The 121,896-nt window shown below is 41.9% G+C and overlaps 2 protein-coding genes across 5 annotated transcripts; one reads left to right on the top strand and one right to left on the bottom strand.

The window, feature by feature from the left end:
• The first annotated feature begins 261 nt into the window (after window positions 1-261).
• ANKRD33B (ankyrin repeat domain 33B) lies at window positions 262-35,165 on the top strand. Of its 4 annotated transcripts, none has more exons than XM_081872766.1 (4): window positions 262-1,194; window positions 19,592-19,721; window positions 27,090-27,230; window positions 32,257-35,165. In XM_081872766.1, exons 1-4 carry the CDS (start codon window positions 682-684, stop codon window positions 33,087-33,089), a joined length of 1,617 nt encoding a protein of 538 aa, XP_081728892.1. In that variant the 5' UTR covers window positions 262-681; the 3' UTR covers window positions 33,090-35,165. The 4 variants fall into 4 exon arrangements, with proteins under 4 accessions (XP_081728892.1, XP_081728891.1, XP_081728894.1 ...); XM_081872765.1 differs by having other exon boundaries at window positions 263-1,194; window positions 32,236-35,165; XM_081872768.1 differs by lacking the exon at window positions 27,090-27,230 and having other exon boundaries at window positions 263-1,194.
• A 9,162-nt stretch (window positions 35,166-44,327) lies between these two features.
• Window positions 44,328-76,953, bottom strand: DAP (death associated protein). Its single transcript, XM_081873327.1, has 4 exons — window positions 76,715-76,953; window positions 72,245-72,347; window positions 46,570-46,612; window positions 44,328-45,061 (listed from the first exon to the last, which is right to left on the bottom strand). The coding sequence occupies exons 1-4, from the start codon at window positions 76,767-76,769 to the stop codon at window positions 44,942-44,944; spliced, it is 321 nt and encodes a 106-aa protein (XP_081729453.1). The 5' UTR covers window positions 76,770-76,953; the 3' UTR covers window positions 44,328-44,941.
• Window positions 76,954-121,896: the final 44,943 nt, after the last annotated feature.

The raw sequence follows: 121,896 nt of genomic DNA, 5'->3' as shown, positions 1-121,896 counted from the left end.
GGCATAGATTATGGGGCGGGGGAGCGTGATCCTCAGTGGATCCCTTCTTGATCCTGTCGCTCTGGTGCGAGTTAAGTAGATTTGGGACCGAGAGACCTACTTTCTCGTGTGCACCTGAAGAGGGGCTGTGTTGCATGTCAGGGCATCGCAGGCCCCTTTCTTTCCAAAAAATACTAGCACTGGGTTTTGTGTTTTAGTAAAAAAAAAAAAAAAAAGTGGGGTCCGGAGAGTGTCCTGTATAGAGGAGTGTGAGGATGCTGTCATTGGGGCCAAGGTTTTTTCTCTAGAGAGCTCAGCATTTGTGGCTTGTTCTCAGTATGCTCTTGCTCTCACTGTGAAAAGATACCTATCCATATTCTGCAAAGAATAATAAAAAGATTTGGATACTAGAGAGCTCAGCTTTGCCCCACGGTGCGCGCACACACGCATCCCCTTTATTTTGGAAAAGGGAGGTGGCATTTCCCTCTCAAGACAGGGGTGCCTGTTGCAGCTCTTTATGTCGCAGGTCCCCAGCCCCTCTTCTTCCCTCTCTGGTCATCCCGCCGGGCCTTGCACGTCTGAACACGGATGCATGCGTGCAGGAGACCTGGCGGCGCCTCAGGGGCGACCTTTTGCTCCCGAAGGTAAAAGCTCCCTAGAGAAATAAAGTCCAAACACCTCCCTCCGTGAAGGGAGGCGGCGATGGTGCTCCTGTCTGGAGACGGCAAAGCGGCCGGGGAGGGCCGGAGTCCCGCCGCGGCAAAGCACCTGCCCGTGCCGCCCTCGGAGCCTGCCGGCGGGCCGGGAGCCGCGGCGCCTGAGGGGAGCGTCGTCGTCGTCTCCAGCCCAGCTGCCGGGGCGGAGAGGTCGCGAAGGGGCAGCGAAGGCGATGGCGGCGGTGGCGGCGGCGGCGCTGAGGGAGGAAGCGACGAGGACGACGCCGGCGGCGACTACGAGGAGTACGAAGACTTCTCGGACCTCCCGGACACGCGCAGCATCGTTTCCGACGACTCCTTCTACCCGCCGCGGGCGGACGGCGACAGCGACGGCGGCGGCGACGACTGGTCTCTGGGAGAGTCGGACTCGTCGGCGGGAAGCCCCGAGGCGCTCACCCTCTTCCGAGCTTGCTGCACCAACAACGCCGTGGCCTTGAGGGCCATCATCCGGCAGGGGCCCGAGGAGAAGGAGGCCAAGGAGACCGACCGCAACAAGAGGGTGAGCGGGGTGCAGGGGTCGGGGGAAGCGCCTCAAGCGACGCGCGCCGGAGCGGGAGGAAAAAAGGCGGGAAAGTAGGCCTTAAAGTGCTCCCTCAGCTCTCGCGTCAAACGCCTCAGTTCACCTCAGGCAGCCCACTTGTCCCTGTGTCCTCTGCTTCTATTATTATTATTATTATTATTATTATTATTATTATTATTATTATTATTATTATTCCTCCTCCTCCTCCTCCTCCTCCTCCTCCTCCACCTCCTCCTCCTCCTCCTCCATTTCTGAGCTTAGGCCACACCACGCTGTGTATGCCCGCAGCCTCTGTTTGTCAGGGGTGGAAGTAACCGTCGCCCTCGCCTGCTGCCCTTACTCGCATTCACTCCGGTGCAAATCAAGCCCTGCTTCTGGACAGGCCCAAAGGGGGGGGGGGAGATACGGGCCACTTGGCCCGGGCCTCCGATTCCAAAAGGGGCCTCCGCCTGCATATTCACAATTATTTATATATTTATAAGACTTCAGTAACCTCAGGTTACATACGCTTCAGGTTACACACTCTGCTAACCCAGAAATAGTGCTTCAGGTTAAGAACTTTGCTTCAGGATGAGAACAGAAATCGTGCTCCGGCGGCGCAGCAGCAGCAGCGGGAGGCCCCCATTAGCTAAAGTGGTGCTTCAGGTTAAGAACAGTTTCAGGTTAAGAACGGACCTCCAGAACGAATTAAGTACTCAACCCGAGGTACCACTGTATCTACCTGGCCTGGGCCTCTGCCTGGCTCTGCAAGGCCCTGCTTCTGGGCCCCTATCTTGTAGCCAACCCATGGTTCAAAATCAAACTGTAGTTTAGGCAGGCCTGCCTTTGGCCTTTTATAATGTGCCCCAGTCACAGAGGTGCAGATCACAAGTAAAAGCCGCAACTGGCAAGGCCTAGCCTTCCTTTGTCCTCTTAGCTGCCTGAGTCCCAAGGACAGACCATTTCTTTCCCGTCCGTAGTGTCCAGCCCCAGAATCTCCTTCAGGGCTCCGTTTCCACCCATCAGTCCACTTCTCATGTTCTCTCACACACATTTTGCTAATGCAGAACAGAGTTGTGGGGTCGTGACCATCCCCACGTTGCTGCTGGTGCAGGTGCACTGGGCAGACTGTAAGAAATGCCTCTTCAAATGCATAGACTAGAGAGCCTTTACTTGCTTTAAATGCATGGAGGAGAGTTTTCTGTTTTGCATTTCTTCTAGCTGCCTTGTCTCCTCTGTGGCTATTTCCTCTCCCTCCTCAACATACGGTAGCTTACTCAAGTATGAGCAAGATCAAGATTTTGCTGTAAACCGCTCTGAGGTTTTTCCCCTCCTTAAAAAGTACAAAGTAGTATAGAAAGGTGCGCACCGACCCCTCTCACTCTCCAGGCTTCAGCGAAAGCCTGCATTCGCCCCATAGGGCACACACACATTTCCCCTTCATTTTTGGAGGGGAAAAAGTGCATCCTATAGGGTGAAAAATACGATACCCACTTCCTTGCCTTTGATGCTTGAAATTCTGAATGGACAGCTCCTAGTGCTGGGGCTTGAAATGCAGTGGGATATCATCCCACTTTTAGACAGACGTATCATCATCTCAGTTCTTTTCAGGTGGAAAATAGTTGGGCCTAATCTCCCACTTCCTTTTTACCCTACTATGACACGTCCCACTTCCTTCAAAACTATCTCACTTTTCCCTCCCGCTTTGAAAGAACTTTCAAAAACATCCCATATCCTATTTTCTTTTGCTTTGAAAATATCCCTCTTTCTTCAGAAACGTTCTTCTTCTCTTTCTTTTCCCCACTTTGGACACTGCATGTGTTTCTATGCAGATACTATCTTCCATTGCTGGTGATGCTGTTTGGATGATGAAGTAGCAAGTAAAACAAGTAAAAGGGATAATTTCCAGTAATCTCCACATGTTAAACATAATATGTAGACTGGCCCTTACAATGTAGGAGATGCTTTAATAATTGAAACAACTGATATTTATCACATAAATGGATTCCCTGATTTGATAAAGTTTGGCCTGAATACACCTGCTGTTTTACACTAATGGCTAGCTAAGAAGTTCAGTTTGATTTGCTAGTGGTGATCATGCTTCTAAGATAACGTATGAAGTGAACACCTTGATTCTCTAGCCTTTTGTGGTCAATCTTATGTGCCATCAGTAATGAAATGTTTCTCAAATATTTTCCACATAAAATTGATAAGGTACCATTATCCTCTAATCTGTAGTTGCTTTAGTACACAAAAAAATTAATAGGCAAACTGGGCCACAGTAGATTAAGATACCATGCTTCACACCTAGTTGAACAGGTAAAGGTGTATGTATGTGTGCACGTGCAACAGAGATTTCACACCTTTTAGACTAGTTTGTAATCCTCCGCCCCGGATGATGAGTATACTATAGAGGGATGTGTTCATGGGTATATTTTTGTGTATTTTTGGTTTTTATGGAAGCCGCCCAGAGTGGCTGGGGAAACCCAGCTAGATGGGCGGGGTACAAATAATAAATTATTATTATTATTATTATTATTATTATTATTATTATTTAATACATGTTATAGTATCCCTGTCTATTCTTTTCCTATACACTCATCAAGGATTATGTTTACAAAGGGAGGGTATGCAACTATAAAGTCCCCAGCCACCACCAGTCCTTACAATCATTTATTAAAAGACTTTCCACACCACCATTACTGCCAAGGAAATTTTTGTTCTACTGTATTGATATCTGTACATGTCCTCAGATACTCACTCCATCTACACCCGCAGCCTGTGCATTAAATAACTTCAGGTGTTGTGCTCTATTCATGCAGAAGTCCTATCAGAGACTCCTGACAGCACTTTCTAAGTGTTCCTATAATATGTATTCTTGTAGTAGCAGCCAGTGGAGCTGCACTGCTCTTCCGCCTTCCCAATCCCACATATCTATGCCTCATATTAAGAGGGGGAGAGGCAAGGCAGTGGTTTGATGGGGTCCGGGGCCAAGGGCAGATCTAATCCAATATTCCTGCACTGCACTCGTGCCAAGCTCCTGCTACCTTGCTCCTCTCTCTCTTGGTAAGGGATAGCAACACACATCATTGGAAAAATAGGACTGCAGGCTTTCTTACAGTTATGAGTACACATTTTAATATATGAACTATTGCAGGACTTCTCAAACTTTTTGTCCCCAGAGCCCAACTGAGACAGCTAAACATTACTGAGGCCCACCAGTCACAAAAGGATGGTGCAGGGACAGTGAGTCCCAAGATGAGGCAGAGTTTGACATACTCATCTTGCATTTAAGGACATAATTTTCTACTGATATCTAATTCGTCTTTAGAAATTGCTAAATTCTTTGCTACAGCATTTTCCTAGTGGCAAGGAGTACCATAGCTCAGACTTCCACAACTTAAATGCAGACATTTGCTGTGGAGATATTGTGACTCAGCCTTCCCGTTCCTGGCAGAATTTACTAGAAGCTCTAAGGAGAAAAAAAAATCTTTTATATTTTTCCCTTCCCACACTCATATGTCCCTCAACCATTTTTACCCATATCCTATAATATATTCTCCCATTCTCCTTTCACACTCAGGTTGTACTTTATTCCATTCTCCCCACAACCAGCCAGTTTCTTTCAGCCTTCCTCCCTGGTACTTTAAATTCACATCTTCCTTCTATAACAGCTTTCCTTTCTTACCCTCCTTTTCCATTCTCTGTTTGATAAAGATGATTATATTAACCTTTTATCTCATTTTTTCACCTCCTCTGGCCCTTTCCTCTCAGAAGGAGGAGACCTTCTTTTCCCCTGAACAATTGTTTCTTGGCCACCTTTACTCAGTGGTCAAGGAGTCACCAGTGCTGGCACTGGTCCAGCCAAAAGACTGGCAAGACTAGGGAGCGGGGAAGGCAGGCAAGGAGGCCATGGGCAGGCTGTGATAAAGAGGCCCACCTCAAAGTCACCCAAGGCCCTTTTGAGAGACACAGAACTATGACATATGTATATCATGAACATGGGTGTTTTATTGTTTTGTTTCAAATGCTGTAAACTACTGTGTTTTGGAAAAGGCAGTATAAAAATCTTGAAAATATACAGGTACCTAAATATTATGGGTACAGTCCAGCCAGAGATTTCTGTGCCATTGATTTCACTGTGAGAATCAACTGTGCGCTTAACTGTCTTATCACTGAAATTAGTTGCACCCAAAATTGCTTACACTAGAATGGGATGTGACATATATGTGCATTCATGAATTTTGTGGGCACAGATGCAAGTTCATGCATAGAGGTAAGCATATACTTACGTGTATATTCTATTGCTAATCTAAAATAACAATGCCAGAAGGCTAGTAAGATGACTGGGTAAATTTAATAATTCATAAATAATTTAAATTTAAAAACTCTAATATTGCATCAACATTTTTAATACAAGAGAAAATTAGTGCTGAAATATAGTTTTGCTTTTATACTCAGTACTTGTTTATAGTTTCCCCCTGATACTGGGGTCATTCATTTGAGCCTTTAATTTTTCCCATAGTAAATGGGAATAATTCACTTTTTGAATGGTAATGCTGTATGTTCTGTATTAAAACATACAGAGTTGTTGCTAGGCTTTTTTAAAAAAACCATTAATGCTGAATTGTGAAGTTGCTTCAGCAGCCGGGTGCTAAACATAAGCCTATGAAGCAATACACTAGAGAGGAGCACAGAAATATCAGAATCTCATAGGTATACATTATTTTGCTCACTAACCAAGCAAACAAGAACCTATTGCAACCCATTATAAGCACACATTAAACAACAAGCTTGTCGTAGAAATGAGAGTTCATTCCAGCTATTGAACAAAACTATTGATGAAACAGGGTAGGATTTTCAAAAGGAATTAAATCTTTTGGAGAGCTTCAAAAATAAAGACCCTGGAATAAACAGAGAAAAGCTCTGTTGCATGCAACACTGATCTCTTTTTTTTTGTATGTTCCATCTGTACTGTTTAAGGTACTCCACATTGAATTATATAATCAAGACTATGTCTCATCTGCAATTCTATACTTGGGGAAATTGTCCTCGACTACTAAAACATGATCTAAAATAAATAATAATAATAATAATAATAATAATAATAATAATAATTTATACCCCGCCCATCTGGCTGGGCTTCCCTTTCTTATCCTCCTTTTCCCCAGCCACTCTGGGCGGCTTCAAAAGAATATTAAAATACATTTAATTGCTGGTAAATTGATTATAGCACTCATACTAAAAACCCCCCCATACATTCTGAATAGAGGGTAAATAGAGACTGTTTTCTTAAGGATTTAGTTAAATTGACCAACATGCCCCTTTTGGGATTTATTCTTTTTAAATTCATGTGGGCAAAGTCCAATAATATTGAAGAAGTATTCAGTATCATAGTAGACCAAGGATTGAAGTGCCTCATAAAAATACACCCTAGAGGGCAAATTCACATAGTGATGTACATTACTTAGCCTACTGTTATACTTACCCTACTTCTCTGAGCAGTGAGAGAGGTTTCTTGGACATGGCAGTTACCTAGGCTTGTTTTCCTTTGTATAGTAGCCATTTGAGCCTTTTGGCCTATAATGATATTTGAATATATTTGCAAAAATATAAGTTGAACACAGCTGGAGACAAATAGCTGAAACATTACAGCACCAAAATCTGTTGCCCTATATCAGATCTCCAGAGAGTCAGCCAATACCCCCCAAATGTTTATTTAGCTGACAAAAACCCAAGGCAGCACTCCCTCCCTTTCTCTGTCACTCTACAATTCAAAAATAGTAAATTAAGTAGGTAGGGAAAATATGCCTTTCTATCCCACTTAGAAATTTTGGGGAAGCAACCACCTAGCAATCTCCCTAGCAAAATATGTACCTGAAAACATGTCACCAAAGACTGGGAATTTTCAGCATCTTCAAAGCCTTCTCTTATCTAGACCTCAGATTTTACAACCCCATCATCTAGTATGCCCAATACTAGTAGTGATTAAACTCCCCTTGGCTTCATTTCTCTCATTGGGTTCAGCAAAGCAAATTATTACTCCCAAAGTGGAAATTAGCTTGTTCTTCCCTGAGCCCAATTCTGAAATTCAGATCCCATCATGTTTCTGTGATGCAATCAGTGAGAGCCTCACTTTATTAAACCCTAGGTATCCTGAGAGATCCTGCCCTGCCACACCTTAACTTCCCACTAGCCCAATTATGGTGAAGAATCCATTCTGTGGAGCCTCCCTCCTTTCATTGGACCATGAACTCTGCAGAAAGTGTGTATCAGGTAATTTCCAGGGAACTCCATTGTCCATGTTACAGAAACACCCTTTAAATCTATGTTTACTGGGATACTGACTGCTGTTGCAGTTACATAGGCACCAGATAAGATGATAGGTCCACAGTGATACCTCCTTACTGTTGCTGAGAAGAGAAGTAATGCTGGAACAGAGTTCAGGGGGCTCACAGGGGATTGGGGGATTAATGGGGTATTAAAGTCCCTACCAAGCTCTGTTAAATGAATGAAATCTGAAATAGCTCTCAGAGATCAAATACCACAGAGAGAATTTTCCCATTACCCCAAGGACCTTTCAAATGGTGGCAGGACACACTGTACAGTGGTAATCATCAAGTGTTGATAATTCATTGATAAAACATCACTATGTGTTTTCCCCCTCTAGTCTAAAATTTTACATAATCAATATTTTATACCATCCCAAGAGTAGAGATATGTCATAAAGTACCCATATGTGGACAGGAACTGGACTAGTTTTTCCCAATTGTGTTGTCTCCCAAGCAAGAAGTGATAATTATATTCTATAGTTGGATTATCTAGGCTCATAATAGTTTATTCTGAGGTTCTCTTCATTTCACCTAGAGCTTTTTATCTGCATTACCCTTAGGAAATTTTGCTGTCTTGTTTCACATGTCACACTTTTTTTGACTGGCATTAACTTGCTCCAGCAGAACACATTGTTTAAAAAATAGCTAGCTCTTGTTCTCACTGTCATAGCTGACCTATTTTTGTAGAATATAATGGAAAAAACTGTGTACAGTAACAATATTCAATATGTGACACACTGTTAATGTAGACTTTGCATTTAAATTGGCATTTTCTTTTAAAGACCAAACAGTTAAGAGATGTTTGCAACGTTCACTCCACGTCATAATAAAGAATAATTAAGAACCATATGAAGATTAGAGCTGCACATTTTATGTTGTCACATCTGGGTGCAAATTAGTAATTATATCAATTGTTAAAACCACAATGTGGAAAGATTCATTTTTTCAAGTTATTTTGTTTTTTCTCATGGGAAACAATTCAAAACTACTCTGTGAAAATCAGACTTATTCAATTTTCTTTGCAAATTCCCACCATTTCTAAGTTCTTTGAAGTTCAGATGCATTTTGTGGGGAAGAGCCAAAATGTATTCAATCATATTATGTGCTGCAGATGTACCTTCATTGTGGCATGCTAGATTTTTTGTTTATGTACCATACAATGCCTCCTATTTAATTATACCCATGACTGAAGTCTCTGAGGTCTCCATGTGAATGAAAAGCTGAAAGCCATGTATGATGATAGGTATTTTTAGGGATGCAGGATTTATGTGAGTAAAGTTGTATTTAAATAATTAGGAGTTCTGACTGCATTTGTACTGCAGAATTCGACTTCTAAAATTTTGTCTTGCTGCAGGATTGCAATAAACACCTTGTGAAGCAATTAGATTGCACATCATTTTTTTAAGTAGTTGGTGGAGGACACTGAAATTAGTGTTTAAAAGAGTAAAATAAAAGCGTGTTTAAAAGAAATGTATGAAAATAAATCCTGACAGAATCCTCAGAGATATAAAATGCATAGTTTAGTACTTAATAGCCTGGTCCTCTACATCTTCTAACAGTGCTATCAGTGCTTTTTTGCCACTGGAAATGAAGCAGCATCCTATGCTTAGTTCAAAGTAGTATCATTGTACTTAAGAGAAAAATACAAGAATTTGTAAACATTTCCACTTTGGGTAATTGTGTCGGTCATGCTGTTATAGCAAGAGTAGTCAGTGTTGGGTCCCCATGATAGTACTTGGATAAATAAAACAAGCACAGGGTATTAGGTCCACTATGTACATAGGTTCTAATATGTGCAAAATTCTAGCATTTTCCTTCTTAGTGTAGGAGTAACCAAAGTATGGCAGTTTCCAGGCAAAAAATGTCATGTCAAAACAGTCTTTGCTTTGCTGCTTCCCCCGCTAAATGCTGGAATCAAGAAAACACGAGATGAATAATTGGCAGAATCACTGTCTGTGGGAATTGAAGGCTTGGCAGTACAGTAATGAGAAACTGCAGCAGCACATTCACTACCTAGGGATTGCTAAGGGAGGGAGAACTGTGATGGAGGACTGGGACGGCTATGAGCAGAGGAAAGGAGCTATGGGTAGTGGCTATGCAAAGGGAGATCCAGTGGCAGAAGCTGTGGGGGTGTGGAAATGGTTGAGGTAGATGCTGTAGCAACAGAGCCTGTGGTTTTCACCTTAATAATACTTTAGCCTTAGGAGAACCTTTGCCTGTTACTGTTGAGTTAGTCATAACATTCAGAATTAACATATCCATATATGTGAGCGTTGGGATCACCTGCTAAAATTATTATTTAAGTCTTGGGCAATATATTTTGCACCATAAGGAACAGTCCTGTTTTATGTTTAAAACATCATTCCCAAAGTCCAGTGGACTGCTTTTCCTTACAGTAGCTCCCGACAGTTCAGTAAACATATTTTTGTGTACATCTGACACAGATGTATCTCAGATGTATCATTGAAAAGATACTGATATGGGAGTTAAAAATCATGCGATTAAAAAACCATTAATGACTTATTTTTACTATTCTCACTGCCCATGTACACAGTGGACAAATACCCAAGAGGAAGAAAATTGTGTTGTTGTTTTTTTTAGAAAACCAATATGAACAGATTCATCCATCCCTGTGTACAAGAGTCCAAAGGAACTCTTCCACCAGAACCTCATTTATTTAGACACTGCCAGTGTACCCTTCTTGTTACTCTTATGAGAGTGAACAGTTATTCCTGGATGGAGTTGCTTATCATTTCAGGCTCTTACAGGGATATCTCTTGTAGGCTTACTGAATTTTTTTTCTGCAAGAAGGTTAAACTGGATTCCTTTCAGCTCTCTAAGCAGCTATTCCAGAATTGGCCATCCAAGAAGCAAAGTAACCTCCTTTGCGTGGGAAAAATAGGTGGTGCAATGGGTCCCACAAGCCCAAAGAGACTTACAGGCCTTTTTCTTTTCCTCTGGTCATAAGTTTTACTGCTCTGGGTTTCTCTCAATGAGTTGTAATAATTAGTTGAGTTGTTTAGTAGATGTCTGGTAGGTGCTGCTGTTCTCACACAGACATTCTCCACCTGCAGCTCTCTACACTCAGAGTTTTCCAAACTGTGTGTCATGACACGTTAGTGTGTAGGTCGCAGTGTGTAAGTGTGTTGTGTGAATGCTCCCCACGGTCCTCCTGGGGCTGGAAAGGGGTTAGTTTAACCTCTGGTTTGCTAGTAAAATTGGATTACTGTGTCATGAAATGATGCATGTCTAAAAAGTGTGCCACCAACATGAAAAGTTTGGAAAGCTCTGCTCTATGGTCTACTGTTTTAAGCTTGCATAGAGTCAAATGACCTGTTCAAAAATATGATACAGTGTTGCCCTCGGGAAGGGTGATTATGCTACTTAGAAAGAGTGTTTTAGGTGCAAATGTTGCCCACCTCCCTCAGTAAAGCTAATAGGGAAGGCTAAGCTAGAACCATCTCCATAAGAAACTAGCTTTCAGCTGATAATATTTTAATGTGGGAGAGCATTCAAATACAGATTCCCACCCCTATCTGCAAAATGAAGTAGTAAATCCGAGTAGGGCTATACTACACATTTCTAAACTTATCACCCAGCTCTTCATCTAATATAGTGTTTCCCAAACTTGGGTTTCCTGCTGATATTCGATTACAACTCCCACCATCCCTAGATAGCAAGACCAGTGGTTAGGGATGATGGGAATTGTAGTCCGAAAACAGTTGGAGACCCAAGTTTGGGAAACACTGATGTAAAAGATTCAAAGTTCATGTAACATTCAGAATAGCCATATTCCTTAAATTGAATGGAGAGCTCACAGAGATAGAGAACCTTTATGCATGTTGTTCCATCACTGAGCCACAATTCTGGCCTTGCCTATTCAGTGATTGGCACTATTTTAAATAAACATTTCAGTAAATTTTGCTTAAACCATATCTTAAAGTAGGAGCTCTGTCCATTAGTAATATCATTCACAGGAGAATAATCAGAACAATGTAAGATAATATAGTGATTCGGAAATTCGTACCTCTTTAAGAAATACATACAGCAGATTACCAAGATCTGAAACTAAGCATGCAGTTTTATAGCAAAATTGCGATGTTGCATGTGTGTTTTATGATTTGAAAAAGCAGTGTTAAGAGATGCAAAAACATTTCAATATTTACATTTTTTCTGTAACTCTTAACAGTTTTATATTGTATTTTGGAGTGTTTTATTTTGACTACGATTGAGATGACAATACTACCATTATGCAAAAAAGGATAGGATAAGTATGGTGTTTTCAAAAAGAATGTTTATATAAATATAACTAAAATAGAGATTTGTGAAGAAATTATAATTTGTTTCTGTACCACTGGCAAATAAATAGACCACAGGCAATAATTCAGGGCCAGGGATGAACTTAAATTGAAAAAAAGGGGACAAAAATTCTCAGTTTAAACTGTACAAAATTAATTGCAGCAATTGTTATACACAACACTGGGTTTAATAAATACTTCTGTACACTAGCTTCTCCAGTGTTATCAGCTTTGGCAATGCCCACCAACTGCTGTAGGCTGGGGGAGCTCTTGGATCTATTCCCCATCAAAAAAGTGGCAACCATCTGCTGGGTGAGGTGCATACGTGTATATATCTTTTAAGCTTTGTTTACTAAATATAAATCAAATAAACATGCAAAATCATATCTCCATTGATTTTAGGGCAGTGGATTGTAACCCCTGTGTAAGTGAGGAGACGCTTGTATATGTGTTCTTAGAAGTAAGCCCCACCCTAAGTTAATTAAAAAATATTACACATTAATACCTGATTTTGAATACTGGAATTCAATTTTATTTATAAATTAACATAAATCAATGTCTTTTGATGAACTGTAATCTTGCTGGCATGATCAGTTTTGCTGTTTAGCTACAAAGTGGATGAAATAAAGTCTTAATTTAGGCAGCCCATACTAGAAAAAATATTATTCCTTTTTGTGTTCATATTAGAAACACTGATGACTTTCATAAAAGCATTAAAGTGTTTTCTGGATAATACATGAAACAAAGTAAGTGCATTCAAATTAACTCTGAAAACTGATTTAAAAAGGATTCAAGAGGACTGTCATGCATACTTTGCCTTCTCTATCAAAGTAGTTCTTGAAGAGATGGGTTAGTTTAGAGTCTCTGTAAGGGACCATCTTATTGGTCCCTTAAGTTTGATTCTCCCACAAAGCTTCAATACAGGTCCTCAGCATCATTAGGGACTGATTAATATTCCGTGCTTCCCGTAGTCTGTTCCATTCCGCTTTGGTTCTGCTTGTTTTCCCACTCCCTGCCAAGTTAACTAAATATAACTGGCTCAAGTTTATCAGCTCTCTGTCCTGTAGAACATTATCCCTACTGGCATCAAGTGGTGCCTGCAGTCCAGTTTGATCAGGAACACACCATGGGAACAGCTGGATTCATTATTGAGTTCAGTGTTTGCAATGTGCCTCTCCAGAAGACTTCAAAAGCTTCCTCCGTGGATGTGACTCCCACCTCCGTGCATCCTGCAATGTACATGTTGTGCTTCTGATCCTTGTGGAATTTTTTGGACTGGGGAAGTTTTGGTTTGATGGAGTTGAAGGGGCCTTCATCCAAAAGGTCATAGATGTAGTTGTTATAGATCTCAATGTTGGAAACAAGCACACTGTAAACATTATCTTCATCAACTTCTTCTACTTTGCAGTTTTCTTGGACATTGATCATATCAGTTATTTCAGGGTCAATTTGCCACCTGTTGCTAGATGGAGTTTTTGGAGTCTGAAAAGCTTCTAGTTTCTGACGTTCAAGTAAAGCATCAACATCACACTGCACCTCAAGCCCATTCTTATCATCCAGCTTGTATACATATTGTTTGGCCTGCAGAGATCCTATGCTGTTGAAGATCATGTCTAAGCAGCAAGGAAGCAGGCCACTGCCACCAGGAGAACCAGTCATGGTGTGAGTTTTCCCACTCCCAGTGACACCGTATGTAAAAGGGAGACCATTTCCCCCAGGAATCAGATCATCCACTAGAGGTTTAGCAACGTCAAACACATGTATCTGAGACCCACCAACATTAAAAACACCTTTGAATGAATATTGAACCTCCTTATACGTACTCCCCATTGTGGAAAATTCGGTATCCATCTGGTGGGTGAACCTTGACTGTTGTGCTATTGATCACTTTTATGCAGCATTCTTGGTCTGGCACACTGACTGGGCGCACCAACAGGGTCCTTCAGACTTTTCCTGCATCCATTTTTCTGCCCAGGCTTCTTTGAGGTTTCAGTTTTCACGGCCGCCTTCAGGCCGCCCCACTCATCCTTCCTTTTCTCCCTCTCGCTGTCCTCTTGGTGAAGGTTTGGTTTGAACGTTCCCTCCCTACTCTGGCTTTCCTGGGATCATATAAATCTTTCAGATCATGTGTGTGATTCAAGACGAGTTGTTTTTAAAGTAGTTGATGCACAACAATATAGCAGCCTGAGTCAAGATGCTTATACTGTCAAAGTGAAAGAAGTGCAGGAAAGGATATTCCCACCTTGAGTTGTGAGCTGGCTTTAGCATGACGATCCTGGCCTGTATTGAGCCCAGGTTCCTCATTACATCTTAACTGGGGAGTCAACAAACCAGGAAAATGAAACAAGATCATATTCAGATTTATGAAACTTCAAATAATCATCCAAACCAGGCTGCTGTTTTTTTTTGTTTTTAAATTTTACCCTCATGTGTGCTGGTAACACCTCCCGTCCCTCAATCAGTGGGTCTGCAAAGGTGTAACTAAAGCTTGATTTTGGACTGTGTGTTGCCTGCGAAAATCTCATACTTAATCCTCTGTAATCTAAATCTTTGCTAAAAATAGATTTTGGAGGAATAGAGTAGTGGTTGCTTCTACATGCAGATGACAGGAAATGGCATTATCTGCTAAGATGGCTGATATGGTGATTAGGTTTAGCATTAGCATAAGTTTAAAGGATTCCTTCCAAAATTTGTATGAGAATATACAGTTTGGCAGAAACTCTTGGGCTACAAAAATAAATCGCGTTTCATAGGGAAAGTGACATCACATACAACAAAATTTATGTGCAAGGACATGTTCACTTTTGCTTCTTACAGGTATGTTAAAAATGCCTATCTTAACAGAAAGCGCCTGCTAAAGGTGAAGCGGAATGTTTTTTGGCCAGGTGCAACTTATACTCCTTTAACCAATCTCAGCAGATTCAAGGCCAGCAGGAAAAGCTGTCATGGAAACTTCATTTGCAGCTGTAGGCTATTTGCCTCTTTTTTTTTTTTTTTGCATTATTTATCATTTTATTTGTATAGTTAAAACCATGCACAAGGCGGTTTACAACATGAACAAAATTACATAATTACAAACATAACAAAAGTCGTCATAAAAATAAATAAAACATCAAAATGATTTCCACATTCATGATAAGATCTAAAATAAAGATACAAAGAATAATTTAAATAACAGCAACAATGCCCTCCTCCCAACCAAACCCTCTCAACAGTACCCCACTTTAATGGATTTTAGAAGCAAATACAAAGCCTTAAAAAAAGCTAAATTGTGTGATATAATATTTAGTGACCTGGCTGCTCTTTAGTGATGTGGATTTTCTAGAAAAAAATTAACTGGAACATTTTCTCAGGGGATATTTCTCAGGGGATATTTCTCAGGGGATAAACTGCATATTAGACTGATTTGCCTATGGAAATTTGTATCAGATTTTTTTCCCAGTGGAAAATTTTGTGGTGTCCTAGGGAATGATCTAATTTACCATGTTTATTTAGTAAATTAAACTAAGGATGTACCCCATGTTAATTTATTTTTCCAATACAGCTCAAATGTAAGGAAAGTGACCTGGATTCAGTTAACCTATTGTGCTAGCAGAAACCAGCACAAAGGCTTCTGCTAGTGCAATGGGGCTTTCCTCCCATGTGCCCCTGCACTTCCTTCAAATCTGCTCTGCTTCTTTGAAATATCTTTTTAAAAATGTAAATTTGGAAGTGAGAATTCTGTATCCTGAAGCAGGCTTCCAAACATGGATTCTATCTCTGCACTGAGAATTACATATGTAGGGAGAGCATTGGGTGTGCACTGCATGACAGTTACACATTCACAGGCAAATACAGTGGTACCTCAGGTTAAGTACTTAATTCGTTCCGGAGGTCCGTTCTTAACCTGAAACTGTTCTTAACCTGAAGCACCACTTTAGCTAATGGGGCCTCCCACTGCTGCCGCGCCGCCGGAGCACGATTTCTGTTCTCATCCTGAAGCAAAGTTCTTATGCTCAGGTCCTGCTTTCAGGCTTCCCATGCGCATCTGGTTGAACACTGTGAGACTAGGATGCGGGACTATATTGCCCACTGACCTAATCCGGCAGGGCTATTTTTATGTTCATATTAATTTCTCACCAAAGAGAAACCATAGTGCTTAGCTAAGCTACCATAAATTACTGTCATAAATAGTACCTAATGTGCACAGTGGATTAAATGTCCCCTATCAATTAAATGTATATAGTTGCATTCCCGAGAGTTACAGTAATCAGCAAATATATTCTTAGTGCTAAGTGCAAGTAGAAGTAGTTGGGTAGAACCGTTTCAGGGATGAAACTAAAATGTTACAGAACTTCCATTATACTACAGCTCTTCCCTTCTGGGACCTATTTCTGTCTCCTGCCTTTGCTTACATGAGATAAGTGGAACAGAGCAGTGGATTATCCAATACCTTCTTCTAAATGCATCTGAGGGAAGGAAGATAATTATTTAGGAGGTAACAGCATCACAGCAAGATATTACTGCTCCACATTTCAGGCATAATCTATGGGGAATGGTATTTTGTGCAGCTCCCATTTATTTTAGAAGTGTTTGTGCAAGAGAATTTCCCCATGATTGTGCCCATCATCTCATTTAGCAATTTGCTTAGGGCTATGAGTTCACAGTGGGTTAAACCACTGAGCCTCTTGGGCTTGCTGATCAGAAGGTCGGCGGTTCAAATCCCTACGACAGGGTGACCTCCCATTGCTCGGTCCCTGCTCCTGCCAACCTAGCAGTTTGAAAGCACACCAGTACAAGTAGATAAATAGGTACTGCTCTGGTAGGAAGGTAAACAGCATTTCTTTGCACTGCCCTGGTTTGTCAGAAGCGGCTTAGTCATGTTAGCCACATGACCCAGAAGCTCTACGCCGGCTCCCTTGGCCAGTAAAGCGAGATGAGCGCCGTAACCCCAGAGTCATCATCTGTGACTGGACCTAATGGTCAGGGGTCCCTTTACCTTTATGAGTTGACGAGGAGCCTCTGTATATTAGCCTCAACTCTCCAAGGCTACACCTATTTTTACAGGGCTCTTCTGAGGATTTTATCAAAATATAGGGCATGTAGTGCTAGTACTATATAATCATTATCATAATAATCACTAGCTCTCAAGAAATTAGCAAAAATTGTCTAGTCATGAGGAAATGCTGCAAACTACCCCCAGAATCAAACACATAGTTCAACCAGCTTTGGTGGAATTGCAGTCTCTCATCCCCACATTTCTATTGCAGCCCTGACTTTGTGAATATCTAAATATAGAAGCTCTTTAGTTATGTGACTTTCTCTCTTCCTTAGGAAGCCCAAACACAGAATTATTCAGAAAAAGTGTAGAAAGGCTGTGGCGGGGGGGGGGGGGACACACGGGACCAGTTACACTTTCATGAGCTAGACACTTATAGATCTGCCTCCTAGCACTGCTTTATCCTGTCCTTGATTGGTTGCTTAATTTTCTGCACATTTTGTTGCATTGTTTTATTGAATAGTTTCCACAGTTATTTTATTAATTTAATCTTATGCACTTATATATTTGTTAGCTGCTTCCATGGAGTAGGAAATCTACATTTTAAATGTTAGAAGTAAATTAGAAATAATAAAAATCCAGACCACCCGAAAGAGGGGACAGCACGCGTTGACGGAGCGTACTGTGCAATGGGCAATGAAAGAGAATATGCTCTACAGTGTCCGGGACATTCATAGAGCATCTGCAGAATCTCTTGTTTCTAGGAACGTTTTGATATCTTCCCCTGACAAATGCTGAGGGAAAAACGTTTAAACGGGCCAGCATAAAAGCCCTACGTTGGGCTGGGATTATTAATTTAGTGACGTAATTGGCTCTACTATCTAAGATATTTAAATCATAGAATGTGGGGGAGCAAATTTTGTTTACAGCTGCCATAATATTTTGTCTCTCGACATCCTTTAGTCTAGTTAGGATATTATGAAAAATGTACTGCTCATTAGAGTTGTACAGGGGCTCCAGCTCGATGCCTAAAGATTCAATCTTTTTTTCGAGGTGCTGATACCATCTTGATTTATAGGAGTCTTTGAGCAAATCAGCGAGCAGACTTGATGGAGGGCAGCGAAAGTGGCAGCGTAACCAGTACTTTATTGAGGTGGACCATGCCCAATATTCCAGTGTGTGTATGCCTATTTCTGCACACATTGTTTCATATTTGATCACAGCTGGGAGTCCAAGAATACGTTTCAAAAAGCTGGAATGAATTTTTTTTAAATCACTGTTATATGCTTGGACCCATAGCGGGATTCCATAAAGTAACTGGGATTGCACTTTTGTTTGAAATATCTGAATGGCCGCAGGAATAAATTGGTTACCTATCTGATAATAAAAACGGGCAACTGCTGATGAGGTGCACTTTGCCTGTTTTATGGCATTTGTGCGATGGGTTACCCACCCTAAATTGCTCTGGAATAAGATTCCCAGATACCTATGGATTTTCACTTGTTGGATTTCTTGCCCTCTTATTTTCCATTTCTCTAATTTCCAACCATTCGAGAAGACCAAAATTTTTGTCTTCTCATAATTTATAGAGAGTTTGTTACATTCGCAGTAAGAGATCAGTGAGGATATAAGACGTTTCAGACCCAGGCTCGTTAATGATAGTAGGACAGCATCGTCTGCGTATAATAAGAGAGGGACTGGCTTCTGATTAAGTTTAGGGGCATGTGATTCTATTTTTTGAAGGTAATCTGGCAAGTCTGATAGGAATAAATTAAATAGAAAGGGGGCAAGAATACACCCTTGTTTTACCCCTTTCGAGTTTGGGATATCTGATGAAAGGTGACCTTTGGTGTTAAGTTTGACTTGACAGGTATTAGAAGAGTGTAGATTTTGCATTAGAATCAATAAGCGCTGATCAATTTTTAATTCTGCGAGTTTCCTCCACAACTTTGGGCGGTCAATTGAGTCGAATGCACCACGAAAATCTACAAAAGCAGCGTATATCTTAGATTGCCTTTGGGATCTGTATTTTTCAACCAGATGCATGAGTATAAGACAGTGGTCTAGTGTAGAGCAACCTTTGGAGAAACCTATTTGTTCTTTCCCTGGTAGGTTTAGATTTTTCATCCAGGTAAGGAGTTTAGATAAGAGGTGCTTAGCGTAGATTTTCCCTATCACTGATAGTAGGCTTATCGGTCTATAATTCCTTGGTTCTTTTGGGTCGCCATTTTTAAAGATTGGAATAATTATTGATCTTAACCATATCTCAGGTATGATCCCGTATTTATCTATAAGAGTAAACAGTTGAGCTAAGGGTTCTGCCCACCAATCTATATAGGTCTTAAATAATTCTATTGGTAGACCGTCTGGCCCTGGAGATTTCCCCGATTTGAAATTTTTAACTATCTCTCTAATTTCCTCTTCCTCTACCCTTGGCCACTCCTGGAGTTTATTTATTTTAACAAGGAAAACCACTGATTTTATATGTATGTATATATATATATATGTATGTAACCATCTGCTGCCTTTTTATATACATTTCAAGGTTTTTATATGTTATTTTCTCTTTTATGGTTTTATTTGCATAATGCCTAATAAAGGTTTGATAATAATAATAATAAAAAATAATAAAAATCAATGCATTCTGATTTGTTCACTTGGTTCCCACTGCTAAGTGTTTAGTTTACATTAATGCCCTCATGTAAAATAATAAAATGTGAAATAAGATTTGGAGTTCAAAGTGCTTGAGCTTGCTTCCCTTTAACCACCACCTTATTTTTTATTTATAGACTGGCCTTATTGTTGCCTGTTACCAAGGGTTTGTGGATATTGTAATAGCCTTAGCACAATGCCCTCACATTGATGTAAACTGGCAGGACAATGAAGGAAACACAGCTCTAATTACAGCGGCCCAGGCAGGTAAGGAGGTTTGGTCCTCATTTCATTTTTTTTGTCCAACAGTTCATGATTGTAAATGCCTATTTATTGTGATTGCATTGAGCAAACAAATGCCAGGTTCTCCCCCCCCCCAAGTGAGTCTTTAAGCTAGCCCAGCAAGTATTGCTGCTCTGTCTTCTTCCGTACATTTCAGAGAAGCTTGTCCCTTTTAATGCAGCTCAGCACTATAATTAGTGACACTATTATTAATTTAATGCACACCAGGCTCTGCTTACTAGATTAAATCTTCTGGAAGTGATTAATACTTTTCATGGGGAGAAGATGATGTACTCTCTATTACTTCTATTACTGTATACCATTAAAGCTACCATATTAGTGAAAAAAGTGTCCACTTTTATTTCTGACCAAGTAGTAATAATATTACAAATGGGAGCTACAACAAAGTGTTGCATTGTATCCATCCTCCTAATACTCTTGTTAAGGAAGTTATTCCATTAAAGAAGGGTATTCAACTTTGTTTTCTATTTCTCTTTTCTATTTTTCTTTTCTAACCCCAAGCAGTTCTCTGAACCCTGAACATACTTTTTCCATTGCTGTGCTGACAAAAAAAGAATTTAAAATTGGCATTCAGACAAATATACAGAAGAGTCTAAGGCAACTGTGCTGCTGCAGCCTTAGAAAAAGAAGTAATGAGAGCATAGCAACACTTGGGCTGCAGATAAGCCTATCAGTGAAAACGTTTGATGAGCACAAAAGGGTGCCTAGCACAGCTTCCCTGCTCTGAACCCTTTCTCTCTCCAGCCCCCCAAGATCATGTTATGTCCTGCATACAAAAGCTTTCCTATTCAATTCAGTGAAAGAGTGCAACAAATATTAGGTTGAGCACAGATGCTTTAAAATATTATTTTGCAATAAAAACCAGGAATGTAATCCTGTTCAATTCATCATACTGTGCAATACAGAATTGGCAAAAGAATGAAGTATGAAGCTTTGAAAATGATAAATTCTGGGAAAATTCATTTTAGTTATATTATTTAAGAGTTGCTTAGAATTATAAACTAAATATAGTTTGTGCTAAAATTATTAAATTAATGACAACAGATTCTAATTATTGACAACCTATAGACAGTGTAATGAAAAATGTGTCATGTTGAATTTAATAAATATTTTGTGAAATGCAAGCATGGCAGTTACTTCCCTCTTGGGAATCACTGAATGCTGTTGTAAAAAAATATTAGAGCTGATACAGAATAATGATTCATAGTTATTTTCTGGAATCCCATTACCAGAACATGTGTGTTTTAACTAAGCTATATTCATATTAAAAAATGAAATGAAAAACTCTTACCTTATCTGATAATTGTTTTGTTTCATTTTAAATGCACTGTGTGGCTATAATTTTTTACTACAAAAGTATTTGTGTGTTTTCACAGCTGCCTTTATAGAAAACCAATGCCTGATACAGCTTTTTAACAAGAGTTAGGTGGTCTCAGATATTGTATAACCTGCTTTGGGTTGTGTCCACCCAGGATATATATCTGTCCTGTTAACGGATTAGATTTAAGGCTGCTCTTTTCTGACCTTTATATTTAATTATAATGAGCTCAGTATTAATCCAGAGTGTTGACATTGGCTTGATACTGTCTGCCAGTATCTGATACTGCTCTCTAAAGAAAATGAGGCTAAGTAGACCACAGGATATATAAGAAGTTTCCTATAATTGTATGGAGTTATTTTCCTCTTTTCTAAAGCTGAATGACATTGGCCTTGATCACATATCACTGCACAAGCTGGGGCTAGGTCTGCATGCATGATCCAGTCCACCAAGCCTTCCAGAGTCACCTGCCAGCCCCCAACCCAATTTACTAGGCTTGTTCCTGGGGGGGGGGCACCCACCAAAGCTCGGAGAGTCAAGCAAAGACTGTGGTAGTGTGGTAATCCTTCCTAAGTGGCTAGCCAGCCCGCAATTCAATTAACCACCAGTAAATTTGGGGCAAAACTAAACAAATCAAATCCCCTCAACCAGACAGAGTTCCATCCCACCCTGTGGTAACAGCCCTAACTCCTGTGTGGATCCAGAAATGGCTACATATTACACACAGTCCTCCACAGCCATTGTCCCTGAACGTGCTCCAAGCATGACTGGTGAGAGGGAGAATGTTCATGGACTTGCTAAGACATGTCGGTGCCACCTTGGAGGAAGGTGTTTTTTTTGTTTTTTTTTAGGACTTCCTGCCTTTTCAGGGTTGCTGCTGGGGAAGGTTGGTGCTGCTTCTTGCCAGGCGTGGCTGTCTCTGGTTTGCAGAAGAACAAAAGCAAAAAGGATGATTTCTGTCTGCTTAATATTTGGGGTGAAGTGATTGTTGTGGCTAATCAGTGGTGAGAGGATCTGGAAAGGGACTCCCGAGAGAAAAGGCAGTGAGAGCGTGTGTAAAAGACAAGAAATGGAGAGACAGGCAAAGAGTGGAGAGAGAGAGAAGTGGAGATGTGTGTGTGTTACAGATGTTTCTCGGTAAGGGAAGGGAAGTCTGCAAAGAAGGGACTGGGACTGGGTTCTTGAGAAGCCATGCCCACTTTAGAAATGTGGCCTCTGACAGCTTTCCATTCAGGTAAGATTGCCCTTAGCTGAAAAAAGCTTTCCCATCCCTGCAGTAAGCCACAATTGAGAGTTCTCACCATCTTTGTTGTTTGGTTCTAGAAACAAACTATAATCCCTAGCTTAACTGGGGATCATAGTTTGTTTTGTTCAAATTAGCAATGATCAGGAAGCCAAGAACATCCCTTGGCTTCGTATTGTGGTTCGTTTCTCCCATGTGGGAAAGTGGGAAAGATTGGCGCATTCACAGTAAACCTTTTTTTCAGGCATGATCTTGTTGCACTATAGAGTTTAGTACTGGCAGAATTGGAGCTATGTTTTCACAATTGCCAAAGTCCTATTATTAATTAATAGACATATATGTGAAACAGCCTTATAAAGAATTTATGCATTTTAATTAAAGTTGCATTTATTTATAGATTTTTAAGAGCTGATTCTTTTTCAACATACCACTTTGAAATTTGAGGGTGGCCTGTCATTTCTTCTATTCCATTTCCATGTCACATCAATTGCTTCCCCCTCTACCAGAATCCTAACATTGCTATTTTCTGTTGACTTCATTCTGCATCTCTGGTCTTAATACCACTGTTAAACTGTCTTGAAAACAGCACACAGTTACACATCCCTAGGACACATAATTTCAGGCTTACTGTTGCCACCTGAAATTATAAGTTAAAAAAGAAGAAGCTCCTGAACAGGAACCTAGAACTCATTTGAATCCAATATTGATGAAAGGAACACTTCAGCTGAGTCCACGTCCAGATCTGGCCTCCTACTTTTTCTCTGTTAACCAGCTACAGTTGCATAGGAGAGCCATCCCTCTATCCTATAGTTACTGTGCTCAATTCTCTCTTGCCCTTTTTTCAGATAGCTACATTTGTTGGCAGCTTTCAGGAGTCTGCAACTGCTCCCACAACTGAAAGAGCACTAAGCAGTTGTAAGTTTAAGCTTTTTCATGGAGTATTAACATTCTGAATTAATTGTGCATTGTATTGGCAATCTTTTCCCCTAGCCCAGATAACTTATGTTAAAAGAGTTCATAAAAGTAGAAATTCTTACTAGCATCTTGCATTTCTCCTGCTGCTTCAAATGTGAGCAAATATAAAGATTGTTTTCTATAAGAGCTTTTAAATGGAGTTAACTGATTGCCATTAACTTGAATTAGCAACTGCACCTGAAACTGCAAGTCTGAATAGTGCAACCATTTGTGCCTGAATTCAGACTAAAGAACAAATCTTTTTTTAAAAAAGGTTACCAGGGCTGTATTCAAAGTAGTGTTAAGCAGGTTGTTTTGTCAGTGCAAGGATTTATCCTTGTGCAACAGAAAAAAACCTCTTCCTCTGGGCCCCCAAATTTGTTCTGGGTGTTTTCCCAACCCTCTGGAACAGCTTTGGGTATGGCATGAGGGGTGCAGAAAAGGAGGGAAATCCCATTGCACTAGCTCTAATCCTATTTCTAGCACAGCTGTTTAGCTCAATACTACCCAAAGTGAAATATTGAGCTGGAGGACTGATACTGCATATGAATGACATTTTATTTTAGAATCAGTGAGAGTCTGAGTACTTCCTTTTTCTTTGTAGTCCACACACAATCTAGATCTAGTGCATATTTTTGCTCCTGAAAAGTGCATTTTGAAAAACTGGTTGGTTCATTCCAAAATAAAAGTTCAGTGCAGATTGATTCTGCATTTCCCCACAGTGTGTCCATTTGAAAACAGATGAAGGTGGTTCCAGCAATGGGGGAGTGTATCCACACCTTCCCTTCTTAATTCACCCAGGGCATATGCAGGGAGGAAAAGGCATTGATAACCTAATCAATGGAGGTTTTTCAAATGGTTATCCGATAACCACACCCACCTTCTGGATGGCAGGATTTAGAGTCAATCAAGATTGAAAGCAGTATGCTTTGGTACTACAAAGGGATTGGTGTGTACACAGCCTGAGCCTTATGTCCTTAGTGCACATGTATGAATTGCACCACGGTGGCCAAAATGGTGGCCTTCAGATGTTGGACTACGGCTTCGATAATCCCTGGCCAATGGCCATGTTGGCTGGGACTGGTGGGAGCCGGGAGCCCAAAAACATCTGGAGGGCACGGTGATGTAAACCCCCAAATTCCTATGTTGAAGCATGTACTATGAAAATGCTGCTACTAACTTTTACTCAGTTTTACTCAAAAATAGTGAGGCCTTTTCTGTTAGTTAGAGATTCTATTTCTAACAATTCTGTAAGGGCTGCCACCCATTTTGCAGGTGGCAAAGTAAGGCTGAGAGTCTGCTGAGGCATGATTTTTCAAATTATTTGGCATGATTTTTCTTTTATTACCATGAGGAAATTAGCACAGGTCTCAGTTCAGGTAAACAGAAGCTTAAGGAGTTAGGGGCACGTTCAGAATGTCAGCAATACTGGGCACCTCAGTAATGAAATAGTTTTAATGCAGTTGTGAACAATTATTATCAGAAGCCCTTTACCTGAGAAATAGGAGGGAAAAGATACCTTGAAAGGAAAATCTATATTCATTTTATAGAAATGAAGTTATTTCCCATGGATTGCAGTAGGACTTTGCACTTAATGCAGCCCTTTGAAAGGATATTATTTGTAAGGATCAGGTGCCTGGTTTCTGCAGGAACATTTTGGTTGCTTTTCCATTTCTAGTGACTCATTGGTGCTCAGAGAGCACTAGTGATATAAATTAGTAATGATAGAAAAGCAGTTTCCAAAGTGGTTGTTTGAATCTGCTCTACGGGGTTTTGTGGAGTTGGGCATGCCTATGTCTTGATTTTTGTACTTTAAATTACCTAGAAAGTCTAGGAGTGTTCTGAAGTTATGTAGGCCTAAGAGTGTTAGGGGTTGGGTGATCAGACAACAGTAAGGATCTTCAGCAGAGCCCATTGCTGATCAATTCAAAAGGACATGAGCGCATGATAAGGACGGGAAAATATCAAAAGGACATGAGCGCATGATAAGGACGGGAAAATATCAGAAGTTCAAATCAGAAACGTCCCTAAGAACAGGGCAAGTCGAGACACTGCAAATGAATGCCTGACATTTTCACTTCTTTCATAATTTTGCATTATTGTACCCTGTCGCTATCTAGGTAGGACTCTAAAAAAGGGCTCCAGTTAAGAAAGAGGTAACCAAAGAGCACAGCTGTCCATAAAATACCTGAGTGTAATTAAAGCTGCTTAAATAGATAAACATGCAGCTCTCCTCCTTCTAGAATATTGTTTGGGTGCCATGAAGCCACTGATCATTAAAACTGTACCAGATGTTCTGCTATGGATTTTGTTTAATTGCTTGTATGAAACTTCTTCATAAACATTCTTGGATAAATTTAACTGACTGACATGTATTGCAGAATATTTAACTGGACTGCAAAATAAGACGAGGGAACTTTTTTTATACCGCTTACAGTAATTAAGTTGTTGTTGTTGCAGCTGGCTGACAGACTACATTATTACACAAACCATCAACCCATCATACAACAAATGACAAGTGGGGGAAAATGTTCTGAATGAGCAATAATGGCACTAGATGTTTGTCTTGTTCTGTCAGTCCAATTACAAGGGCTTGATGGTTTAATTGGTCTTCAGACTGTTAGCTCCCTAGCGTTTATAATTTTAGCCTGTGATAGATTTTTACCACTCTACATATTTCAGTGATACTGGCAAAGCAGGCAGACCTTCTGCTGGAGATTATGCCTGATATGGTCTGCTAAAAGCATTTCTAAGAATATATATACTGTGTCTATTTATTTATTTACTTAGTCATTTTAGTTCATAATCTGTCCTGTTGCTAGTTCAGGATAGGAGAAGCTTAATGACCAGAGTTTTACAGCAGAGTTGGGAAACTGAACCCTCCTATAGCTGGCAAGGCAACAACAGATCTTTAAATTATTATTTCCGCTTACCGTAGACTCTCACAAATTACCATTAATGTAATCATATTTATAACTCTCAAGCATTCTATGTAGGCTTGCCACTGGTGATTATTTGGAAATTGCATGTGATGGCAATGAGTGGCTAGGAGGAAACAGGATTCATTATCCAGTGTTTCAATTAGCTTCCTATAGCTTTCCAGGCATAACTCAAAAGTACTGCTTTAATCTACTTGGCACTAAATTGTATGAACATTACATCCTAGAACCCACCTTCTGCCATGATTAGCTTAAATTATCCTTCTGAGCAGGGATAGGGAATATGGATAGACCAAATCAACTTTCCATTAAATTTCAGTTAATATACTGCAAACAAAATTTTGCATAGCTTTCATTTCTAAGGAAAAGAAGTAACTGATCTGTATGTGTATTTGCCAACCATTCAGAGAGACATATTCAGGGAGCACCAGTGACTGTGTGGGAAGGAGAGGGTGAAACCCATTTTGTTAACTTCCTTATTTTAGGATTGAACCAAGCCATAGCATTTTATAGTTCTTGGTAGTGGCGCCTGCCCTGTGGAACACCATCCCATCAATAAGCAACTATCTTACTTTTAAAAGACATATGAAGGCAGCCCTGTTTAGGGAAGTTTTTAATGTTTAATGCTGTATTGTGTTTTTAATATTCAGTTGGGAGCCGCCCAGAGTGGCTGGGGAAACCCAGTCAGATGGGCGAGGTATAAATAATAAATTTGATGATGATGATGATGATAGTTTAGTGGTTTTTTGACTCTGAGGAGTGTGTGTGATCTGTCCTGAAGCTTCAGAATATGAGAGTTAAAATAAAACAAGTAGAATTCACAGTGGTTTGAAAATAATACACTTTTGTATTGATATTTTTTATTCTTTTTTTTGTAGGACATATTACTATTACACAGTATTTATTAAACTATTATCCTGGCCTTGATATTGAGAAAAGGAATGTCTTTGGATTTACTGCACTCATGAAGTCTGCAATGCAAGGCCGAAGTGAATGCATCAGAGCTTTAATGTTGGCAGGTATAGAAAAATCCTATGCTTCATTATCCTCATTCCCTTGAACTACTGTAAAGACCACTTCTAAATGAAGGACTGCAGTTCTTGATATTTACTCTGTTGGCAGCCCTGCCTACTCTAATTACAGATTGGACAAAGAGAGAGAGAGAGGGAGAGAAAAATGCAAAACCATTGTTGCTTATTGTTGTTTTCCACCACTGAATTTTCTACAAATGGATCTCATTAAGTAAACTAAATTCATTAATTTATTTATAAACATGAATATTCTACCATATTTTGCAAAAGCAGTACCAAACACGATCTAGGGCAGCTGAAATTTCCTTTCAGTGCCTGCAGGGTTTACATACTCAGTTTAAATGGAAGTCATAACCCAGTGAACTTGTACTAACCCTTGCAAAAATAAGTTTGCATAGTACAGAACTTTCATAAAACACAATAGGAAAAGCAGGCAAAGCAGCTGAATTAAAAGCAGAGAGTAACATTTGGAATACTAAAATTATATTAAAAGCACCCTGAAATAGAAAAAAGAAAAGTCTTCAGCAATCAGCTGAAGCTTAAAAGAGAAGAGCCCTGGCATGTCTCTACAGAGAAGGCATTTCACAGTTGTGGTTCCGCCACCAAAAAAGACTGTCTTGAGTGCCCATCTTCTGATGTTACATAAGGATGGAGCAAAGCCTCTGAAGTTGACTTTAAGTGGCAGCAGGCTCGCGTGCTTATTTTTTAAAATTTCTATATCACTCTTCCAACTGGGGGCTGAGGAGGGGCATACAACATAGTTAAGACAGTGTTACTAAATATCTGCAATAACAATAAAAAACTAAAAACACACCTCTTGAAAATTTACAATTTTTATTCACAGGGTTATTTCAATAGCTCATGGTTATCAGGAAACGGGTTAATAGCAAAGTGATGTGGAGATGGGCTATTACTTCTGCTCATTTTAGGGAAGCTGTCAGGATGGCAGCTACTGGCCAGACATTATATTTAGAAATAATTCATGGATTAAGGACTGCTCAGCAATTGCAAGAAATAATGGAGCTTGTAGAGTGCTAAAGAGGATGAAACATGGATTTATTGCCAAAAGGCTCAGGAGAAACAGAGCTAAGCTATTGCGGCCTTATTTTGAGAGAGTATCCCTAAGCCAGGGCAAACCATAGTGATTACTTATTGCTTTTAGCAAATATTACAGAACAGGAATTCACACGAGATACAAATATGTTCTTCTATTCAAATACCTGAAGGCTCCCATTTGTTAAATATGGTTTAACATATGGTAAAATGGTAAGATACACAATTTCAACCCATCTAAAGGCAATTGCACAAATATTCTCAGCTGCAAATTTCTCCTATGCTAGTTAGGTTGCTGTGGACTCCCGCAGTTGTTTGAAATATTTGTAAAACTAGAGCCTAACCCCACTTTTCTTGGGAGTCAGCCCCATTCATTCAATAAGATTTACTTCTGAGTAGGCTATTACATGACCAATTTACTCATACTGAAATGAGTCGAAAAATGAAGCTATGAAACATCTACGTTAATATTGCCGTTTTAAAAAAGAAGGGCCCAAAAATTCCTATAAACTTTGAGCTTTTCTGATGTTTTTGCTGGAAATCTCAGCTCAGATACTTCAAGCATATTTCATTTGCAGATAATATTGCAATATGTGTAGCGGTATTAATTTAATGGAATATTAATATTCCAAACTGACTGGGATGTTCAGGTTACTTATTCTGAAAAAAACCCTGTTTGTAATATTAGATTTCTCTCTGGAAAATCAGGTCTAAGTGGAGATGGACACGTTTCTTACAAGCTGATTTTCAGACTCAGTGTAATTCAGAATGATTGATAGAATGCCATGACACTTGGAAGGAGGACTTGAATATTCATGTGTGACCCAGGTAGCAAAGTACCTAACCTTATTTATGTTCATGTGGGATTAGTTTTAAAGAAGTCACTGCAATACTTCAGTAGTGTTTAAAGCAAATCTTGTATCCCAAATAGATTTCCTGAGAAAGAACCTACAGCAAAAAATTGACAAGCTATTAGAGAAGACTTATTTGTGGTTACTGTGCAGATAATCTTCAGTATTTTCTATCTACAGCTTTACTGGTAGAATTTCCCCATTTAGGCAGAGAGGATGCTGGAGCTGAGAATACCATATTCCGTTCATTTCTTTTCTTAGTCCTACGACAACAATAACACAGAAAACATTACCTGAGCTCTGTATTGTTTCTACTATTCATTCCATTAGTATTATTTATTACTTGATTCAATCTTTGTGTTCCGTGGGATAAATGTTCATATTATCTTCAGAGTCTCTTTCAGTGATGGTACCAGCACACACTCCAAGGTATGCTCCAGTCACCCATCTGTGCGATTGGAGAGAGATCAAACAGGAAAGACAAGTTGCTTAGCAGTAAATTGCGTTATTTGACTGGTCATCTGTGCAGTCACAGCTCATGTAGTTTCTTCACTGCTGGTGCCGTCAGTTCGTTGAAATCATCATGGCAAGGCTGAAGGAACTGAACAGGAGGCAACTGCCTCACCTGTTTCAGGCCAACCCTTCTCCCTGAAAGGAGGGGACAGGAATACTAACCCCCTGACTAACATATTATAAACTCCTGAAAACGTTTTACACTCAAGTGTGACTGCACAGATGGCCACCATTACAGGTAAACAGCCTAATTTTGGTGCACTTGATCCTGAAATACAATCTTAAGAACAGCTGGGAATGTACACACATGGAGTAGCAAAACTTCAATGCCTAGAGCAGGAAAAGCAGTCAACTACTTTGAGTTCGCCTGAGATAAAACAGCAGAAAATTACATGAGGAGGAATACATAATGCCATTTTTTGTTGTTAAATAAATATAAAACAAAAACACAGCCAACATTTTTTATTTAGCAGAATATAGAGTAGCGTGCCTTAGTATTTGCCAGTATAAGGGTAGAGATAAGGAGGGGTCAGCGAACCACATCTTCCTATCACCTTTCCTCCTTTTCCTGTCTGGCATTGGATGGTTTCAGATAGATATACCTTTCACTGACTCTTATTCTGGTCAGATGTAATCTCAAATTAACCTCTTAACCATTCATGAGATTAGCCTAAATCCACAGATTTGGGTTTCTGGCTGTGCCATCTGGTGTGCTGGAATTGTCAGCAAACACTATTCACATCTCTTCCATTTGTCCTTTCAATAGCTTTTGTTTGTTTTTTACTGGTACTTTTTTGTTGGCTGTTTAGTATGTGTAATTTTGCTTTCATCTGCAAAATGAAAGGTCCATTGTAGACCTAACATTCTGAGTCTCCTGGCCATTCCCCCTTCCACTCCGTTTTTGGAGTTGACTGTGGTGTACAGTTTACATGGCAGGCGGGGGGGAGGGGGGGGGAGGAGAAAGAGGAGCATATGAGCAAGACTCCCTTAGATACCATTCTTTTTCTGAATTGCAGTCCTTCCATTAATTGTATATCTATCTGTTGCAAACCCTACACCTGTAATTTGCTACATTTAGAGATACTCTGCTTTCAAATGCAAGTGCAAATGTAATATAAAATGATTTAAAACTGAATATGTGCAGACAAATGTGACCACAGCCAAATTTCATCTGGCCTTGTGGGGTGGGTTTGATGTTATGTCAATCGCAGTTCCTTTGCAATAAGATCATCACAGAGGGAAACACTTCTCAGCAGACTTTTGTTCCTTGCAAATATAGAAATAATAATAATCCATGCATTTTGCAATAGCATGCATGCAGTTTTGGGGATGTAACTGCATTTTGAAGTTTGAGGTTTTAAATAGCTGTATGTGAAATTTTGCTGTTCAACTAGGCATTGACACTATTTGCACTCTTCTGGGATTACAGAGGTCCTTTTGCCTTTTTCAGAGACAGGACAGATTAAAATGTAGTCCGCAATATCATTTAACAAATGTTAAAAACAAATGCTGAAAACAAATGTTGAAAAATAAAAGGCTGAAGAAAAGTAAAGGAGAAACTTGAGTGGAGATACACTTATTTAATTATGATACAGTTGTACCTTGATTCTTGAACGCCTTGTGACTCGAACGTTTTGGCTACCAAACGCCACAAACCCAGAAATGAGTGTTCTGGTTTGCGAACATTTTTTGGAAGCCAAACATCTGACGTGGCTTCCAGTGGAGTGCAGGAAGCTGCTGCAGCCAATCGGAAGCTGCGCCTTGGTTTTCAAAAATCAAATGGACTTCTGGAATGGATTCCATTTGAGAACCAAGGTACAACTGTATCTGTATCTACAGGAAATAGCTTGGATCTAGCCATGCCCACTAATAGGGGGCCACAAACAGTTTTATGCAGAGTAATGTGGCCCTTAGTCTACAAAAGGTTACCACCCCTGCCATGGGCTGTAACAAAATAAGATAAATGGAAGTTTAAGTTTAATGTGAGAAGTGTGTGTATGGTAGAATCATGTTTTCCTAGGAACAAAACCTAGAAAAACCATTCATTCACAATACACTCTTCCACAACATTCTTTACTAGGGATTTGAATTAAACAAATATTTAAAATACATCAGAGATTATCACAAAACTGCACTTCATTAAGACTTTTGAGATTGATACAGTGTTTTTTAAAACTCCAGCTCAATGAGACAATGAAATGCAAGGTCAGGCAGCACTTACTTGTGTTGTGATGATGACACATGTTAAACATCACTCTAATTTCTGATGGTGTAGCTATGGGGTCATAACAATATCTGCTGGCTCTCACTACAGTTCTGTACTGAGCAGTAAATATCTAAATAATTTGTGTAGCTAAAAAACCAAAGTAAAATTGGGTTGTTTTATCAAAATATTAACTGACAGTCAAAATAAGAGTTGTCAAGCAGCTAAGGTTTCAGAGTTTCCTAACACAATATCTTACAAAATTCAGGATATGCTTAGCTTTACCTATATAATGTGGTCAGCTGCACTTTTTAAAAAACCAATAATAATAATAATAATAATAAACTAACTCTCTCTCTCTCTCTCCTTTGAGGGGCAAACATTTATGCCACAGACCCAGGCCGTGGATTCACATCTCAGGAATGGGCATGTTTCACAGGAAGAATAGAGTCTGCCTATCTTATGCAAAGACTTATGGACAAGCCATGTGCTGAGCAATTTTGTGACCACTATGAGCTAGAATGGCCAAAGTTGAAAGAACTTCTTGCCAAGGCTGCAGAGCGAAAGACCTGTTTGCAAAAGATCTCGGAAGGCGTCAGATCAATAATAGCTTCCAGAGGTTTCAAAGGCCCTGAAGAAGATGGTGTCCTTGATCATATGGTTCGGGTGACGACAAGTCTAAGGAGCTCTTTTGTTGCCATAGCTTGTAGGACCGTGTGCCCTGGAAGTCCGCCTGGCATAGGGAAACGCAGGCCTGCTGTACAAGAGATCTTTAGGAAACAAAGAGCCAAGGAAATCAAATCTATGGATAGCAAAGACCATTTTAACAGCTATGAGAAGCTGTTTCAGAACTCCAGAGTTATGTTAGTCTCCAAAAAGAAGGAAAGGCGAGCCAGCCTCCAGCCTTTCAGTCTAAATGTACCTCAGGTTAGCATTGTGGTTCCAAGGAAATCAAGCTTGCTGCCACTACACTTGCTGAGAAGGAGCAGTGTGCGCCCAGGATTCGTCATCCCCAAAGTCCGAATCAACAAGGCACCTCCACCTACTTTCCAGCCGGAGAAAGTCAGGCGGAAAAGCAGTGCCGGTGATGGGGCTTATCTGCAGATTCCTAAGTGGAGGTATAAAGAGCTGAAGGAAGAAAGGAAGAAGGCAGAGGAGGAAGAAAAGAAAAAAGCAGAAGCAGCTCAGAAACAGAAGCAAGGGTCTCCTGTGAAAAGCAAGAGTTGAACTGAGGCTGAGACTCATGATAAGCACTACTGAGATCAATAGAAAAGTCAAGTTGCTGTATTGGGGCCAGCTGAATGACACAATTTAAAGGAGAAGAAATCATCTAGAGAGCGACTGATATGGTAAAGTGTATATACGTCAAGAAATGTAAGGAAAGATTTAGAGAATCTGAACAGGTTTAAAATATGGAAAAGGTAGTTTTCTTGGGGTGGAAAACAGATGTCCCACAAAAGGGGTAATGGGATTAAGCTCCAAGAAGGGAGAGCTAGTCTGGATATCAGACATTTTTCTATACATAAAAGAGTATTAAGCTACAGAGTATGTTTGCAAGGGAAACTAATATTAAAAATAGATTTCATAAGCAGTGGCTTGAGGATAAGTGAAAAGACAAGTCTACGGATTTTGTACAAGTGTATTATGATTTCCCCATCCCCCACACTAAAGTAAAGGGCTTTAGCTTGATGCTTGCTTTTAAGAAAATATGGACATTGTAATGAAATTTCAAAAAACAAAAAACCAAATATTGAAAAGATGCAAAAAATCTCAGGGCATTTTGTAGAAAACCAACTTTATGAATAAAATGTTTGTAAAGCATTTCTTCTGAAAGTTATGTTAATGGAAACAAAAAATGGTATGAAATTATATATTTTGTATTGAATGAGATTTTACTGTTTATTTATAAAAAGTGTAAAAACTACTATGAATTGGGTTAATTTCACAAAATGCAACATTTCTGAGGATCCTCCCCAGTTATTTTTCAGGATTATGCTCAACTTTAGGTTCTCCCACTTCTGTCTTCTGAAACAGATCTGCAGCAAAATTTGCAACTTGCGTACTCCCTGTTCAGGATTCCAGCTGTCACATTCCTCATCCACACCATTTTTATTTATTTTTTGAACTCTCAACAGCCAGTCAGCATGCTGTGGCCACTGAACATTTGAGCATCCTTTGAATCTTTCCCGACTTCTTCCTAAATATGTTTTCTTCTTCTGCAGACCCCTATACCTGCTGTTAGATTCCCAGCTTGCGTGTGGGCAGTGCCATTTTTGCTTTATAAGAAGCTGCACTCATTTCCTGAACATCAGAAATAGAGGGAATGGTACTTCTTCCAAGAAGCTCAAGGCATTTTTAGTACATGCAAAAATTCTATTGAACACCACCATTGAACTTAAAGTGCAAACATAACCATTCTCAGAAATAAACCCCACTGAGTTCAATGAATTTATTGCTGGCAGGGTAGAGATTTGATTCAGTTCTCATTTAAAGCCAAATTTATCAAAACAAGAACTGGAATACAGCAATCCTTTGAAATTCACATGTATCTGAATCTGCAGTGCAGTTTTCCAAGCAGTGCTTACAAAAATGCATGTATATAATTTAGGCAAAAGTGTGCATAAAAAAACACAAAAATGCGAAAGGATTTGCATGAGGGTTTTTTTTTTTAATGCAGATTTGCAGAAATGTGGAGAACTGAATCTAAGATTTGAAAAATGAGAAACAGAATACCAAACTGAGAGACCGTTCCAGCACTACTTCCTGGTCTATATGGGACAGGAGCTTTAGCTAACCATGCATGTTTCTAGTACGGAAGACCATCAACTAAATGAATGCATATACATTTCTGTCCATTTTTTAATCAGTTCTCTGCAAAACTAAATTGCTGATATGTATTAAGTTCTGCTATTACTAAAATTTATGGCATCCTAAAAAGATGTCGGTAATATTTTCAAATGATGCTCTCCCCTTTTTTGTAATTAGAGGGCAAGCTTTTAGATGCCCATGGCAAAACTGCCATATGCATCTTTCTCTTATGCTCCAACAGAGATTATATATTTTTTTCTTCACAGCCAACACATTATATTTACACATCAAATCAGTCAGTTTATTTAAAAAAATCAATTCTTACAAGCAAGTACATGAATTTGCACTTTGATTATCATCTAAAGGACAGGTTCAGCTGAAATGCACTATCACTCTCAGGGATGAATTTAAACAGTAATGTTCAAAGGGTATAACCCATTTGTATGTGTATATGTTATATTTTCAATTATGAGACAATAAATTCTGTTTAAATTATGGCATGCCTTACCTCAGTTTGCTTTGGGACAAGCATGATCTTATGATCAGCTTCTAACACCATGAAATTGCCTAGCCCAGCTCCTACCTTTGCACATTTGACTAGGTCAGCTTCAACTTCGGCCGCCTTTATGGCCAATGCTCCATTAGTGGAGATTTGTAGGGCAGTCATTTGGTTGTCTTCCTCCACTTTCACAAGACATTATTAGTTAGATCAGATGTTTTCAGCTGAAGCGGCTTTTAGCCGCATGGTATTACTTCAGGTCTTGTAATCAGTACGCCAGCAGTGTGGACTCCCCAGTTGTTGGGAAGTGCTGCGGTATGTCCCAATCCACTGGCCTTCCCTAAGATGGTCTGATTTCTATTTTTTAGAGGGGGTTCTGTCGCTTCTGTTTTTTAATTGGTTTATGAGCTGGGAGGGAGGCAGGCTAATATTCCATTTTCAGGTGCTTCGGTGTATGGTTTAGGGAAGTTTTTAATGTTTAATGCTGTTTTGTGTTTTTAAGATTTGGTTGGGAGATGCCCAGATGGGCGGGGTGTAAATGATTTATTATTATTATTACTATTTATTATTATTATTATTATTATTATTATTATTATTATTATTATTCTGTTTGGCGAGTCCAAAAAAACTGAGCAAGTGCCTGCCTTCCACAAGTCTTTGCTCCTGCCTGCGGTCATGTGAGAGGACTCACCCAGACCGCTGTCCCCAGCATCCCACTCCTAAATCTACACTTCAGGTAAGCCAATCGTTCTTTTCAAAACTGTTAAGATGCATGAAGAGAGAGAGACCATTTTCTACAATGCGTTACCTGTATTTTTGCACAACACAATAAATCTGATTCTTACTGAAAACTTCAGGCAGAGCTTATAAAACTTAGGCATTCTATTGATATCAAAGGGATCTTTATGTGCTTGTTCTCCAGTTGAAAGCTATAGTACCCAAAAGCAAATGAACTGAAGAGCTCTGCCAGATGATGTCAGAGGCCCATCTAATCTCCAGCATCTTATTTTTACAGTGGCCAACCAGATACCTATGGGAAGCCCTTAAGCGCGAATTGAGTACAACAGCATCCCCACCTGTGATTTCCAGTAACTGGTATTCACAGGCATATGTTACCTCTGACAGTGGAGGTAGGACATAGGCATCATGGCTGGCAGCTACTGAATGTCTGACCCTCCATGACTTTGTCCATCCACATTGGTTGCCATCACTGCATCTTGGGGTAGCAAACACAAGGAACTAGTTTCCCCCCTGTCCAGTGTTTTCCTATTGGCTTAATAGAACTTTAGCTGTATTGTGCCCAAGAGATACATGGAGCTCAGCTAGCATTGATGTACGTGTGTGTTTTTACAGTGAAGTCAAACTTTGCTTTTCTGTTATTGCTTCCTGAGTTTCAGTCTTCACTGATTTATTAGCAGTGCTATGCTACTACACCTAAAGTCAATATTTGAACTCCCTTTATGAGAAAAGAACCCTAGAAGCTAGCAAGCAAGCAAGCAAAAAATACTGTATCGCACAAATGTATGTTTGGCCACTGTTGAAGGATTTTGACCTTTTTACTTTGAAAGTTGGTTGTGATCTTTGCACAAGACATTATGCAATCGTTTTGTATTATGTCTAGGTATATAGACATACACTCTATTCCTGGATCTACTCCACTGTTTCAAACCCTTTGTAATACTGGGCTACACATTTTTCATCTAGACTTTCCTAAAATGGAAGTCAATACAAACCGTTCAATTTGTTTTTTGTTGCAGTGGCTTTAACTAGTTAATAGTTGTAGTGGTGTCTTATTTTTGAGTACGGTGATACAGTTATATCACCCAGAAGACAATACATAACTGAAGCCACTCAAGTTTCCTCAAACCCAAACCAGAGTCTAATTTTACATTTTACCAAAATAAATAAATATTTTGTTGTTGTCCCCAATGCTTCTGTTCATCCTCCCAAATGTCTATTTAATTTACAGCTTCAAAACAGCATCCAACTATCTGAGCAATAAACTGAACACTGGGTTAATCACAGATTTAAAACAGAACCAACAATTACAGTGGTGCCCCGCAAGATGAATGCCTCGCAAGACGAAAAACTCGCTAGACGAAAGGGTTTTCCGTTTTTTGAGGTGCTTCGCAAGACGAATTTCCCTATGGGCTTGCTTCGGAAGACGAAAACATCTTGCGGGGTTGCTTCCTTTTTCTTAAAGCCGTTAATACCCGGGGATCCGCGCTCCGCAAGACGAAAAAATCACAAGACGAAGCAACTCGCGGAACGAATTAATTTCGTCTTGCGAGGCACCACTGTAATTGCACCCCATGAGCTTGATTTTTTTTTGCGTAATTGTAGCCCAAACATTTTAGCTTTCTTAATTCTTTTCCACACCTATTAGCAACCACTGAGTGAAGATATGTATTGTATTCTGCACTAAAAATAAAATTAAGATAAATTCCTCCCCCACACCATTACACCTCTCCCCAACCAACAAATGTTTGAAAATAGTTTTGTCACCACTTTCTTTTTTTGCAGAATTTAGCATGCAATTTTTACTCACTCTGTTTTTTAATATATAATTTAAAAAATAGTTTTCCAATATACCCCCAATAATAGCCAAATTATAACAATAACAATTTATTGTTTCTGGTTTTACCACTCATAGTGAATGGCAAGGAGCAATACAGGGAGGCTGCATCGCCAACTACTGGAAATTTCCCCCCACTCACATGCCTCTTCTGAATTTCAACTGGTGTGACCTTAGCAGAAAGGACTACTGCTTGCAGATGTCCAGGCATTGGTGTGTGTTGGGGAGGGGGAAACCTCCTGGAACAGAACAAGATATGGCTTGGAGGGCTGCAAGAGGAAAGGAGGATGGGTGAAAACTGGCTGTCCCAACTTGCACAACTAGAAGCGCTTTCCACTAAAGCAAAGCCACCATTGGATATGATCCTTGAAAAGCAAATAAAACTTACCTTATGGAGGAAAGAGATATGACGACTCGGGCCAAACTAACTCTAGCTGTTCCCTGCTTTGCTAAATGCCAACGAAATGGAGAATCAGGTATTTCCCTCATAACCAACAGAACCTTATATAACACACTAACAAATTACCTATGTGCATTTTGGTGCCTCTGAGTTAATGACAAATATGCTCAAACTGTATGTCTTTAAATCCAGAAGCTTTTACCTGTTTACTCATCTTCCTCTAGCATCAAACTAAAGGAACGAAGAGCAGAGCTTTTACACTAGTGGTGCCCTCACTATAGAACTGTCTTCCCAGCAAAGCCTTGCAAGGCCAGTTCTCTTTTAGGGTGGCTAAACAATGCTTTCTCCTCTCCCACCCCTCCCCAAAGATAAATTGTAATTTATGCTCAAACTGAATTTTAAATTGCCTTTCTGTTTGCGATTTCTCTAATTTTCATAATTTGTTTTAATGCTATCCTTATTCGTCTTTGATTGTTGTAATCTGCCATCAGGTTCATAGTTTAGTTGAAAAGTTAGAAGTTAAGGTTGTAAGTCCTAAATCCATTGAAATTAATGGACCTAAGTCAGTCATGCCCATTAAATTTAATGGATTTACTTGGAGTAGAACTAACATTGGATAGAATATTATATGTATCTCACCCAATGGCAGGAAACAGGATTTCCCGTGTGATTCAGTCACAGATGGAGCCTTTGATGGTGAGATTAAGGCAAAGGCACCTGTCCTATTCAGGTACAACTAACCTAATTAAGTTGCCACCAGTCAAACAGCTGCAATGCAATCTTGCAAGCAGATAATTACTTTGGCAAAATCTGGAACCACTGCCAGCACCTGGACTCCTGCTCAGAACTTCCCATTATAAATTTTCCATTCTTTTTAAATTGGTGCACTGTGCAAAAAGTTGTTCCATTTTGTTAAACTTTTCCTGCGTCTTCTAACAGCAGCACAAGACACAGAAATTAAACATAACAGGAGTTTCTTCTAGCATAGAGTGGTGGAAACATTTTTTTCCAGTCTAGTTTTATAAAACTGGAAGCCACTTCTTGTGTGATAGATAGCATCTTCAGTGTGTTCTGTATGTCCTGTACATATTTTCTTTTTTTGGGGGGGCGGTGGGGAGTTTACCTTGGAGATTAATAAGAATTAACTAGCTCAGAAAAAGACATTAAGCGTTGGAGGACACTAGTAGCAGCTGCACAGTGCTGGTGTCTTGTTTCAGCTATTCATCCATTATGCCAGCCCCCCCCCCCCCAATTTAGCCGGAGTTGATGGGAATGGTTGTCGAAAGCATCTGAAGGTCACTAGGTTGATTAAAGCTCCATTATGCACAGGAGCGATATACAAAAGCAGCCCACTCTGTGTTGTAGCGTATGTGTGTGTGTGTGTTTTTCTGCTGCATCGGGGGTCCAAAAAATCCAAGAGTTTTAGTAACACACTAGCAATTCACCTAGTACCATAGCTCCGTACATTTCCAACATATACAGAATAGCAAAAGGAGATGCTGTGCTTTTAATAAATGTTCCCCTAATGAGCTCAACTGAAGAGTTTATTTAAGGATGTTGTTTTTGTTCCAGATTCTTCCAGGTGTCACATTTGTCACATCAGTTGCAGGCTAATGTCCTCTCTGTTTGATAAACCATCACTTGTGGATGTCATCATGCCAGTTGATCATAGTATCATGAGCTCATGGCGAGGCAGCTCAGGTTAATTTCCCCCCCACAGAAAAAGCAACAGTGATTTAAAATGCAGTTATTCATCGTGCTGAATTTTTAAATGGACAAGGCTGCCACAAGGTATTCAATAAATATGGCTCCATTGAAAGCTAATCTAATGTTGCACCTGCCAGATAAATAAGATGCCAGATCTTAAATTCAAAAGCAGTCGGCTTCCTTGCGCAATAGGATGCAAGGTTTAATGCTACATACTTCTCTCTTAAATTTTGCTAAAACCGAGTGGATTCCCCAAGATGCAGTATTAGACTTTTGCGTCAAAAACCACTCCCATGTATCCTTGAATTCAACTCCAGTGATGTTTGTAATAGCAGTCAACCGTGACAACCAAGCAAGCAAACTATACTTCCTCCAAATAAGATTTGGCTAACAATTTTACTTCCAAAACGCAATCCCAAATCTGATTGTATCCAACTAAGTTATACAGGTGGCAACCATTTTGTGTGGTGGTTCCATTCCCAGCCCCCGCACACATCGGCAGCATATAAGCATGCCTCACCACATTACACCCTGCCCACGTTCTGCCCTCTTCTGGGTCCAAAAGGACCTGCGATCACAATCTGTACTCAGAATAGACCCATAGAAATTTATGGACATAGGTTAGTCATGCCTATTAATTTCAATGGGTCTACACCAGTATTTCCCAAACTTGGGTCTCCAGCTGTTTTGGGACTACAGCTAGCAGGACCAGTGGTCAGGGATGGTGGGAACTAGTAGTTCAAAAAGAGCTGGAGACAAAAAATAGGGAAACACTGGTGTACACTGATTTAACATTGAAGACAACTGTATTGCATTACCATGTTTCAAATAGAGGTAATAGGAGTTTAACATTATCCAAAGAATGTATTCAAAACAGTGGCAGGAGGAGTGCTTATTCTTACCACCACAGCATGGATAATTAATGTAAAGTTTTTACGATGCATTTTATGCCAGTAGCAAGGCTGTATAAAATTAGAAGATATTAACAGCCAAGTAGGTAAGTGGATAGGTTAGGATGTCCTTGGTAGTCTTTTAACATACTGTGCTTTCTTCTGTTACAGTTTAGTAATAATGAATCTCTTTTAGGCTTTTATGAATGCAGGATATAATTTAATATTGGAGGTACCCTCCCTCCCCGTGCCACTAGTGAGAAACATTTTAAGGCTGGTCATATACATTTGGCTTGATTGGTCACATGTTTTACAGGTCTGAATGATTCATTAGATACACTTGACAATTAAAAAAAGTAATAATCACCGAACTTGGCATATTTCTTATTTATCTATCACACATTGTTTGGTGATTGCCGCTTTGTGGATATTTGCAATATTTCATGTTGCCATGGTCACAGCACATAGGTCTCTATTCGCCAGGCACAAGTAGTGAACAGGTTCCAATGACCCAAAGACAGTTATGAGTTGCAGTTCTCCAGAAACTTTAATTCAGAGCTATTATTAAGAAAGAACAAGGTGCCGAATACAGTGAAAGGATACTAGTCAGCAAACATAGCCTTGCTCCATTAGGAATGGATGTATCCACTGGTATATTGACCTTAGTCAAAGCAGCCTTGCATGGGCAGCCACAAACACCACCTCCGGCAGATAACATTACCTCTCCCACAATGCTTTTCAAATCACGTCAGTTTATCATCGAGTGTAGGGATGGAAACAAAACTGTCGCAGGTGTATGATCCAGGTATTAAGTGCTGGTTTCAGTGGGTCCAACAAATGAGCAACTGAACTCCAAATAGGACCTAGGTTGCAATGCTAAGCATACTGGAATGGGAGCAAGCACCACTGGACCCAGTGAGACTTCTCATACATTGAAGAGTTGCTCATGTTTTCTTGATGATGTACATAAAGCCCAGTTTGATTTATATCCATAAAATACATCACATGTACAGTTATTGAGATGAGCAGACTTTCAGAGAGTAGATTGCACCTCATGACAATAACATTTAAATTATATGTGTGTGTATGCAAAAGATTTTATTTATTATCTAGCATTCAGTTTTCATTTGTCACAAGGTAGTCATTTTAATGGCACTTCGAGAAAGAAGAGTTTGCCTCATAAGCTACACACGCTGAAACTTGATTTCAAAAAAATGCAGAATTTTTTTCTGGAAACAAATTAGAACCAAGTCATATAAAGCCAATAACATATTTGCCTTAGGTTTCACTTCTTATTGTTCACATGGCTTATTCTGGTCAAGTCAAGTATCTCTAGGACTTTTATGCACAGAAATCTGCACAGAAATCTGATAAGCATATATGTACATGAAATAAGTATAAGGACACTCTTTAACATTTATCTCTTTAGCATTCTATTTCCAGTGGGCAGCCTGATGATTTTGAGTGCTCACAAAGCACGGCATGAAAATGATAGCCTTTTCTCCATCACAAGAGCGATATTCCTCCTCCATACACAGAGTTCCAATTTAGTTACCATGGATAAGCACACGAGAAGCACACTCCATGAATGTTTTCCTCAGCAGAGAGACTCTGCCGCTGAAATGCCTCAAGGGTTTGAAAACATTTTTCACAGTTACATGTGAAAATAAACAAGAGAACCAACAAGAGAACAAGATTGCAACTATTTAGATACAGAGAGCAGCAAATCAACTCCATCTAAAGAACTCTAGGCAGCATGTTGCTCCTATTCACCAACTATGCCCGTGTTGATGAATCGGTGTCTAGGTAGGTAGGTGGGTAGGTAGGTTCTATGGCACAGTGACATCTAGGCCATACTGCACCAAGAACCACATGTATTAGGCAGTTTCTACTCATTTTTCTTTCTGCTCAATCATGTACTCATAGAAGAATCAGGCAACCATGCCTTAAAAGGGGTCGGCAAGGTTTACCGCGCCTGGGCCGGTTCACTCCAGTGGAGATCCCTCTGTGGGCCGGATTGCATGTGCGACTGCGATTTCCAGTGTCTGCACCTGCGCAGACGTGATTTCTGGCGTCTGCAGACGTGATTTCCAGTGCCATGGAAGCGAGTCCTCGGCGGTGCCTTGCCGAGCGGGCAGCTCAGTTTGGGGGTGGCTCATGGGCCGGTTAAACAACCCCCATGGGCCGCTTGTGGCCCATGGGCCTTAGGTCGCCAGACCCTGCCTTAAAATGTGAGAAAAGCATCTAGATTCATGTCTTGACCAAGACATAGAAAGGTCCAGGTGTTGCAGACGAGGTTGCTGAATTCACATACAAGCTGGAGAGCAGTTATGGATGACACCCTAGCAACACATCTTCAGGGGTCAGAGGAATGACCCAATGCAAGCAGCTACCATGTCCAATTTGTAGTTGGGGGGCATTTTTCCACGTGCAGTTCTTCTGTGACACTTGACTGTGAAGCAGATATTTATTTGAAGAGCTTGCTGTTTGACCTAGTTTTCCTAGAGTTCTGTCATCAATTTAGGCATAATGATCAAGGGTACAGAGGTTCCCTCTGTGCCTAATGGCAAGGTGGGCATCTTTAAACATTGAGGAAAATAGTAGTACGCAGCCCTTTGTGAAGCTTTGACTTGTTTTACACACAGCGGCTGAAGAAACCAAACAGACCCCATTTCTGTTTCGTTTCAAAACCATGGCAGTCGTAAAATAATTACACGTTTTTATTAAGCAGTATTTCAATGGGTTTTTATTATTATTAAACCTCTCTCCTCTTGCAGTTTTCTCATGTTATTCGTCATTAAAAATAAATGATTCTTCAAAGCCCAAGGGGAGTGGAAATCTTCCATGGTTGCCGGAAGAGAAATTGTAACAATGATTTATTAGCAGCCAACTTTTTCTGAAGTTATTAGAATGCATTGTAGTCTACAGGATTAAAAAGAAAAAAAAAAGAAGAAAAAAGAATGGTGTGGTTTCACCATTTAAAAAATAAAGTACCTATAAAAATGTAAATGAAATTTGGGTACAGTATACAGAACCAAGTGATTCCGAAGTACAAGGCTGTTTGCATGACCAGGCTTAGCTTTCACCATAATGATTTTTACATCCCCTGCTCCCAAATCTAGCAGTGGATATCCTTATAGGCAGCTGGTGGAGATCTCCAGGTGTGCAATGCAACACTCATCTTGTTCCCCAATGAGTGTAATGGATCTAACAGATATATATGAGAATACACACCACCATCTTGAGACCACTTGCCACACACTAGAGCTAATTTACTCTGCTTGCTGTGATGAAATAAAAGGACAAGTCATTGCCCACCAGTACTTCACACGTTACTGCATTAATATAACATAGATCTTAAATTGCCACTGTAAGATTATTCAAGTTTGTATATGGCGGGATCCTTACTGGACTGCAGGCAGTTCAGATTGCTGTCATGTGTTATTCCTGCAGGCTTAAAATCTGTTTCAAGTTTCTGTACTTTCTGAGCATGTAGAAAGTGTAGCAATAGGTAGACCATCCAATCTTGCCACTTTAATTGGATTCTTGCCTCTTATTGCTCTGTTGTTGTTTTTTTTTTTTTGGGGGGGGGAATGTAGACTTTGGGCCAACCCGTTGGCTCATCTTTGGCTAGGCTGCGACATAAATCTCCTAAAGACCCACACTTTGCAAGAGAAATCTACCCATCTGAGAAATTTCTGGTCCTTTCATATCCTAGACTAAAATAAAAATAATTGCGCCGGCCCTTCCTCAAACATGTTTGAGAAAAAAGAAGAAAATAATAAAAATAATTGCAAGGATGCCCTAAAAGTCTTACTCATACATTGAAAACCTCTCACCGGAAGAGGGCAAGCAAAAAGTAATACACCTCTTCCCCTCCCAATCTAATGCATTCCAGTAGTGCCAAAATCCAGAAATGAAAAAGTTTAAAACAATTATTCAAAGATCTAGGTTTTCCCAATCCCGTTACATTTCTATGACCATATTTTTTTTTATTGGCAGTACACAGGGACATGTTTTTTTCCCAGCTGAGTTGTAGGACTGAAGACTCTTCCCTCCCCACCCCACCCCCTTTTTAACCATTCAAACCATAGGCAATTAAGGCAAAAGCATGAGATACCACTTTCAAAAGATCTGGTAGCACAAATCTCTTAATCATTCCATCCGTAAACACTGTGGCTGGATCCTGGGACAGGAGCTTCATTTGCGAGGTTGGTGGATGTGTTGGTTGACATGTTGTGCGGGAGGATGCTTTTCCATAGAGGGATGCGGTTTCTGATGAGCCACCTGGGCTGCAGCTGGAGGGAAGTCTTTATCACCCTGATTAAAAAACAAACACATCAGAATGAAAAGAAAAAGAAAAAGAGAGAACACCTGTCTCATCTGCAAGTTGTGTGTGTGTGTGTGTGTGTGTGTGTGTGTGTGTGTGTGTGTTTGCTCCAGCCTGACATGCCAGAATGTCAGAGATCCTTACAAACTGTTTCTTGGGCTACAGAATGTGAGCTTGTGGTTCGTATCGGCTTGCCCATTTCACAATATAAACATTTACCTGTTGTTGAAATGACCATGGTGCATACAAACTGCAGCTGACCAGATCAGTTAAAATGAGCTGCTCTACAGGAATCTAGGAAATTGGCTTAAAATGCAGGTTTTGCACATTGTACTACTTATGAAACACATGGCTGCATAACTTGGCAAGCTGATGTGTGTGAATTTGCAATATCACGACGAGAGCTTCCTGGTAGCTGTATACTGCTGTCCACCAAGTGTGGGAAGATGGTGGCAAAGTCTCCATTTTGTGACTGGTGCCCATAATCTTTCTCTAAATTCAAAATGTACATGCTATTCTGCACTATAAAGTGGACAGCAACTAGCCCTTTTCTGACACAGAAACACAGAGTTAAATGATGCACTTCATGCAGGAGCAATTCGGGCACCGTATTTTTCGCTCCATAAGATGCACCTAGTTTTTAAAGGGGGGAAGCAAGAAAAACTATATTCTGCACAGAGCATATAAGCGGCTCTCGCTTTTCTTGCTTTAAACCCTCCCGTCCCTCCTCCCACTTCGCTGAGAAGCCAGCAGAGCAAGAGCGATAGCTGCGCAGCGGCTCTTGTTCTGCTGGCTTCCTAGCAAAGCGGGAGGAGGGACGAAAGGGAGCCCTTACAAGGGAGCGCTGAGCAGAGCCTGGCAGCGGCTCTTGCTGGCTTTTCCGGGAGGTGTGGGAAGGGAAAGAGGGCAGCCAGTCAGTCCCTTCTCCCACCTCACGGAAAAGCCCCCAAGAGCCGCACACACGCTCCGCGCGGCTCTTTAAAGGGAACGCTGAACAGAGCCTGTATGCATCCCAGATGCGAATGCAGGTGGGAGGCTCTGCTCAGCGCTGCCTTTAAAGAACCGTGTGGAGCGTGTGTGCGGCTCTTGGGGGCTTTTCTCCCTCCTCGGAGAAAAGCTCCGCGTGGCTCTTTAAAAGGAGCGCTGAGCAGAGCCTCCCGTCTGCATTTGCTCCATAAGACGCACACACATTTCCCCTTACTTTTTAGGAGGGAAAAAGTGCGTCTTATGGAGCGAAAAATACAGTGATTTCTCCATTCCTTTTCCTTTTGGGGCTTTGTCTATCAGACTATGTGCCTGTGGTCAGCAGCTGTCTTATCTTTCAATCTTTGTACGGCACTTAATATATTAGGGACTTCATGTGTGAATGATGACATGAATTAAAAATGAGAATAGGATACATCAGATCTAAACCAAAAGGAAGTTGAAATTCACAAGAAACTGGCAAAGCTTCCCTTGATTTTAAAACAGTTGAAAATTAACAAAGATGGAAACTCACCCTTGCAATGACTCCGGAAATGAACACAGTTGGTTTAGGTGGACTGGAAAATTAAAGAGGAATATTTAGCTATATAACTGAACAGTGCCATTTGATACAGCCAGAGGGCAAAAAGCCACAACAGATAATTCCAAAGACTTTATTACTCAGACTTTATAATCAATTCAAACGAACACAGCCAGAGACACTCTTGGAAACCAACATTCTCATAGCAATCTCCATGAATTATCTATTCAGCCCATCCTTGCTGTACTAGTTAATGTACCAGAGGTGCAACATGGCTGAGTTTGGAAGATGTATTCTTTGATGTTCCAGATTCAAAATTAAATAACACAGAGAGAATAAAGATGGAACCCCAAATAAGCAATATGACAAGGCAGCAACAGGTCCTTCATTCTACGTTCTCTGGGGTTCAAGTCATCCTCACCTTTTCTTTGCTTGGTGCAATGGGTGGTGGAGAGCTTGTAAGAGGGCAGTGGGAGGAGTGGGTGGGTGGAAGGAACTCGGACTACCTTATCATCTGCTTTAGTGGGAGTTTAAAATGTGCTGTGGCCAGAATGCAAAGCAGTAATCCAGTTGGGTCAAGTTTTAGTAGTACAGTAAACATAAGACAAATAATATTAAATCAGCCTTTAAGGCTAACACTACAGCATCAAAATCCAGGAAACCTAGCTATGACATTTCTGGGAAGGATATTTGATTTACAAACTTTTCAAATTTGTGTTAAGCACTTAAGCACACATGACAGTAAGAAAAAACGAATAGCAAACAACGTGTTAATAAAACATGAAATCTAGTTTCTGCACAGTATTTGCTTGCCATGACATTTTCTGAAAGGCTTCATAATGGCAAATCTGAATTTGAATGATTTCCTCACATATTCTCCCTATGACCTTTCAATTTTCACTGTTCTCCGTCGAACCATGAAATTTTGGGGCAGCATTTTTTTGAGAAGCACTTGCAGCAACCGAATTTATCCACCGGTGCTGCTCAAAGAAGATGTTTGTAATGAAGCCCCTTGGGTCAAAGAAGTATGGGCTGGTTCTCTCTCTGAGACAACTTAGGAGACTTCCACGTGAAAGCCGTTTCAATCTAAGGGCAACCTCTCAGGAAAAGGAGGCAAAAAACCCCACCAAGAACACATGATTCTTCCTCAAGTTGGCTCGGCTGGAAGAAACAAAGCTGGAAAAAGCCATCTCTGACAACCAACTGGTGCCCTCCTTTGTGGTCATGAAGGTGTTTTTGAGTCAGTGGATGCCTCCACTAATGGAAGAGGTCAGGTGACTTTTCAGATTCCCTTTGCTGCCTCAAAAAATCAGCTCCAGAGAGTTGAGGAACCTCCAGAGAGTTGAGGAACCTCCACATCAGAGTGGAAGTTGGCAAGAGGAGCTTGCAGACAGAAGGGCAGATTGACCAAAAAAATAAATAAACCACCTGCCCTTCTATTAGTGGTAAAATTAAAGGGACCCCTGACCATTAGGTCCAGTTGTGGCCGACTCTGGGGTTGCGGCGCTCATCTCGCTTTAGTGGCTGACTTCCAGGTCATGTGGCCAGCATGACTAAGCCACTTCTGGCAAACCAGAGCAGCACACAGAAACGCTGTTTACCTTCCTGCCGGAGTAGTACCTATTTATGTACTTGCACTTTGACGTGCTTTCGAACTGCTAGGTTGGCAGGAGCAGGGACTGAGTAACGGGAGCTCACTCCGTCGCGGGGATTTGAACCGCCAACCTTCTGATCGGCAAGTCCTAGGCTCTGTGGTTTAACCCACAACGCCACCCGCATCCCTTTTATTAGTGGAGACACTGCTAAATCAAAAGCCCTACCATAAGTGCAAGGTCACCAATTGGATTCCACTCCCTGATATAATTTACTTCCCACGTATCAGAGCCAGGCTGGGGCCATGACTTATTGGACCTGCATACAGGCCTGGAATGTGTGTCTCCAAGCAAGTGTCTGAGATGAATTACTGGAAGTGAAGGCTAGATGACGCTTGCTTGCTCTGTTCAAAAATTTTTTTGGGGGTGGGGGGTGGGACAGGTGACTAGTATTTATACCAGGCCTAGTCATTTCATAGCCTTCATATTGCCATAGGGGCCAATATTGCACATCTGTATTTCCTGAAGAAATCAATCTGATTTCTGGTGCAAGACACCAATTCCCTGATTTCGTGATATTTACAGCATCCTGACATCAGCAACGCTGCCATCTCTCCACAAATAGCTGCTAAAAATAGAAAGGGATAGAGAAATCCTGACAGCAGTCTCCCCTCCTCCTTCTCCAATCCTCCAGAGAAATGGAAAGGAGGAGGAAACAGGGTTTCATTCTTTCAATTGCTTTGCATTCTGCTGGCGTTTCACGCATAGTGTAACCTACATTTCTAGTATTTTGTAAGCTATAAATGGCTGCTTTGAGGATATATTTAATCTGATGAAAACCAGTTTGACAGATGTTGTTTTGAAGATACAGCATTCCATGCCTTTCTCTCTAGGCTTTTGTAAATAAATTTTAAAAAGGACTGCCTCCTTTAATGTAGGGAACGCTTGTTTTTAACAAATGCATTTAGCGAATATAAATAGATGCAATTTAAAAATAATAATGAAAACGAAGAAGTGCCACTATAAAACCTAAACTTTCAGAGAGAATATTCTCATTTCAAAATATCATAACATATGGGAAGAAATCCAACACCTGCTTATGATGAAATCTTTGAAGCACTCGGTGCTTCTATTAAGAAATGCACCTGCTGAACATCAATATCTTCAAGGAGTTCATTTATTCTTAATCCTATAATATGGAATTCTAATATTTCATAATACTAAAGCTTAAACAAGGCAGATATTGACATTGCGGAGAACTCGCACAGAAGACTGATTAGTTGAAAAGGCCACTAAACCAGTGTAATGAGATATGAGGAATACTAAAAAGTGTTTTTGCCTTCATCATGTAAGATTTGAGGTCTTTAGTTTCATTATTATTCATTATTATTGTTACAGCGCTTCCATCTCACTTTATAAAGTACTCACACACCACTCTGAAGTCTGTTCAAAGTAATTCACATACATCATTGCAGTAATCTTTACAGCAACTATACGGTAAAGGTAAAGGTACCCCTGACAATTATGTCCAGTCGCGACCGGCTCTGGGGTTGCAGCGCTCATCTCACTTTAAAGGCCAAGAGAGCCAGCGTTTGTCCGCTTCTGCAGACAGTTTTTTCAGGTCATGTGGCCAGCATGACTAAGCCACTTCTGGCGAAACAAGAGCAGCATACAGAAACACTGTTTACCTTCCTGCTGGAGTGGTACCTATTTATCTACTTGTATTGGTGTGCTTTCAAACTGCTAGGTTGGCAGGAGCTGGGACCGAACAACGGGAGCTGACCCCGTCGCGGGGATTCAAAGCGCCGACCTTTTGATCGGCAAGCCCAAGCGGCACAATGGTTTAACCCACAGCGCCACCCGCGTCCCCAACTATACGGTAGGCCAGTATTGTGTGCTTCTATATTCTCTCTATATGTGGCATTGTTATTTGGATGTGGAATGGGGTGTCTGGAAATGCTATGTCCCAAAATAAGCAAGAGTGTGGGTTCGCAGATCTCCATGGAATTCAGGGAAGAAGGACAAAATAGTTAATTATTTTTATAAAAATAGTATGTGCAAATTACTTAGGGAAATAACCCATTGCTCATACCTTTGTCGAAAACGGATAGTGGATCAGATGAAACTTTAAGTGTAGAAATACTTTTAAAAATGACAGAGTTCAAAAAGCACAGGGGAACTGTCAAATATTTTTTTAAAAAATATGGATTTCCCCTGACCTGAGGGAATGTAATAAAAACCATCTAGTTGCTTTGATAAATCTGTAAGCAGGCACCAATCCTATAGGGTCCAAAGAGTGACTCTAGCAAGGGGGTTCTTCAGCTCAACCTCCATTCTATTGTTTTCAATATTTCACCTGATCGACGCGACTTTTCTAATGAGTGGTCCTGAAGGTAAAACAGGTTTGAAATGCTTTGCTGCCACTTGCTGATAATTTGCTTCTCACATATCAAAATCTTCGCTAGCAGATCGGCACAGAATCAAAGCATTCCAAAGCGCTTTGCAAGAGGGAGGGGTTTTTTTGCCTGGCAAGGCTGAAAATATGCAAGGATTTCCACAAGATGGCACTGCTGAGCCTCCGAACTTCGCAGAGATGCAAACAAGCAAACTTAAAAAGACAAGCTGATCCTTTCTTCCGCGTAATTTTAGAACACAGAGTTGCAAATAATGTAATTCTTTGCGAGGGGGGGCAACGTACACTCATACATACGTTTAATTCATAAAGATGTCAATTGGAGAGTTCAATGAATCTCCTCCAAGGAGCTCATGGTGATACACACAAGATTTCTCTTCTTAAATTCACAACAGCCCTGAGAAGTAGGCTGGACCGAAGTCCCATTTATAGGTTCAAAGCACAGTTATGGACACAAAGGACAGCAGAACTACCAATGCCACCGAACAGAAAATTATGAAAGGATTTTTCATGCAAGGTTCCTGACTGCAGGGAGAAGTCTATGTGGGTTTGCCACAACGTCCCCCCCAAAATTCCCATCAATATTTCCAGCTCAATGTGGAAATGCTGGGGTGGGTGATTAAGGGCAGGGATGATGGGGCAGGACTGCCAGTTGCAGCCCAATACCCCTTCTGCATTTCATGGTCACACATGGTCTTTGAATGAAGGAACAGAGCTTCTGAGACTGGGTGAGTGGGCATTGGAATACAGTGGACCCTTGGGTTATGTTACCTTTGGGTAAGGTAACTTTCGGTTTGCAAACGCAGCAAACTGGAAGTGTATACTTCCGGGTTTTGCCGCATGCGCATAAGCGCTCTATTGCACTGTGCACATGCGCAGAAGCGGTGCCTCATGTTGCAGACTTACTGGGGTACATAAGGAGCCCTGGGACGAATTAAGTTCGTATCCGGAGGGTCCACTGTAATTCTTTTTTTTTCCCTAGTACAAGTCCAACACTCCATGCATTATATTGCACAAGCTTTTATATTCACACAAATAAAGACGCAGCTATACAGAAACAGACTCTCAACAATAACTATTTACAAACTGATTTTATAAAGCTTCTTACAGTTAAGTCTTTATGTGCTTTGCTCTAACTTTAAAAAAAAAAAATCAGTCATATGGAAACGAGTCATTGATCCATTTTTCTCAAGCCCACCTCTTAATTCGGATCCTGCGAGGACAATAACCAGACGGAATTTCCAGGTGTCAAGTAGCGATTAATTTTCCTTTTGTCCAGGGGGCACCAACCATTTTGGGCACACATCTCGAATCCTGCAAAAGTGCTATTGGTGCCAGTCACAAAATGGCTATAGTGAGATGTATGGCACAACACAAAATGGCTGTCTCACTTAAATGAGCAGAAAAATAGGACCAAAAAATGCTCTGGGCATCAACTGCCCCAGCAATAGCGGGGAAAGCACCAATATCAACCACAACCACTCACAAAGGGAAACTCTTTCTACGTCTCCTTTGTTCAGAATGGATGAATGCCGAATCCTGGCATGAAATGAATTGTGGGTGTGGCTTTGGGGTGGGGGTTCAACGTAGGATAAACTGAACAAACAGGATCTGAGCAGGAAAACCTAGCAGTCTCTGATGAATTGTAGATTTCCTGCATGATGGAAAAGATAGTGGTAAACTGGCACCGATGGGTGCCATGTTGGAAATCTTTACTTTAGTCGCTTCTGTACTCCCATCTGACTGCTGTCACTGAAGATGGTGACAGCAGCCACAAAATTATAAGACGCCTGCTTCTTGGGAGAAAAGCAATGACAAACCTAGACAGCATCTTAAAAAGCAGAGACATCACCTTGCCAACAAATGTCCGTATAGTTAAAGCTATGGTTTTCCCAGTAGTGATGTATGGAAGTGAGAGCTTGACCATAAAGAAGGCTGATCGCCGAAGAATTGATGCTTTTGAATTATGGTGCTGGAGGAGACTCTTGAGAGTCCCATGGACTGCAAGAAGATCAAACCTATCCATTCTTAAGGAAATCAGCCCTGAGTGCTCACTGGAAGGACAGATCCTGAAGCTGAAGCTCCAATACTTTGGCCACCTCATGAGAAGAGAAGACTCCCTGAAAAAGACCCTGATGTTGGGAAAGATGGAGGGCACAAGGAGAAGGGGACGACAGAGGACGAAATGGTTGGACAGTGTTCTCGAAGCTACCAGCATGAGTTTGACCAACTGCGGGAGGCAGTGGAAGACAGGAGCGCCTGGCGTGCTCTGGTCCATGGGGTCACGAAGAGTCGGACATGACTAAACGACTAAACAACAACAACGTACTCCCATCACCACAGTTTGATGGAAGGTAGCACACAGAGACAACATACTGCAATCTCTCCAATCATTGACCCTTGTCCTGGGCCAGTGGAGGGCAAAAGGGAGTGTGAGTGGTGGTGGAGGATGGAAATGACACTAATTCTGTCCTTTACTGACTTTCCCAGCAAGATTACTGTAATGCATTCTACATGAGGCTGCCCTTGAAGACCGCTCAAAAGCTTCAATTAGTGTAGAACCTGTCTTTTAGAATACTAGCTGCTTCTACAAAGTGGGGCCCAATTTTGAAAGAACTACACAGACTTCCCATTTGCTTCCAAGCCTAATTTAACGTCCTGCTACTTTTGTTTATTTGGTCTCTATTTCCACAGAGTTCAAGACTCAGTAAGAACAAATATGCAGGGCTGAATTACCTCTGAGAAACTGGTTCTGAGGACCATGTCATGTTTTAAAGTGTTTTCAGCTATGTATGTGAGAAACTAGTGAGTATACTACGCTTAAAAAAAAAAAAAGAGATAAATTTTCAATGTTCAAGAGAAGCAAAATATGTTGGAGGCAAGGTTCCCAAGCTTCTAACTGTGGATTGATTCCACTTGCTTCTGGCTTTAAGTGATACAGACTACACAAATGCCCAAATCTTGCTGAAGCCTCCAAGAAGTTCTTCCTCTGTTCCAGCTCTCTCTCATTCATGATTTTATCTGCACAAGCAGAAGGAAGCAAATGCTCTCCTAAGAATTGAGCTGTTCTGTGGGCAACGGCTGAAAGCAAACAGCAGGAGTGAGAAAAATGTTTACAATTCCATGTCCCAAAGGGCCACTGTTTTTTGTTTGCTTTAAGTCACGTTAACTACCAGACCGCAATCCATCGCTGGGACAGTGCTTCTAAGCAGAAAGGCTCAGGCACTAGCTCTTAAAAACAGTAATTCATTTCTGCCAGATCAAAAGATTTGTGTTTACAAGGCATTTGTGAGGCACTATCTAAAGCTATAGGCTATCTCTCCTTTGCAAGAGGGTTTATTTATGAGGCATGTTAAGTTTCTTGATCGCAACTATATACCTACTGGTAATGCCCCCTATTAATATTATGCTAGCTATGTGTGTGCTTTGTAGGTATTGAATTTTTTCTTCCACGCACAGTTATTTTGCCAGTGTACAACTTCCCCCTATCAATGATTATTTACAACAACGGCTTTTCACATGCATGTAATTTTCCTGTTAAGAAGACAGAGGCAGGGATATAAGGCGTACTGCTTTAATTTTCAAATGACCTGCAAATGAAGGGCACTGTCAGGGCCAGACTATGGGTGGCTACACCCGAATCTAGGCTCTGCCTCTCAAGATCAGTCAGTGAAGGTAGAAAAAGCTGTGGTCTCAATTGCTACAAGCAGCTGGTATTGCTCCACAAACTAGATGAAGGTAGAATGACATGCCCCTAATACCTATAAAAAACCCCAGCCAGTTTGGGGGATTCTTGCTGTCTCCCACTTGCAGTGTTCGTTGCTGAACATACCTATATTTCTACTGTACCTGAAGATGGCGTCAAGGACACAGGGTCCACATTAGCTCAGGCTACAATTTTTAGGCCCCAGATTAAACCCAGAGTCCCTTTTCAGGCACCATGTTGCTTGCAAGAAGCTCAAAGAAGATTCTCCATTCAATACCCACACTGGAACTTTTTGACAGCAAACATTCATTCCCCTTCTAAACACCAAGACACACTAAACCCAAACCTACCCATGCAAGTATTTGTATGCCTCAACTCTCCTGGGTGATGAAAGAAACAGAAAACAGGCTCTTCCCCATCTACCTAAAGCAGCAGATAAATCTTCTACCTTAGAAGATTTATCTAAGGTAGCCTCATAGAAAGAGGCAAGTTACTCTCTTCACTAACCAAGATACATCCTACATATAAACCACTTACAGTGGTGGCTCGCAAGACAAAATTAATCTGTTCCGTGAGGCTCTTCGTATAGCGGTTTTTTCGTCTTGTGAAGCAAGCCCATTGACAGCTTAGCGGATTAGCGCTATTAGCAGTTTAGCGGCTTTTAGCGGATCAGCTGATAAGCGGCTTATCAGCAGATCAGCTGATAAGCGGCTTAGGGCTTAGGAAAAGGGGGGGGGAGGGGGAAAAACCTGCAGGAACTCGCAAGACATTTCGTCTTGCGAAGCAAGCCCATAGGGAAATTCGTTTTGCGAAGCGCCTCCAAAACGGAAAACCCTTTCGTCTAGCGGGTTTTCCGTCTTGCGAGGCGTTTGTCTTGCAGGGCACCACTGTACAGATTTGCACACATACGCACCACCCAACATCGAAAGTGGATCATGTCATGTCACCAGAAGTGAGCAAGTTGTCACACCGTGCTTCAAAGTTATTGTTGTACAAGACACCAGCTCAGAAACCACACTGCAGATAAACACCGTTTGCCCTCATCCATAATAATCAGTTATCCATTATGCATGTAGCAACTGAATAGAACAACAGTCATGAACATGCCCCCTCAACGCACCAACATCCCACCGAGTAATCTTCAAGAACAACTGAGGGGAAAAACCACATCACTTTTATCACACCCTGATGAATGCGGATGATACACCCAGCAGCTGCAAGTTAGCTTATGGGCATCATTGCACCCTGTGATCCATGGAGCCACCTCCATTACCAAATGGCCACAAACAAGGCACCTGGTATCATTTAGAAGCACATCAGTGAGATTGTATCAGTGGTGGCCAAACCTGGCCCTCCAGCTGTTTGGGAACTACAATTCCCATCATCCCTGACCCCTGTTACCTAGGGATGATGGGACTTGTAGTCCCAAAACAGCTGGCGGGCCGAGTTTGGCCACCACTCGATTACATCCAAAACATTACAGAATTACCTAGTTAAAATAACGAAGCGCGGAAAATGGATTTCCGTTTTTAGACAGAAGTCTTTGGGGCGGGGGAAAGAGTACGTTGGTCTTAATTTCATTCACAGGGTGGGGGTGGGGGGGAAACAGACACGCCATCTGCCACATTACGCAGATTACATGAAGATTAGTGTTGCTCAAAAACACACACTTTCAGCTGCTGTTTCCAAAGCAGCATGCCGTTTGGCATTACATAAATGGCTGACAACAGCAATAATCTGCAGAGAGCCACCCAACCAGCTGAGTGGCATCTTAGCTTAATGTCTTACTGCCACCAAGTTATGTAAATGTGTCCGTTATTTTAATTCTAGAATGTGTCTGCAAAGCAAGCATGCAGTGCTCCTACTTTCTCAATGCACTCCAGTGGCATGAATGGAATATGGGGGTGGGAAGGAGAATGACTGTTAATACCTTGCCTCCATGCTTTGGAACAATTTTTAAGGGCACGCCAGTAAAAAGTAAAGGACCCCTGGACGGTTAAGTCCAGTCAAAGGCCACTATGAGGTTGCGGCACTCATCTCGCTTTCAGGCCGAGGGAGCCACCGTTGGTCCACAGACAGCTTTCCAGGTAATGGCCAGCATGACTCAAACGCTTCTGGCGCAACGGAACACCGTGACGGAAACCAGAGCTCACGGAAATGCCGTTTACCTTCCCACCGGAGCGGTACCTATTTATCTACTTGCACTGGCGTGCTTTTGAACTGCTAGATTGGCAGGAGCTGGGACAGAGCAACGGGAGCTCACCCGTCACAGGGATTCAAACAGCTGACCTTCTGATCGGCAAGCCCAAGAGGCCCAGCGGTTTAGACCACAGCGCCATCCACGTCCAGTAAACACCTGTTTCATGGAATTACCATATTTTTCGCTCTATAAGACGCACCAGACCACAAGATGCACCTAGTTTTTGGAGGAGGAAAACAAGAAAAAAAAATATTCTGAATCTCAGAAGCCAGAACAGCAAGAGGGATCACTGCGCAGTGAAAGCAGCAAGAGGGATTGCTGTTCTGGCTTCTGGTATAGCTGCGCAGCCTGCATTCGCTCCATAAGACGCACACACATTTCCCCTTACTTTTTAGGAGGGAAAAGGTGAGTCTTATAGAGCAAAAAATACAGTAATCAACTTGCCACCCTGAGATCTTCATATGAAGGGTGGTATACAAATTTAATACAGTAATATAAATAAAATAAAATATTGATCACTTCTGGTTACATACTAACTATTGTTGAGTCCTCTTATAATCAAACATCACTTCAATTGTGTGCAGTGTAAGAGTGCAGTAAATCTCAACTGTTGGTATAAAAGGATTGTTAAGTGACCGAAAACCTAGGTTAAGCTAAGAAGAGTTCTGAGGCTGGTTGATAACAGGGAAAGCCTAAATAATTCTCCCAGAGAGCATGAGAAAAGCAGTGTGAACTTATATATAGCCTATTAACACATCGTGGAAGTTTTTTGTTCAGGTTGTAGGCTGGGCTCTAACTTCTTTAGAGTAGACTTAGAGGGTCAAAATACTATTTCTCCCATGTCTGGTTTTGAAAGGGAATCTACCCTCTCCCTAACTGAAACATTATCCTAACTATTGTGGATTTTCTCATAATCCATCATAATGTCTAACCTTATGTTGAACTCTACTAAGCTTTTTAGCCTCAAAGGAATCTTGTCAAAAACAACCTTCACTTGCTTGTATATTGTGTGCCCAAAATACACTATTTTATCAGTATGATTTCGGCTTAATAGGCATGTCTGTGAAGAGTGAACAAGTATACAGTGGTACCTCGGAAGTGGAACGGAATCCCTTCCGGAAGTCTGCTCAACTTCCAAAACATTCAGAAACCAAGGCGCGGCTTCCGACTGGCTGCACGAAGCTCCTGCAACCAATCAGAAGCCACAATGGACATTCGGGTTCCAAAGAACGTTTGCAAACTGGAACACTCACTTCTGGGTTTGTGGTGTCCAGGAGCCAAAACATTTGACTTGCAAGGCGTTCGCGAACCAAGGTATGACTGTACTATGGTACCTAATTCTCCCACTATTTATAGAAGCTGCTTCTCATGTTACGCTGGAGTTGCTAGGTTCCAACTCAGAAAACCCTCATCATCAGAAGCTATGATTGTGTCTACTAGCTCAGTATCGTCTACATTGACTTAGCAGTAGCTCTCTAGGATTTCAGATAGGGTTCACTTCCAACCCAACCTGGGAAATCCTAAACAACAACAACAACGTATTTATACCCCGCCCAACACGACAAAACATCAAACATTAAAAACTTCCCTAAACAGGGCTGCCTTCAGATGACTTCTAAAAGTCAGATAGTTGTTTATTTCCTTGACACCTGAAGAGAGGGCATTCCACAGGGCGGGTGCCACTACTGAGAAGGCCTTCTGTCTGGTTCCCTGTAACCTCACTTCTCGCAGTGAGGGAACCGCCAGAAGGACCTCAGAGCTGGACCTCATTGTCCAGGCTAGACGATGGGGGTGGAGATGCTCCTTCAGTTATACAGTGGTACCTCGGGTTAAGAACTTAATTCGTTCTGGAGGTCCATTCTTAACCTGAAACTGTTCTTAACCTGAGGCACCACTTTAGCTAATGGGGCCTCCTGCTGCCGCCGACATGCAATTTCTGTTCTCATCCTGAAGCAAAGTTCTTAACCCGAGGTACTATTTCTGGGCTAGTGAAGTCTGTAACCGGAAACGTCTGTAACCTGAAGCGTCTGTAACCCGAGGCACCACTGTACTTGGCCAAGGCTGTTTAGAGCTTTAAAGGTCAGCACCAACACTTTCAATTGTGCTCAGAAATGTACCGGCAGCCAATGTAGGTCTTTCAGGACCAGTGTTATATGGTCTCGGTGGCCACTCCCAGTCACAAGTCTGGCTGCCGCATTCTGGATTAGTTGTAGTTTCCGGCTCACCTTCAAAGCTAGCCCCACATAGAGCGCCTTGCAGTAGTCCAAGTGGGAGATAACCAGAGCATGCACCACTCTGGCGAGGCAGTCTGTGGGTAGGTAGAGTCTCAGCCAGTGTACCAGATGGAGCTGGTAGACAGCTGCCCTGGACTTGGATTTGACCTGCGCCTCCATGAACAGTTGTGTGTCCAAAATGACTCCCTGGCTGTGCACCTGGTCCTTCAGGGGCACAGTTACCCCATTCAGGACCAAGCCAGTCCTCCACACCTGCCTGCCCCATCCACTCAAAAAGGAGGAAGCTCCCATCTTGACACTTTCAGCATTGGCAAGAATCTTTCTTACTGCTTCAGACTGCCTCAGTAATCTGGTGCAAAGCAAGCTGTTATTCTCCCCAACCCACCCCGTTTTAGAGGTGCTGTAGGAAAGCTCTACTCAAAGCTACACCTTGTGTTTTGGATTGGGGGAAATAAGCTTGGGTGTGTCCCAGTCAGGTTCCCACCCTCCTTCTGACTCCTCATGGATAAGAAACCAATGCCACACTATCTCATAAAATTCAGGGCGGGAGTTGCCGGGGCACCTGCAAATAAAAGGTTGCAGCCAAGATCAGCCAGAACTTGGTAAATGAATTTTTCACATCTAGGTCCGCTGACTCAGGCGCAGGGTGTGCAGAACACGTACTTTGCCTGGTTCAATCCCTGACATATCCAAGCAGGACTGGAGGGGCGGGGGAGAAGACTCCTGCCTAAAACCTTGGAGAGGAGAGGCACTGCCAGCCAGTGCAAATAATGAGGCAATGGACTGACTCGGTTTAAGTCGACTTACTTGCCTTGTAGGAGGCAGATTTTTCATTTATGTGCCAGTATCCACCACCGCCGTCGCCCCAACAACATGCAAGAGAAAGCCCAGGAAGATGACCGACTGCAAATTGGCAGTGGCAGCCAGGCAATTGTCTACCTAGCCAGGACTTAATCCAGGTTGATGCCTGAAATCCTATTCTTATTAGCAGCAATTATATTTTTTCATTTCAAAGCCAGTATCACTGTGCTACCCTGTCAGTTTTCATCTTATCCTGGACAGAGCCTCAGAGCATTCCATGACTGTGAAAGAGGCAATTTTAATTATGTTGGTTTGGAAGATAACAATACCTTACAGAGCTGACCCCTACTTATCTGGGCTTGAACCAATTCTTTTGAACTTCTGCTTTGATCAAAGGAAGAAACCTCACCGCCCTTTTAAGGTTCATTGATGGAAGTCTCATATGACCAGAACTTTAGATGAAATTCTAACAGCGCTATAATTTTTTTTTTTTAATCTAGCAGTGCAAGTCTTACCGACTTTTGCAGGGTGCCCTGGCAAACCATTTTAAGGAAGTGCCTGCTTTCAGTCTTCAATATTATCAAGCCTCTGGTTTGCAGACTGAAGGGAAAATCCGCTTCTCGAGTTATCTGGCAAAACCTTTGTCCCATGAACCGCTGCGCTTTGATGTGCTGGTATGCTACTCACAAGGACAACATTTTAATTCTTACATGTAAGGGTCATTTAAACTTGTGAGACCCATTTGCATTCTGAAGTGGCATATAGAGCCTAATCACAGTTACCATTAAAGTGGGCATGGATGCTATCTGAACCGCATGGGATGGATGTTAACCACAGTAAGGTGCGATAGCAGAAATTTGCATTCCAAAACAGAGAGGACTTGTTGTTGTTGTTTAGTCATTTAGTCATTTAGTCATTTAGTCAGTAAAGGACAGAATTAGTGTCATTCCATCCTCCACCACCACTCACACTCCCTTTTGCCCTCCACTGGCCCAGGACAAGGGTCAATGATTGGAGAGATTGCGGTATGTTGTCTCTGTGTGCTACCTTCCATCAAACTGTGGTGATGGGAGTACGTTGTTGTTGTTTAGTCGTTTAGTCATGTCCGACTCTTCGTGACCCCATGGACCAGAGCATGCCAGGCGCTCCTGTCTTCCACTGCCTCCCGCAGTTTGGTCAAACTCATGTTGGTAGCTTCGAGAACACTGTCCAACCATCTCGTCCTCTGTCGTCCCCTTCTCCTTGTGCCCTCCATCTTTCCCAACATCAGGGTCTTTTCCAGGGAGTCTTCTCTTCTCATGAGGTGGAGCCTCAGCTTCACGATCTGTCCTTCCAGTGAGCACTCAGGGCTGATTTCCTTAAGAATGGATAGGTTTGATCTTCTTGCAGTCCATGGGACTCTCAAGAGCATAATTCAAAAGCATCAATTCTTCGGCGATCAGCCTTCTTTATGGTCCAGCTCTCACTTCCATACATCACTACTGGGAAAACCATGGCGTTAACTATACGGACCTTTGTTGGCAAGGTGATGTCTCTGCTTTTTAAGATGCTGTCTAGGTTTGTCATGTAAAACGTACATAAAGGAAGAAGTGAAGGCAATTTTGTTTAATATGCTAGAATATAAGAAATGATGATCAACCTTACTACAAAAATAATACAAAGCTGAAAACTCCAGTCTTGGAGAGCTTAGTTACTCAGTTGATTGGTGGCTTCTTGAAAGACCTTCAGACTAAAACCTTTTCACTCTATATAACATTCACAGACCATTCTGGAAGAATCTGAAACCAGTAGATTAAACTGGAACCACTGAGTAATGGCCATTTGCTAATACTTTAGCAAATCCATTCCCAAGCCACACTATGTGTTCTTCACCTGCATCTTTCCTACACATCACATAAAACCCTAACTCCTTCTCCTTCCCCCTTTTTCATGTTTCTCTCAAATAGATCGTAAGTTGTTCAGAAAAGGACTATGTAATTTCTGAATAGCATACTGTTAGTATCCCCCAAAAGGTAGCATATTTTAAATGAAAACAATGTATGAAACTTTCATTTTAATCCGGTTCTGCTCTGCAAAAGAGCATTACAAAAATGGGAGGGCAATGTGCTAAAGGTCTTTTTCCAGAGCAAACAACGCTGAATGCTGAACTTAGCAGCTATAGATCAGAGCCTTACCAAACAAATACAGTAGTACCTTGTGTTACAGACGCTTCAGGTTACAGACTCTGCTAACCCAGAAATAATACCTTGGGTTAAGAACTTTGCTTCAGGATGAGAACAGAAATCGCGCGGCAGCGGCGGGAGGCCCCATTAGCTAAAGTGGTACCTCAGGTTAAGAACAGTTTCAGGTTAACAACGGACCTCCAGAATGAATTAAGTTCTTAACCTGAGGTACCACTGTATCTTGGTAACAAGAAATGTGCAAGTCAAGCAATACTTACCCAATGTCAAATGAATATGCCCCCCCCTTGTGTGGTCAAGTAAAGCTGCAGTGGACACCAGAAGGAGTTTTAATTTTGGAGCCTTTCAGACAGCTGGCGATATGGTAGATATAAGAAAGAGCATGCAAACCAGAACAGTGTTCTAACAAGACTGTGAAGTTCTGAACTTTCTTCCTTAATTGAATGGCCCCTGGTATCCCAAGTAGCAGAGCAATTTTACTGACCCCAAAGCATACCAAAAATGAGTGATGTTTTGTGTATGTGTGTGTTTTAAAAGGAGCATGAGTCAAGAGGGCATGAGATCCCGCATTTAAGGGATTTGTCTCATTAAAGGAGGCTGCACAGGCAGCACAATCTGTTTTTTCTCACTGCGCAAGAAATATAAGAAAAAGATACTACCCTGGGTATAAAACATATACTGGGTAGCTGAAAAGCTTGCAGTAAATTTGTGAGAGATCTGTATTCTTACAGAAATGTGCTTCTAAACAAACACTCGCTGAACTGTGACTTGAAGGACTAAGTGTTTCAAGATTATTTGGGGGGGGGGTGTTGTTTTGTTGTTTTAACTATTTACTTGTGTTTTTACCTTGTATTTTATCCTGCGACTCACCCTGATGAAGGGCGGTATACAAATCTAAATAAAATAAAATAATATAATTAAGGCAAATATTGAGGGCAGAAACATGTCCACCCTTTTCATTTATTAAAGCTGTTGCTATAAATTAGGATGCAGTCTTTATGCCCAGTTGTACACAGTTGAGTAAACTGGGCATAATCAGATGGAAACTGGATAAGCACCTCTGAACGCAAATGGAATCTGCACATGTGCTATTGTTCTGTTGTATAATTTCAACTGAGCCAATCGTGTGAAAATGCGTGCAACCACCTGCCTTATTTCAGATGGCATGGGGCCTTGGAAGTAAACAAGCCACGATAAAATCCTGCCTCCTTGGGAAGCCATCGCTTGAACCAAACACAGTTCCCAGAATTCAGATTCTACATGGAACTGTTACATTGACAAGTTCACCAATTAAATGCCACTTTGGCCTGGTTTTCAGAAAAAAAGCAGATGAAATGGTAAACCTTTTTCGACTATGTCACTTCAGACTGCAGCTGGCGAATGCCGTAAATAAATGCTCATTCACAGGAAAAATTCTCTGCATGCAGAAAAGTGGATGTCGGGGCCTCCTCCTCAATATGCAAAATAGGGGATTTTAATTTTTTTTTTATTTGTATGGGGGCTCGTTCAACCATGCGACTCCCCACCGGCAATCTGAAGTGATATACAATCAAGTAACAGGTTTATCAATGCATCTGTTATTTGTGAGAACTAGGCATTTGTATAAAACATAATCATGTTGACTGAGCACAATGTGGTAAAGATGCCATGATATTACAGTGAGGCATAACAGACAAGCTTGCTTTAGCAACAGCAAAAACGAGCGCTTTTAAATGTATGATTGTGTGCAGATACGATTTCATATCAGGTTTTCAAAGCATAGCCTGCATACCTTATTATCAATAATGTAAGATTAGGATATCTGGGCCTACTTTTAATGAAGAATGCCCTGAAAACCTGTTGAAGTGCAGGACATCAAATTAAAAAGCTTTGAGGGCGAAACCTGTTCTTTGCTCAAGGTGGCATTTAGAAAGAGTATATTGGCTCATTTCAGTATCAGTTTAAACTATTCAAGAGGTAAAAGTACTTGAATTTGACCCAGAAGAAATATTTAGGTGAAGGTAAAGGGACCCCTGACCATTAGGTCCAGTTGTGGCCGACTCTGGGGTTGCGGCACTCATCTTGCTTTATTGGCCGAGTGAGCTGGCGTACAGCTTCCGGGTCATGTGGCCAGCATGACGAACCAGAGCAGTGCACAGAAACAGCGTTTACCTTCCCGCCACAGCAGTACCTATTTATCTACTTGCACCTTTGACGTGCTTTCAAACTGCTAGGTGGGCAGGAGCTGGTACCGAACAATGGGAGTTCATCCCGTCGCGGGGATTCGAACCGCTGACCTTCTGATCGGCAAAGTCCTAGGCTCTGTGGTTTAGACCACAGTGCCACCCGCGTCCCACTACCATAGTCAACTGTTAAGCTGTAGAGTACAAATGAATTATTATCAGTGATATTAATACTTGAATGGGGTTCGTGTTTGTTTGTGTGTGTGTGTGTGTGTGTGTGTGTGTGTGTTTGCCTTCTCCAGAGAGCTCAGGACTGTATATGTTTGCTAACCTACTTTCCACTCACAATAACGTTATGAAGTAGGTTAGGCTGAGAGAGAGAAACCATCTAAAAATGAACAAGTGAGCTTCATAGCTGAGCAGGGATTTATATCCCGGTCTCCTGAACTTGAGTCTAGCACTATACCACACTGGGTCTCTGAGGAACATTAACTCTGTGTGTGTGTGTGTGTGAGAGAGAGAGGGGGGGGGGGTAGGTCATGAGGGCTATTAGTGAAAATGGTTTTAATAGTCCAGAGACCTTCAAGTTCTAGAGTTAAATATTTGATTTTGTACGGAAAGAGGGTAAGATAATTTTTTTAAAAAAAATGCAAGCAACCTCCCTAGCATTTTTTCATTGTTCCAGTCAGTTTTTTTGTTTTTGTTTTTTTAAATAACAAAATTTAAGCTAGTAACCATTGTAAAAGTTGGTTATGAATCTCTATATCTTGGAATACAAGCTGTCCAGCTTTCTCCCTGTGTCTTTTAAAGTTTAAAGTCATCATCTGCTGCTATTCCATCTAGTTCTCTTTCAGTATTTATTTCTTTTGTCCGTATTTTTACTCTGGATCGGTTTCAAAGCCTTTGACCCCATGTACCACAGTGTGACTTAGGTTTGTACAGTGGTACCTCGGGTTAAGAACTTAATTCGTTCTGGACGTCTGTTCTTAATCTGAAACTGTTCTTAACCTGAAGCACCACTTTAGCTAATGGGGCCTCCTGCTGCTGCCGCGCCACCGGAGCACGATTTCTGTTCTCATCCTGAAGCAAAGTTCTTAACCCGAGGTAATATTTCTGGGTTAGCGGAGTCTGTAACCTGAAGCGTATGTAACCCGAGGTACCACTGTATTAAAAACACGCACAAAAGCATGCTCTGAATCTGGCATGCCTTTAGTGCAGCAGTTCACACCATTGATCTTCAGCGTGCTTGGGTCATGACCCACAAGTCGAATGCTCTCACTAGTGACATCGTTTTGTTTTTAATTTGGTTTGAAAAGAAGAGGGGAAAGTGAGGGGTACAAAAACAGACGTATTTAAAGAATAAAAAAGTGGCGTCCATCTTGGACCTTGACGTTCAAGGCAAGTTCTAGATCTGAAAAGGTTACTGTTGTGTGGCAGAAATTAAATTCTAACTATTGCAAACACCCCTGTTCTCTCTCTGTGTCCTTCTGCCCCAAGGCAGGTTGATAAGTAGTACAAATATTCAAGGTGAACAGAATGCTCCCAGCAACTAAAGGGGATGTAGAACAAGTTGTTCCAGTTGTTCTCTTGATCTGTTTGTTTGTAGCTTTCAAAATGACCTCTCTGCAGTTACCTTGCTTAACTACCCCCAATAGTGACAGAGAGCTTTGAAGGCCAGTTCATTTTTCAGATTTGTCACCCAGTCCATATTCCTTGTGAGTGCTACTGTATTTAAGGAAGGACACCACTGTGCCATGCTTCTGCCCATAGCTCCTAAATTACAGGCTTCCACCACCATATTGGATATGCAGATGTTTACAAAGGGAAATATTTGCCCCTGACTTTTGATCTTGCTTCCAGTGGACGGGGCAAAAAAGGGTTTTTAACCGGAGTAAATATTTCTTGGGGATGCGGGTGGCGCTGTAGGTTAAACCACAGAGCCTAGGACTTGCCGATCAGAAGGTCAGCGGTTCGAATCTCCGTGACAGGGTGAGCTCCTGTTGCTCAGTCCCTGCTCCTGCCAACCTAGGAGTTCGAAAGCACGTCAAAGGTGCAAGTAGATAAATAGGTACTGCTGTGGCGGGAAGGTAAACGCTGTTTCTGTGCACTGCTCTGGCTCGCCAGAAGCGGCTTAGAAATGCTGGCCATAGCTGTCTGCAGACAAATGCCGGCTCCCTCGGCCTACAGAGCAAGATGAGAGCGCAACCCCAGAGTCGTCCACGACTGGACCTAACGGTCAGGTGTACCTTTACCTTTATGGTAGCAATAGGGTTCCTTTCTTCCTCCTCTGTTCTCCTTTTTACCAACATTCTTGCCCAACCCTAGCCCTTGCATGATGGAGAATGTAAAAGAAAAGTCTGTGCAGTTGGAAAGTTCATAGAAAACATTCCACCCAGAGGAATGGCCGTATTATCCTGCTCCTGCAACAAGTGTTGTGTTCAGGAATTTGCCAGCACCTGCAATGCCTCCAATGTCCCCCAGCACATAGGCTGCCCTTTAGAGGATAATGTGATCAGCACACAGGTCCGTAAAAGGTTCCAAGCATGTACAGTAGAACATGCCTAGAAACTCTCCCCGTGATTAGACAAGGGCTGCCAAATGCAGCGAGTCTTCTAGGAGCATTCCAAAGTGTTTTCTAGGCGCCCTGAAGTCAACATGGTTAAGAACTCTCTAAAGAACTGTGTACTAATCTCATGGAGGTCTAAAGGACAACTGGCACACCCACTGTGGGGGGCGCTTCCATGCCAGCTCCTGCCCCATCCTCGTTTACAATGTCACAAACACTTGAACAGAGCCAAGGAGCTTTGCACCGTCGTAAACACTAACAAATTTATTCCTGAATAAGCTTTCATGGATCAGAGTCCACTTTCTCAGTTCCAAAACAGTAGCTGAGCCAATGGTTATGGAAGACTCATTTCAATCAACTGAAGCAGATATTTCACAGCCAAATAAACTATGGGATTTTCAAACACCGCAGCCTGAATTGATCTCAGAGTCGAGCGTTCCCCCTCCGCCAATCTTTTGTCATATTTATCTTTTTGTTTGTGCAAACTAGCAAGACTACTGGTTCCGTGCTTTCATTTTATACCTCATTTGCCTCAAAACGATCATAGTCCTTATCCTAGCCAATTATCTAAAGCCGGTTTTGACTTTGAAATATAGAAGATAAACTATTGCAGCAATAAATGCACAAGCAAGAACCACAGTTTTGGATAATAGCACCACTGAGGAAGCTCCCTTTCTAGCTCAGATCAAATAAATGCAAACAATCTTGTTTGTGAAAGAAAGAAAGAAAGAAAGAAAGAAAGAAAGAAAGAAAAGAAAATGCCTGCTGAGGCCCATATTTCTTTGCTAAACTAATTACTGGCTATATTTCTTGGGGCGCACAAGCAAAGGGAAATAAAGGCTTTAATAATTAAACAGAAATGTTGCCTGTTTGTCCTTCAAGTGTATCTGTTGCATTAACTTTCTAGATTTTGACAGACAAGTCGGCATGTAATTCTACGCCTGCCTCACGCAAGCAACTCCAGAGGCCCAATCCAACAGTTATGATCATTTCAGTCTAAATAGCTCAGAATATTCCACCCCCCATGTCACCACTTGTGACAACAAATGATCTTGCAAAATGATCTATTGTCCTCTCAGGAATTCCTAATCTAAGGTTTTAATTAAAGTTCTTCATCTTAATAAATATGACACGGCCAAGCAACAGCCAGCGTACATACGACTGCCAATCAAAACCAGGATCTGGCGCTGAATGAATAAACAAAGTGAGAAGAAGCAAGGCAACTGCACAAAACCAGTTCTTAAAATAATAGCATAAATGTTTCATTTTTTATCAGAAACATGGAGGCTGAAAACCTGTAATATTTATTTATATACTGGGCCAAGTTCAAAGTCAATAAACAATCTAAGATGAGACTCCATTATGAGTTTTTCAATCACGCTAACTTACATTCAGGATTTATTCGCTCACCATTTGTTAAGTTCAACACAATTCTTCTGCCATCCACAGTGCAGAGTGCAAATGCAGCAGAGGAGTGTGATTAACACTATCTTCAGTCTGCCTTGTCCCTACGATCAAATGTTCACCACAGTGGTAACTACGCGTCTGTCTGGGGTGTAGAACTTCAGACTACAAGTTGGGGCTCATATAACAGAACATGAGTTCCTATTAAAAAAGGATCCTGCACATAGACAGTGGAGAAGGGTAGGTTAGAATGTCTACGTCAGTCCATTTATGTGTTGAATCCCTGTCAGGGGAAATGGCTTGGTGTAAATAAATAGACTACTAATAATAACTGAGGACAGTCGTATATTGGATCTTGAACACCTTGTGAGTTGAATGTTTTGGCTCCCGAATGCCGCAAACCCGGAAGTGAGCGTTCCGGTTTGCGAATGTTCTTTGGAACCCAAATGTCCGACGGGGCTTCCGATTGGCTGCAGGAGCTTCCTGCAGCCAATTGGGAGCCACGCTTTGGTTTCCAAACATTTGGGAAGTCGAACCGACTTCCAGAATGAATTCTGTTCAACTTCCGAGGTATGACTGTACAGAACGCATAGGCCCAAGCCACGAGAAGCCTACTGCTCAATGTCAAGGGAGAAAGCTCCTATGAATCAAGCCTAAATGTACAACCCCTTACAATTCTTGAGCCCCGCAAATAGACACAAACTGGGCCAAGAGGGGAAGGTTAGGTGCCCTTGTGGGGAGACACTTCCACTAAGTATATATACCCTAATCTTTGCCAACCTGGTGCCTTCCAGATGTTTTGGACTACAACTCAGTTCCAGCTAAGAAGTGAGAGAACAGGGCTAGACCACATCTTGATTCAACACTCTCCATGAATTATTTTGAAGTCAATATATTAACCTTTGTTGCTCTGCCAACAATTCAGTTGTTATCTTTGGCTGGTTATCTTCTAGCTCCCCACTTTAATTAGCTGGGAACTTACCTATTGGCTAAGAACCTAATACAAATAATTCTCTAAAGGTTATTCCCACAAGACTACCCTAGTAAGATTCCTTTTTGGAAACACTTACAATTCCTTAAAACATCATGGTTTCACCCGAAGTAAACGGTGGGTGTGTACAATGTTCAGAGAGAGGAGAAAATCCTTGTTGTGTGATTTATTTGTTTTTTGGCAAATGGAAAAAAGAATCTGTTTGAAATGTTAGTCATGACTAAGGCTAGGATCCCAAACGTATTTACTAGGGTCTACTGTCCCAACAAATACAATGGGACTTACTTCTGAGTAGCCATTTGCAGTATTGCACTGCATGCAGAGTCTCACTGAGTTCAATAGAACTTAACAGCAGATAACTTGATCTGGATCCAACCCTTTGTGCAATAGCCACCCCAGTCTCTGGCTGCAGCCATAAGAAGATTTCAAGAAATATACAACACTTGTGCCTTTGCATTGCATGCAAAAGCTTCCAGGATTAATCCCAAGCTTCTGCCAGTAAGTGCAGATCAGGAATGGGGAACATATGGCTCTCCCTATATTGCTGGACTTTCAACTATTAGAAACATACAGTATAGACATTCTGCTTGCACCCCTCTCCTTGGCTTGATGTTGGGGGGGGGGGGGAAAGAACCATCAATCTTTGTTCAAAATTTATTACCAGCTTGTATCCCTTGCTCCTGATTGGGTTTCTGTATTTCAAAGGACCTGAAATGAAGAGAAAACGATACCATTCCCTTTTAACTGCAAAGTAGGGGGTTGCTCTGCAATTTCAGGCACACCTGGACATTATTGGCTTCCTGGCTTCCTGCCAGTCTGGCTTTCTACTTGGATATGGACTGTGCTTTTGGCTTTGTTTAATGATCTTTGCCTAGAGGTCGATGTGAGAAATTGTACCCTACTGGCTTATTACATCTTCATTCTTTGCTTTATGCTGTTATCCATGAGGCGCTGTTGATTCAAGGGCAGAACACAGACGGCGCTCGTGGGAGCACAAACCTACCTGGAACAGCCTGACCAGTAAACAGACGACCGGCGCATAGTCCTAAATAATTGTACACATACAGCGTTTTCCCTCCAAAGCGCTCCAAGTGTTTCACATTGTGAACAGTGGGAGATTCAAGACAGGCAAAAGGAAATGCTTCTTAACACACAGTTAAGCGTATAGTTAGAATATGGGATTTGTTACCATAATAAGTGGTGAGAACCACCAATTTAAAGATGGCTTTAACGGGGGATAAGACAATGCGTGGCCAATAAGTCTACAAATGGCTAATAGTCATGATGGCTATATATTTCCTCCAAGATCAGAGGCACCTTGCCTCTGAACACCAGACACTGGCGATTAACAGCAGTAAAGGCTGCTGTGTTCACAGAGTTGGGAGGGACCCCATGGGTCGTCTAGTCCAACCCCCTGCAATGCGGGAATATGCTCCCATACGGGGATCAAACCTGTCACCTTGGCGTTATCAGCACTACGCTCTAACCCAGGCATAGGCAAACTCGGGCCCTCCAGATGTTTGGGACTACAATTCCCATCATCCCTGACCACTGGTCTTGTTAGCTAGGGATAATGGGAATTGTAGTCCCAAACATCTGGAGGGCCCGAGCTTGCCTATGCCTGCTCTAACCAACTGAGCTATTGCCGAAGTAGTCATGATCTGCTTCTGGGGTTCACAAAGAAATCCGGTTGGCGCTGCGCTAAATGGATGTTTGATTTAGCCTAGCACAGCAGTGTCATGTTCTCCTTAAGTATTCGGGTAAAATAATATTCATGGACCTTGAGTACTTATTTTATATGCATTTCAATGTGTACTTTCTGTATTGATTTCCCCCCTCTGTTATCCACTGGGCAAATGTCAGTTGATAAAAAAGGTCAGCCTCTTGGCCAAGCTTACTAAATGCAAGCTATATAAGCACTGCATCATATTAAGAACACCACATGCCTCTGTGGTACCTCTGAATACCATTATGCTAGGGATGAACGGCAGAGGGGGGAGGAGTGTAGTTTTCATGCCCCATCCAAGTTTTTCATGCAGGCATCTGGAAGCCCAAGGTAAGAGTGCTGGAACAGATCAGATCAGAAGAACTTTTATTTGCATCAGCCACTAGCCATGGCAATAAAATAAAATAAAATGTACTGAAGATAAGTTTTTACCTCTTAACTATACAAAATACATTTTGGACCTTTACATCAATAATCAAATAATAGATCTTATTCTAATTGCCCCTGCCAAATGTTTTGCAGTTTTTGCTGGGAGTGCTGGATTACGAGGACAGTTGAAAAACAGAAGGCGGTTAACATGGGGTGGGGTGTCTTTTTAAAAAGTCAACCTTCGAATAATCGTTTAAATGTAAAACTTTAGATTTTAAAAATCTTAGGATATAGCACACACATTATTAGCACGTTTTGGAAATCAGACATTTCTTTTTATAAATCATATTCCCACCCCCCATGCCTATCTGACCATCAGCAATATGGTTCTATGTAGCAAAACATGAAAAAAAAAAACAAGTAAATAAAGTCCATTTTAATTTCTACTGAGTTAGTAGCAGCGGAACGCAGGAAAAGACCTGCGGCCAAGCAGATGCGTGTGAGAAGTGAGACTCTCTGCTTGTGCAGTTATTCCATGCTCAGAATCTGGAGGAAATCACCAGAGGTTTATAAGCTGCTACTGGTCCCATTCATTCCCTTCCTGAACATTTTCCACTAAAGCCTATTTCAAGAAGCCCCTGAATAGCTCTGTGCTCATACAAGAAATGTTTAACTACCTACAGCCCTTTCCCTACATATCTGCAACCCCACCTCAATCTTCAATAGACCACCTGGCTTGGCTGGCCCAAAGGTAAAAAGAGGTGGCAGCCAAGACAGATTTTATAAAGAAACAGGCAAACACACACCCGCCCCCACCAAAGCAGGAATTCTATTTTTCCAACTCTTTTCAGTTCTTACTGAATTCTCTACTTTGCATCCACCTTAGATGTCATTGAAAACTGTCATGCAATCACTTGGATTAGCATAAATAAATGTGGATTGTTGAGTGTGTGTTATTATATTTAGGGAGCCATTCTATGAACAAGAACCTTGCGTAAAGGGAACCAGAGTAAGTTCAGCTAGTATAAAGTTACACCAGATCCAGTCTAAGTCCCCAGCCATACTCCCGCTCTGGTCCTGCTCCCAGATCACCCCTTTTGGGGGGACTCACACCAGCCTCAGCTCAGCTAGCTGAGCCCCAGCTGAGCAACTTCCACAGCTGCATCTTTGGCTGAGACGGAGATCTGTTGCATTTTGGCAGATCTTGCCATAGGGCTGCCTCCGTGTTCACCCAAGCTGTCCAATTCCCCACAACTGTGCTTTGCTGGGAAAAGAGTAATCGCCTTGCTCATTTATAATAATACACATGATGGAAAGGCCTTCACCTGGTGCCAGGAGTTTCCCAGTCTTCCTGCTCCTTCTCTTTCTCCTCTTTGGTTTCTACGACATGTGGGTGTTTCTGCACGATTCTCATTCCACCAGCTTTGACTGCAACAAAAATAAAGGGGCCTGTCAGATACGCTGCATGATGGCAGGCAAACACATTAAAGCCACATGAAACATTAGAAATTAGTACTGCATCATCCGAATTTGCCCAGGAGCATTTCTGATGGTCCAAATGGACCAGATATTGTGATGACCACTATACAAATGCTGTTTTTCGTTCTACATAATTGTGAGAATGAAACACAGAAGTGATACATTATTTTCACTGTACTGCCTGAGAGGAATAGAAAATAAAAACAGCAGTGGTTTTCATTTCCTATAACTCATATTCCAACAGCAGGAGCTTCGAGCTAACTGCTCCTTATAGGTAACTTCAATCTCCCTCAACCTTTTAGTTGCACGGCTGAGGCCAATACCAAGCCTGCTATAAAGACCACCAAAACCAAAGGCTTTCCTTTACAGCCATGCTATTATCTTACTTCATTTCTGCAGTTTCCGAAAAATGAATTTAGACTTTTAAGCCATACTCAGCTTCACTCCTACTGAGTCAAACTGCTACAATGCATTTAACAGATGAGTACGGCAGCACAAACCAGTTTAGGGAAAATCAAATTATTAACGTTTTCGCAAGGACAGTGCATCCAAAACAAATCAAGACACTTGAAAGTGCTTGTTGGAAACAAAGCCTGTGAACTGTATTTTGGCTGCTGATAATGTTGTCTGGATTTAGGCTGAAAAACTCCCAATATTTTAACTCCAGTGATTAATTTCCCAGGGATTGTGGGGGGGACAATCCAATCACTTGCAGTTGGTGGCAGCGTGGGATGTGGGATAAATTAAAGGTAAAGGGACCCCTGGACAGTTAAGTCCAGTGACAGATGACTCTGGGGTTGCAGTGCTCATCTCGCTTTACTGGCTGAGGGAGCCGGCGTACAACATCTGGGTCATGTGGCCAGCATGACTAAGCCACTTCTGGTGAACCAGAGCAGCGCACGGAAATGCTGTTTACCTTCCTGCCGGAGCGGTACCTATTTATCTACTTGCACTTTGACGTGCTTTCGAACTGCTAGGTTGGCAGGAGCAGGGACCGAGCAACGGGAGCTCACCCCGTCGCGGGGATTCGAACCGCCAACCTTCTGATCGGCAAGCCCTAGGCTCTGTGGTTTAACAGAGTAGTCAACATTAAACTACAGTGCATTTACATAGCTGAAAAGCACTAGTGTGAATTACTACATTACACAGGACATTTTCTGTTGGAAATCAGTGAGATATCCCTCAATCCATTGATCATTCTGAAGAACAATAGCATTTCCCCCAAAGATCCAGATTCCCTTCAACAACAGTTCCCAGAACTACAGTATTTTTTTAAAGGGTGTGTTAAGACTTCGAAATCTTCCATCTTATTTTTGAAAGTGCTTAGCTGGAGCCCAATATTTTGTTTACTAGGCCTGTAAAAACATCTCCATCTTTCGGACTGTACTGATGCACATGAACTATCTTTAGGCTGATTGCCTAGACCTTACATGTTTTTCTAAAGCAGAGGGACTTGTGCTTGTTCGTCTATAGGGACTTGTGATTGTCATAAGTGCCTATTAACACAACACATTAATGGGGCCCTCTTCCTCTCTAGGGTTGATTGGTAATTTCTGTCCAGGCTACTTCTCTTGTTTTCCTCTCTGCACATGAACACCGCAATCCATTGCACAATTATGAGCACTCAAATCTCACTGAAACCCACGGAGCTTGAGTCCACATAACAAATGTGCTAGATTGAGCCTAAAAACACTGTGCAGGATTGCCAGAAGCAGAGGAAAGCCAAGAAGCCACTTTGGGGCAGTTCTGGAGAAAGTGAAGAAGTGGGAGCACACACACCGGCCCTTAAAAAAGCAGTATGCTCACAGCTGATTAACTAGGGGCCACCCATTTTCAGAGACAATTTCTGAACATTTAACTGTGCAAAGATCTGCAGGGAGGAGGAAATAGGAGGGGGCAAAGTAGTGCCACACACTGATTTTTCAACATTTTCCTCCAGTGTAATTTAGCCAGTGTTCCTGAAAAAGGAACATGGCAGGGGCAAGGGGAAGGGAAATTGGCTGGATCCTAAGCTTGTTCAACACAGTCATATGACCTGGCAACCCAGCGTAAGTTAAGATAGCAAGAAGGGTGGTGTAACTCAAACACTACTTTAAAGGCTTGTTTTTCCTAGGCTTAGGCCAGCTCAACCACCAGTAGCCTCGCAGCTGAATGGAGTCTGGTTCTAGTATAACTTTGTGCCGGATTAATTTGCACCGGCTTGCTTTATGCCTGTTTCTTGTGGATACAATTGATCTCTCAATGTACGGTTCAGCTCCTCAACACCACCAACACTTATCAGCTGTTTACCTAAGCAACAGCTGGTCCTCTCTCAAACTACAGAGCTCAAGTCAAACATGCCCCTTCTACAGCTCGCAATAATTTTTACTTTTCCTTCTTCATTGCCTTCAGTTTACACGGTTCTTTATATATAGTAGAAAGGGGGGGGGGGATAATTAGAAAACAATTAGAAAAATAAAAGTATTCTTCACTTCCAGGAAATTAAAAAAGACTATAAGGAGAAATGTCCTGGATCATTGGTTCCAATTGGGGGTCTGTGGACCCCAGGAGATCTGTGGCACCATTCACGTAACAAAAACTACCATAGGGATAGGGAAAATTTCAAAAGTAGAGAGTCCAAGGCTTGGCTTTTGACAAACAGGGGGTCTGCAGTACTTAACTAACTGGGAACCACTGTTCTAGATCTCTCGCCTTCCTCTTATCATAATGAAATTTCTTTAAACTATTTCCCTTACTTTCAGCATAGGACTTTCAAGATTAAGGCATCATGAAACAGTGGGGTCATATAGGTCAAGAACAGACTGGGAAGGTTAAAGGTTGAAGTAAGAGAAGTACTGTCTGCAAGTGAGCAATATAATCCAGGATGATGAAAGGGAAGTTAAATGAAGAGACACTAAAAAATGCAGTCCTTGTTTTTCCTTTGGTGATTTCTGAAATGCACAGGGTTTACAAGCACAGCAGCTTCAAGACAGCTCCATGTATTGCACAATGTTTGGGAAGTTGCTTAAGACTTTGCTCTGAAGAACAAATGTTCTGAACAACAAATGAATAAATCAGCATGTGGACACAAAGCAATTACATTCCTGTTGCTCAGGGTGGAGGGGAATGTTTTTAATCTTTTTCTAATGAAATTTTTGCTTCAGGAGTTTTTATTTTATTTTTGAAAATCCAACAATAATTTATGAAAAGCACGGCAGTAATTAAATCAGTAGCAAGAATTTTCTGCGCTTTCATGGAAAGATTAACACAAAATAAGAAACTCGCTTACTTTTTTGACATTTTGTTTTAACCTCTACTTTTAGGACATGGCAAATTCTTTGGACAGTCACTTTGGGGTTGTTGTTTTTTTTGAAGTTTTATTATTATTTTTATACTGTTTTATTTAACAGTAGCTTCAAATATTGCTATTGCACAGAATATAACTAAAGTGTGTCTAGGACTGCAGCCAACCTGAGAATAAGCACTATTCAACTCATTGAAAAAAGCTTATACAATCTGGCTGCAATAGTACACAGTAACTCTCTGTACTGTATTATGGCATCCACACACACTTTGCAATGTTCCTCTGTGCTATAGTGTCTATAAACTAGACTCCTATGAGGATCCACCCGGTGATCTCCAAGTGGCTTTTCACAAGACACTTGCGGGATCTGTTTTCTTGCATACGTTGGCATGGCGTCCTCAAGTGGAAAGCGGGGAATGGACAAAGTCCTACTTTGCAGAAGTTTCAACACGCACAGGCCATACAAAACTTTTGTTGCTTTAAGAGAGGCGGAAGGAAGCACGGATTAACAGTGCAGCACCTTCTGTGCACCCCGATCCTCAGCATGTTGACTAGACAGTAACGTTGCAATCCTGCTTACCCGGAAGAAAGCCCCGCAGCTTCAACGGGGCTCACTCTTTGGTAAGCACACTTTGGGCTGCAGCCGCCCCCGTCACCTCAATGAAAATGGGCTTGCTTCTTGTGCTCAGAAAAACAACAACAACCCCAACTCTGCTCCAATGGGGCTTGCTCCCAAGTAAACGTGCACAGGATTTGCAGCTTTAAAAAGAATCGGGCACCCGCCTCCTTCCCTGATGCGCACACAAAACATGTCCACACACCCACACCCCGGCCCACTCTCCATTTAGGACGACATGCAAATATTGTGTGTGTGTGTGGGGGGGTGGTTTTTAATTTTTAAAAACTTACCAGCTTCCCCCTCCTCCCCTAATCACCCCTCCCAACAACAAACTCCCGTTTGGCCAAGCCAAGATCTGGAGAGGTGGAAAGAGAGAAGGAAAGAGGAGAGAGAGCGGGGGAAGGTTAGCAGTACCAGCAGGAGGGTGTCCAGCCCGGGTCTCTGTTTTGACTTTAGGCGGCGAAGACATGCTCGCTCGGAAGCTGCTGCTGCTGCTTGCTGCAAATCAAGAGTCAGCCCCAAAAAGCTCAAGCGCAAAGCGGCTCCTCTGGCAGCGTCCTCAGTTGCCAACGTGGCCTCTGGCTGCGCACGGATCTGTCGTCAGAGCGCGCGGCGAAGCGGGAGGAGGAGGAGGAGAGAGAAAGGGACGCGCGGAAAGAGGAGGACGGCTGCTCCTTCCTCTTCCTGCGAGCAAGGAAGGCGAGAGAGGCGCGTGCGGGCAGCTGCCTCCTCCACTCTCTCTCCACCCCCCCCTTTTTTTGGCTAGGGAACCTATTGCTTTGTGTTTGTTTATTCAGCTCACGCAATGTATACATTGCAAAAAAGAAGAGCGGTTTGCAAAAAGGGGGGAATCTAGGGTGGAATTGCAACATAAAATTGTAGGGTTGTTGGAAAGGGACCCCGGCCCCGAGGACATCTAGCCGAACCCCCTGCAATGCAAAAAGTTAAAATGCTAAACCAGGTTAGAAATTATGCGTCCCATCTGTCTCCAGAGCCTATGGAGGAGTTGCACCTTCAGGGGCTTAAGTTGGAAAGTTGCAGCCCCCCCCCCCCATGGCTGTAGAGAAATCTAATATGGGAGATGTTAAGTTGTGGGCGAACATATCAGACGACACAGCGGTTCTTCCAAAGCAGCTCTTTATTTGTAAGCTGGAACAGAACTGAACTGAGGAGCTCAGCCAGCCTGCTTATATAGAGCTCCACTAGAATGCAACAGTAACCATTTTCTGTAACTAGCCAATCACTGAACGTCACTTTCGATCCTTCATTTGCATACAAACTATCCAATCACTGAACGTCACTTTCGATACATCATTTGCATAACTACCTACAGTATCCCCCTGCTGGTCCAGGGTGAGAACTTCCGTACATAACAGGAGAGACATGCTTTGTTGCAGCTGGAGCAGATGAAGGTGTTTAGTTGTGCCCATGCAGGTGTGCCCTTTCATCTGCACTTCTCCCAGCGGTCATTCCTCCTCTGGTCACTGCTGTGGATACCCAACCTGACTGATGGTTTCCATGTGCTGTACAGTGGTACCTCGGGTTAAGTACTTATTTCGTTCTGGAGGTCCGTTCTAAACCTGAAACTGTTCTTAACCTGAAGCACCACTTTAGCTAATGGAGCCTCCTGCCGCGCCACCGCCGCGCGATTTCTGTTCTCATCCTGAAGCAAAGTTCTTAACTCGAGGTAATATTTCTGGGTTAGTGGAGTCTGTAACCTGAAGCGTATGTAACTTGAGTTACCACTGTAGTTGTCTAGCAAGGGATTCCCATAAAGTGGAGTTAATGTAGGCAACCTTCATGTCCTGTTTGCAGACACCTTTGTAATGCATAGTTGGTCTGCCTGGTGCCTGAAGCCAGCTCCCCGTAAAGCACATCTTTAGGGATCCTGCACCTTCCGTTCTGTGGGCATGACCAATCCAGCATAGAGGTCCTCTGTCCTGCCATGTAATGCCCAAAATCTTCCTGATGCAGCGCATGTGGAAGGCGTTGAGGCGTCGTTCCTGGCAAGTGTAAATTGCCCACAACTCATTACTATTGATTAAAGGTAAAGGGACCCCTGGCCATTAGGTCCAGTCGTGACCAACTCTGGGGTTGCAGCGCTCATCTCGCTTTATTGACCAAGGGAGCCGGCGTACAGCTTCCGGGTCATGTGGCCAGCAGGACTAAGCTGCTTCTGGCGAACCAGAGCAGCGCATGGAAACACTGTTTACCTTCCTGCCGGAGCGGTACCTATTTATCTACTTGCACTTTGACGTGCTTTCGAACTGCTAGGTTGGCAGGAGCAGGGACTGAGCAACGGGAGCTCACCCCATTGCGGCGATTCGAACCACCAATCTGATCGGCAAGCCCTAGGCTCTGTGGTTTAACCCACAGTGCCACCCGTGTCCCATTACTATTGATACAATTGTCCTAAAAACAGGAACCGCAGAATTGTAGAGTTGGAATGGGCCCCAACAGCCATCTAGTCCAATCCTATGCAATGCAGGAATCTCAGCTAAAGCATCCATGGCGGGTGGCCACCCAACCTCTGCTAAAAAACCTCCAAGGAAGGTTGATCCACAACCTTTCAGGGGAGACAGTTCCACTGTTGAACAGCTCTTATTGTCAGAAAGTTTTTCCGTATGTTTAGTCGCAATCTCCTTGTAACTTGAATCCATTGTTTCCTTCAGGAGCAGGAGAAAACAAGCTTGCTCCATCTTTGATGTGACAGCCGTTTAGATATTTGAAGGTGGCTGTCATATTTCCCCTCAGTCCGCTCTTCTCTAGGCTAAACATACACAGCAGCTTTCAGTCGGTGCTTAAAAGAGTACTGGGATGGTGCCTGCTCAGTAGGCAAGGCAGTAAAATGTTTAGGAAATGAACAGCATGCTCTTTAAAAAATGGGGTTTGGAAGGCTGTGGAAGACAAGCCTTTTGGCCTACTTGGCTTAACAGGTTGGCTATCTAGAGCCGCCATGTACAGGGGCACTGTACCAGCATACCTCTGGTTCACTCAGAATTAACAGCGATAATAAAGAACACAACTGAATTCACTCCAGAACTTTTTTTATTTTAACAATGTCCCAAGGTACAAATAAAGGGTTAGCATCTAAAGAACTTACCACCTTGCTGTTGATTACAGCAAGGCTGTCTATCATCCAACTTAGCAAAGTTTTGATAACTGTACAATTATGGCATAAATTGTATGGAACATTGCAATTTTAGGGGGGGATACATTTAGTTTAAAATTCATTCAAGGAAAGGCAGAACCTTTGGATTTTTGTGCAGTGTGGTGGGATTTTAAACAATATGCTAATAACAGTAATTTGTGACTTGATTCCAGAAGTAAATAAGAATGTTTGGCTATCGTGAGAATATAAGATGATGTTGTCCTGTTTGTGGATAGGCTATATTCCACTGTCGTTATACTTTAACTTTGTTTTTAGCGTTTGTAAACCTGAGGATTATGGCATAACACCAGTTTACTAATACCACAGCAGACCTACATGAAAAATAATAACATTTTTAGAAAAGTAGTGAAAATGCGAAATGACATATTATTCTTGATACTGTAAAACACACACCCCTTCCATACCCATTGTTTATACAAGTCATGTTGGTTGAATTTGTATTTTGCTATACTGAAAACTAATTAAAAAATGGGGGGGGGGGGACCTGTTGGAAAGGACCTTTATAAATAAGTGTTTTAAAAACAAAATAAGTACATTTTGCAGTTACCTTTGCACCTCCAGTTTTTATCTTGCAAAGCCTTTGCTTTGATTTCTAAACACAAATAGACAATGGTATTATTTCTTCATTTGTAGTATTTCCAGGCCCTAATTTGAAGGAGGATTTAATGCCTTTCTTAACGGCAGAGCCAAGAGTTATTTAGCAAGGTCTCCCAGCACTGAACCGTTGCGAAAGGTGCTAAAAAGGCTGGTGGTGAGGTTTTGCTGGGTGTTTTTTGTTTTTGCAGATAGTAAACTCCTGTCACCAAGGAGCCATAGTTGCAAACTGCCTTGAGTTTGCTACCAGAAACTCGGTCTGTTTTTTCGATAGCAGTAATTGGGCTAAAGATACAGCCAACAAATATGTCACAGTAACCTGGACTCTGACAACGATTGCACAAGTTTAGAAAAGCAAATGGTATGATAGCACCTTAAGCACATGCTGCTGTAAAGCTAGTCAGTTAAAGGAGTTACATGACTTGTAGTCTTGATTGAATGCGCAAATGAAAACTAGGGAGGAATATCAGGTGGAAAAGGTTTCCACTTTTTAAAATGGTTATTGAAATGCGTAATATTATTCCATAATACTGAAATGCTGAATACAGAAAGCCCTAGACCAGTGGTTCTCCAAAGGTGTGGCAGGAGAGGATGGCAAATATGGCAGGAAGATTCAGGGACAAACAAATAAACATTTAAGCATTTCGGTGTAGTGTAGTATAGTATCAAAACATTTTATCTTATTCGCAGAATATGGATAGATATGGGAACAGGGATTTTCAGCTCTTGACAAATAGGAAAGCTCAAAAGAGAAAGGCTTCTTTGTGTTGGTGAGAGTTTGTCTATCACAAATGAGACCTAATATAAAAGAGATTATGTGGGAAAAGCAAGTTCCCACCTCTCACTGAATTTATATACATACTTAAGGTACATGTGTAAGAGGCTCGTTTATAATTATATTTTGGGAATGATTATTATGAAGCGGCATGTCCCATGACCCTATTATAAAGTAGTTGTGTTCTATGTCACACGTCCAGCAATGCCAGTTTTTCTTTTTGTTGTCCAATGTATTCCTTATCAATTTAAAAATTTGGTGTGGCCCTGAGGTAAAATGTTTGAGAACCACTGCCCTAAACAAACGTTCTCTTGCTAAGGTTGCTTTTGTTATCTGCTGTAGTGCTGTGTTTGTCTGTTAGTGGCTGTCTTGTTGGTGAGTGAAATAATTTTTGGGAAGCCGCCCCCTAAAAAAAGCTCAACATCTTTGAGACCAGCCCCCCTAAAGAAAGCTCAACAATTTTGACCGGCCCCCCTAAAAATAAATCAACAACTCTGAACTCTCCCCCCCCCCAAAAAGGGGTAGATCACTGCCAGTTTCCCTTCCCCAGGAGTAGATTGCAATCTCTTGGGATGTCCCTGTGATAAAGCGTGTTCACCTTCATGGAGAGCACATGTTGCGGTGGGGTCTAACAGGACACCCCCTCTTGGTTACTGGGCAGGACCGTTTGGATGGCCATAACTGTGATTGGGCCAATCTGGGTTGTTGGGGAGATTTTGATGTTACCATTTAGAGCAGTGTTTCCCAACCGGTGTTCCGCGGCACACTAGTGTGCCGCGAGACGTTGCCTGGTGCGCCGTGGGAGGGCACACTCATTGAAATTAGAATTAGACTTTTGCCCCCCGCCCGCCTTCAGAAGAGGTCCAGGACCTCTTTGCTCCCCCCTGCCTGCCTTCCCGGGAGAGCGGAAAGTCTTTGCTCCCCCCCTTCAAAAGCCGTCCGGGACAGAGGAGAAACGTGCTGCGTTTCTACGCTCTCCCGGGAAGGCAGGCAGGGGGAGCAAAGACTTTTGCCCCCCGCCAGCCTTCAGAAGAGGTCCTGGACCTCTTCTGAAGGCGGGCGGGGGGCGAAAGTCTTTGCTCCCCCCGCCTGCCTTCAAAAGCCGTCCAGGACAGCGGAGAAACACGCTGCTTTTCTCCGCTCTCCCGGGAAGGCAGGCAGGGGGGGAGCAAGGACTTTTGCCCCCCGCCCGCCTTCAGAAGAGGTCCTGGACCTCTTCTGAATGCGGGCGGGGGGCGAAAGTCTTTGCTCCCCCCGCCTGCCTTCAAAAGCTGTCCGGGACAGCGGAGAAACACGCTGCGTTTCTCCGCTCTCCCGGGAAGGCAGGCAGGGGGGAGCAAAGACTTTCACCCCCCGCCAGCCTTCAGAAGAGGTCCTGGACCTCTTCTGAAGGCGGGCGGGGGAACAAAAGTCTTTGCTCCCCCCGCCTGCCTTCAAAAGCCGTCCAGGATAGCGGGAAGCGCTTCCCTGCTATCCCGGACTGCTTTTAAAATGCTGGCGGTGGGGAGCAAAGCCTTTCGGCCCCCGCCGGCCTTCCTGGACCTCTTCTGAAGGCCGGAGGGGGGGGAAGGCTTTGCTCCCCACTGCCAGCATTTAAAAGAGGTCCCTGGAGATTTCCCTATAGGCTTTCTTCTTGCGAAGCAAGCCCATAGGGAAATTCATCTTGCGAAGTGCCTCAAAAAACGGAAAACCCTTTCGTCTTGCGGGTTTTTCGTCTTGCGAGGCATTCGTCTTGCGGGGCACCACTGTATATATAGTCAATATAGGCACAGAGTTAATTTTTTAAACATTTTCTAATGGTGGTGTGCCTCGAGATTTTTTTCATGAAACAAGTGTGCCTTTGCCCAAAAAAGGTTGGGAAACACTGATTTAGAGGGTTGGCCCGAAGGTTATATATCCTTGACACGCAGCTGTTATCAATCTCTTTTGCTGCGTGCATCAGATCACCTGCCGACCCTCCCTAATTTAGGGCTTTTGCGTTTGACCTTGCTATGCCTGTCATGGGGTCGCGGGCCTGGTAGGAATTTTGTCCATTTGGCAGATTGGCTGGTGCCATTTGGTTTTTGCCTACTGCGTAGCAAATCGTCACAACGTAAGATTGCGGTTAGGCATTGGTTAAAATTTGGTTGGTGGAGGGGTAAGGGTTGGCTGTGCCTGCCCCTCCAATGCTGCTGCTGCAAGGGAATTCCGTTAAAGGAATCCAGGGGTTTGCCATACTTTTGTCCGTATCCCCGGCAAGGGGCTAGGGCCGTGCAGGCCTCTGGGAGCATGCAGGGAGGGGGACGGTATGGTGCCCAGCCCCATTCTCTCCCCAGTATTGTTTTCCCTTACTGGCTTTTACTGGAATCCGGAAGCCAGTTCTGTCCCCAGGCGGGAGGACATATAGTCGTAACCAATGCCTAAGCAACCACTCACATTATGTATTTTAATAAAGTTGTGGCCAAAATTATGCCAAAAACCTTAAACAAAAATTCTATGTGAATTGTGATTTATTTAGGGGGTGGCTTGGGGACCTCGATAAGGGACGCGGGTGGCGCTGTGGGTTAAACCACAGAGCCTAGGACTTGCCGATCAGAAGCTTGGCGGTTCGAATCCCTGCGATGGGGTGAGCTCCCGTTGCTCGGTCCCTGCTCCTGCCAACCTAGCAGTTTGAAAGCACATCAAAGTACAAGTAGATAAATAGGTACCGCTCCTGCGGGAAGGTAAACGGCATTTCCATGTGCTGCTCTGGTTCGCCAGAAGCAGCTTCGTCATGCTGGCCACGTGACCCGGAAGCTGTACCCCGGCTCCCTCGGCCAATAAAGCAAGATAAGCGCCGCAACCCCAGAGTCGGCCGGGGTCCCTTTACCTTTACCGGGGACCTCGACACGCAAAGAAATGTTTCACAAGTCAGCCAGGCAAGCAAGAATTTAGGTCTGGCCAAGAGAGGAAGCTTGGGATAGGTGTAATTCCAGAGGCCAAATGCAGCTGTCCACGCCTAAGATTTTGCACCTCTGTTACTGACAGATACTTCACTAAGTAGTTTTGGTTACTTACAGAGTATGGTATTTCTGATCTCTTTTCTTTCTGTGATCTTTGGATGAAGAGCGCCACACGAATGCAGTTAAACAAACAAACAAACAAACAAACAAACTGTACGCTGTAGGTCACTGGCCATACAGCTTGTCTACGTAGGGCTCAGGCTGGAGCTATATCATAAATATCTGTGTAGCTCTGGGGAGGAAAGCATCGTGGGAAGGGCTGAATTAGAGCAGCCAGATTATTGGGCTGAAAAGTGTTAAACAATCCTTTCTCTGAAGGGCCCTGGGTGAGGGGTTCACTCTTCTGCGTGTTAAATTAGGGTAAAGATACAATTGTAGGGTTGCTATACGCTCGGAATGCTATATCCACATTCATCAGCATCATCCAAATGTCTGGGAAAATCTGGACGTATAGCAGGCAATTTTGCTGATGTTAAAATAGATCGAAAACGGCATTTTTTGAACTTTGGGCAAAACCAAAGAAAGCTCAACAACTTTTCCATCTTGATTTTCACTGTTTGAAATATTGTATTTACTTTCTCTGTTCCGCTCTTCTTCTTAATTTTCTTCCCTTACTTATTCTTGCTCTTTCCTTTCTAGATTATTTTGGCTTTTATTGTATGTTGAAAACGTTTAATAAAGATTGATTATTTTTTTAAAAAACCCAACCCTTTCTCTTTCCCCACCCTCAGTCCTCTGCTCATCCTGACCCCCCCCAAAAAAACTAATTTTAAACATGAGAAAATGTGGTGAAGATCAGGAATTGCAGAATTAGAAAAATAGAAAAAGTATGGCTTATTTATAACTGTATGAGTGTGCTACAGCACATTGCCTCAAAAACTGCATCTGAAGGCCCAACAAAAGGAGCTGGTGCTATATTGAGCTTTCCATATTCCCAGTCCCTGTCGGAGGCTTTGATTCCCTGTTTATCTATCTTAGATGTAGTCTGCTGGGTACTTGCTGTTGCATGAGCTTTACCTTCAGGTCTTTGGTAGATGATTTAAGATTTCTGTTAACTTTGTTCCATACTTTATCAATCACAAGGTTCAGGGCTTTTGCCTCGTGCATTTTTCTCCCAAAGAATATGAACCGGTAGTAGGCTATAAATAATGCATTGTGAAGGCCTTGCATTCTGTCTCCGCTAAGTCTGTGTGTAATATAACCTCATCTTTTTCATGTGGGGAGCTTGGTGAAGTATATAGATGGCTAGGCTGCAGCAGGAAGTATTAAAATGGGCTGCGTTTATTTTAAGAGAGAAATTATTTATTCATGGAGATAGAAATGTATTTTTCGACTCGTTTTTAAGTACCAGATAATCTCTAATTATGACTGCTGTATTCTTAATCACCAGAAGTCTGGTTTTTCAGAATTGATAACCACTTCTTTTCCTAGGCACTCCCTACTTAGACAATAAAGACAATTAATGCTGTTGGATTGGCAATTCATCATAGTTAAACACCTTGTGGGAGGCACATTCTTCTTCCAAATTAATGCACTCCCCCCCATTACTTTATAATTGGAACGCTTTCCAATTTTACTGGGGATGAAAGGAAAAAAATGAAAATATGTGAGGAGTAAATCATGGGTTAAAGGTAAAAAGACCAGAAAAGTTGACACCAACCAATAGAAATAAGCTATCAAATGATTATGGGGTATTATTTAATACTCAGGTAGAAGAATATAAAACCTTTATCAAGAAATGGTAGAGAGACGATAAAGAAAAGTGCTTTTAGATGGATGTATAGTGGTGCTTGTGGGCCTGCAAAATAAATAAAATTGGTGAAAAGGAGATTGAATGTACTAAATTTGTACAAAACTGAAAAGAGTCCCCGTGACAAGAGCGTGTCTTCCAAGAAGATGGAATATTTGTAAATATTTGTAAATAACGAAGAGATTTCGCAGACATGCACACATGTTGGAAGCATGGGAAGGCAATTAAATATTGGCGGATGGTAGTGAATATTAATTTTTTCAGTTTCATATTATATTAGACTTTGAAATGTTTATTACATTTTGGCAGATATCATGTTTCTTATTTTTATATCTTTCAGAGGTTAAAAGTGTGTTTTCTAAAACGGAAGAAAAGCAGTTGTAGACCGATAAAGGTAACAAGAAACGTGTGAATTTTATGGCATTTCTGAGGAACCCAAAATAAAGTGGCCCTGAGGAGAAAGAATCTAGTGATTCGGTATGGAAAACAAGGTAAGAAAGGGGCAGAGGGCAAACTTGACATTGTGAATCACGTAAAGGTTGAGATGGAATAATGGCTTTTTGTTTTTGTTTTTTTTAAAATCATTTTTATTTGATTTTACAGATAGAAATTTATAACAATACCAAATACATATCCACGTATAGAAAATTCTCTGAATCTCAAGACTTCCCCTCCATGGGTCCTATTGTCAACATTTTCAACTGCATATTATTCCATACTCTATATTTTATATCCATCCATGTTATCCATAATCTTTGTTACATTACAAGTGACATTAAAATCCTGCTAATGTTTTCATCTGCTTACAGCGGTCAAAATAATGGCAATTTGTACCCAACAGTCAGAAAGTTATATGGAAGAAATATAATTCCACATGTTTAAGTATTATTCTGAGGAGACCCACTGAAATCAATGGAGTTGTCAATGCAAACTTCCAACTCCCATTCATTTTAGTGGGTCTGCTCTGAGCATGATTTAGTCAGGTAGAATCTTATATATACACTATACAGCAGATGTATATTGTGCAGTTTTTCATAATATAGAACTCAGCTTGTAAGCAGGTTGATCTCAGATGGCCCTTCCAGGGGTCCCCCCCGCTCCCCTTTTTTGTTTTTTGTTTTTTTAAAAATCGTCGATCCACATAAATCTGTAACTGTAAGTGAAATTAGCATGAGATGCGATCTACCTGTATAATATTTTAAAAACGAGACGGAGTTGGAATCCTTTCAAGATGAAGTGAAACTGATAACATAACACTTAGAGTTAAGTTTATAGTCTGCAAAAAAAGAGAAAGAAATATATCACTAACATTTGGGTATTCTGATAATAGCAATCATGAGAAGAAGAAAAACACTTCCCCAGTATTTTTGGTGGCAGTGCATGCAGTCACATTGAAATCAATGCGTTCAATGTGCTTATAGCTGGGCTTCAGATTACATTCTGTTTTTAACACAGAAAGGAACTCAGGAACCAGAGTTCCTGATGTTAAGTTGTGGGTTGACATAGCAGACGACACAGCGATTTCTCCAAAGCAGCTCTTTATTTTGTAAGCTGGAATAGAACTGACTAGCAAACAGCTCAGCCGGCCTGCTTTTATAGGCAGCCGGCTGTCAACATTGTAGCAACAACAACCCAGAGTTTCCCACCTAAAATAACTGACGTGGACCTGAGTGAAAACTATCTACAGACCTGAGTGAAAACTATCTACAATATCCCCCTGCTGGCCCAGGGTGAAACTTTACTACATAACACCTGAGTTAAACAACACAATGTACATTTTCAGGGTTTGTTTTTTTTTATATCAAATTTGGTTGTGATTTCTGTATTTAGTAATGTAAATGTCTCTTTATTGCCTTCCTTAAACAATGCTTTTTATATAGGTAAAGGTAAAGGGACCCCTGGCCATTAGGTCCAGTTGTGGCCGACTCTGGGGTTACGGCGCTTATCTCGCTTTGTTGGCCGAGGGAGTCGGTGTACAGCTTCCGGGTCATGTGGCCAGCATGACCAAGCCGCTTCTGGTGAACCAGAGCAGCGCACAGAAATGCTGTTTACCTTCCCGCCAGAGCGGTACATATTTATCTACTTGCACTTCGATGTGCTTTTGAACTGCTAGGTTGGCAGGAACAGGGACCAAGCAACGGGAGCTCACCCTGTCGCGGGGATTCGAACCGCCGACCTTCTAATCGGCAAGCCCTAGGCTCTGTGGTTTAACCCACAGCGCCACCTGTGTCCTATATAAAAATCTTTATTGTGGTTGCTAGCAACATGGTCCTATGCATGTTTATTCAGAACTGAATCTAATTGTATTTGTTGGGTCCTGCCATACTACAAATAATCAGAATCCTACCATTTATCAATTTTTGTGGTTTAAGGAGGGGCACCCCCTCAAATCTATAACCAGTGCTTTTTCTGGGAGTACTCAAGAGTACCGGCACCTTTTTTTTTCCTAGAAGAAAAGCACTGTCTATAACAATATATTTTTTCTGTCTTGCGGCAAAGCTAGGGCTAATCTAAAAGTGGATTAGTGCTTTAGTCTGCAATCCCATCTCCAATTCCCTGTGGTAAGGGGAACTTCCTTTTGAGTAGACATGTATAAGAATGTGGCACTGCCTGTACTGTTTTTGGCTGAACGTAACAGGATTTTATGTTTCTACAGTTATGTATTGTAAACCTTGAGAAGGGGTGGCCCATACACTTTCAAATAGCCGACAACTTTTCAAGTCAATCATCTCCTCCATATTCCACTTCTCCCAGCGGAGGCTGTTAGGATTCCTTATGAGGGTGGCTAAGGTGTAAGGAAAGTTGTTTTTCTTGGACATATTGCAGCTTCCTGTAGCGAGACATGAAATATTCTGACAGCACTGGGCTGGGCCAAGAGTCTAAAATGGGATAACATATGCTAGCTGACTAAAGAGACCTATAAAAAAATAATAAAAGCTTTTGTTTTGTTGCTGGTTTCGACAAGGAAAGCTGCCAAGCATAGCATGTTGTAGAACCCCTGGGGCGCTTTTCCATGTTAGCAGCTTCTATCATATGCATATGGTGATAAGCACCAGCCTGCCCTTTTCAAGGTTTTTTCTCCTACGTACTGAGGCCATCTGAGATTAATACTGATAGATACATTCAATATTGATGTACTGGAATCCACGAGGGTTTGGCCTGCTTTCCTACACATGTAGGGTTTACATGGCACAAAGATTAAAGTGATCTCCTGCTGCAAAGATTCCCACCCCCTCAATAATAATAAAAAAGGAAAAGCTGCTGGCAATCTTATTATACCTGTTGTTGATAATCCATATACAGTGGTACCTCAGGCTACATATGCTTCAGGTTACACACTCCACTAACCCAGAAATAGTGCTTCAGGTTAAGAACTTTGCTTCAGGATAAGAACAGAAATCGGGCTCCAGCGGCGTGGCAGCAGCAGCAGGCCCCATTAGCTAAAGTGGTACTTCAGGTTAAGAACAGTTTCATGTTAAGAACAGACCTCCAGAATGAATTAAGTTCTTAACCCGAGGTACCACTGTATGCAGACAGATATGACAGCTATCTTTCCATATCATGAGACCCAACATAAGGTCTTTGTTTGGACAAGCATACATGTATTGCTAGGGAGCAAGTGGCGCTGTGGTCTAAACCAGTGTTCCCCAACCCCCGGGCTGCGGACCGGTGCCGGTCCGTGGATCAATTGGCACCGGGCCGCCCGAGAAACTTCAAATCATTTCACTGTGGCGGGCGGCCGAGGCGCAGAGCATTGCGCCCTCTCAAGCCCGCCCATTGTGTGACAGTAGCGAATGAAAATTCGCTATTGTTACACTGATGCTCCTCCTGGCCAATTAGGGAGCGGGTCCGAAAGGCAAACCTCACACCATTGGCCGAGGAGGAGGTGCCGTGGGAGGACTGAGGACTCGAGGTCGGAGACGCGGGGACTGAAGAGAAGCTGCCGTGAGGTAAGTGCACGGAGGGGGGGACTCAGCACTATCAAATGGAAAGAGGAGCAGCAATGGTTTTATTAGAATGCCCTCTCATTCACCCAGGCCTATTGCACTTATTTAGGTCAGCAACTCCTCGGTCGAATGTGTTTGTGTGGGTTCAGGCATAAGTGCACGGAGGGGGGCGGGGGTTCTCTGCTATTGAGGAGACTCAGCACTATGGCGCGATGATCTCTGTATTGAAAGGGGCATCTCTGTGTTGAAAGGGGAACGCTGGCATCTCTGTATTGAAAGGGGGCACAGTCATCTTTTGTGATTTATATATATATTTCACTACGTTCGAGACAACAACTCTGCCGATGTTCGGGATTAAAGTTATGGCGGAATACCCTGAGATTGCCACCACAGCACTTAAATCCCTATTGCCATTTCCGACAACCTATCTGTGTGAAGCGGGGTTTTCTGCAGTGACAGCAACCAAAACAAAACAACGGAATAAACTGGACATAAGCAACACACTTCGGGTGTCATTGTCTCCTATTACCCCCAGATGGAACCATCTCGTTGCAAAGAAACAAGCTCAGGGTTCTCATTGATTTGGCATTCTAGTGAGTTAAATAAAATAAATCACTTTATAGTCATTTTTTGGTGTAGCTGTATTTTATTTTGAAGGCATGTTTAAATACAATTAAATTAAAATTATTAAATCAAAACAAGCGGGCCACGGAAAAATGATCAAACATTTACCGGTCCGCGGCGATAAAAAGGTTGGGGAGCACTGGTCTAAACCACTGAGCCTCTTGGGCTTGCCAATCGGAAGGTCGGCGGTTCAAATCCGTGGGACAGGGCGAGCTCCAATTGCTCTGTCCCAATTCCTGCCAACCTAGCAGTTCGAAAGCACACCAGTGGAAGTAGATAAATAGGTACTGCTGCAACGGGAAGGTAAACAGCGTTTCCGTGTGCTCTGGTTTCCGTCACACTGTCCCGTTGCACCAGAAGCGGTTTAGTCATGCTGGCCACATGACCCGGAAAACTGTGTGTGGACAAACGCCGGCTCCCTTGACCTGAAAAGCGTGATGAGCGCCGCAACCCCATAGTCGCCTTTGACTGGACTTAACTGTCCAGGGGTCATTTACCTTTTTCATGTATTGCTACTTATTTTATATTGCTGGAGCATAATTATTGCCTCCTCCTTTTAAATATATTACCTACACTTGATCCCCAAGATAAAGCATATCATGTTTAGCTGAATATAGTTTTATATAACTCTAAATTCGCCATGAAATGATAAGATTTGTATTATGTGCCCTGGGGTCTCCAATCCAGTTTAGCCAATGGCAGATTCACACCTTATCATTTCTGTACGCTATTCTATTTACTGGATATGTGTGACTGGTAACTGGATTTATAAATTGACTCCATTTTGTTTCAAGTGTTGGGAAATCATAGAATTGTAGAGTTGGAAGGGTCATCTCCCCTGTAATGTAGGAATCCCACAGCCATCCCTGGGTGGGCTCGAACCCCCAACCTTCTTGTTAACAGCCAGACACACTGACCCATTGTGCCACAGAAGGGCAAGCTCTCTGTGTGGTCCTATGTCTGTGATAACATTCAGGTTATCTTTCCACATCGCAGTCATGAACATGCATGCGTCCAATGAATCTAAAGTTGCTCTGATAAGTGAAATTTCTTAGAATAAAACCCTATAATATTCTGCTTGATTTACTTTTGAAACGGGCTGAAGTGCAGGAACTCCTCTTGACCTGTGAATCAGGCTGAGTGTTGAAAAGCATAATATTCGGGGGGGGGGGGGGAAATGATGTGAGAATCCATGGATACAGAACACCTTAGTGGTACTTGTAGGAGATCATTATGTGGCTGACTGCAAGCTAATTGCATTTGTTCAGTGACTGAGAAAATGGGATACAGATGGGAAGTGAGCGGTAGGAAACACCCTACTGTTGGAGAGCAAAACAAAGCAACTGCTACAGGGTATAGCACGTTGTCAAGGAAAAAAAGGTTGAAATTGCCTACCACACACATGCGCTTTTTTCTGCTTAAATAGCTCTTTTAATTAATTTTTAGCAATGTGTGGTTGTCAAAAAACAAGCGTAGTAATGGCTGAGGGCAGCTAATAACACACACTTCTTCAGTGGGAGTATAGCTGAAGTGATTGACAGCATTTCCTGCGAAGCAGTGCGATAAATATCAGTCTGTGAAAGCTGCTTTGAATTCACAAATATAAATAATCATATGAAGATGATGCCGACTCCTTTTTAAATTTTTTATTTCCAGAAAAATACATGGAACGCATAAACTGTCACAGAGCGAGCCAGTCAGTGGTACAGCCTTTGCTTTGCTGATAGCCAATCTTGATGGGTCATGGCACTGCCTTTGTTTCTTAATGGCTTGTTTCCAGGTGACTCACTGGTCTTCACTCTGGGCACTGCCATGGGGAATGCAAAATGCACTCTGACAGCAGAATGCTGAGAAGGCCCCGCCCTCCCTAACCTGAGCAGATGGATAGGTTCATATTGGAGGAGATGGTCCTTCAGGTATCATCAGGACAAGCTACTTAGGGCTTTAAAGGTGATCACCTTTGAACTGACCTTGGAAGTCACGAAAGCGGATCCAGCAACGGAGTCAACATGCTCCATCAAACTGCTCTGGCCACAGCAAGCCTGACTGCAGCATTTTACAGCCATTGTAGTTTCCAAACGCTTTTCATTTTTTTTTTAAAAAAAATTTAATTACATTTTCAACAAATCTTAACATAATCGCTGCTGGTTAAAAAAAGTCAAAAAATAAATTCGCAGTTCCCCTTCCCCCAACTTCCCTTTCTGGTTTATAACATATTCACTTTTCCTGCTTGTTATTTTATATCCCTTATGTAATAAAGTTAAAATTGTACATTGTTATATTCTTAATATTTTAACCTCATATTTTTGTTTTCTGTTTATGTTCATTGATTGTGTTTTAGTCAAATCCTGCAAGTGAGTCCATTTCCTTACATTGTTTCTTTAGATATATCATAAAAGGTTCCCAATCTTTTCTGAAGTCTGTGTTAGCCTTATCTTTAAGTCTTTCAGTCATCTTCGTTGTTTTGGCATATTCCATCTTGCCATTGTTCTTCCATTGACATTTCATCGCTTTTCCACCTTTGAGCTAGTAAAATTCCAGTTGCTGTTGTAGCATACATAAACAAATTCTTCTTGTCTTTTGGCAAATCTTGACCTAAAATGCCTAATAAGAAAGCTTCTGGTCTTTTAACAAAGGTTATCTTAAACATTCTTTTCATTTCATTATAAGTCATATCCCAGTAATTTTAAATTATTTTACAGTTCCACCACATGTGAAAAAATGTGCCTTCCCTTTCTTTACATTTCCAACACTTATTGGAGCTTGTTTCTGAACACTTTTCAAAAGTAGTGTTACACAGAGGATGTTGCATTGGAATCCACTCAGAATGTAGCTAAAGGCAAAGATGGAGAGTGTGCAGCCTTCCAGATAATTCTGGACTGCAGTTTTCATAATCAACTCTAACCACTCTGGTGTTTAGGGCTGGTGGGAGTCCATCAACATTTAGATGGCTACTTGTACCTCTCTCCTGGTCTAAGGGGACCAGCTTGCACTCACCTTTTATTTAACCACTCCCCTGTTTTGCTTAATTACATGTTTTCTTGAAAGAAAAGGGAATGAGCCAAGGGGGAACTCAGGACCTTGTATGTCTGGTCCCTGGCCTTAAAGAAGATTTTCCCCACAGCTTGTGTTAATATTTAAGTAGCATCTAAGTGACCCAGGGTGGTGATAGTGGCTGTTGTCAGCTAATTTAACCACAGCGCATATTCATTCAGGAATTCAAAGCCAGTCCACCAATAAATGCACCACATAATATGTCTGCTGAACATGTACCTTGCAAAATGTCATGGCTGGGAAATTATGTCTTTAGGAAGAACTTCTAAATATGACCCTTCAGGTCTTCCACAAACTGGCAAGACTGTAAGAGACACGCCACACAAATGTGTCAAGAAATGTGTGATGGAGTGAACTGCAACCTTATCTCCAGTCCTCTCCCCACCCCACCCCACTTATTTTTGAAGGTGTTTTCCTCCACAATCTATGTGTTAATGTTGCTATTTTAATTTTCCCGTTCACAATGATTTTGGGATATCGTTGCCAAGATCTTGTCACAGGTCACTTCCCATCTAGTCAACACCATTAAAGATGGCAGGATTTGCCAGCCTACAAGAAGTTCGTGGGCTTCGTTCCAAGCCTGTTTAGTCCTCTGCGGAGGCTGCCAGACAAGAAGCCAGTGAATATATTAGTAACTCTGAGGAGAAATTGGCAGTGAAAAATCCTGCAGCCTCTTCCTCTCTTAATCCCCTATTTGTGCGTTTTGTCTATTACGCCATTAAAATGGCATCTGGTCGCCATTCGTTTTAACAACAGGTGCGATCTTTTAACTGGTTGAGGCAAAGTTTCCAAAACTGCTTCAGTGGCAAGAAATGGCCCAGATTTTGTTGCAAGCCATTAGATGCCCTCTTTGACATTTTCAAATCTGGGCTATAATGTCTTCACACTACTTGGAAAGTGGGGGTAGGGGGCGGAGAAGAGGTTCATTGTTCTTATTTCCCACCTGGAGTCCTAATCCTCTGTTCGGAAAATTCGCATTTACTTGGTTGCTGAGGCGATGAATAGTGTCACAAACAAAGGATTAGGATGTCAAAAGAGGACTAAGCAGCAGGTGCAAAACTGAAATAAAGATTCCCTTTTCATCAGAATGCTTTTATAATTGAAAATGGATAGAACGTTTTAATGTACAGATGCAAGGTTGTTGCTTAAGATAAATGCTTTCCTCAAGGTTGGCTCGCAGGTTTGCACAGCAGGCTATGCCCATGATAACTGCAAACATATGAGAGTACATGAGACTTTATGGATGTTACCCAGCCATTGCAAGAGTTCCCGTGTTAAGGTGTCAAGTGATGGGGGTAATACTTTAGGTGCTCACCACAAACCTTTTACTAGTGCCATGTGTAACTATTATACAGACCGTATACACCTGGAAGGCCGTATTCACAAATACCAAGGGCTACAATAATTAACCATGAAAGGTATCAGACAGATAGCCTTTGCCTTTGCAGTCAACCCGCTACAAATCCACCTAGCAGTTACCTTGTTCAACCCACATTTTACAGCTTCTCTGCAAGAATATCATGTGGGGCTTTTGTCAGAAGCCTTACTGAAATCAAGATACACTATGTCGACAGCATTCCTCTGATCCACCAAGCTTATGACTCTATCAAAAAGAAAAAGAAAAAAGAAATGAGATTCGTTTGGTATGACTTCTTTTTGAGAAACCCAGTTCACCTGTCTTCCCAAGTGATGTATAATTTTTTTCAGAGACACCATTGATGGAATCTTTTGAGGAGTTGGAGATGGCATTTATAAGTGGTCCATGTTTCACAGGCATATAGTAAGGTTGGTAGTACAATAGCTTTGGAAACAAGCATTTTGGTTTCCCTGTGAATGTCCCAGTCCTCAAACACTCTGCACTTCAATTGGGAGAAAGCCGCACTTGCTCAGGCGATGCTGGATTTCGATATCAACGTCGGCAACCATCAAAGGCTTTCTGTCATGATCCACTGGAATCGTTTGGAGCACAATGGAATGAAGATTGCAAGAAAATGTTTCATGACATCATTCGGTGCTTAACATAGGCTCCAGTGTTAGCCTGTGCAGTTGCAAGTAAGCCATTCATTCTCTACTTGGCACACAGATACCACCACTAGGGGACTGGGGGCAATGTTGTACCAAGAGATTGATGGGAAAAGGAGGTCTCACCATGAGCAAAGCCAGACACTACATACATAAATAAGAATTTCCAGCACTGAAATGAGCCTTTATTGAGAAATTCCCAGACAATTTGGAGAGACAAACAATTTAGAGAAACAATAAGCTCCTTACCTACGTCCGTACATGGGCAAAGCTGGCCACGGTATTCATTATCCACACTTCAGTATTCATCGCCAGGCTGGAAAGGCTAGCATACATGCAAAGGCATTATCTTGCCAACAGCATAATAAATAGTCCAGCATCCCTGCTGAAGGAGTGAACACACTATGTGGTGAGGATGGAGCGAAGCCAGGACCATCAATGGGATTTGCTGCTGAGAAACCAAGGGTTCCATATGTTTTTATAATATTTTGTTTTTCTTGTTGTTAGACGACAATATGTCATGGAGAAGGTTGATTTAGCACTCTTTTCTCTTGACATCTCGCTTGCTTTGTACAGTGACCATTTATGCACAGCTAGCCTGACGTAGTCCAATGGGATTCTGTGTTTATATTTTAAACAATCTTTTATTTCTCTGTTTTCAAGTCTCGTTCCAAATTCATAAATACATTTTCCTATACATCAGAAAAAGCAAAACAAATATTCAACAAGAACATAAAATCATTTATTTATTTTTTAAAAAACCACAGTGCTCCTGACATGATTCACAAACAATATTTCTTGAAAACCAAGTTAGACTGCAGGCCTATACACACTTACATGAGCATATGTCCAACTGAACCCAATGGGATTACTTCTGAGTAGGCATCTATAGGATAGCCCATCAGACCAGTAAAATACAGTAGTTCTTGGAAGGACTGGTGAAAAAGAAGAAGAGAGGATTTCTAGAGTATAGGTAAAGTTAAATAACCCCTGCACGGTTAACTGCAGTCAAAAACGACTATAGGGTGTGGTGCTCATCGCTTTCAGGCCGAGGAAGCCAGCATTTGTCCACAGACAGCTTTCCGGGTCATGTGACTAAACCGCTTCTGGCATAATGGGACACCATGACGGAAACCAGGGCACACAGAAATGCTGTTTACCTTCCCACCGCAACAGTACCTATTTATCTACTTGTACTGGCGTGATTTCAAACTGCTAGGTTGGCAGGAGCTGGGACAGAGCAATGGGAGCTCACCCCATTGCGGGGATTTGAACTGCCAACCTTCTGATCGGCATGCCCAAGAGGCTCAGTGGTTTAGACCATAGTGCCCCTAATCTACCAATCCATCAGCATACTGTACATTTTTACTTAGATGGGAGCCACAACGAATATCCTAGTCCTCATTCAATAGATGCAATTAAAAATTTAAAAACCAACATCACCCCAGCACTTTTGCTTTGTTCCAGAAAAACTGGCTCTTATTAGTTACCTTACCACCCTGTGAAACATGAGATTTGGAGGAAAACAGGTATCATTTGGCAGCTTTAATTTATCCTATAGCCTTGCTACATCAATCTACCAGCTATTACAAATCATTAAATAAATGTATTAACTTACAACATTTTAAAGGAGGTGGTGTGGATCTTTAGAGAGATCTGCATGCACAATGCAGACAGCCATCATCTCTCAGGTGGACTGCTTTAATGAGTACCTCTATCACAGACAGCGGAAGGCACATATTTGTATTCTCCAGAGAACCAGAAACTAGCTTCAGACACACAGCAGGACCTTTGATATTCCTTCCACCACTGCCAGGCAAAGCTCCTTTATACTGCATAGCGAGGCACTTCTGAAGCTTGAGAAGCATCTAAAATAGTTAGGGAAAATAGACAACAGCAATTCCCAGAGGGCACATGCAAGCTCATGGGTATACTGAAAAGAGCTTTCCGGGTTGCAGCCATGATTAGAGGCCTTAGCTGTTAGAGCAGTTAAGGCTCCGGGTTAATTTTGCAAGAGCGCAGAGAATACTGACTCCGAGAGCCATGCAAATAACTCCCAGACAGATAATTATGATTCCACAATATATGATTAGCTTGTCCTGGTGCGCTGCCAAGATGGTTTTGATAACTTGCCCAAGAGCATACTGCGCATAGGAAGAAATCCACCAGAAATATAAGCAGATGAATGCCTTTATCTCAGTCTTCTGTTGTTGCTAGATGACAATGTCTGGGGCAAAACAAAGTGTTTGCGATGAAATGGTCTCAATTCAGATTTGGCAACATCAGCTTTGCATTTGCTTGGCACTTGAAAAAGCCGGTGTTAAATATATATGTAATACATGCATTTAAGCTTGTTTGGTTTGTCTGGGGAGAGAACAAGGTACAATATTGCTTTGCCAAATTGAGGCATTGGTAGGACAGACTAATTTGGAACCTCTGGTTATTAGAGTAGTGATACCACAAAGAGTCCTATTCCATGGAAGAAGAGCTAATCTAATAAAGTGACATGAATCTGAAAAGAGGCCAAGAAACATACTTATTGAAGCACTCCAGAAAATATGCTACAACTTGAAGTGTTTCAAGTTTGATGGAACAGAGCAGTGCTAGTGTGGAGACCCTACAATTTTAAAAGCTCGAGGACAACCACCTATGTGATGGGTGGATAATCTAGAACTAACAGCAGGGCTTATCTCTCCAGAGAATGCTGGAGGGAACTTGAAGAGGCATATATCCAAAGATGGGTGTGAGACACTGTAGAACAGGCTTCTGCAACCTTGGTCCTCCAGATGTTTTTGGCCTACAACTCCCATGATCCCTAGCTAGCAGGACCAGTGGTCAGGGATGATGGGAATTGTAGTCTCAAAACATATGGAGGGCCGAGGTTGAGGAAGCCTGCTGAAGAAGAAAGAAAGCTCCCCCACAGAATTACTTTTTGGTTGACAATATGAGGTCCCAAGAGTAATTTAGTACTGAGGTATCTGAAGAAGTGTGCATGCACACGAAAGCTCATACCTAGAACTAACTCAGTTGGTCTTTAAGGTGCTACTGGAAGGAATTTTTTTATTTTGTTTTAGTACTGAGGGTGTACTATTGGTCCCCTTTTAGCAAAGTGCTCCTGGTGATCTTGAGTTGGAAAATGAAATCAGGGATTCATTCAAAGGCATTTGTAACAACAGATTAGTTTGATTAGCTGCACATACACTGAATACATACTCTGGTCACAAGAAGCAGGCAACATTTATAGATACCCCAAATTGACTGTGTCCTAGAACCAACCAATCGGGAGGTGACCATGGACTTAACTCTAGGCAGCACCCAGGACCTAGTAATCATTGTTTAACTGCTTGGAAACAATGAACACAGTAATAATAAAAATTAAGTTAAGCCTATTAACAAGCAAGTCCCATGCACATTGACTTTATTGCAGTTGTCATGTATTAATGAACTGGGCTTTCTAGAAAAGTAATACATCAGCTTGCTAAGATCAAAGGAGGAATTTTGTGTGTGCTTTTGAGCTTCAAGTTGTTTGTATGTGTTTCATTTGTTGTTGTTGTTACAAAAGTACACACAACACCTCTCTTTCCCATTCATAGAATCCTTTCTACAGAACTGGCCCTATTGAATATTTTCCAACACAATAATTCACACTCACACTACAAAGGACTCATAAGCCACCTACTCTCAGCAGCCAGGAACATCATAACTAGACCCTGGAGGGACCTGTCTATAGCATTAGTGTCTCAGTTCAAATATAACTGATCAGTTTACATGTTGTTATTATAGACATTTATTCCATCTGTAGGTGGTAGGGAGATCTGAATCAACAGAAGCGACTTGCAGGAGGGAAAACTTGTTTGAAAGGGAGCAGGCACCAGTATCTCTTACTCTGAATGGTGTGAGGAAAATCCTGCTGGCTGTAGAAGTAAAACCCATTAGTTGCTATCACACAGCACAGCAGAACTTATTGTTCTTTTCGTCTACGCCTCCAGTGCTTAGGCAGAGTCTGCTCATCTCCAATCATGCTTCTTTGCCCCTTTGTGCTTTCATATGACTGGAGGCCAAAGACCCACAATGGCCTCTCTTTCTTTTCAGCAATCTTTTTATGGATGCATCACAACAGACCTGTTGCTCTAAAAAGCAAGTTCTATATCAAATGCAAATGCCGCTAACCTAGCCTCCCTGCTTTCTTCTTCCTCGTCCCATGAGCCCCAAAAACAGAGCAAAGCTACCGTATACAAAATTGATGGTTTGAGTACTTCGATGAGGTTGAGCCAATATGGCCTTTGCTTCCTTGCATCAAAGAGGCATGCATTCCCCACCTCCCTGCCTCTCTCTGTTCTTTATTTCTGTAAGAAACATCTGCCTTCTGTAGGTGAGGAATCATAACAGTGGTACAGATGTAAGCATTAGTACACATAGGGAAGAAATGTCCGCTACAAAGCAAAGGAGAGTGGTTAGTTATTTACAAGCACCATATGGACATGAAGGCCCCCAGCTTCTTTGCTTCTTCCTGGTACTTTTTACTGCTAAGCCGCATTGAGTGTGCCACTCAAGCTCATGGTAAAGATCTCCTCTCTAAGCGCAAGCCAGTGAAGAGAGCCAGTGTAGTGTAGTGGTTAAGAGCAGTGGACTTGTAATCTGGTGAACCGGGTTCAATTCCCTGCTCCTCCACATGCAGCTGCTGAGTGACCTTGGGCTAGTCACACTTCTCTGAAGTCTCTCAGTCCCACTCACCTCACAGAGTGTTTGTTGTGGGGGAGGAAGGGAAAAGAGAATGTTAGCCTCTTTGAGACTCCTCTGGGTAGTGATAAAGCGGGATATCAAATCCAAACTACTACTCTACACGCTGTAGCCATGAACTTACCTTGGCTCATCTGCTACCATCTGACTGCAGTATAAAAATTTCACAGTCTAAAGTATGCCAAATTACTATAGAGACCTAAAAAGACATCAGTTTTACTTCTTCAAAATGGGGGCCTCTCCCAGTAAAGTCCTATGCATGCCTATTTGGAAGTCTGCCCCAGTGAGTTCAGTGGATTTGCTCGCTTGCAAGTGTATGGGACGCGGGTTGCGCTGTGGTCTAAACCACTGAGCCTAGGGCTCGCTGATTGGAAGGTTGGTGGTTCGAATCCCCGCGATGGGGTGAGCTCCCATTGCTCAGGCCAATCTGCCAACCTAGCAGTTCGAAAGCACCCCAAAAGTGCAAGTAGATAAATAGTTAACACTCCGGCGGGAAGGTAAACAGCGTTTCCGTGCACTGCTCTGGTTTCGCCAGAAGCGGCTTCGTCATGCGGGCCACATGACCCGGAAAAAAACTGTCTGCGGACAAACGTCAGCTCTCTCGGCCAGTAAAGCGAGATGAGCGCCACAACTCCAGAGTCGTATGCGACTGGACTTAACTGTCAGGGGTCATTTACCTTTACCTTTAAGTGTACAGAGGATTGCACCTTTGGTGTAGGGTTGTGATCTGTCAGCTTTGGTTTCTCCAGCTTCTCCTTTTTCCAATCTTAAACTCAGTTTTCTACATTTCCACATCAGCTTGTAATTCAAACAAACAAACAAAGCAAAAAACAAACAAACAAACAAACAAACAAACAACAAATATCATCATGCATATTAATCTGCATTTTGGTGCAAATTTCTCTTAATATATGCAGCTTTGCCCAATAATACATTTTTTGCAAGTATAATGTATTTTTCTACACTGTTTTCAAATGTACTTTTTAATGCACAATTTACCCTAGCATACAAATTTTTGTACACATTAATTGGCTGGAGAACTGCATTGCAGAATTCACAGACATACGAATTTTGAAGTACCACTGAGTTTTGATTCATGCATTGTTTCAAAAAGTGCTTTTAAATACAAACTGAACAAAATTTCTACCCCATCCCTACCTTGATGTTCTTTAAAAGGGTGTCATGATTTCTAGTCATTAGTCAAAAAAGAGGATTGTTTAAGAAACAACTGACAACCCAGAACAAGTGTCAAATCACAAAAGCGTGAAAATGTTTAATATGCAATAAAATATCATTTCTCTCAGGCCATTTGGAGCAAAAATTATCTTTTTGGGAGGTTGTGCTGAAATGGAAGGTTTAAAAAGAATATAAATGATAAAAGCAATATAAATGTGATTAATTGAAGTCAAATCCTATGTAATGTTAAAATCTAATCTGGGTAAATGACTCTGTCTCTCTATATGTGTGTCTCTCTGTGTGTGCACGGCCATCTGTAGAAGAAATAACATGTTATAATTTGCAAAATGTCATACCGTAATAATTGCCACCAGCAGTTACAACTATCCATTGTAGACATCTTGTATAATAATAAATAGCACTATGCCATGGGGACCAAATTCCCTGATTTCATAAAACAAGATCTGCTCCAATACACTAAAATTTCCCTTTAATAGAACACTGCTACTTGGATCAATAAAACTTTCAAAAGGTTCAGACAAATCTAGGATAAAGTGATTTAAACTGGGTTTGAAGCCTGACTCACATCTGATGTTCTTTCTTCATAGGTTACGGGAGAAACTTACTCATGCCTCAGAGATCATTCCTATAATAACTCTCACTGCCTAGGTACTCTCTTGATGAATTCCTAGTTTCAAATCCAACCAATCTGAATAAAGAAGTCAGTTCCAGGTCATTCTCATATATACATCCTCTGTGAACTAGTGACTGAAATTTGAGAATCCTTACGTCTCTTTAAGGCATATTGAGAGATTCCTTATCTGTTATACATCCAGTAGATTGATGCAGTATGTGAGAAGGTTTCTTCTGTGAGACCCAAAAATTCCACAAGCCACAGTAACTCAGAGCAGAGCTTTTAGTGTGGCTGCCCCTGTTCTGTAGAATAGCATTCCTGTGGAGATGACAGGCATCCATTATCTGTACTTCCTAGAAACAGCTGAGGACATTTTTGCTCCATCTGTCTAGCTGAATAGATAGGTCTTTGCCCTGAGCATAGGTTATGGTTTTAGTTTTGTTTTAAAGGCATCTGCTAGGTTTTGTGTATTTTTAAAGCAGCTTTTATTGATATTGTGCCTTTAAACAATTGTATAGAAAGCAATTAATAAATTAATGGCACTGACGATAATGAAGAGCTTAGGATGTGGTGAATGGTTCTATCCACAACTTGAATGATAAAATCTTAGGCAACAAGGATTCTCCAAACGGTTCTTAAGTAAAGGCATGCCGTCTTCTACTTTTAATTACTGATTTTACTCTTGCTGCAGATCACTTTCTTTAAGCTTTTCGCCCATTGGTCTTGCCCATTGCTGAAACAAAGCTTATTGCTGCTGCACCTGACAGCATTACAGGTAATGAAAATCCTCAAGATCATAAGCCTTACTGTCTGCGGGGTTGCTGGAGATATGCCTTCAAAGGCACGACGTACCTGATAATACAGTGGTACCTCGGGTTACATACGCTTCAGGTTACAGACTCCACTAACCCAGAAATATTACCTCGGGTTAAGAACTTTGCTTCAGGATGAGAACAGAAATTGTGCTTCGGCGGCAGCGAGAGGCCCCATTAGCTAAAGTGGTGCTTCGGGTTAAGAACAGACCTCTGGAATGAATTAATTCTGGAATTTTGTATTCCAGAAGCCAAAGAAAAATGCTATTATCTGTTTTAACAACTGGCTGATGTGATGAGTGGTAATACTTGTCTCCTCAAAAGCAGCTCTCAGGTCAAAACCAGGTGTCTCATCCCATTTAAAGTGTCTTGTTTCCTTCCCCTTTTCTATTTCACAGCCATGGTGGATGGGGGCACAGATCACAGTGGCATTAAAAGAGATCTGCTGGATCAAGGCCGATCTAGTTGTGCATCTTGTTGTCACAGCAGCCAAGGAGATGCCTGCGGAACTGAGCACCACAACGCACTCCCCACTTGTGTTCCCTAGCAACTTGCATTCAGAGGACTGAAGTTTTTATTGGTGGCAGGGCAGCTTCCTTCCTGGCCTTAAGAGGAACTGAAGGGATGGTTTTATTTGGGACTGTGGTGGGAGGAAAGGGTTAACCCTGTTGCCATGCACCATACCTGTTATTGAGGAGAAACTTGACATGTTAAATGCAGACATTCAGCCATCACTTCTGGTTTGGATCTCATCCTTCAATTGTAAACACATTCCCCAAGTGCCACTGAACTTGATGGGACTATAAAGTAAAGATACCTAGGGCTACATAATTAGAGAGGACTTTCAACAGCAGCACCTCTTCAGGGACACTTTTCCTGTGAGTGCTGTGGGAAGTATTAAATGCAACACACACACACACACACACACACACACACACACACACTGAGATGTGGCATGGAGCTGTGTTGCTCTCAGAGGCCCTTCCTGCTTTTGAAAAGACAAATATTACTATGCATCAGCCAAGCTCTAAATTGGCAATAGCTTTTTCTCCGGGTTCTGAAATGTTACTAGGTACATGTCAGGGGTCTGCTTCTGAACCAAATTCCCAGGTGGGAGATAAATCCCTTCGCAAATTTTGAGTAGCATATAAAAACAGCATCTGAGGGTTGGCATTGAAAGTTGGTGCACGTATAGACCAGACAACAACCTGATGACTAGGAAATGGGAAAATTCCTACATCTCTCTCTCACTCTGGCTGCATTCACCCCATATACTGAAAGCACACTGAAAGCATATTATTTCCCCCAAAGAATTCTGGGAACTGTAGCTTAACCCTCACAGAGGGTTACAGTGCACAGCACATTATAAATTATGGTTCCCAGGATTCTTGGGGGCAAGGGAGATAAAGTGCTTTCAGGGAGCTTTAAATACATGGTGTGTACACAGCCCCTCCCAATATCTCTATGAAACAATGGTTTGGAATAATTCCTCCCTCCCCCCCCCATGGTTAAACTACTTTGAAGATGCCTGGAAAGTAGACTTATATCCCGGCCTCATCTCTGAGATCGTCTGGAAGGGCGCTGTTAGTTGTCTCCTGTGTTGTTGTTGTTGTTTAGTTGTTTAGTCGTGTCCGACTCTTCGTGACCCCATGGACCAGAGCATGCCAGGCACTTCTGTCTTCCACTGCCTCCCGCAGTTTGGTCAAACTCATGCTGGTAGCTTCGAGAACACTGTCCAACCATCTTGTCCCCTTCTCCTTGTGCCCTCCATCTTTCCCAACATCAGGGTCTTTTCCAGGGAGTCTTCTCTTCTCATGAGGTGGCCAAAGTATTGGATCCTCAGCTTCAGGATCTGTCCTTCCAGTGAGCACTCAGGGCTGATTTCCTTCAGAATGGAGAGGTTTGATCTTCTTGCAGTCCATGGGACTCTTGAGAGTCTCCTCCAGCACCATAATTCAAAAGCATCAATTCTTTGGCGATCAGCCTTCTTTATGGTCCAGCTCTCACTTCCATACACCACTACTGGGAAAACCATAGCTTTTACTATACGGACCTTTGTTGGCAAGGTGATGTCTCTGCTTTTTAAGATGCTGTCTAGGTCTCCTGTTTTAAATGAGTCCGGCACTCTTCCAGCAGAGATTTAGCAACTCCCCATTGGTGGTGGTGGGGTTTGCATTCTGAGGCACCGTGCATGTCAGCAGGATGCTTGCAAGCCCACCCCCGTTCTGCACCCTTCTTGAGCCAAAACCAGCATGTGTGTCGGTGGTCATGCAGGCCTTGAATGTGCACAACTGGGGAGTTGCATGACAATACACATGAAAAGAAAAATGGACATTAACTCTCTCTCTTTCTCTCTCTCTCTCCATACACACAGTGGTACCTCGGGTTACAAACACTTTGGGTTACAGACGCCGCTAACCCGGAAGTAGTACCTTGGGTTAAGAACTTTACCTCAGGATGAGAACAGAAATCGCACAGCGGCAGCGGGAGGCCCCATTAGCTAAAGTGGTACTTCAGGTTAAGAACGGTTTCAGGTTAAGAACGGACCTCCGGGCCGAATTAAGTTTGTAACCAGAGGTACGACTGTATACAGTCGTACCTCTGCTGACGTATCCCTCTGGATATGTAAACTTTGGGTTGCGAACACGGCAAACCTGGAAGTGTATAAATTGTGGAAAAACCACAATTTGTATTATACAGTACAAGGAAGGAAACAGAAGCAAAAAGAAAGAAAGTATAGCTGCTGGTAAATAGAATTATATTTCGAAGGGATTTGCCACCTATGTGACTGCGTGTTGTCATATATTTAATGGAGGTAAGATCAGGAGGCATGCAAGATTGATTGACAGATTAGACAGAGGTACAGAACACACAATAAAATAATTTCGGAAATTTCATTTTAGTGCTGAATCAGTCTGACGTGTCCATTATCAAGAAATGGGAAGCCAATTTTTAACTTCTTGTTGTTCAGTCTTTTTGTGAACAATCCAATCACAGATGGTTCTTGGAATATTTTAAGCCAAATGTCTTCATGACTCACCGGGATAGATGCTTTTCCAAGGTACTTTACAAACAGATTTTATCTAGATTACAGCAGTGATTGGCAAAGCACTATAATGGTTGGATTTGGCTGGTAGATTATTTCAGCTCCCTCTGTTTGGAATCTCAGCAAAACGTCTTGATGAATAGCAGAGCTGGAGGCAATAGCAATAAAGAGCATAGTACATGAAAGAATAATGCCAAGGCAGTTTGATTAGATCTGCGATTTGCAGGATAGTTTTGGCAAAAGCACTGAAATCATAAAAATAAGAGGACCGCCGGCCTTTGGAATTTATACAATACGTGGCTGTGTTTCTTTTCATATTCGCCAGACAAATAACGATGCCTCTGATTTCATCTTGGGCAGATGTGCCCTTCCTTGCAAATTTGTCCTGCAGCTGTTCAGTAAAAGTAGATATCAGATGGGCATCTCTCTCTCTCCAACTTGAAACCTTGAGTCATATTAAGAGGTTCTTATAGGACTGCCAAAATCAGTTGGTGATGGACTCCTCTGTGAATTTGGTACAGTAAGGAATAGACTATAATGATGAATGTGTGAACTAATGTTCTCTGTGAACATAGGGAACATAAGAAGTTGTCAGACCACTGGCCCATCTAGCTCTTAAAATGTTTCTCAATACGCAGGGCCAGGAAAACAGTCCACCTGATACATTGTCCTTGCAGCCAGAGTGGACAGTACTTGCTAGCAGAAAGGGTAATGGTCTGATTAAGTATAAGGCATCTTTCTACCTAGCGTTTGGAGAGTACCTAGTGAACAGGGGCAACCTCTGCTTTCATGGGATTTGTGTACAAAATGGTGTCTTGATGGGTGCAGCTGGACTAGAGAAGAATAATCTAATTTTTCTCCGTTGCCTTTATTTAAATTGGAATTAGCAGCATTTAGCAGAACCCTCAAAATACAGTCAAAACTGTGGAAGTTTACCATATATTTGGGAATAAGAGAACTATTGTATCTCAGTAAGAAAATGGGGGGGGGGGATGACGACCATCAATTATTTTCTCTGACATGTAACTATTAGCTATTAACTCCATGGATTTTTATTTTGAAAAAAGCTCATAGTTTCCTTCCTTTTGAGTTAGCTGGTTTCCTCTTGTTTTCTCTTCAAACTTCAGAGTCAAGCTTCTCCACAGTATTTGCTCAGGTTTTCGCCCTCATGGAAGGATTTCCATCTTCATATTAGCAATAGGTTTTGTATATCTAATATGGAAGCTCCAGTGTTTTCTTTGTACACCATCGGCTAAAACATTAATTTCTCCTTAGATCCTTCCTCAGTGAAGCTGATACCATGATATCATTCTTGGTTACTTCATTTTTTTTAACAGTGTGAGCAGCAGCTTGTGTGAAGAAAAACACCATAATCTAGATGCCTTTGGAAAATAAAAATGTTTCCTTGTGGACGATGGATTTTCAATTTGGGCAATTGCGTTTACCATCTTCCCATGCCCTTTTTTCGGTCTGGTCGCGGTTAACCAGGGCTTTGAAAACAAGAGGCTCAGCAGGTATTTTCTGAAATCCAAACAGCAAATATTGGGGGCAGATATTTTTTATTTTAGAATGGCACAATCTGTTAAAACTTTAAAAATATACCTTTTTTGGGAGGGGCGGGGAGTCTGAATGGCTCCATAAGGTGGGGTATTATATGTGCTGCCAAAAAATACCTGACAAAAAGAAATAGAGAAGGGTCTTGCTGGACAAATTTGATGGCACCTGATATTCATTTCTGATCTGCTTCAATTAAGAGAGGTACATCTGTTCTCTCTCTCTCTCTCTCTCTCTCTCTCTCTCTCTCTCTCACACACACACACACACACACACACACACACACAAAGGTATATGCACGTTCAGCATTTCCAGCCCTCTCCAGTGCTGGGGTTGACGAGGCTGGAAAGACATCTCTGCCTTCTCCTTAGAGCAGAGCAGGCAGAGGGATTGTATTGCTCATTCTCGGCACTATGCACCACAGCGCTAAGACCAGAGATGAGAGTAAGAGACAGCATTTCTCCCACTTCCACTCCAGTGCTGTGGTGGGGAGTGAGAGGAAAGGCTGCCATTTACTCCTAAAGAGTAAGCAGAAAGCTTATCACCAATCCTAGCACTGTCATGCTTAGTCCTAACAATTGGGATGAGAGATCCCTTGCCACCTTTTGCTCCCAAAGACCAGACAGAGGGGTTATCTTTGATTTTAGTGCTGTGGTGCTTAGTGTAAAGACTGGAGATAAGAGATCCCTCTGCCTGCACTTTAAGGATTATCTCCAACCTAATTACTAGATTCTAATATTAGAACACAGTAGATGAACCAATTGAGCAATTATTCATGATAAGGTGGCTAATGGTAAAGGCCATATACTGTATTTTTCCATGTATAAGACTGTGGGTTTTTTTTTACAAAAAAATTAGGTTTAAAATTGGGGCTCATCTTATACACAGGTAGTGCTGAGGGGTGTTTTCTTAATTTGGAGTCCCCCAAAATAGGGGGCATCTTATACATGGGGGTGTCTTATATACGGAAAAGTGTGTGTGTGTGTGTGTGTGTGTGTGTGTGTATGTGTATAATTACATGAGATGATTGGCAGGTAGGCAAGACTCCCCAGACAGGCCTGGTTCGCCAGATTAAGGGACAGTGTGGGCCAGAGACTCCACACTGCAAAACTAAACTTGTACAATAAAGTTGATCTGAATTTCTATCTAGGGTTAACAGCTTTTATTCCTTACTTGTTGAAATTAAGATTTAAATATGCCTAATGGAGGACCTTAAAACATTGCTGAGAATCTCCTTCCCAAGCTGTTTCCTTACCAGACTGAAACCTGAAATGGCAGCTTTGGAAAAAGGTGAGGGGAAATGCGCCTGGTGGGGTCTTCGTTCGTGAGCTGAACTTCCTAAATTCTTAAGCAGGTTTGTTGAGATATTAATTAAAGTGTTTTGTCTCAAGGTAAATTGATTTAGGTATGCAGCCATAGTGTGGAAGAGTGCAGGGAGTTGGCCAGAAATAAAGGCGCTCTTGAAGAATAAGACCATTCATGTTTAATCCTAACTTCATGAATTGGGATTTAAGAATAATGAAATTAGGAGTTCTGTGAAGTAGAAAGCCGGTCAGCAGAACCCTATGCATACATACTCAGAAGTAAGTCCCACTGAATTGTCGAGGGCTGATTTCTTTTCCTGTGATAAAAAGCCTTCTGTTTCGACCGCCAAACCTTTCAGAGGAGCATTTGCAACCGTTTGGCACCATTTTTGAGTGAATTGCCAAAAGTCAGAGTTTTGATGAAATTGTGACCCCGGGGCTTAGGGATTTTTTCAAAAAATTATTTTTCTGCCGGTTAAGTTGTCGAGGGCTGATTTCTTGTCCTGTGATAAAAAGCCTTCTGTTTCGACCGCCAAACCTTTCCGGGGAGCATTTGCAACCGTTTGGCACCATTTTTGAGTCAATTGCTGAAAGTCAGATTTTTGATGAAATTGTGACCCCGGGGCTTAGGGATTTTTTCAAAAAAACATTTTTCTGCCGGTTAAGTTGTCAAGGGCTGATTTCTTGTCCTGTGATAAAAAGCCTTCTCTTTCGACCACCAAACCTTTCAGGGGAGCATTTGCAACCGCTTGGAACCATTTTTGAGTCAATTGCCAAAAGTCAGAGTTTTGATGAAATTGTGACCCCGGGGCTTAGGGATTTTTTCAAAAAAACATTTTTCTGCCGGTTAAGTTGTCGAGGGCTGATTTCTTTTCCTATGATAAAAAGCCTTCTGTTTCGACCGCCAAACCTTTGAGGGGACCATTTGCAACCGTTTGGCACCATTTTTGAATCAATTGCCGAAAGTCACATTTTGGATGAAATTGTGACCCCAGGGCTTAGGGATTTTTTCAAAAAAATATTTTTCTGCCGGTTAAGTTGTCGAGGGCTGATTTCTTGTCCTGTGATAAAAAGCCTTCTGTTTCGACCGCCAAACCTTTCCGGGGAGCATTTGCAACCGTTTGGCACCATTTTTGAGTCAATTGCCGAAAGTCAGATTTTTGATGAAATTGTGACCCCGGGGCTTAGGGATTTTTTCAAAAAAACATTTTTCTGCCGTTTATGTTGTCGAGGGCTGATTTCTTGTCCTGTGATAAAAAGCCTTCTATTTCGACCGCCAAACCTTTCAGGGGAGCATTTAGAACCGTTTGGCACCATTTTTGAATCAATTGCCAAAAGTCAGATTTTTGGTGAAATTGTGACCCCAGGGCTTAGGGATTTTTTCAAAAAAACATTTTTCTGCCGGCTGAGTTGTCGAGGGCTGATTTCTTGTCCTGTGATGAAAAGCCTTCTCTTTCGACCGCCAAACCTTTCTGGGGAGCATTTAGAACCGTTTGGCACCATTTTTGAATCAATTGCCGAAAGTCAGATTTTTGATGAAATTGTGACCCCGGGGCTTAGGGATTTTTTCAAAAAAATATTTTTCTGCCGGTTAAGTTGTCAAGGGCTGATTTCTTGTCCTGTGATAAAAAGCCTTCTGTTTCGACCGCCAAACCTTTCAGGAGAGCATTTGCAACCGTTTGGCACCATTTTTGAATCAATTGCCGAAAGTCAGATTTTGGATGAAATTGTGACCCCGGGGCTTAGGGATTTTTTCAAAAAAATATTTTTCTGCCGGTTAAGTTGTCGAGGGCTGATTTCTTGTCCTGTGATAAAAAGCCTTCTGTTTCGACCGCCAAACCTTTCAGGGGAGCATTTGCAACCGTTTGGCACCATTTTTGAGTGAATTGCCGAAAGTCAGAGTTTTGATGAAATTGTGACCCCGGGGCTTAGGGATTTTTTCAAAAAAATATTTTTCTGATAAAAAGCCTTCCGTTTTGACCGCCAAACCTTTCAGGGGAGCATTTGCAAGCGTTTGGCACCATTTTTGAGTCAATTGCCGAAAGTCAGAGTTTTGATGAAATTGTGACCCCCCGGGGCTTAGGGATTTTTTCAAAAAAATATTTTTCTGCCGGTAAAGTTGTCGAGGGATGATTTCTTTTCCTGTGATAAAAAGCCTTCTCTTTCGACCGCCAAACCTTTCAGGGGAGCATTTGCAACTGTTTGAAACCATTTTTGAGTGAATTGCCGAAAGTCAGATTTTTGATGAAATTGTGACCCCGGGGCTTAGGGATTTTTTCAAAAAAATATTTTTTCTGCCGGTTAAGTTGTCAAGGGCTGATTTCTTGTCCTGTGATAAAAAGCCTTCTGTTTCGACCGCCAAACCTTTCAGGAGAGCATTTGCAACCGTTTGGCACCATTTTTGAATCAATTGCCGAAAGTCAGATTTTTGATGAAATTGTGACCCCGGGGCTTAGGGATTTTTTCAAAAACATATTTTTCTGCCGGTTAAGTTGTCGAGGGCTGATTTTCTGTCCTGTGATAAAAAGGCTTCTGTTTTGACTGCCAAACCTTTCAGGGGAGCATTAGCAACCGTTTGGCACCATTTTTTAGTCAATTGCCGAAAGTCAGATTTTTGATGAAATTGTGACCCCGGGGCTTAGGGATTTTTTCAAAAAAATATTTTTCTGATAAAAAGCCTTCCGTTTTGACCGCCAAACCTTTCAGGGGAGCATTTGCAACCGTTTGGCACCATTTTTGAGTCAATTGCCAAAAGTCAGATTTTTGATGAAATTGTGACCCCGGGGCTTAGGGATTTTTTCAAAAAAACATTTTTCTGCCGGCTGAGTTGTCGAGGGCTGATTTCTTGTCCTGTGATGAAAAGCCTTCTCTTTCGACCGCCAAACCTTTCTGGGGAGCATTTAGAACCGTTTGGCAACATTTTTGAGTGAATTGCCGAAAGTCAGATTTTTGATGAAATTGTGACCCCGGGGCTTAGGGATTTTTTCAAAAAAATATTTTTCTGCCGGTTAAGTTGTCGAGGGCTGATTTTCTGTCCTGTGATAAAAAGGCTTCTGTTTTGACTGCCAAACCTTTCAGGGGAGCATTATCAACCGTTTGGCACCATTTTTGAGTGAATTGCCGAAAGTCAGATTTTTGATGAAATTGTGACCCCGGGGCTTAGGGACTTTTTCAAAAAAATATTTTTCTGCCGGTTAAGTTGTCGAGGGCTGATTTTCTGTCCTGTGATAAAAAGGCTTCTGTTTTGACTGCCAAACCTTTCAGGGGAGCATTAGCAACCGTTTGGCACCATTTTTGAGTGAATTGCCGAAAGTCAGATTTTTGATGAAATTGTGACCCCGGGGCTTAGGGATTTTTTCAAAAAAATATTTTTCTGCCGGTTAAGTTGTCGAGGGCTGATTTCTTGTCCTGTGATAAAAAGCCTTCTGTTTCGACCGCCAAACCTTTCAGGGGAGCATTTGCAACCGTTTGGCACCATTTTTGAGTGAATTGCCGAAAGTCAGAGTTTTGATGAAATTGTGACCCCGGGGCTTAGGGATTTTTTTGAAAAAAATATTTTTCTGATAAAAAGCCTTCCGTTTTGACCGCCAAACCTTTCAGGGGAGCATTTGCAACCGTTTGGCACCATTTTTGAGTCAATTGCCGAAAGTCAGAGTTTTGATGAAATTGTGACCCCCGGGGCTTAGGGATTTTTTCAAAAAAATATTTTTCTGATAAAAAGCCTTCCGTTTTGACCGCCAAACTTTTCAGGGGAGCATTTGCAACCGTTTGGCACCATTTTTGAGTCAATTGCCGAAAGTCAGAGTTTTGATGAAATTGTGACCCCGGGGCTTAGGGATTTTTTCAAAAAAATATTTTTCTGCCGGTTAAGTTGTCGAGGGCTGATTTTCTGTCCTGTGATAAAAAGGCTTCTGTTTTGACTGCCAAACCTTTCAGGGGAGCATTAGCAACCGTTTGGCAACATTTTTGAGTGAATTGCCGAAAGTCAGATTTTTGATGAAATTGTGACCCCGGGGCTTAGGGATTTTTTCAAAAAAATATTTTTCTGCCGGTTAAGTTGTCGAGGGCTGATTTTCTGTCCTGTGATAAAAAAGGCTTCTGTTTTGAATGCCAAACCTTTCAGGGGAGCATTAGCAACCGTTTGGCACCATTTTTGAGTCAATTGCCGAAAGTCAGATTTTTGATGAAATTGTTACCCCGGGGCTTAGGGATTTTTTCAAAAAAATATTTTTCTGCCGGTTAAGTTGTCGAGGGCTGATTTTCTGTCCTGTGATAAAAAGGCTTCTGTTTTGACTGCCAAACCTTTCAGGGGAGCATTAGCAACCGTTTGGCAACATTTTTGAGTGAGTTGCCGAAAGTCAGATTTTTGATGAAATTGTGACCCCGGGGCTTAGGGATTTTTTCAAAAAAACATTTTTCTGCCGGCTGAGTTGTCGAGGGCTGATTTCTTGTCCTGTGATGATAAGCCTTCTCTTTCGACCGCCAAACCTTTCTGGGGAGCATTTAGAACCGTTTGGCACCATTTTTGAATCAATTGCCGAAAGTCAGATTTTTGATGAAATTGTGACCCCGGGGCTTAGGGATTTTTTCAAAAAAATATTTTTCTGCCGGTTAAGTTGTCAAGGGCTGATTTCTTGTCCTGTGATAAAAAGCCTTCTGTTTCGACCGCCAAACCTTTCAGGAGAGCATTTGCAACCGTTTGGCACCATTTTTGAATCAATTGCCGAAAGTCAGATTTTGGATGAAATTGTGACCCCGGGGCTTAGGGATTTTTTCAAAAAAATATTTTTCTGCCGGTTAAGTTGTCGAGGGCTGATTTTCTGTCCTGTGATAAAAAGGCTTCTGTTTTGACTGCCAAACCTTTCAGGGGAGCATTAGCAACCGTTTGGCACCATTTTTGAGTGAATTGCCGAAAGTCAGATTTTTGATGAAATTGTGACCCCGGGGCTTAGGGATTTTTTCAAAAAAATATTTTTCTGCCGGTTAAGTTGTCGAGGGCTGATTTCTTGTCCTGTGATAAAAAGCCTTCTGTTTCGACCGCCAAACCTTTCAGGGGAGCATTTGCAACCGTTTGGCACCATTTTTGAGTGAATTGCCGAAAGTCAGAGTTTTGATGAAATTGTGACCCCGGGGCTTAGGGATTTTTTTGAAAAAAATATTTTTCTGATAAAAAGCCTTCCGTTTTGACCGCCAAACCTTTCAGGGGAGCATTTGCAACCGTTTGGCACCATTTTTGAGTCAATTGCCGAAAGTCAGAGTTTTGATGAAATTGTGACCCCCGGGGCTTAGGGATTTTTTCAAAAAAATATTTTTCTGATAAAAAGCCTTCCGTTTTGACCGCCAAACTTTTCAGGGGAGCATTTGCAACCGTTTGGCACCATTTTTGAGTCAATTGCCGAAAGTCAGAGTTTTGATGAAATTGTGACCCCGGGGCTTAGGGATTTTTTCAAAAAAATATTTTTCTGCCGGTTAAGTTGTCGAGGGCTGATTTTCTGTCCTGTGATAAAAAGGCTTCTGTTTTGACTGCCAAACCTTTCAGGGGAGCATTAGCAACCGTTTGGCAACATTTTTGAGTGAATTGCCGAAAGTCAGATTTTTGATGAAATTGTGACCCCGGGGCTTAGGGATTTTTTCAAAAAAATATTTTTCTGCCGGTTAAGTTGTCGAGGGCTGATTTTCTGTCCTGTGATAAAAAAGGCTTCTGTTTTGAATGCCAAACCTTTCAGGGGAGCATTAGCAACCGTTTGGCACCATTTTTGAGTCAATTGCCGAAAGTCAGATTTTTGATGAAATTGTTACCCCGGGGCTTAGGGATTTTTTCAAAAAAATATTTTTCTGCCGGTTAAGTTGTCGAGGGCTGATTTTCTGTCCTGTGATAAAAAGGCTTCTGTTTTGACTGCCAAACCTTTCAGGGGAGCATTAGCAACCGTTTGGCAACATTTTTGAGTGAGTTGCCGAAAGTCAGATTTTTGATGAAATTGTGACCCCGGGGCTTAGGGATTTTTTCAAAAAAACATTTTTCTGCCGGCTGAGTTGTCGAGGGCTGATTTCTTGTCCTGTGATGATAAGCCTTCTCTTTCGACCGCCAAACCTTTCTGGGGAGCATTTAGAACCGTTTGGCACCATTTTTGAATCAATTGCCGAAAGTCAGATTTTTGATGAAATTGTGACCCCGGGGCTTAGGGATTTTTTCAAAAAAATATTTTTCTGCCGGTTAAGTTGTCAAGGGCTGATTTCTTGTCCTGTGATAAAAAGCCTTCTGTTTCGACCGCCAAACCTTTCAGGAGAGCATTTGCAACCGTTTGGCACCATTTTTGAATCAATTGCCGAAAGTCAGATTTTGGATGAAATTGTGACCCCGGGGCTTAGGGATTTTTTCAAAAAAATATTTTTCTGCCGGTTAAGTTGTCGAGGGCTGATTTCTTGTCCTGTGATAAAAAGCCTTCTGTTTCGACCGCCAAACCTTTCAGGGGAGCATTTGCAACCGTTTGGCACCATTTTTGAGTGAATTGCCGAAAGTCAGAGTTTTGATGAAATTGTGACCCCGGGGCTTAGGGATTTTTTCAAAAAAATATTTTTCTGATAAAAAGCCTTCCGTTTTGACCGCCAAACCTTTCAGGGGAGCATTTGCAACCGTTTGGCACCATTTTTGAGTCAATTGCCGAAAGTCAGAGTTTTGATGAAATTGTGACCCCGGGGCTTAGGGATTTTTTCAAAAAAATATTTTTCTGCCGGTTAAGTTGTCGAGGGCTGATTTCTTGTCCTGTGATGAAAAGCCTTCTCTTTCGACCGCCAAACCTTTCTGGGGAGCATTTAGAACCGTTTGGCACCATTTTTGAATCAATTGCCGAAAGTCAGATTTTTGATGAAATTGTGACCCCGGGGCTTAGGGATTTTTTCAAAAAAATATTTTTCTGCCGGTTAAGTTGTCAAGGGCTGATTTCTTGTCCTGTGATAAAAAGCCTTCTGTTTCGACCGCCAAACCTTTCAGGAGAGCATTTGCAACCGTTTGGCACCATTTTTGAATCAATTGCCGAAAGTCAGATTTTTGATGAAATTGTGACCCCGGGGCTTAGGGATTTTTTCAAAAAAATATTTTTCTGCCGGTTAAGTTGTCGAGGGCTGATTTTCTGTCCTGTGATAAAAAGGCTTCTGTTTTGACTGCCAAACCTTTCAGGGGAGCATTAGCAACCGTTTGGCACCATTTTTGAGTGAATTGCCGATAGTCAGATTTTTGATGAAATTGTGACCCCGGGGCTTAGGGATTTTTTCAAAAAAATATTTTTCTGCCGGTTAAGTTGTCGAGGGCTGATTTCTTGTCCTGTGATAAAAAGCCTTCTGTTTCGACCGCCAAACCTTTCAGGGGAGCATTTGCAACCGTTTGGCACCATTTTTGAGTGAATTGCCGAAAGTCAGAGTTTTGATGAAATTGTGACCCCGGGGCTTAGGGATTTTTTTGAAAAAAATATTTTTCTGATAAAAAGCCTTCCGTTTTGACCGCCAAACCTTTCAGGGGAGCATTTGCAACCGTTTGGCACCATTTTTGAGTCAATTGCCGAAAGTCAGAGTTTTGATGAAATTGTGACCCCCGGGGCTTAGGGATTTTTTCAAAAAAATATTTTTCTGATAAAAAGCCTTCCGTTTTGACCGCCAAACCTTTCAGGGGAGCATTTGCAACCGATTGGCACCATTTTTGAGTCAATTGCCGAAAGTCAGAGTTTTGATGAAATTGTGACCCCGGGGCTTAGGGATTTTTTCAAAAAAATATTTTTCTGCCGGTTAAGTTGTCGAGGGCTGATTTTCTGTCCTGTGATAAAAAGGCTTCTGTTTTGACTGCCAAACCTTTCAGGGGAGCATTAGCAACCGTTTGGCAACATTTTTGAGTGAATTGCCGAAAGTCAGATTTTTGATGAAATTGTGACCCCGGGGCTTAGGGATTTTTTCAAAAAAATATTTTTCTGCCGGTTAAGTTGTCGAGGGCTGATTTTCTGTCCTGTGATAAAAAAGGCTTCTGTTTTGAATGCCAAACCTTTCAGGGGAGCATTAGCAACCGTTTGGCACCATTTTTGAGTCAATTGCCGAAAGTCAGATTTTTGATGAAATTGTGACCCCGGGGCTTAGGGATTTTTTCAAAAAAATATTTTCCTGCCGGTTAAGTTGTCGAGGGCTGATTTTCTGTCCTGTGATAAAAAGGCTTCTGTTTCGACCGCCAAACCTTTCAGGGGAGCATTTGCAACTGTTTGGAACGATTTTTGAGTGAATTGCCGAAAGTCAGATTTTTTATGAAATTGTGACCCCGGGGCTTAGGGATTTTTTCAAAAAAATATTTTTTCTGCCGGTTAAGTTGTCAAGGGCTGATTTCTTGTCCTGTGATAAAAAGCCTTCTGTTTCGACCGCCAAACCTTTCAGGAGAGCATTTGCAACCGTTTGGCACCATTTTTGAATCAATTGCCGAAAGTCAGATTTTTGATGAAATTGTGACCCCGGGGCTTAGGGATTTTTTCAAAAACATATTTTTCTGCCGGTTAAGTTGTCGAGGGCTGATTTTCTGTCCTGTGATAAAAAGGCTTCTGTTTTGACTGCCAAACCTTTCAGGGGAGCATTAGCAACCGTTTGGCACCATTTTTGAGTCAATTGCCGAAAGTCAGATTTTTGATGAAATTGTGACCCCGGGGCTTAGGGATTTTTTCAAAAAAATATTTTTCTGCCGGTTAAGTTGTCGAGGGCTGATTTTCTGTCCTGTGATAAAAAGGCTTCTGTTTTGACTGCCAAACCTTTCAGGGGAGCATTAGCAACCGTTTGGCACCATTTTTGAGTGAATTGCCGAAAGTCAGATTTTTGATGAAATTGTGACCCCGGGGCTTAGGGATTTTTTCAAAAAAATATTTTTCTGCCGGTTAAGTTGTCGAGGGCTGATTTCTTGTCCTGTGATAAAAAGCCTTCTGTTTCGACCGCCAAACCTTTCAGGGGAGCATTTGCAACCGTTTGGCACCATTTTTGAGTGAATTGCCGAAAGTCAGAGTTTTGATGAAATTGTGACCCCGGGGCTTAGGGATTTTTTTGAAAAAAATATTTTTCTGATAAAAAGCCTTCCGTTTTGACCGCCAAACCTTTCAGGGGAGCATTTGCAACCGTTTGGCACCATTTTTGAGTCAATTGCCGAAAGTCAGAGTTTTGATGAAATTGTGACCCCCGGGGCTTAGGGATTTTTTCAAAAAAATATTTTTCTGATAAAAAGCCTTCCGTTTTGACCGCCAAACCTTTCAGGGGAGCATTTGCAACCGTTTGGCACCATTTTTGAGTCAATTGCCGAAAGTCAGAGTTTTGATGAAATTGTGACCCCCGGGGCTTAGGGATTTTTTCAAAAAAATATTTTTCTGCCGGTTAAGTTGTCGAGGGCTGATTTTCTGTCCTGTGATAAAAAGGCTTCTGTTTTGACTGCCAAACCTTTCAGGGGAGCATTAGCAACCGTTTGGCAACATTTTTGAGTGAATTGCCGAAAGTCAGATTTTTGATGAAATTGTGACCCCGGGGCTTAGGGATTTTTTCAAAAAAATATTTTTCTGCCGGTTAAGTTGTCGAGGGCTGATTTTCTGTCCTGTGATAAAAAAGGCTTCTGTTTTGAATGCCAAACCTTTCAGGGGAGCATTAGCAACCGTTTGGCACCATTTTTGAGTCAATTGCCGAAAGTCAGATTTTTGATGAAATTGTGACCCCGGGGCTTAGGGATTTTTTCAAAAAAATATTTTCCTGCCGGTTAAGTTGTCGAGGGCTGATTTTCTGTCCTGTAATAAAAAGGCTTCTGTTTCGACCGCCAAACCTTTCAGGGGAGCATTTGCAACTGTTTGGAACGATTTTTGAGTGAATTGCCGAAAGTCTGATTTTTGATGAAATTGTGACCCCGGGGCTTAGGGATTTTTTCAAAAAACTATTTTTTCTGCCGGTTAAGTTGTCAAGGGCTGATTTCTTGTCCTGTGATAAAAAGCCTTCTGTTTCGACCGCCAAACCTTTCAGGAGAGCATTTGCAACCGTTTGGCACCATTTTTGAATCCATTGCCGAAAGTCAGATTTTTGATGAAATTGTGACCCCGGGGCTTAGGGATTTTTTCAAAAACATATTTTTCTGCCGGTTAAGTTGTCGAGGGCTGATTTTCTGTCCTGTGATAAAAAGGCTTCTGTTTTGACTGCCAAACCTTTCAGGGGAGCATTAGCAACCGTTTGGCACCATTTTTTAGTCAATTGCCGAAAGTCAGATTTTTGATGAAATTGTGACCCCGGGGCTTAGGGATTTTTTCAAAAAAATATTTTTCTGATAAAAAGCCTTCCGTTTTGACCGCCAAACCTTTCAGGGGAGCATTTGCAACCGTTTGGCACCATTTTTGAGTCAATTGCCGAAAGTCAGAGTTTTGATGAAATTGTGACCCCCGGGGCTTAGGGATTTTTTCAAAAAAATATTTTTCTGATAAAAAGCCTTCCGTTTTGACCGCCAAACCTTTCAGGGGAGCATTTGCAACCGTTTGGCACCATTTTTGAGTCAATTGCCGAAAGTCAGAGTTTTGAGGAAATTGTGACCCCCGGGGCTTAGGGATTTTTTCAAAAAAATATTTTTCTGCCGGTTAAGTTGTCGAGGGCTGATTTTCTGTCCTGTGATAAAAAGGATTCTGTTTTGACTGCCAAACCTTTCAGGGGAGCATTAGCAACCGTTTGGCAACATTTTTGAGTGAATTGCCGAAAGTCAGATTTTTGATGAAATTGTGACCCCGGGGCTTAGGGATTTTTTCAAAAAAATATTTTTCTGCCGGTTAAGTTGTCGAGGGCTGATTTTCTGTCCTGTGATAAAAAAGGCTTCTGTTTTGACTGCCAAACCTTTCAGGGGAGCATTAGCAACCGTTTGGCACCATTTTTGAGTCAATTGCCGAAAGTCAGATTTTTGATGAAATTGTGACCCCGGGGCTTAGGGATTTTTTCAGAAAAATATTTTCCTGCCGGTTAAGTTGTCGAGGGCTGATTTTCTGTCCTGTAATAAAAAGGCTTCTGTTTCGACCGCCAAACCTTTCAGGGGAGCATTTGCAACTGTTTGGAACGATTTTTGAGTGAATTGCCGAAAGTCAGATTTTTGATGAAATTGTGACCCCGGGGCTTAGGGATTTTTTCAAAAAAATATTTTTTCTGCCGGTTAAGTTGTCAAGGGCTGATTTCTTGTCCTGTGATAAAAAGCCTTCTGTTTCGACCGCCAAACCTTTCAGGAGAGCATTTGCAACCGTTTGGCACCATTTTTGAATCAATTGCCGAAAGTCAGATTTTTGATGAAATTGTGACCCCGGGGCTTAGGGATTTTTTCAAAAACATATTTTTCTGCCGGTTAAGTTGTCGAGGGCTGATTTTCTGTCCTGTGATAAAAAGGCTTCTGTTTTGACTGCCAAACCTTTCAGGGGAGCATTAGCAACCGTTTGGCACCATTTTTGAGTCAATTGCCGAAAGTCAGATTTTTGATGAAATTGTGACCCCGGGGCTTAGGGATTTTTTCAAAAAAATATTTTTCTGCCGGTTAAGTTGTCGAGGGCTGATTTTCTGTCCTGTGATAAAAAGGCTTATGTTTTGACTGCCAAACCTTTCAGGGAAGCATTTGCAACTGTTTGGAACCATTTTTGAGTGAATTGCCGAAAGTCAGATTTTTGATGAAATTGTGACCCCGGGGCTTAGGGATTTTTTCAAAAAAATATTTTTTCTGCCGGTTAAGTTGTCAAGGCCTGATTTCTTGTCCTGTGATAAAAAGCCTTCTGTTTTGACCGCCAAACCTTTCAGGAGAGCATTTGCAACCGTTTGGCACCATTTTTGAATCAATTGCCGAAAGTCAGATTTTTGATGAAATTGTGACCCCGGGGCTTAGGGATTTTTTCAAAAAAATATTTTTCTGCCGGTTAAGTTGTCGAGGGCTGATTTTCTGTCCTGTGATAAAAAGCCTTCTGTTTCGACCGCCAAACCTTTCAGGAGAGCACTAGCAACCGTTTGGCACCATTTTTCAGTCAATTGCCGAAAGTCAGATTTTTGATGAAATTGTGACCCCGGGGCTTAGGGATTTTTTCAAAAAAATATTTTTCTGCCGGTTAAGTTGTCGAGGGCTGATTTTCTGTCCTGTGATAAAAAGGCTTCTGTTTTGACCGCCAAACCTTTCAGGGGAGGATTCGCAACCGTTTGGCACCATTTTTGAGTGAATTGCCGAAAGTCAGATTTTTGATGAAATTGTGACCCCGGGGCTTAGGGATTTTTTCAAAAAATTTTTTTTCTGCCGGTTAAGTTGTCGAGGGCTGATTTCTTGTCCTGTGATAAAAAGCCTTCTGTTTTGACCACCAAACCTTTCAGGGGAGCATTTGCAACCATTTGGCACCACTTTTGAGTCAATTGCCGAGAGTCAGAGTTTTGACGAAATTGTGACCCCCGGGGCTTAGGGATTTTTCAAAAAAATATTTTTCTGCCGGTTAAGTTGTCGAGGGCTGATTTCTTTTCGTGTGATAAAAAGCCTTCTCTTTCGACTGCCAAACCTTTCAGGGGAGCATTTGCAACCGTTTGTAACCATTTCTGAGTCAATTGCCGAAAGTCAGAGTTTTGATGAAATTCTGACCCCGGGGCTTAGGGATTTTTTCAAAAAAATATTTTTCTGCCGGTTAAGTTGTCGAGGGCTGATTTTCTGTCCTGTGATAAAAAGGCTTCTGTTTTGACTGCCAAACCTTTCAGGGGAGCATTAGCAACCGTTTGGCACCATTTTTGAGTGAATTGCCGAAAGTCAGATTTTTGATGAAATTGTGACCCCGGGGCTTAGGGATTTTTTCAAAAAAATATTTTTCTGCTGGTTAAGTTGTCGAGGGCTGATTTCTTTTCCTGTGATAAAAAGCCTTCTGTTTCGACCGCCAAACCTTTCAGGGGATCATTTGCAACCGTTTGGCACCATTTTTGAGTGAATTGCCGAAAGTCAGAGTTTTGATGAAATTGTGACCCCGGGGCTTAGGGATTTTTTCAAAAAAATATTTTTCTGATAAAAAGCCTTCCGTTTTGACCGCCAAACCTTTCAGGGGAGCATTTGCAACCGTTTGGCACCATTTTTGAGTCAATTGCCGAAAGTCAGAGTTTTGATGAAATTGTGACCCCCGGGGCTTAGGGATTTTTTCAAAAAAATATTTTTCTGATAAAAAGGCTTCTGTTTTGACTGCCAAACCTTTCAGGGGAGCATTTGCAACCGTTTGGCACCATTTTTGAGTCAATTGCCAAAAGTCAGAGTTTTGATGAAATTGTGACCCCGGGGCTTAGGGATTTTTTCAAAAAAATATTTTTCTGCCGGCTGAGTTGTCGAGGGCTGATTTCTTGTCCTGTGATGAAAAGCCTTCTCTTTCGACCGCCAAACCTTTCTGGGGAG

Source organism: Podarcis erhardii, assembly GCF_964252035.2.
Source record: "Podarcis erhardii genome assembly, chromosome: 8".
NCBI classification, from domain to species: Eukaryota; Metazoa; Chordata; class Lepidosauria; order Squamata; family Lacertidae; genus Podarcis; species Podarcis erhardii.
The sequence above is the reverse complement of the archived record's forward strand: the minus strand, read 5'-3'. Positions and strand labels throughout refer to the sequence as shown.

Coding starts and splice junctions, on each gene's coding strand:
- DAP (XM_081873327.1), bottom strand. CDS start 76,769: ATGTCTTCGCCGCCTAAAGTCAAAACAGAGACCCGGGCTGGACACCCT. Junction 72,348..76,714: donor GGCTGGACACCCTCCTGCTG/GTACTGCTAACC, acceptor TTTTTGTTGCAG/TCAAAGCTGGTGGAATGAGA. Junction 45,062..46,569: donor TTTCCGGAGTCATTGCAAGG/GTGAGTTTCCAT, acceptor TTTTTTAATCAG/GGTGATAAAGACTTCCCTCC.
- ANKRD33B (XM_081872765.1), top strand. CDS start 682: ATGGTGCTCCTGTCTGGAGACGGCAAAGCGGCCGGGGAGGGCCGGAGT. Junction 1,195..19,591: donor AGACCGACCGCAACAAGAGG/GTGAGCGGGGTG, acceptor TTTTATTTATAG/ACTGGCCTTATTGTTGCCTG. Junction 27,231..32,235: donor CAGAGCTTTAATGTTGGCAG/GTATAGAAAAAT, acceptor CTCTCCTTTGAG/GGGCAAACATTTATGCCACA.